This window comes from Cervus canadensis, chromosome 18, assembly GCF_019320065.1.
Source record: "Cervus canadensis isolate Bull #8, Minnesota chromosome 18, ASM1932006v1, whole genome shotgun sequence".
In the NCBI taxonomy this organism is placed as follows: Eukaryota; Metazoa; Chordata; class Mammalia; order Artiodactyla; family Cervidae; genus Cervus; species Cervus canadensis.
The window spans coordinates 16,524,575-16,662,685 of NC_057403.1; the positions used below are offsets into that span (position 1 = coordinate 16,524,575).

The following is a 138,111-nucleotide window of genomic DNA, read 5'->3' on the forward strand; positions in this document are numbered from 1 at the left end:
GTTAAAGTTCTGCTAGCATTATGTGCTGCTGAGGAGTGTGTGGAGACAAGCTCTCCTTATTGTTGTGAGTTTAAATTAGTGCCTCCACTTTGGCCATTGACTGTGTGTGTGTGTGTTAGTCGCTCAGTCGTGTCGACTCTTTTCGACCCCATGGATCCCTGTAGCCCACCAAGCTCCTCTGTCTATGTAATTCTCCAGGCAATACTGGAGTGGGTAACCATTCCTTTCTCTAGGGGATCTCCCTGACTCACGGATTGAACCCGGATCTCCTGCACTGTGGGCAGATTCTTTACCATCTGAGCCACCAGGGAACCCCCAAATATAGGTATAAAGAACTTTGAATGAGTCTATGTTCATGTCAGCTATTGCACTTCTAAGAATTTATCCTAGCACTTGGGGGGGAAAAAAGGATAAGATTAAGGATGTTCACTGCAGTACAATGGCAGTGCCAAAAATGAGAAATAACCTGAGTGCCCATTGATAGGGGACCAGCTAAGGAATTATAGTACAGCCACAGAATGGAAGAGGTAGCTGCAGGGGGGAAAGTCAGCTCTACATGTACTGACATGGAAGAATTCCCACAGTATACTAAATCATAAAAGCAAGCACAAAGGGTGTGCTACCAGTAGTGTAAACATTTTTAAAAAGCCCAAGCTTTGGAGCCATCTTTGACCCACTGCTTAAGAGCCTCGGGGCCTCAGACAAGTTTTGTGATTTCTCTGGACTCAGATGCCTTATCTATAAAATGGGAAGTTTTTTTTTTTTTTTTTTTAATTTTGGCCACACTGCACAACTTTCACAATCTTAGTTACCCAACCAGGGACTGAACCCAGGCTGCTGGAGTAAAAGTGCTGAGTCCTCACCACTGGGCTGCCAGGGGATCCCCAAATGGGAGTATTATAAGGCCTTTACAAGCACCTTTTTGGGCAAAGATGGTTCCCCTGTTGGAGCCCGTTTCTCCTGCTGTAAAACAAGGAAGACTGGGCTAACAGTGGGCTGCTCTTCATTCTGCAGACATGTGTTAGGCAGGTACTGTGAGCTGAGCCCTGCACAGGGTGTTACGAACGGGGCAGTGAACGAGACAGACCTGGTCTAGTGAGGGGGGTGGACACCAGCCAAAGAGTTGCAAAAACAAGAGAAAGAAGCCAAGGAACTTCTCTGGTGGTCCAGTGGCTAAGAACTCCATGTGTCCAATGCAGAGTGCCCAGGTTCAATCCCTGGTCAGAGAACTAGATCCCACAAGCTGCAATGAAGATCAAAGATCCCATGTGCTAAGACCTGGTTGTCATTCAGTCGCTAAGTCGTATCCTACTCTTTGTGACCCCAAGGACTGCAGCACACTAGGCTTCCCTGTCCTTCACTATCTCCTTGTGTAGCCAAATAAATATTGTCTAGAAATAGTACTGTACAACATATAGGTTAAAAAAAAAAAAAGGTAAAGAAGCCAAGTCCACATTGGAAGAATGATTACACAGCCGTCATAACGAGGCTGGTGATGCTGGCTTGGGAACAGGCTGGACGGAGGGCACTGAGCGCTCGGAAACAGACCTGTGCTTACAAGGCCCCGTCAGGAGATGCTCCCCACCTGTATACTCAGAGGTTGGCAAATTTCCTCTGTAAAGGGCCGGGCAGTATATCTTATTAGGTTTTGCAGGCCATACAGGGTCTGCCACCACTACCCAGCTCTACTGCTGTGCTGCCAAGGCGGACAAACACATTAGGATATAAGGATGAGCGTACCTGTGTTCCGACCAAACTTTATTTACAAAGAGCCGGTGGGTGGGATTCTGCCCGTGGACTGTAGTTTGCCAGTCCCTACCATAGACGAGCCAGGAAAGGATAGCTAATCGGCAAATAAGCTGAGAGATAAGAGAAGAAAATTAAATGAGACCCTGTGGTCAGCAGAATAATGGTCCCCCAAAGATGTCCATGTCCTAATCCCCGGAACCCGAGATTGTGTTGGCTTCCACACGGCAGAGGGGACTTTGCATACATGACGAAGGAGCTCATCTTGAGATGGGAGATTATCCTGATTATTCCAGTGGGCCCAATGAAATCACAAGAGTCCTTACATGGGAAAGAGGGAGGCAGAGGAGCCAGAGATGTGACAATGGAAGCAAACACTGGAGTGATGGGGGGGCCACGAGTCAAGGAATGCAGGCAGCTTCTCGAGGCTAGAAAAGGTGAGGAAATGGGTTCTCCCCTAGAACTTCCAGAAAAAACACAGCAAAATAAATTTTTAAATACATAAATAAAATTAAAAATAAAATTTAAAAGACAGGAGGAATACAGCCCAGACATCACCATGTTTTTACCCCAACTCAGACTGATTTTGGTTTACTGACCTCCAGAACTGTAAGAAAATAAAGTTGTATTGTTTAAATCCTGTGATCTTGGTAATTTGTTACAGCAGTGTAGAAATGAATACAGCTCTCTACCTTACAGCATACACAAAAATTAACTTGCTAGTGATTTAAGATCTAAGTTTGAGACACAAGACTCTGGAGCATTTAGATGGGAATAAAAGAGAATATCTTAGCAACCTCAGAGACAGAGAAACTTTAAGACACAAAAAGTATAAATTGTAGAGGAAAAGACTGCTGAATCTGATCATGAGCAAACCAAGTTACAACTATGATAGAGATACATAAGGGCTGGGTTTGTTTTTTTTTCCTTTTTGGCCCCACCATACTGCATGTGGGATTTTAGTTCCCTGTCCAGGGATCAAACCCGTGCCCCCTGCTTTGGGAGTGCAGTCACAACCACTGGACCAAGAGGGAAGTCCAAAGATACAGTATTATGAGTATGCATGCCAAGTCGCTTCAGTCGTGTCTGACTCTTTGCAACCCTATGGACTGTTGCCTGCCTGGCTCCACTGTCCGTAGGATTCTCCAGGCAAGAATACTGGAGTGGGTTGCCATGTCCTCCAGGGGATCTTCGCAACCCAGGGATCCAACCGGTGACTCTTATGTCTCCTGCATTGCAGGCAGGTTCTTTACCACTAGCGCCACCTGGGAAGCCCTATTGAGTGTATCAAAGTGAAGTGAAAGTCGCTTAGTCGTGTCTGACTCTGCAACCCATGGACTATACAGTCCATGGAATTCTCTGACAGAATACTGGAGCAGGTAGCCTTTCCCTTCTCCAGGGATCTTCCCAACCCAGGGATCAAACCCAGGTCTCCCACACTGCATGTGGATTCCTTACCAGCTGAGCTACCAGGGAAGCCCATTATGACTGTATACCTGGCATATACTGTTAAATACAGAGTTAGGAAAGGTCTTCTTGAGGAGCTATTGTTTGAGCTTGGATCGGAAAGGTGGGGAGGATGGAATGCAAGGTGGTCTGTGGAATCTCCAGCATCAGGCTCCAAATGAAAACCAGGGGCGGCAGGATGGCAGGCTGCTCAGCAAGGCCCTAGGGGCGGGACAGCCGAGGGGCAGGGTCTCTCCTCTGAAGCCGGCAGTACGGCCTGTGTCCGTGTTCACCACAGAGCTTGTCCTGGCAGATCTTCTAAGAAGCAACCATACCGCCATCCAAGTCTCAAGGACACAAACTCATTTGGAAGGTGTTCATCTGGTCCAACCTTAGCTTGTCTAGACCAGAAAGCTGACTCCTAGAGATGGGATTTGGCTATACCCAAACAAGGGGACAGGGCTTCCCAGGTGGCACTATTGGTGAAGAACCCGGCCTGCCAATTCAGGAGACGCACAATAAGCGGGTGTGATCCCTGGGTCGGGAAGATCCCCTGGAGAAGGAAATGGCAACCCACTCCAGTATTCTTGCCTGTGAAATCCTATAGACAGAGGAGCCTGGCGGGCTATAGTCCATGGGATCGCAGAGTCGGACAGGATTCAGCACGCACATGCATCATGCACCTGATGCTGGAGATTCCACAGACCACCTCGCATTCCAACCTCCCCACCTTTCAGATCTGAGTTCAAACAATAGCTCCTCAAGGCCTCTCCTAACTCTCAGTCAGACAGGACTGAGCACGCATACAAACAAGCGGACAGTGTTGAGTCTGGGTGGGTCCCGTTTTCCTGACATCCCGATGCCCTGCTGCTCCTTGCATGTGTCCTGCCTTGCTTTTCCTCTGCCTGGAATGGTTCCCCCAGACCCTCCCTTACTTCTCCTGAGTCCCTGCCGATGGGCGATGCTCTGAAATGCCTTCCCCGTGACTCTGTCACTCTCATCGCTGGATAACCCCACTCAGCCTTTTCTGCTCACACAAGGTTTATCGCCACGCTGCAAGACACTCGCCGTCTCTGACCCCCAGCAGAATGTCAGCCCCATGAGAGCAGGGATTCATGTCTTGTCTGGCACACCAGAGCCCCAGTGTCTTACACATGGTGGGTGTGGTTGGCAGAGTAATGACCCCCCCAAAGACGCCCACAGCCTGATCCCTGGAACCTATGGATAGGTGGAGGTGAATTAAGAGAGCAGAAGGGGGCTTCCCTGGTGGTTCAGTGGTAAAGAATCCACCTGCCAACGCAGGAGACACAGGTTCGACCCCTGACCTGGGAAGATCCCACAGGCCTCAGAGCAACTAAGCCTGGGCACCACAACTATTGAGGCCATGTGCCCCAACTATTGAAGCCTGCCCACTCTAGAGCCTGTGCTCAGCAATGAGAGAAGCCACCGCAATGAGAAGCCCAGGCAACTCAACCAGAGTAGTCCCCACTTGGTGCAACAAGAGAAAAGCCCACATAGCAACAAAGACCTAGCACAGTCAGAAATAAATAAATAAAAAATTTTAAAGACAACGTAAGGAATGAAGGTTGCTAATGGGCCGACTTTAAAACCAGTAGATTATCCCAGGTTATCCAGGTGGGCTCAGCGTAATCCCAAGAAGTCAGCGTCAGAGTGATGCAGCATGAGAAAGACTCCACCGGCCGTTGCTGGCTTTGGAGATGGAAGGGGCATGGGTTGTGGGATGAAAGTTGGGAAACATAAGGACACAGATTCTCTCCCAGAGCCCCAGGAGGAGTGGAGCCCTGCCTGCACCTTGATGGTTAGCCCAGTGAGACCCATTTCAGACCCCAAATCTAGGAGGTTATAACGTTTCCTTTAAGATATGAAGTTTGTGGTCATTTGCTCCCCAGCTCTGATCCTGCCCTTTGCTCTTCGACCCTTTCCCAACCTCCCCAGGATGAAGTCCAAGCTTCTGGGCTTACGTCCACTGCACTGCAGGGCTGCCCTGTCCTGCCTTCTACAGTGAGGGAAGGCTCTCCGTCAGCACTGTCCAGACCAGCAGCCAGTGGGCACTGGAACTGTGGCCAGTGTGACTGAGGAAGAGAATTGTTCCTTCCACTTCACTATTGCGAAGTTTTTGTTTTTTGCCACACCAAATGGCAGAATGGCACGTAGGACCTTAGTTCCCTGACCAGAGATCGAACCCATCTTCCCTGCAGTGGAACTGCATAGTCCTAACCACTGGAAGCTGAAACTCCAATACTTTGGCCACCTCATGCGAAGAGTTGATTTACTGGAAAAGACCCTGATGCTGGGAGGGATTGGGGGCAGGAGAAGGGGACGACAGAGGATGAGATGGCTGGATGGCCATCACCGACTCGATGGGCATGAGTTTGAGTAAATTCCGGGAGTTTGTGATGGACAGGGAGGCCTGGCGTGCTGCGATTCATGGGGTCGCAAAGAGTCGGACATGACTGAGCGACTGAACTGAACTGAACCACTGGATCACCAGGTAAGTCCTAAAGGTGGTTGTGTTTAGTATTTTTTTGGCTGTGCTACATGGCACGCGGATCTCCCCCAACCAGGGATTGAACCCATGCCCCTGCATTGGGAGCATGGAGTCTTAAACACTGGACCACCGGAGAAGTCCCCCATCCCACCTCCACCTTCTACCCTGATTCTCTTAACACCCAGGTCAGTTCCCACCTTAAATATGGTGAAGCCTTAAAGGGGGTCTGGGATTTGTGGAGGGTGATTTAAATGCCCCTTCCCTAGTTCTCCCTCCCAAATGAGGTGACGTCAAACCAGGCTGGGGATGGTTTCACAGCTACTTCTGAGAGCCCTGGATAAAGGTAAATGTCCTTGGCCCAGGGGAGCTGAGACTTCGAGGGAGGCCACCTCATGAGCATCCCAGCCTGCAGCCCAGGACCCCCAGAGGGACAACTGAGACACGGGAATGGGCTCCGGGGATCCGAACCGGCTGAGGGGTGGCGCTGAGTGTCAGATCCCCAATCCCCTGCCACCCGCTGCCAAAGCAGGGAGGCACCAGGGAGAAGTAACAAGGAGCTCCTTCCCAACCAGGCCCCGGACAGAGAGCCTGTCGTTCTTCCGGAGACCCCAGGACAGGAGTCATCAGGTGGCCCAAAGACCCGGCCTTCAGAGGTGAGTGGAACCAAACGGGAGACAGAAAGCAGGGCGCCTGCTGGGGGTTCTCAGAGATGCGAGTGGGAGGGGCAGCTGCTCCAAGCCAAGTCTCCTTTATTAAACTCGTGTGTGTGTGTGTGTATGCGTGCCCATGTGTGCGCATGTGAGTGCGTGTGCGTCCGTGTGCGCACACATGTCACGCCCGGGGCACCACCCCGTAGAGCTGATGGGGAAGTAGCTTCTGCTTCTCGCTGCAGCTGTAGATCCAGCGGGGGCGGACGAACACCAGGGAAGGGTTGTCCGTCAGGGCCTGCAAGGGGCGGGGGCAGTGGGAAGGGTACAGGCAGGAACACGTGAGCCGGGAGGGGCTGGGGCGATGTGCTAGGGCAGGCTGGGCTCCCTCTCCCTGCCCCTCCAGGACTCACCTCCTCAAAGCTGGGGTCCCACTCCTGTGCGGTGATCACAAACTGGACCCGCTCACTCATGTAGTCCTCAAGCTCCCTGGCGGGGGAAGCGAAGAGGCGGAGAATCAGTGTCCCCTCTCTTGACGCCCTCCTCTCCAACCATCCTCAGGGGCCGTCCTCTCTCCATCCCCACCCACGTCCCCGTGGGCCACCCGTGGGTCCCCCACTCTCCACGTGCCAGGCTCGCCGTATCCATGAAAGCACCAGCTCCGGCCAGCACCAATCCTTTCAGAAGGGCGGTGAGGAGCCTCACTTTAGAGAAGAGGAAGTGGGGGTGAAGGGGTCGGGGATGGGGAGTTTGCGGGTGTGGTGTGGGAAGCTATGCATCCAGGGTCCCAGCACAGCGAGCAGGGCTGGCACGGAGCTCCACTGCCTGTGTTGACCCTCAGGGTACATCCCTTCTCCATCCTCCCCATGACCATCCATCTCCCCCAACCCCCGCCCCCGGAGACTGACCCGTTGAAGGCTGTGACGTAGCGGCTGAGCCTCCGCCGCTCGTCCCCTGGGAACTCCCCGTAAAGGAAGAAGCGTTTACCCTGGAAGAAGTCTGCAGGGGAGAGATGGGGCGGGGAGAGCCAATGTGAACCCCTGGAGTCCCGGGGTGCCAGCCAGGAGCCACGGGACACTCGCAGACAGGACAGGAAGGCCGGTGCAGCGGCTGGACGGGGTGAGGGGTGTCCATGAACACCGTGGCTCAGAAGCCATCCCTGACAAGCAGTGGTTCCAGGCAGGCCTAAGGGGGTTTTGTTTAATACTAATGGCAAAAGATACAATTACTATCAGTGGCAACAGGTTTCTTACACCAGGTCAATCAGTTCCTTAACTTGGTCGGGGTTGGAAATTTCACATCCTGCCACTTCCTGGATTGGGTGGCTCACTCCTTTTAACCAGTGCCTTCTCTGGCCCTGACCTTCGGGGTGGCTCTTCCTTCCAGTTTAACATGATTTTGTGTTAAGTTGCCAAGGTCATGTTTGGGGCTTTGGAGGAGGATCAGGGTATGTTCCTGCCCATCACTTATGAGGAACCAAGTGGAAACGGCTTTTTCCAGTGGCCACTGACCCTGACCTCCACTCAGAGCCTCTGACTGCCCGGCTCTCCTTTCACTCTCTCTCTTGGCTGCACCGCACCACACGCGGGATCTCAGTTCCTTGACCAGGGATCAAACTCGAGACCCCTGCAGGGGAAGCCTGGAGTCTTAACCACGGGACCACCCGGGGAGTCCCTCTTCCTTTCACTCTTGACCAGAAGAGGCTCCGACGCCTGCCCCCATGTCTGGGATGATGAATAGTGAGGCGGGTCCCAACAGGGATCAGTGCATCTGTGTTCCCTGAGACCCACCCCCACTGACAAAGCTGAACCCGGGGGTGTAGCCAGGGTACCTGCAGATTCTTAAAGCCCCCAGGTTGGTCTTGAAGCCGAGAGAGTGGGAGGCCCCTGTGGTGAGGGGGTGAGAAGCTAAAGAGGGTCTGGCGGGGGGCTAGACTGTGAGGGAGGTGGTCACAGTGGAAGTCAGGATGAGACAGGCAGGAAAGGATGCTGACCGGAAGGGAATGGGCCTAAGAGGATACGGAGGTGGCAAAGGTCAGGGAGGAGGGTGAGGAGCCTGGGAGACAAGTCAGAGTGGGCAGTGGCCATCCCAGGGGGGGCCTGGGGCAAGTCACCTTAGAGTGGTGACAGGGCCAAACCCCACATCGGGAGGGAGGGTTCCCACCTGGGAGCTCAGGAATTGGCAGATCGGGAGACTCCAGGGGGCCCTCGTGGTCCGTGTTCTCATCTGTGGATCCCGCGTACGGGTCCTCGCCATTCTCCTCCTGACCAGGGGGCTGCCTTTGTTCCTTCTGCTCAGCCACCCTGGGGAGGCCAAGAAGGGTGGGGAAGGAGTGTGCAGACTGGATCCCCCTCCACCCGAGGTCGCGGCCACCCTGACCACCCAGCCCCACCCTACCTTCTCAGCTCGTCCTCGGTGTCCCCAGAGTCTTCTGCCCCGTTGTCCTGTCCTTCTGTGAGTAGACGCTTAGTCAACTCAAGGCCCCTACCTCCCAGTCTCACACCTGAGCACAGATGGGGTGTCCCAACCCCCAACTCAATTGCTCCCCAGATCCAGTTGGGGGTGAGGGGGTAGCCTCCCCACCCCGCCAGATCCACTGTCTGGGATCCAGCCCCATCTTGCTGGACCAGGAGCTCAACCTTGGAACTCCTTCCCCTTTTAGATGAGAGAGTCTGGGTCTTCAGCCCCTCCTCCCTCAGACCCAGGAGTCCAGGCCCCAAGCCCCTCCTCCCTCAGACTCGGACCTGCCTGCTCCGCCTCAGTGTCATCATTATCTTCCTGGGCCCCTGGTGAGGCTGGTTTGGTCTCTTCTGGGGTTGGGGGTCTCTGGGGTGAGCTGGGTCCGGCTGCCTGAGGGGGCTTGGCTTTGGTCTGGGGGCGCTGAGGAGGGAAGGTGGGCCAGGGAGGAGGGAAGGGGCAAAGAGGGTGTGAGTGTGTGCCCACAGGAGACAGGAGCAGAGAGTTTGGGTTACCATGTCCTCCCCGACTCCACCCTCCCCCGTGCCGGGCAGGGGGCATGGACCTTTCGGGGAGCCTTGGGGGCTTCATCCCCACTGCCGCCGCTGTGAGAGCCCCCCTCGTCCTCGCTGCTTGAGCCTGACCCAGCCATGAGGTACCTGGGGGAGGGATCGGGCCTCAGACCAACAGCAGACGTGTCCTCCGGGGGAGGTGGGGAGGGGGCTTAAGAAGCAGCAGGCGCTGGCATTTACTATCAATAAATAAACCCTCAGGGTGCAATCATGGTCTCCCTCCGGGTCCGCCCCTCCTCCCAGCTCCAGAAGGGCCCCGTGGAACTTCAGCGACCCACACCATAGACCACAGCAATCCCTGGCTTCCCCTCCCTCTGAGGGAAGAAATGTCTCATTTCAGAAATGAAAAAAAAAAAATCAGAAATAATTCTCTCCTTCAAGCATCAGTCGGTTAAGGGAAAAATCTCAAAAGCAAACTTCCTACTGCCAGGCACTGTTCCGAACACCTGACAGGTTCAGAGTTGCTGAATCCGGAGGCGGGTGCTATTTTTAGCCCCCTTTTACAGATGAGGAAATGGAGGCCCAGAGAGATGAATCAAGTGGCCCCAAATCACAGGGCGGAGTGCCTACGCAGCAGAAGCAAATGAACCTGTTGGCGATGCTGCCCTGGTCTCCACATTAAGCCCCTTCTGCACGTGGTATGGTTGTTTCCAACCTGGTGATGCCCTTTCCGGGTAAGTCACCCTCACTGTAGAACCATGGCTCGTGGGAAAACTCAGAAGACTTAAAAGTGGCGGGGCCTTCCCCGGTGGTCCAGGGGCTCAGACTGCTAAAGGAGCCCCTCCTCCCGACAGACACCAGGCTGACCCAGCCTCAGCTCCTCCGCCTCTGCTCAGCCTGGCAAACCTCTTCTCCTCCTTGAAGAACCCTGGCTCACTGCAGTTCTCCCTGTGGGCCCTCCTCCAAAGTATTTCACAATAAGTCTGGCCCTTCATCAAAATCAGAGGCTCTCGAAAGGAGGGACCGATGTTTGGGGTCCGGCGGTGGGCAGCCCAGCCTGACACCAAGCAGGGGTTTCAGATGTATGAATGCCCACAGGTCCCAACACTTCGTTCTCCGCCCTGAGCCTTTGTGAACACTGTTTCTCCAGCCTGCAGCCTTTTCCTTTGCTAAGCAGACTTCCCAGAGCCCTCCTGGGACCTCCGGGGACGCCCTCCCTCTCCTCCCTGTCTCCCAGCCCTGCCCCTCCTCCTCTGGGAAGTCGGCTGACTCCGGGCTGGCAGGCCACAGCCCGATTTCTCCCCAGATCCCTGGTGCTGCCGGACACGGGGATGAGGGGCAGGGTCGGGGTATGCGTGTGCGTGTGTGTAAGCCACACATGTGCAGAGAGCCTTACCTCCGCGAGGGCAGCCGCCGCCGCATGCGGTGACAATCCAGCACCCACTCTTTGCGCACGATTCGGCCTCCGAGGCCGAGGACCTGGCTGTACTTGGGGGTGTTAGCAAAGGCGCAGCTGGTGGGGAGCAGAATGGAGGGTGTCAGCCGGGGAGCAGAATGGAGGGTGGTCTGAGTGGCAAAGGCAAAGAGACAAGGGACATGGGGAGCGAGATAGAGGGGTGCAGGGAAGAAAAGAAAGAGGACAAGAGGCAGAGGATACAGAGAGGTGAAGTGACAGGGAGCAAGACGGAGGAGATGGAGGAAGACGGAGAAGGGACAGCAGGGGGTGAGGGGAGGGGACGCGGGCCTACATGAGGTGCGTGCTGTCTGGAGTCCAGTCCGGTCGATATTTGGCCCCCAGCTCAAGGGCCTTGTCCCGGAGCTCCGAGCGGAAGGGGTTCTGGAAGCCACTCAGCACCACCACCACACCCTGGAGGATCTTCCCCAGCTCCTGTGGGCCTGCGCGGGGGGCCCTGGGCTCAGCGCCATCTCCTCGGGGCTTCCCTGGTGCCGGCCCTCGTGCTGGGGCAGGGGTCGGGGGAGTGGCTGGGGTACGGGCGGGAGCTGGCACTGGGGAAGCCAGAGAGTGGACTCAGTTAGAAAATGTAGGGCTACACCCCCACCTCTCCTCTCTCACACCCAGGAGTCCAGGCTCCCAGCCCCTCCTCTCTCAGACCCAGGAGTTCAGACCCCCAGGCCCTCCTCCCTCAGACCCAGGATCCCCGCCCCTCCACCCTCGGACCCAGACTCTCTGTGGGAACAAGGAATCCAGTTTGCTCACATTTGGGTCTCTTGAGGGCAGGTAGTGAGGGCTGAGCTGATGGTTTGCTGGGGGTCTTCTTTTCTTCTTGGTTCAAATCCAGCTTCCTCTTGCCTTTGGGGGACTCCTGAGGCTGAGGGGGTGGGTTGTGCTGAGGCCTCCAGCTCTTCTCCTCCTTTTCCGCACCCCCAGGGTCTGATGATCTCACCTTGAAGGTGCTGCCTACTGCCCTGGAGACCGGGGAGGCTGAGGCGGCGGCACTGGAGGCCTGCAGCGTAGCCGCTGCATAGCTGGGTCCTGCCGGGTCACTGGCTGCCACTGCAGACGGGGAAAGCGGGTCCAAGCTGAGGGGGCTGGACTCTCAGGCCTTCTGGCTCCTTCCTATCCATGGGTCACAAAGTGCTGTTCCCAAGACCCAGCAGTGACCCAGGATCCAGGCCCCCAGCCTTTACTTGCTCAGGACCCAGGCTTTCCATCCTCACCTGGGGGTGTCTTGTTGATACGACTGAAGAAGAGAGCCCCGGGTTTCAGGGAGCTAGCATTCTCATCCTCCTCCTTCACGCGGAACTGGCCGAGCTTGGTCACCTTCTAAGGTCCCAAAGGTCAGAGCAGTGGGAGGGCTGTTGGCAGGTGCAGGTGAAGAGGTGGGGAGAAGGCTGTGGGCAGGGGCAGGCAGACCTTACCTGGGATGAGACCTCAGCCTCATCTTTGTCTGGGGGGCTGTGAAACCGTACGAAACTCAGGCCATAGGGGGCATCCTGGGAGAGGAGGGGTGGGAGTCAGGGAGTCTGGCCAAGGACAAAGGCTTGGCCCCCATCCCTTTCGTTTAGAGAAACCCCTTCCTGACTCCTTCCCTCCAACGGACACACATCTGGGGAGCTGCCCGGTTGATCATGACAAGGATAATAATCGCAAGCTGTCACTGAGCCCTAACTTGGGGTCAGGCTCGGCACAAAGTCCTTTACGTGCTCAGCCCTTGAGCCTCAGAGCAACTGGCAGAGGCTGCAGTGTGTCTAGGCAAATCCACTCTGCCTGCCAATTTTCTGCCCTTGGAATGGGAAGGAGGGCCGTATGCCACTTCCGTGACTCAGAAATACTCCCAGCTCTTTCCTCCTCTGCTGGGTGGATGTGGAACCATGAGATGAAGGAACCTGGGTCCCAGGATGGCCAGAAAGGTTAAGTCACTAGCCCGAGATCACAGAGCTAAGGAGTGCAGCAGCCAGGTTTGAAACCAGCATTCTGACTCCAGATCTCGTGATGCTAACTCTGAGACCCTGTTCTAAGAGGCCCTGTCTCACACAAGTCAGCAGCTCCCCTTCCCAATTCCCGTGAGATCTTGCAGGTCACCCTTCCCAATCTCCCTCCAGGAAACCAAGATTCCTATATGCGGAGGACCACAAACCAATTTCAGAGAACGGAGGGGCCCAGCCTCCTTGTAATTCCCCAGGGAGGCGGACTATCTGGCCCTCCCAGCCCTCAGGGACTCAATACCAGCCCCCTGCCTTTCCCGTGGCGTGGGACCAAGGACCCGCTCCCACCCTGGGTACCTTGCTGTAGGGCTGGCTGCAGACAATTTTGACTCGGTCCCAGCGCTTCTCTGCTGCTGCCCGGACCAGCTTGTCAGGCCCAAAGATACGAACACGGTTGGAGTTCGAGCCACTGCGACTCTCGGCAGGGGACATGAAAGACGAGGTGACCAGGAGGACCTGGGAAAAGGCAGAGTGGCTAAGGACCAGGCCTGGCTGGCGGCAATGACACCTCCTATGGACTAGAAGAGCGCAGGGGCCTGGGCAGAGACTAGGGGGTCTCCAGATCCAGCTCTACCTCAGTGCTCCTCGAGGCTTCTAGAAGCTTCTCTTCTTCCTGGGTGTCCTGTCAGTCCTTCCCTGACACAGGCCCCAGAGGGATCCTTCTACTACCAGATCTGAACCACCCTTCTCTAAATTCTTCCAGAGTCTTCCATATCTGGACATGCAGAGGGCTGCACAGTCTCGGAAACCCTCCCAGATTGGTGGGCTCCCAGCAGAGGATATACACAATGACCTTTCAGAAACACACAGCTGAGGGAGCAGAAGGGAAGTGTTAGGGCCTGAAGGAACAGCCTAGAAACCAAAGAGATAGGGGAGATACACCCACTATCAATTGACTGTCTCTGGACTTCCGTTGTGGCCCAGTAGTTAAGACTGCATTCCCAATGCAGGGGGCCTGGGTTCGATCCCTGGTCAGGGAACTGGATCCCACACAGTGTAATGAAGATTGAAGACCTTACTGTGTCATGACTAAGACCTGGCACAGCTGAATAAATAAATTAATTAATTAAAAAAATTTTTTGACTGTTTCTCAGTTCAGACCCATCTTTGAAAAATAAAAAAGCAAGTAAGTAAAATAATAAAGGAATATAATGGAAAGAAGAAAAAAGAAAACAATTTTAAAAGCTTTTTTTTTTAAAGGAAAAAAAAAATTCCACACTGGTGGCTCAGCTCTGGGATGCTGGGGACATTTCTGATCGCCAGCTGCTCCCTGTCAGGCTCCGCCAGCAAGGGGAGCTAGAGAGAGAGAGTGCAAGGCTGGAGGAGGGAGGTGGATTCTTGCAGCTCAGGTGAGCGGCATCTCAGGCATGCCTTGCTGCTGCTTTTGCAGCAGTTCTTCCCGGGAGGCTGGGGGCCGAGGGGAGCCGCACAGGTGAATCCAGTTTGCCGCATCCCAGGACCTGCACGACTAGCCTCACCACACATTCTCAGGGTAGTCCAGAACCAGCTGGGGATCACCCCCTCCTCAGGATCTGAGTTTCAGCCCCAAGGGTTCACCTCCAAGCTTCAACACACCCACATTTCAACAATTCCAACCTCTTCCTTTTGTTCCTCCAGCCCTAAGGGTGGTGGCTGCCCCCAGCAGTTGCTTCTGTGTCCTATCTGCCTCTGCTGGCCTCTTTAGTTCAATACTTCGTTACTAATTCTTTATATTTAAATTCTGTTAAACTAACTGGTGTGATTTCAGCCTCCTGGTGGGACCCTGACTGACAGTGGGTGGCACTGATGTTTGCATCTGCCTTGTTACCGACTTCATGTGGCACGGAGCCTGATTGAATCAAAGGGTTCTACGTGGTAGGAATACTTTGGCCACCCGATAGAAAGAGCCAACTCAGTGGAAAAGACCTTGATGCTGGGAAAGACTGAGAGCAAGTGGAGAAGTGGGTGACAGAGGATGAGATGGTTGGATGGCATCACCGACTCAATGGACATGAGTTTGAGCAATCTCCGGGAGACAGTGAAGAACAGGGAAGCCTGGCGTGCTGCAGTCCACAGGGGTGAAAAGAGTCAGACAGGATTTAGTGACTGAACAACAACGTGATGTGAGCAGGAAGAACGGGGAGTTCAAAGCATGAGCTCCAACTCAGGAAGAAAGGCATCTCAGGAGACACCCCTGTGCAGAGAGCTGGACCTTCCTTCCATGAGTAAATCAGGGAGAAACGTGTCTTGTGGGGAGAGTCAGTGGGAGCCCTTAGCTCTGGCCAGAGCTCTCTCCCAGCAGAGAAAAGATGAAAAATTCTCTCTGCAGACTCCTATCCCCAGATGGGTTTCCCTGGTAGCTCTGACAGTAAAGAATCTGCCTGCAATGTAGGAGGCCTGTGTTCAATCCCCAGGTCGGGAAGATGCCCTGGAGAACAGAAAGGCAACCCACCACAGTATTCTTGCCTGAGAGCTCTACTCTCAAGGATTTGGAGCAAAAGTCCACACTAGTTATCAGAGTGGGAAAACCCAAGTTGAAAATGTAAGTGGTCCCATGTATGTAGTATCACCTGGTGCTGGCTGGGGCAAATCTTCTTTGGAGGAATGTACTTCAAATGAGGCCCTTATAGAACTTTCACCTATATATTACCCAAGAGTGGAATTAACACACACACACACCCCATTAGGCATGAGGAAATAGGCTGCCATGATTTAAGGTCAGCAAAAACCACAAACTACAGACTCAGACACACAAAGATTGCATATATTGATGGTGAAAAACTAGAAAGAGTGACAGACTTTATTTTCTTTGGCTCCAAAATCACTGTGGATGGTGACTGAAGCCATGAAATTAAAAGACACTTGCTCCTTGGAAGAAAAGCTGCGACAAACCTACACATCATATTCAAAAACAGAGACATGGCTTTGCTGACAAAGGTCCCTATAGTCAAAGCTATGGTTTTTCCAGTAGTCATGTATGGATGTGAGCGCTGGACCAAAAAGAAGGCGCTCAGCCAAAGAATTGATGCTTTCAAACTGTGGTGCTGGAGAAGACTCTTGAGAGTCCCTTGGACAGCAAGGAAATCAAACCAGTCAATCCTACAGGAAACCAACCCTGACTACTCACTGGAAGGACTGAGGCTGAAGCTGAAGCTCCAATACTTTGGCCACCTGATGGGAAGAGCCGACTCATTGGAAGAGACCCTGGTGCTGGGAAAGACTGAGGGCAGGAGGAGAAGGAGGCGACAGAGGATGAGATGGTTGGAGGGCATCACCTACTCAATGGACATGAGTTTGAGCAAACTCTGGGAGACAGTGAAGGACAGGGAAGCCTGGTGTGCTGCAGTCCATGGGGTCGCAAGGAGTCAGACAGGACTTAGCGACTGAACAACAAAATATTGATACTATCAAACACACAACATAAAAGTAAGTGTGCAACTTCCGTGGTGGTCAGGTGGTTAAGAATCTACCTGCCAGTGCAGGGGTCATGGTTTCGATCCCAGGTCTGGGAAGATTCACACATCTCGGGGCAATTGAGCCCCAGGAGCACAATTACTGAGCCCATGTACCACAAGTAGAGTAAACCCCATTTGGTGCAACTAGAGAAAGCCCGCACACAGAGATGAAGACATGCTGCAGCCAAAACTGATAAATAAATTGTAAAATTAAAAAAAAAAAACCCTCAAGGGAATGGGAGACTACTGACATAAGGGTTTCCAGACTCTGCAAACATAAAGCCCTGAGCTGACCATTCTACTTTTCTAGATAGATAAGAGGTTTACAACAAAGATCCACATGCCAGATTAGATACAGTTTTAGCCAAAAATGCACTGACTCTTCGCATAATTAAAAAGTGGAATTTTGATCTGAATCTGCTTGCCAAGAAGAAGAGAGAACTTTTTTTTTTTAATTGTCCCAAAGATGGTTGATTTTACATAAAATTTTATTTTATTTATTTATTTATTTTTTATTTTACATAAAATTTTAAACAAGGAGACCATTAGACTGGGTGACTCTGAAGCCTTAGGTAGCTTCAGGAAACCAATCAAAATTTAAGCAAGAGTTGATGAACTCCAATCTAAGAAAATGAAATCAACAGCCAAGTCCCTCGATTTTCCCAAGCAAGGCAATCGTTTGAGCTCCGGGGAGGTGGGGTGGTTGGGACACTGGGACTGACGTACGTATACTCCTGACATCCTGTATGGCAGAGATGCTGCTGAGAGCCTCCTGCAGAGACAGGGTGCTGACCTCAACGGGAAGGAAACCCCAGAGTACGGGGTGTGTGTACGGACGGCTGGTTCACGTTGCTGCCCAGCGGAAACTAACACAACACTGTAAAGCAACTATACTCCAAAACAAATTAGTTTAAAAAAAGTTCAAACTCTAGTCCATTAAACAACTGCTCTACCCTGCTCTCCTGTCTTCTCTCTAAAAACCTCTGTCCCAGCCCCCCCACAAAGCACCTCTGATCATTTTTTAGTTTTGGCTACCTGATTCAAGTTGTCTGCTTAAATAAACTCTTTAAAACATAATGTGCCATCAATCTGCCTTTTTGCAACTTATAAAACCTTTATTTTATGACTATTATTTTTGGTCACACTGCACAGCCTGTGGGATTTTAGTTCCCCAACCAGAGACTGATTGAGTCTGGGCCCCTGGCAATGACAGTGGTGTCGTAACACTGGACTGCCATGTGTGCGTGCTGGCTAAGTCACTGCAGTCACGTCCGACTCTTCGAGAGCCTGTGGACCATAGCCCTCCAGGCTCCTCTGTCCTTGGGAATCTCCAGGCAAGAATACTGGAGTGGGTTGCCAAGTCCGCCTACCCTAACCACTGGACCGCCAGGAAATCCCCTAGAACCTTTAGAATAAGAATGTGTGTTCAAGGACAACCTCATTGGTTAGAATGTACCTTGTATGATGGAGAAAGTACTTGATAAAATTCAGCACACACATTCATTTAAAAGACTGGCAGGACCTCACCGGTGGTCCAGTGGCTAGGACTCTGCACTTCAATGCGAGCAGCCCGGATTTGATCCCTGGTCAAGGAACTAGATCCTGCATGCCGCACATGACCACAACTAAGACCTGGCCCAGCGAAATAAATAAAGACTGGCAATATCAAGTATAAATAAGGGTGTGGGGCTCATATACTGCTGAAGGGAATGTAAAATGGAATAAACCACTCCGGAAAACGATCCATTTCTAATAAGGTTAAAACAGAGATCTACCTGAAGACCCTGCAATGCAACTCTTTTAGGTATTTACCCCAAAGAGATCTCTATACAGAGGCTTGTACAAGAAAGTCCGCAGCAGTTGTGTTCATAATACTCAAAAAGTGGCGGGGAGTTCCCTGGCGTCTAGTGTTGAGAGGACTTTGCACTTTCACTCCTTTGCACTTTGCACTCCTGGGGTCTGGGTTCAATCCCTGCTTGGAGAACTAAGATCCTGAAAGCCGCGAGGTGCGGACAAAAACCACCACCAAAAAGTGGCAACAGTCCAGATGCCCGTCAACAAGAGCATAGATGAACAAGTTGAGATCTACACTTGCAGTGAAACTTCTCAGCAATAAGGCGGAACAGACTGCTGACGTACACACAGTATGTTAGAACCTCAAAGAACAGTATAGAGTAAAAGAAGCCAGCCACACACACACAAACACCTGAAAACTACATACTGTCACACCATTTGTATGAAATCCTAGGAAAGGCAAAACTAGTCTGTAGTGACAGAAAAGAGGTAGTGGTGGCCTGAGCCGAGGGTGGGAGAAGTGAGCCCAAAGTGCCACGAGGCAGCTTCCAGGCAGGCCAGCGATGCTCTGTGTCATTTTTTTTTTGGGGGGGGGCACCCTCCAAAGTATGTGGGGCCTTAGTTCCCCAACCAGGCATCGAACCCAGGACTTCTGCATTGGAAGGCAGAGTCTGAACCACTGGAACACCAGGGAAGTCCAGTGTTCTCTGTCTTGATCTGGGGGATGGTTACCCAGGTATGTACATCTGTCAGAATGATGACCTGCGCATTTTATTATACGCAAAATATACCTCAATCAAAAACAATTTCTCATTGTGAGGAAAAAAACATTCCTTGTAGAAAACAGATTCGTTCACTTAAAATTATAAACTCTCTTTTTCACAATATGTTTATTTTTCCCCAAAACATTTGGCTGGCTCACCAGGGGCTCACTATGATCTCCCCAGTCTGCATTGGAAGGCAGAGTCTGAACCACTGGAACACCAGGGAAGTCCAGTGTTCTCTGTCTTGATCTGGGGGATGGTTACCCAGGTATGTACATCTGTCAGAATGATGACCTGCGCATTTTATTATACGCAAAATATACCTCAATCAAAAACAATTTCTCACTGTGAGGAAAAAAACATTCCTTGTAGAAAACAGATTCGTTCACTTAAAATTATAAACTCTCTTTTTCACAATATGTTTATTTTTCCCCAAAACATTTGGCTGGCTCACCAGGGGCTCACTATGATCTCCCCAGTCTTACATAAACTAGTTTTACTGGTTTAAAAAAGGATGTTTAAAATACTCATAATAGAGCAAAAGGCTCCTACACATTTGTCATGAATCAAGGAGCTCACAGAGGCGCCCCAAGCGATTCAGAATGTCAATTTGCCGGGACATCTTGGAGAAGTTCTGGGATCAGATAAAAGCAGTTTTGCTCAAAAAAAAAAGAAGCAGTTTTGCTCTCGAGCAGGGAAAGGCAAAGTGAAAGTGTGAGTCGCTCGGTCCTGTCAGACTCTCTGCGACCCCGTGGACCGTAACCCGCCAGGCTCCTCTGTCCATGGGATTCTCCAGGCAAGAATAGTGGAGTGGGTTGCCATTCCCTTCTCCAGGGGATGTTCCAGACCCAGGGACTGAACCTGGGTCTCCTGCATTGCAGGCAGATTCTTTACTACCGAGTCCCCTTGGGAAGCCCAAGAATACTGGAGTGGGTTGCCATGCCCTCCTCCAGGGAATCTTCTCGACTCAGGGATTGAACCTGGGCCTCCCACATTGCAGGCAGATTCTTTACCAGCTGAGTCATGGAGATGCCCGAGTCGTAAAACACAGAGGTGCGTTTGGTTCTTTCTGCAACTGTGACGCTGTTTCGGCACACAGCTTATCACCTGGGTCAGCTCTTTATCTCTGAGCCCTGGGCTCCTCTGAAGGGCTGAGGTGGCCCAGGAGCTAGGAAACCCTGGAGCGGCAACGGGAGCATCTGGGGCACAGGTTAGCAGGAGGCCCACCTCAAGGCCCAGCTTACCTCATAGTCCTGCTCCCCGGTGCCTCCGGCCGAGCTGCCCACCAGCACCTCCACGAAGGCCGAGCCGTCATTGCCGATGTCCACGCTGTGGATCTGTTCCTCCTTCTCCAACTGCAGGGGAGGCAAGGCCCAGGTCAGTGCCGTTCTGCCCTGCCCCCCACCCGGCTTCCCTGGAGGACCTCGGAAGACGGACAACCCCCATCCGGGCCACCTCGTCTCCTTGCCAAGTCAACTCGGTGACAGAGGGGGCAGGGCTGCAGGCTGCCCCCGAGTTCCCTGCACACAGCACAGGATGTGGAGTCAGAGTTGGAAAATAGACACTGACGGATTGCCTACACCCTAGAACCCACGTTCCCGGCTCCACCAGACTCTGCCTGACCAGCTTCTAACCCGGCACCCTGGAGTTCTCCTTGGTGGCACTATGCAGGCAAAGGGCACACAGGATCCCATGGATGCTCCTTGAGGGTAGCGGCCTGGTCTGGTTTTGCTCACCACGGACTCCAGGTTTGAGTCCCATCTCCGCCACACCCTAGCTATAGGGCCTTGTCAGCTCAGCTCTTGGAGCCTCAGTTTCCTCATCTGTAAAGTGGGGATGACCCTCTGTAGGATTATGCACATAAATGCCACGTTCACAGGGCATGGCATGCAGCAGGCACCCTGTGGCTACCAGGCAAGAAGTGTTATTAGTCACTGCTTGATGATTATTTGTTGAAAGAAGAGATGGTGACTCGGGGGATAAGAGTCCGCCCTGCCAGTGCAGGGGAGAGGGGTTTGACCCCTGGTTCGGGAAGATTCCACATGCCATGGAGCAACTAGGCCCATGAGCCAAAACTCCTGAGCCTGTGCTCTAGAGCCCTTGAGCTGCAACTACTGAGCCCATGTGCCGTAACCACTGAAGCCTGTGTCCCGTGCTCCAAAACAAAAGAAGCCACTGCAGTGAGAAGCCCATACACTGCAATTAAAGAGTAGCTCCTGCTCAATGCAACTAGAGGAAGGCCATGCAAAAGCGATGAAGACCTGACACAGTCAAAAATATGAGCTGACTGTGGAAGTCTTCCCCTAAAGTTTCTGCCAGTCCTGTTTGACTTAAACGCACAGAAAGCCATGTGGGGGTGGAAGGCAGCTACAGGGGCTGAAGCAATCTCCTACTTTCCATCCTGGGGCTTTTATTATTATTAATGATTTATTTGGCTACCTCAGATCTCAGTTGCGACACTCGGGATCTTCGTTGCAGGAGCCTTTGTTAGAGTGACAGAGCTTAGTTGCTCCAAGGCACCTGGGATCTTAGTTCCCTGACCAGGGACTAAACCTGTATCCCCTGCATTGCAGGAAGGATTCTTAACCACCGGACCACCTGGAAAGTTTCTGGGGCTGTATTATTTGGCTCACAGAATGACAAGTTGACTATGACTCCCAAGTCTCCTAGTCCACCACCCCACACAGCCAGGAACATCCGATGACCCAATCTGCAACGTCACCCCCAGCCGGGCGGTGGCCTGGAGACACTGCCGGCACACCGCTACAGACAGGAGCGTCCCTACAGCAGAAGGAGGAGCCTGGGCTTGTGCGGAGGCCAGCCTGAGCTCAAATCTAGCCCTGGCACTGCCAAGCTGTGCAGCCCCGGTGACATAAACCTCTCTGAGCCGCAGTTTCCTCATGAGTCAAGGGGGTCTCCCCACTTCTGAAAGGACTTGACGGGACACAGGATGCTAACCATCGCAATGCACAGCCACTGTGGCGGCATCTATGTGTAAACGGTGTGGCAGACCCGTAATCCCAGTAAGACGCGTCGACACCTCTGGGAGCCAGGAGCTATCTTGATCTCCATTTCACAGGGAGCCACTGAGACGGCAAGCACCTGTGTAAGCTCCCAGAGGTCACGAGGCCGGGCTACAGCCAGCGTCAGCAGGGCTGCGTTCCTTCTGGACGTTCTGGGGGAGAATCGGTTCCTCATCTTATCTCCAGCTTCTGGAGCCCCTGCCCTCCTCGGCGGGGGCCCCTTCCTCCGTCTCCAGAGCCAGCAGCGGCATCGCTCCAGCCTCTGCTTCCATCCCCACAGCTCCTCTGACTGGCTCTCCAGTCGCCCTCCTCCTCTGATAAGGACTCTTGTGATGACACTGCCTCCCCCCAAATCATCCAGGCCCATCTGCCCACCTCGAGATCCTTACAGGGACTTCCTGGTGGTCCAGTGGCTAAAACTCTGCCCTCTCAATACAGAGTGTTTGGGTTTGAACCCTGGTCAGGGAACTAGATCCCACAAGCTGCAGCTAAGAGTTCACATGCTACAGCTAAAAGATTCGGCACACCGCAACAAATACAGAAGATCTCGCATGCCCCAGCTGAGACTCAATGCGGCCAAATAAATATTTTTTAAAAATCCTCACAAAGTCCCTTTCTCCATGTAAAGGACACATGTACAGGTTCTGGGGATTAGGATGCAGACTGTGTGTGTGTGTGTGTGTGTGTGTACACTCAGTTAGCCAGTGTGTGTGTGTGTGTGTGTGTGTGTATGTGTGTGTGTACACTCAGTTGGCCAGTGTGTGTGTGTGTGTGTGTACACTCAGTTGGCCAGTGTGTGTGTGTGTGTGTGTGTGTGTGTGTGTGTACACTCAGTTGGCCAGTCATGTCCAACTCTTTGCGACCCCACGGATGCAGACAATGTGTGTGTGTGTGTGTGTGTGTGTGTGTGTACACTCAGTTGGCCAGTCATGTCCAACTCTTTGCGACCCCATGGACTGTAGCCAACTGGGCTCCACTGTCCATGGGTTGCCCTTTCCTTCTTAGGGGATGTTCCCAACCGAGGGATTGAACCTGTGTTTCCTGCATCAGCAGGCAGATTAATTACCACAGAGTCACCAGCAAAGACTGTGACACCTTTAGGGGGCCGTTATTTTGTCTACCACGCTGACCAAAGCTCTTCCTCGGCCAGGCATTACTTTGGCCTCCCGACCACACGGGGAGGCAGGGTCAGTTAACTCCCCCAGCTTTACAGATGGGGAAACTGAGATGCAGACAGGAAAATCAATGGCTCACAGGTCACACACAGTGAATGACTGGCAGAGAAATTCAGACCCAACTCACTGACTATAAGCCAACAGGGCTTTCCAACTCCACAATTTCAATCCTGGTGCTAAAACCTCAACATTTTGGGACTTCCCTGGAGGTCCAGGATCTGAGACTCCACACTCCCAATGCAGGGACCCAAGTTCCATCCCTGGTCAGGGATCTAGATCCCACGTCCAACAACTAAAGGATACTGCATGCCACCACTAAGACCCAACTCAGCCAAATAAATAAATAAAATTTTTTAAAGTCAAAAACCCCATTCCACTGCCTCCTCTCCCACTGGACGCATTCCTTATACCTCCTTACCATGTAATTTCCTCCCCAGCACGCGGCATCTGACATACATTTGACTTACTGATCTGTCAGTCTTTCCTTGCCATTATAAAATCTCCACAGGTCTGATATGTTTGTCTTCTGATGTCTGCAGCACTGTGTGCCTACAACAGTGCGGGGCCTACAGAAGGCGCTGCTATGAATGAAGAACACATGAATCCATCCGCTCTCAAGTCTCAGGGCCTGTCTCTGTGCTGACACTCCTACAGCTCTGCCCCGGCTCCAGGCCCATCCCGGCTGTCCCTTGGATACTGTTCCTTGGGTGTCCCAAAGTCACAGCAAACCTGGACATCCCAACCAGCGGATGACCATCTCAGGCTGCCCCCCTGCTCTAGGGCCTGCATTTTGGTGTCAGAGGCCACGTCCCCCTCGGTCTCCCAGGCAGAGAAGCCGGAGCCTCGTCTGGTTCCTCTGGCTCTCTCACTCCCCCCTTCCTGTCTCTCCTTGCTCCCACTCCAACAGAGGTGCAGAATGAAAGGGGATGCTCCTGTTCATGAAAGAGCCCAGCAGGATCAGGCACTAATACATACGTGCATCCCCCCTTTACACAAACACCTGCGTGGTGACAGCGCATTTTGCAAACATCATGTCACCGGATTTTCACGGTAACCCTGGGCTCAGATCACATGATCTTCCATGGAAAGATGAGAAAACAGCTTCCGAGAAATGAAACCATTTGCCTCAGGTCACAGGGAGAGTAAGAGGGAGAGATGGGGACTTAATTCCACCTGAGATTAACTTGTCAGCCACCTGCATCTCTCTCTCTGTTTAAAATACTGGCTCTAGGCAAATTTTATAATCTCTCTGGTCCTAGTTTCTTCATCAAATAAGGGGATAATAACAGATTTGAGGTCATGGGATTTTTATGAGGATTCAATGAACTAACCCATAGGCATTTAGAACGGTGACTGGCAGTTTTGGTTTTTTTTGGGGGGGTGGGGTGTATTTTCCCAAGTTGGGCCTACAACCTGATCCTCATGGCATGGAGTGGAATCCTAACCACTGGCCCACCAGGGTATTCCCAAACAGTTGTAACTGTGAATAAACTGCTAGCTCTCATTAGTATGATGTACTACATTAGGGAACTATGAGATATTTAAAGTCCAAAAATCACTCACAAAATCTGTGGTTTGTGTTTAATTCCTGGGAGGAGAATTCTCAGCTTCTCTCTAGGTTGCAAAAAGGTCTATGAACCAAAACATTTTCAGAGCCACTGGGTAAGACAGACAATAATATATTTAACACAATCCGGTAGGCCTAGTCCCCACTATCCTTACCCAAACACCCTTACATTGGAGGGATGAATGTGGCCAAAATCAAGCAGTTGAGGACTTCCGTGGTGGTCCAGTGGTTAAGAATCCAAGCCTCCAGTGGAGCAGAGGGCTGGGAGGCAGGTTCAATCGCTGGCTGAGGATCTAAGGCCCCAAAATGTCATGTGGTGTGTGCAAAAATAAAGAAAAAAAAAATTTTTTTTTTTTTTAAAGACTGAGACATCCCAGGAGGTCCAATAGCTACAACTTCATGCTACTAATGCAGGTGGCCCAGGTTCCCAACTCTGGCCAGAAAACCAGATCCCACATGCTGTAACTAAGACCCAACGCAGCCAAATATGAATAAATATAAACAAGAAAGGAAGTCAACATACGGACACAAAGAAGCAAGAAAAAGGTGGCGAGAGCACCCACACTGGGGTCAGGTCTCAGCACCGCCACGTGTGAGGGGTGATAACAGCTCCAACGTCATCCGACTCCCTGGAGAGCCAGATCACGCAGGGGAACACCCAGGCAGCACCTGGGAACACTCTAACTCACTTCTCCCACAGGTTTCTTAGGCCTGATGGGAACCGCCTGCTGGGAATTCTGTCACTATCCTGGGTCACACTCCCCGTTTCCCTTGGCTCCCTCCAACCTCACCAAGCACGTACCAAAGCACTGAGCCGTCCACAACAGTCGCTAAGACTGACCACTGCACTCTGGCCCTTCATAGGCCTCAGTTTCCCCATCTTTAAAATGAGCTTGATTGGCTTAGATGATATGAGACACCTTCCAGTCCAAACCCCTTTAGAAGGCAGAATGCATGGCAATGGTTTACTCTGTTCCAAATGAGGATGATAAGGCTCTGAAAAGAGCAGCAACCGACCTGGATCACACACGGATTCATTCCTGGCCTAGTCCTTGGATCACCTATCTCCCCTGCTAAGGGCACAGGGACCACAAGGCTCATTGTCCAGGTGAGGTGGTGAGGACCGAAGAGAAAGTACCGCAGCTCATGGCCAGTTAACCCCAGAGTAGGGTCTGGAGCCTGGACCTACAGATTTCTATTAAGGAGATGGAGGGAGGGAGACTTCTCTGGGGGTCCAGTGGTTAAGCCTCTGAGCTTCCAGGGCAGGGGGCTCCAGTTCCATTCCCGGTCAGAGACCTAAGATCCCTCATGCCACCCAGCAGAGAAGGCAAAAAAAAAAAAAAAAGATGGGGGGCTGGCACAATCACCTGGAGCACCACAGAGATGGTCTTCTCACCCGCCTTGGCTGCCCGCCATTTACGGTAAGTGTCTGCCTTGAGAAGGTTTTCTGCACAGTAGGTCTGGAGAGAAGAGTAGAAAGGGGAATGTTAGGGTTCAGAGATGACAGCTATGACCCCAGCTCTCAGATGACTCTCAGAGTTTTCTCAAGCCCTCTGACATGACTCAGGTTTAGGTTTCCTTATTAATCCCCGCACACTCTGGGCTTTGGGGAAGAGTGGATACATGTGTATGACTGTCTGAGTCCCTTTGCTGTTCACCTGAAACTCTCACAACACTGTTATCTGGCTATACCCCAATACAAAACCTTCCAGTGTTAAAATCATAAATCCCCCCACACTCTACCTGGAGTCCCCTCCAACATTTTCCCCTGGAAATTCACATCTGCTCCTTCCCAGGAACCAAAACACCCTCCATTTTTTTTCAGCAAATTCGTCTATCCCACATCTCTCCAGAATTCCCTATGGCCTCCCAGAAATTCTCCCATGACACTCCTTAGAATTCCACAAAGTCCCCTCCGTGAAAGGAAAACCAAAACGAAGTCCGCATTGCTAGAAGTGTTCTTTAAGATTGACCCGGGGGGGCCACTTTGGAATTCTGACCAAGCCGGTCGCAGCTACAGTGGAACCTGGCCTTTGACCACTTATTGTATTCACAGAAGCATCCAGAATATGCGCCAGAAACTCCAGGTACTTATCAGACCCTTACCCTCCAGTAACTCAGGGCAGCTTCTTCTTTAAAGTCAAATATTTCTTTACGTGTATCACAGTCAATTAGAATTCTCTCCACACGACTTTAACAACCTGCTGACCTCTGTCCTCATAAGCCCCTGATTCCCTCTGCCAACACTCCGTTTATCGGAATCTGTCTCCGAAACTACAATTCTTAAGAACCCCAATCAAGCTCTTTCTTGGCACCCCGCAGACGGATTATTTTTCCACACCTTTCAGACTCCAAAAGTTCTCCTAGAGCCCCTGACGAATTCCTTTACTTCTTCCGCCCTCCCCCATGCAAGTCCCTCACCGAGTCCTGGCTACTGCAGGACACCACATGGCGGAGGCGGATCTCCGGCATGTCAACGTCGAGTGGGCTTCGCCTGACCCAAAAGATGCACGAAGGGCTGAGTCTGGGGGGCTCACAGGGGGTGCGCCCCGTGCGGCCTTCACTGCGCAAGCGCACGAGACTCGGGCCTTTCAAAACGCGGCGCGTCGGCGGTTACGTCACCATTGCGCATGCCTAGTGCGTGTGTCCGGAGAGCGGCCGGAGGCGCCGAGTTCCCTAGCAACGAGCTTTTCCCGCCTAGCTCGGGCCAAACGTCTCTCTAGCCCCTCCTCCTGGTCACTTTCACACCAGGATTTCTAGCAACCTGCTTCGCCTGCAGGATTGGTCCCCAGAAGAAATTCGCCATCCTCAGCGCCCCAACTGAAGCCTGGAAAGCAAGAGGCCAGCAAACTTGAGTGGATTCTTTCAGGAAGCCGGGAGCCTTCTGCAACAAGATCCCCCTCCATGGCTGGCTGGCTGGCTAACCTCCCCACGCCCAACACAAACACACACACACACACACACACACACACACACACACACACACACACACACACACACACGAGAAAATCTCCGATCCCTGAAGGTCAGGCCTACACACACACGAGAAAATTTCTGATCCCTGAAGATCAGGCCTGAGGTAGACAGAGTGTTAAAGGATCTCAGTAAAACACAAAGTATGTGCCCGAGCCAGACACACACCCAGGCTTCACTGCTTCCAACCATGCCTCACTTTTCCAGTGTGAACTCGGTATCTGTCTCCTACCATCCCCATGCCCTGAACAAGCACCCCTCTGTTCAGTCTGCGAGAGACCCAAGTGCATCCTGGGTTGGGGTCAGAGATGGAGACAAACCAAACACGGAAAAGCGAGGATGAGCCAAGCATGCCCTGGCAGAACAAGCCTGGACTTGCTTAGTGCTCACAGGTAGGGCCTCACCCACACTGGGCACCTCCTTGGGAAAGGAGAGAACGGGGTGGGGTGGGTACCTGAGTCCTAGCAGCTGCTCTACCCTAAAGGAAACAAAATGACCTGATTCTGATCTTGGGCTTCAGGGGAGAAAAGAGGGTGAGGGCAGGGCAGTGGGACCTGATGCAAGAGAGGAATGGAAGATGAGACGCCTGGGGCTGCATGGAGGAGGGGCCTGGGCACAAGATGCCACTGCTCCTTTTGGATTCTGGTTCGGTCTCCCCCACGCAGAGCTGCAGAGACCTACCCCCAGGGCTTACATCATTTCTTAGCCTAGGGGTAAAGTAGGTCCAGACCCGCCCCTTCTCGGCTCCCTATAAGAACAGCTGGGGACCTGGGAATGCAGGGTCAGTCATCCATCCATCATGAAGCCTTCCATGAAACCTGAGACCTTCCTGCTGGGCTCCGCCCTGCTCTGCACCCTCCTGGGTCTGGGTAAGTGACTAGGGCTCTGGATTCCTGGGACCCTCAAAACAAGGAGTATGAGAGAACATTCTGCCATGTCCTCAAGGGAGAAGGGAAAGAGGAGGTGTCCTGGGAACTGAAATTCATGGAGAAGGCAGAGGGTAAAGGGCAGAAAGCCTGGGTGCCCAAGGGAGGAAGAGCTAAAAAAACATGTGAGTTTAAATCTCTCTGAAAAGATGGGTTTGGATGCATTCTGCTCCCTGTATCCCAGGCAGTGTCTCAAAATAAGACACCTGAATTCTGGAAAATCAGAGAATATGGTTAGTATTTGTCATTAGTATGAAAAAAAAATCAGGCTAGGGGGAGAGCTTTCCTTTCTCACAGGACTCTGAGAAGTTCAGGTCCCCAGTGTCCTCCCTCAGATATAGGAGTTCAGGCAGCTCCACTTTCCCCAGGACCGAGATACCTTGTGTCTGGACCCCCAGCGGCTGCTCTCTCCGGACCAAGGAGTCCAGGCCCTTATCCTTTTAGTCCTCGATCTTTCTTCTTGACCTGGGATGCAGATCCCCTCTAAGGTACCCCTGCCTGAGCACCCACTGCCTACCAGACTCAGACAGCCTGGTAGCCACACAGAAGGTGATCCCACTCCCGAGAACCAGGTGGACGGGAAGGTTCACACAAGTCCATGAAGGACTTCCCCTGTGCTTCAGTGCAGAATCTGCCTGCCAAAGCGGGGGACACGGGTGCAATCCCTGGTCCAGGAAGCTTCCGCATGCTTTGGGGCGACTAAGACCCTTCACCACAACTACTGAGCTCATGCTCTAAGCCGTGGTCTGCAACCGGAGAAACCAGCACAAACAAGAAACCCAAAACTGCAACTCGGGAGTTGCCCCTACACACTACAACTAGAGAAAAACCAACAGGAAGCAGGAACCCAGCACAGCCAACAAGATAAAAAAGAAAATTAAAAATATAAAAAAAATTTTTAAGTCCATGGAAACCTTCAGCAGGACCCGTCAAGGTCCCCTAGCTTTATCAGCGGGTCTAGCATCCCAAGTCCCCAGGCTTGTAATTACATAAACTTGCTCCCTGATCAGACTTGCTTTCTGCCCGGCCCCAGAAAGCAGCTTTGCTCTCAGGACCATGGCATCCCTGCCGAGCTTCCAACAGATCCCTGTTCAGCGGCCACTGTCCTGCCCACGAATAACCAGGGAGACACCAGACCTTTTCGGTCAGACCCCACCCCCCACCCCATCCCCGTCTGGATTCGGGAGTCATGGCCCACAGACTACGGCACCTTTCACTAGAGCCCCGTTCTCTAACTGCAGGGTACCCGCTAAGCTGTGAGGTGTGTACCAGTGACGGTCCCAACTGCAGTGGAAAACTGCAGACTTGTGCCCCGGATGAAGACTCCTGCATGGTTGTCGTGACTGAGAGCAACAGAAGTAAGTGGGCAGGGGCTGGTATCAGATGCTGGGGAGGTGGGCGGCAGATACCACCATGCGTGGGGAGGAACGTTTGAGTGATGAGTATGTCAGGAAAGAGAGAAAGGCAATCTCGAGGTGGGTGGTGAACAGAGAATCTGGTGGAATGACAGAAGCCACTATGGCCAAGGATTACTGAAGATGAGACTCCAAAGAGAGGAGGAGGAGGGGCAGATACAGACTTTCTTACCAAAGAGGGAATTTGGAAAGCAAAGGACATGGGGGAAGAGAGAAATCCAGAGAAGGGGGAAATCTAATATGTAAAAGCTGAAGGGGTGGGTGTACAGCAGACTTGGGTGAGTTGCAAAGAATGTGATCAGGTTGATTCTCTGGGGCTGCAAGGGGTCTCCCAGAGATGTGAGCTGCAAGCTACTGTTCCTGAAAGAGAAAGAGGGAGATACGGGGGGCTGGTTGAGTTGGGTGCAAGCTCAGTTGTGTCTGACTCTTTGCCACCCCATGGAGTGTAACCCGCCAGGCTTCTCTGTCCATGGGATTTTCCAGGCAAGAGTACTGGAGAGGTTTGCCATTTCCTCCTCCAGGGGATCTTCCCCACGCAGGGATGGAACCCACATCTCTTGCATCTCCTACATTGGCAGGGGGGTTCTTTACCACTGCACCCCCTGGGATTCCCAATATTGTCATAAAGAGAGAGACATAAGGACAGATGATCCCTGGGCGCAGTCCATGAGGTTGCAAAGAATCGGGCACAACTGAGCCCTACACACCCAAGCATGTGGTGTAAAGAGCAGAAACCCTAGGCCTGGAGGAGACACCTTATCTGTGGTGGGGAAGGGGAAGGCCAGGGAGACTGGAAGACACCACTCCAGGCAAGACCTGAGAGTACCTAAGGAGGGCAGCAAGAGACCATAGGTAGGAAGTCTGGGGAGTGACCCTGGGAAATCTGGAAGAGTCTACCTTAGATGGAGAAGGAAATGGGTGTGACAGCAGGTGGGGATGACCGCCCCATCCCAGCATTTGGTGGAAGGAACTCCAGGGGCCAGGGGAGGACTGAAAACTGGAAGAGACCATTACACAGGCATGGGGGTAATCACAGGTGGTCTGGAAAAGACCACTCCAGGTGTGACCGCTGCAGATGGCAGTGGGGTGGCCCTGGGGTGGAAGGGGCCACTCTGCAGAGTCCAGCACAGCCTGGGGACAGGGGGAGGATGGGGTGCATACCTGATAATCCATTCAGACGATGCCCAAGGCAGAAAGGGGGCTTGAATGTGGGGAGCTGGAAGAGACCTCTCTAGACAGCAGTGGGCTAGAGCTACTATAAGGTGAGAGAGACAACCCAGGGCAAGGGCCCAGAGCAGAGGCCACTGAGCTCTCTGCCCATGGCCATCCTGCAGAGGGCTCCTTGGCGGTGACCAGCTACAAGGGGTGTGCGAAATCCAGCGAGTGTGACTCAGGATCCTTCACCATCACCATGAACACTGAGAACTACATGGGCTCCACGAGGCGCTGCTGCCAGGATGATGGGTGCAACCAGGACCCACTGCCCGGTAAGCCCCGGCTGAGCCCCACAGCTAGAGTCCCTCCCTGCCCACCTTCTCCCGCCAGGGCCACCTGTGAGCACCTGCTCCTGACCTGCCCTGTAACCAGGGACAAGCGTCCTCCTTGCGCTGAGCCTTGGTTTCTTCTACTGTAAACTGCAGTATCCAGGGACTTCCCTGCTGGTCCACTGACTAAGTCTCCATGCGCTCTCTGCAGGGGTTTGATCCCTGGTCAAGGAACTGGATTCCTCATGCCGCAGTTAAGATCCAATGCAGTCAAATATTGTTTTCTGAAAATGCAGTGTGCGTTAGCAACTGGTGTCCCCTGAGTGGCTGTGATGTTGAGAAAGGGACTAACGTCTCCAATTACCTTCCCCTCCACCCTCCTCTTCAGCGATCGTGAGAAACCATACAGAGAATGGCCTTCGGTGTCCTTCCTGCATCGCTGCCTTTTCGGAAACATGCACTTCGACTCAGGAAGCGGTCTGCGTTGGTGAGGAAACCCACTGTGTTGCCGTGTCTGGCCTCGCACAGCCTGGTAAGGGGCACCTGGAATTCGGGAGGAGGGCACAGGGATTCCAGACAGTCCCAGAACTGGAGCCTCATTCTTCCAGATTCTAAGGGAGAGAGTGGCTCCAAAGATCTGGGGGAGAAGGTGGCTGGGGCACGTGACCCTGGACTAGGAGGAGGGAGGCACTGGAGATCCTGACTGTAGTCTACAATCCCCTCCCGCAGGCATCAGATTTGCGGCCCGGGGCTGTGGCACGGAGGCCGCCTGCCACAGCAAGCCTGGGACCCTGGTGCCCTCAGGCTCTCGTCTGTTGACCATCAAGAAGACCAGCTGTCGTCCAAGCCCCCAGGCTTCTGGCAAGGCTGAGTGAGGAACTGAGGCCCACGTGGTGTGTGGTCTCCATTCATTCTCAGTTGTGTTTCTAGAAATTTCTACAGTTCCCATGTGTCTATAAATTAAACAAGTTAACAGAACAATCCTGAGTCTTTGTGATGTGCTGCATTTCGGGGAGATGGGATGAGAAAAGCAGGGGTCTGAACCCTTGGGAACACTCTCTATGGAAGAAAGAAATGGAAGATGCTACCTCTTCTTAAAGGATTACTTCCTGCCTGGTCCCCATGCTAAGTGTTTTCCATGTAGTACCTCATTTCATAGTCACATCTCTGTGAAGCTGAAAGTATTGCCCCCATTTTACAGAACTGACTGAGGCACAGATTGTGGTATCACTTGTCTTTGGTCAAACAGCTGGGAGGGTCAGATTTTAGAGTCCATGATCACCTCTCCTAGTTAACCTGTTTTTGCCCCAGAGTTCAAGTTTGTAAAATGCAGAGATAATAGCTATAACCTCAAGGGCTGTCTTAAGAGTCCAATGAAAGAACACGAAAAAAGGACTTAGTGCAGTGCCTAACACATTTAAGGGGCTTCCCTGGTGGCTCAATGGGAAAGAATCTGCCTGCCAATGTAGGAGACGTGGTTCAATTCCTGGGTCAGGAAGATCCCCTGGAGAAGGGCATGGCAACCCACTCCATGATCTTTGCCTGGAGAATCCACGGACAGAGGAGGCTGACAGGCTACAATCCACAGAGTCACAAAGGGTCAGACCCCACTGAGTGCCTGAGCACCCTGCACTAGCGCCTTGAAGGCAGCGTGGGTTCTGGGACAATGTGTCTGGCCAAAGAGTTACCATCCTAATAGCTGCCACTTCCTCAGTGGCCATGTGTGGCAGCTACTAGACTTTGGCATCCATCAGGATAGTCTGGGTTATGCTACCATAACAAACAAATCCCTAAACTCAGTGGTTTAAAACACCAAAGTTGTATTAGTCTGTTCATGCTGAGTAATGTTGTATAACAAACCATGCCCCACTTGAGACTTGTAAAAAGAAACACTCTTCTTCCTATGGGTTTGTAGGTATCTGGGGCAGCTCTGTTTCTGGCTGTGCTCTGGTTGGATTGGTTCCAGTCTGGGAGGGGGACTCTAGTTCACCTCCGTGGGGTTCCAGAGTCTTCTGGATGTGTGACTCCCTGGTTAACATCCTTCTCATGGCAGATGACAGGGGCACAAAACCCAAGTGCACCAAAGGTCCCTGCGAAGGTTTGGGGGTGTGCAGGAATTCTATCCTTCACACAACCCCACCATCCCTCCTCTCCAGGGACCCTGGGGTCCTCAGCCTCCATCCTTCCTCCCTCAGACCCAGAAGTCTAGGCTTCCAGCTGACAGAATCCCAAGCATCTTCCACCCCCCTGAAACCCAAAGAACAGACACACAACAGAATTTCTACTTTTTTATTCGCTCCTCCAAAAAACACCACAGGGAAAGACACCCTTGATTCTCCGGGCTCCATGGTTCCTCACCTTAACGGACACAAATTTATCGTTATCCTGACAAGTAGGAAATTCAGCTAAGCTGAAGAGGCTTTTGGACCTCCTCTGCTTCTGCCAGTGGCAACACCAAGATTCATCATGTTTACTTGAATTTCTGCCTTCAAGGCCTGCCAGCATGCAGGGGCCCCGTAGAATCACCCTGAGGGCAGCAAGTGATCCCTGCACAACGGAGTCTTCTGTCTTTTCTTTTTGTATACTCCCAGAGACAGATGCCTCGCTACCAACTTGCTGCCTCCAGAGCCTAAAATTCAACCCTTTGAAAAGTCATGATTTAAAAGGCAACCGTTCCAAAAGAGAGCCGTGACACCCAAGGGTGCCGACACACAGCTGCGTGAACGAGATCAGCACAGTGGGCGCTGACACATGGAAACAAAGCCGGTCTTGCTTTCTGAGAGTTGATCCAGGCAGGAGGCCCCTTGGCAGGAGGGTAGACGGAAATTGGAAGAGGGAAGCGCAGGGGGGAAAAGGCAGACAGGGCCAAGTCAGAGATAGCGTCAGAGAGGAGGGCACCCTGAGCAAAGGGTGAGACTAAAGTTGGAGCTCCCCATGTTCCGGGCTTCCAGGAGGGGTTGCAAGTCTATTACTGTGCAAGAGAGAGACTGCGAGTAGAGGCGTGCCTACATGGGATGCTCACGATAACTCCGCATGTAGATGCCATTTGCTGAGCCACTTGGAAAAGGCCACCCCGATTGTCAAGCGGCTGTCTGGCCCGAGGACAATGAAGATGGAATGCCTATTCCCCAAGAGGGACCAAAGGGTCTCCAGTTCTCCTACACAAACCCCAATTCCCTGCTCCACATGGAGACCTTCCACCAGCCATGAACGAAGAGGCAAGGACCTCAGCCCTCTGGGGAGCCAGGAGTTCTGAGACTCCAGAGAACCAGCCTTTCCCCAGTGAAGATTCAAAGCCTATTTTGGATGCAGGCCTATCCCCCAACCCCGGAAACCTATAGCTTATACCCATTGTGGCTCAGAAGCCCAAGGATTCCAGCTCCCGGGGGAACCCAAACTCCCCTCCTTCATGTCACAATCCCCAACGGGAAGGAGACCGCCTTCATCAGCAATCAGGGCATCCACCTCCTCCGCAGGGGGACTAGACACCTATTACATCTACTCTTGAGAGACCAAGATAGGCCCCTTCCAGGAGTCCAAACCCTCAACTCCCTTGAGGAGTTCCGTAGTCTGATGATCCCCAGAGAAATCAGGAATCCCGTCCCCCAAATTCTGTTTCCCTTCAGGACCCAGGAATCCTGGTGACCAGACGTCACCTACTCCAACCCCTAGTCAGAGCCCTCATTTCCTTCAAGAACCCAGGATTCTGAGTGGTGAACCCCTAGCCCCGTGATCTCTCAGGCCCAGACATCCCATGCTAGAGTCTGGACCCCGCGCCGTCTCCAGCACTGCCTTGGCGTCCCCGCGCATCTCCTCCAGCACCTGCAGCAGGACGCCCTGCGCCGCGCCCCTGGATGCTGTGGGATGCTGGGCACGACTCTATCTCCAGCTGCTGCTTCCCAGGCTCCGCCAGCAGGGGGAGCGAGCGAGAGAGAGAGCGGCCCCAAGCCTTCTGGAGGGGGGCGGGATGTTGCAGGGCACTGGAGCAGCACCCCAGGTGTGCTTTGAGGCCGCTTTGGCAGCGGGGGTCGGGGCGGGGTTGCGCAGGTTAGTCCAGTTTGTAGCACCCCAGGACCTGCAGGACTAGCCTCACCGCACGTTCTCAGGGTAAGACCAGAACCAGCCGGGGATCACCCCCTCCTCAGGATCTGAATTTCAGCCCCAAGGGTTCAGCTCCAAGCTTCAAAACACCCACATTTCAATAATTCCAACCTCTTCCTTTTATTCCTCCATCCCTAAGGGTGCTGGCTGCTCCTGGCACTCGCTTCTGTGTTCTACCTGCGTCTTCTGTCCTCTTTAGTTCAACGTGGTGGTTTAGTTCCGAAGTCGTGTTGGACTCTGCGACCCCATGGAATATAACCGGCCAGGCTCCTCAGTCCATGGAAGTCTCCCCACAAGAATACTGGACTGGGCTGCCCTTTCCTTCTCCAGGAGATCTTCCCACACCAGGAATCCAACTTGTGTCCTCTGCATTGAAGGCAGATTCTAAACCGACTGAGCCACCTCCTTACTATTTCCTTTTATTAATTCTCTGGTAAAGTAACTGGTGTGATTTCGGCCTCCTGGTGGGACCCAGACTGATACAATGGGTAGCACTGATGTTGGTGTCTGCCTTGTCACTGATTCCAGGTGTCACGGAGCTTGATTTTCAAAGGGCTGTAGGTGGTGGGAATACTTTTGCCATCAGATGTGAAGAGCTGACTCACTGGGAAAGCCCCTGATGCTGGGAAAGGCTGAGGGCAGGAGGAGAAGGGGGTGACAGAGGATGAGATGGTTCAATTGCATCACCTACTCAACAGACATGAATGGGAGCACACTCTGGGATATAGTGAAAAAGAGGGAAGCCTGGCGTGCTGCAGGCCATGGGGTCTCAGAGAGTTGGACAGGACTTAGTGACTGAAAGACAATATGGTGGGAGCGGAGGGAAAGGGAAAGAAAGCATGGGCCCCAGCTCAGGAAGAGAGGCCTCTCAGGAGACGCCCCTGAGCTGCAGGAGTGCAGAGCTGAGTGCTCCTCCTGAGGGTAAATGAAGGGAGATGGGCTTGGTGGGGAAGTCAGTGGGAGGCCTGAGCTCTGGGGGGACAGGAGAGGAAACAGGGAAACTTCTCTCGGCAGACTCCTAGCCAATACTGGCTTCCCTCGGGGCTCTGATGGTAAAGAATCTGCCTGCAATGCAGGAGACCTGGATTCGATCCCTAGGTCGGGAAGACCCCCTGGAGAAGGGAATGGGAAGCCACTCCAGTTTTCTAATTTATGATCTCTACTGTCAACGATTTGGAGCAAAATTCCTAAGTAGTTATCAGTGTGGAAAGAGCCAAGTTGAAAACTCTAAGTGGTCCCATGTATGTAGTATCACCTGCTGAGAGGGCAAATCCTCTTTGGAGGAATGTACTTCAAACCAGCCCCTCAAAGAATCTCCACCAATATATTACCCAGGAGTGGAATTCACACACACACACACACACACACACCATTAAGCATCAGGAAATACGCTTCCATGATTAAGGGTTGGTAGAAACCACAAACTGCAGACTCAGACACACAAAGATTCCATATATGGATGAGTGAAAACTGGAAAGAGTGACAGACTGTATTTTCTGGGCTCCAAAATCGCTGCAGATGGTGACTGCAGCCATGAAGTTAAAAGATGCTTGCTCCTTGGAAGAAAAGCCATGAGAAACCTACACATCGTATTCAAAAGCAGAGACATCACTTGGCTGACAAAGGTCCATATAGTGAAAGCTATGGTTTTTCTAGCAGTCATGTACAGACGTAAGCTTTGGACCATAAAGAAGGCTGAGCACCAAAGAGTTGATGCTTTCAAACTGTGGTGCTGGGGAAGACTCTTGAGAGTCCCTTGGACAGCAAGGAGATCAATCCAGTCAATCCTGAAGTAAATCAACCCGAATATTCATTGGAAGGACTGATGCTGAAGCTCCAATACTATGGCCACCAGATGTGAAGAGCTGACTGATTGGAAAAGACCCTGATGTTAGGAGGGCTTCCTTGGTGGCTCAGATGATAAGGAATCCACCTGCAATGGGGGAAACCTGGGTTCGATCCCTGGGGTGGGAAGATCCCCTGGAGAAGGGAATGGCTGCCCATTCCAGTATTCTGGCCTCGACAATTCCACACTCAGTGGGGTTGCAAAGAGTCAGAGACAACTGAGCGCCTTTCACTTTCACTGATGCTGGGAAAGACTGAAGGCAAAAGGAGAACAGGGCCGCAGAGGGTGAGAGGTTTAGATGGCATCCTGGACTCTGACTCAGTGGACAGGAGTGTGAGCAAACTCCAGGAGACCGTGAAGGAAAGGGAAGCGAGGCGTGCTGCGGTCCATGGGGTCTCAAAGAGTCGGACACGACTGAGGAAAGCAAATTGATGTTATGAAACACACAATATGAAAGTAAGCCGGTAAGAATCTCCCCGCCAGTGTCGGTCGGGCTCTCAGTTTCCATCCCAGGTCTCGGAAGACTCCACGTCCCTCAGGGCAACTGAGCCCAAGCACCACGACTACTGACAGCCGGCTCCAAAAGCCTCTGCTCCGCAGTCAGCAAAGCCCCTGTGATGAGAAGCCCGCACACCGTAACCAGAGTGAACACCGCTCGCTGACACTAGAGAATGCGCACGCGCAGGAGTGAAGCCCTGGTGCAGTCAAAGCTGATAATTAAACTGTAGTAATAATTATTTAACAAACTCAAGGGAATGGGAGACTACTGACATAAGGGTTTCCAGACTTTGCAAACATAAAGCCCTGAGCCGACCATTCCACTTTTCTAGGTAGATCAGAGATGAATATAAAGATCCACATACCAGAATAGATACAGTTTTAGCCAAAAATGCATTGACTCTTCTTGTAATTAAAAGGTGGAATTTTGATCTGAAGAAATTTTTTCTTTTTTAAATTGCCCCAAAGCCAGTTGATTTTATGTAAAATTTTAAACAAGGATGCCATTAGACTGGGTGACTCTAAAGCCTTAGGTAGCTTCAGTAAACAACTCAAATTTTAAGCAAGAGTTGATGAACTCAAATCTAAGAAAATGAAATAAACTAATTGTGAACAGCCAAGTCCCTCGATTTTCCCAAGGAAGAAAATCCTTTAAGCTCCAGAGAGGTGGGGCGGTTGGGGCACTGGGACTGATGTACATATGCTCCTGACACCCTGTATGGCAGAGATGCTGCTGAGAGCCTCCTGCAGAGACAGGGCGCTGACTCAGCGCTGTGCTGACCTCAGTGGGAAGGAAACCCCAGAGTGCGGGGTGTGTGTACGGACGGCTGGTTCTCGTTGCTGCCCAGCGGAAACTGACACAGTATTGTAAAGGAACTAACCCCAATAAAACTGATTAATTTAAAACGTTCAAGCTCAATCCAATTAAATATTTGCTCTGCTTCCATGCTTTCTCTCCAAAAACCTCTGTCCTAACCCACCCACAAAGCACCTCTAATCATTTCTCAGTTTTGGCTGTCTGATTTGAATTCTCTGCTTAAATGAACTCTTCAAACTATAACATGCCTCAGTTTATCTTTTTATAACTGATAGAACCTTCATTTTATTATTATTATCATTCTTTTTGGTCACACTGCACAGCTTGTGGGATTTTAGTTCCTCAACCAGGGACTGATTGAATCTGGGCCCCCGGCAATGAGAGAGTGGCGTCCTAACCACTGCACCGCCAGGGAACTTCCTAGGACCTTGAGAATAAAAATGTGTGTCCAAGGGCAACCTCATTGGTTAGAACGTATTTTGTAAGGTGGCAAAAGCGCTTGATAAAATTCAACGCACGTCAGTTAAAAGACTAGTGGGACTTCCTGGCGGTCCAGTGGCTAGGACTCCGCACTTCCAATGTAGGGGGCCCGGGTCTGATCCCTGGTCGGTGAACTAGATCCTGCTGCATGTGCAGCTGCAACTAAGAGCTGGCCCAGAGAAATACATCGATAAAGACCGGCAATATCAAGTATCGGTGAAGATGTGAAGCTCACATACTGCTGAAGGTAATGTAAAATGGAACAACCACTTTGGAAACCAGTCCATTTCGAATAAGTAAAACACACATCTGCCTGCATGCTGAGTAGCTTCAGTCGTGTCTGACTCTTTGTGACCCTATGGACTGTAGCCCACCAGGCTCCTCTGTCCATGGGGCTCTCTAGGTAAGAATACTGGAGTGGGTTGCCATGCCCTCCTCCAGGGCATCTTCCAAACCCAGAGATCGAACCCTCCTCTCCTGTGTTTCTTGCATTGCAGGCAGATTTTCTACCACTGAGTCAACAGGCAAGTCCTGAATCTAACTGAAGGCCCTGCAATTTGACTCTTTCAGATAGTTATCCCAAAGAGAGCTCTCTACAGAGGTTTGTACACGAAGGTTCACAGCAGCTGTGTTCACCGTCACGAAGCATTTAACTGGAGGCTTCCTGTGTGCTGTTTTGGATCTGTCAGGAATCCTCTGGTCCTCATTAATTCCTGAATATTCAGGAATTAAGAGGAGGCTAAGGAATCCAGGAATTTCTCATTACTGTGATAAGTACTCTCTTCCTTTTAAGGAACCATGTGTTAAAAAGTGATTTATTGTAACTCTCTCTTTGATAGGGATCGCCTTATGTTTTGTAAATCTGGAATTTTAATCTTTATCTTTGCTGAGAATACCTACCTTGTAAGACGGTATATATGCCCACGCCATGTTGATTAAAACAGCTTTTCTCCATCAGAGATTTGGTCCCTGTGTCTTGCTTTCTTTCTTTCTCTCTCTTACTTTCTTTTTTTTTTTTTTTTCGTTATAAGACAAAAATTTAATGAAAATTGGTATGTAATAATCCAAAGGGCTAAATAGTTACATGGGACTGTATTAGAAATTTAATATACAAGTAAATGTTACATGTTATCATCATCTGATTCATCTTCTTCCTTCAAAGATTCCTTGGCATATTTCTCTGCCTCTTCCCTTATATCTTTAGCAACTATTTCATGTCTTCCATTAGTTATTTCACCAACCCAGCTGAGCTCTAGTTCAAAAGCTTTATCCTTAACTTCATCGTGGACTATATAAATTATTTTTGCAACTTCTTTAACAACATCACGGCAGGTCATTTCTTTCATCTGAAGCTTTTCAATTTCTGTCTTTGCAGCCTGCCTGGCTTTGCCAATGGCACAGCCCCAATAACCATATGAAACACCCGATGGGTCAATCATGTAGAGTTGTGCACCGTCATTCACACTGTAAGACCCTAACATGAAACTGCAGCCAAAAGGTCTAACAGCACTGTAGAGTGTATACGCGTGTACATACATGGCCACTCTGTCTGCAAGATGTTTTAGTGGAATGTTATATCCAAAGTTAGATCTAAAGTTGGAAGCCTCTTCTCTTGCAATGTCTGCTAAAGAACGAGCATCTGCCAACAAACCTGCTACTGCCATTCCAACGTGTCGATCAACATTAAAAAGTTGTTTGTTGGAACCTTCTTCATAAAGTTTAGACAGGACTAATTTTTCTACCCCAAAGACAACGCCGTCTTTACATCTGATTCCAATAGCTGTACTACTATTTTCCACAGCCTTCATAGCATATTCAACTTGAAAAACTCTTCCATCCGGAGAGAATGTAGAAGCTGACAGATCATACCCGGTGCCGACTGAACTCATCCTGCCAAAATCCTCTCTTACTTTCTTATCATTGACTCCGGATCACCAGGTTCCGCTCCATTAAAGGACCAACACTCATAATAGTCAAAAAGCGGTGGGGCGTTCCCTGGCGATCTAGTATTGAGGGCTTTTCACTTTCACTGCTGAGGTCTGGGTTCAATCCCTGCTTGGAGAACTGAGATCCTGAAAGCTGTGAGGTGTGGACAAAAACAGCCACCAAAAAGTGGCAACAGTCTAGATGCCCGTCCACCAGAGGATGGATGAACAAGTTGAGATCTACGCGTGCAGTGAAACTTCTCAGCAGTAAGGTGGAACAGACCGCTGACGTACACACAATATGTTAGACCCCATGCTCCTGGCTCCACCAGACTCCGCTGGACGCGCTTCTAACCTGACACCACTGCTCTCCTTGATGGCACTCTGACAAACTGCCTATCTGTCACCCCTGCCTGCAATCACATAGGACTCTGTGGACGCTCCCTGAGGGTAGGGGCCTGGTTTGGTTTGTTCACTACTGGTTCCTGAGCTTGAGCCCAGCTCTGCTGCACACTATCTATAGCACCTTGTCGGCTCAGCTTTTGGAGCCTCAGTTTCCTCATCTGTAACTGGGGATGATCACCCTGTGTAGGATTTATGCACATAAACACCACGGCCACAGGGCACAGCCCATAGTGGGCACCCTGTCACTGCCAGTCGGGAGGTCGCTGCTCAATGACTGTGTTGAAAGAAGAGAAGAGCTGGACTCCCCTGATGGCGAGGTGGATTAGAATCTACCTGTCAGGGCAGGGGACAGGGGTTCGATCCCTGGTCTGGGAAGATTCCACATGCTACAGAGAAATTCGGCCTATGAGCCAAAACTATTGAGCTTGTTCTCTAGAGCCTTGAGCTGCAATGACTGCGTGCACATGCAATACCTACTGAAGACCATGTCCCATGCTCTGCAACAAGAGAAGCCCACGCACTGTAACTGGACAGGAGCCCCCACTCCCTACAACTAGAGAAAGCCGATGTAAAAGCAATGAAGCCCCAGCACAGCCAAAAATAAGTAAAGAGATGACTGTAGGAAGGCTTCTCCCAAAGTCTGCATTCTGTCTGACATAAAGGGACAGAAGGCCACATGGGGGTGGAAGGAAGTTACAGGGGCTGAAGCACTCTGAGGCTATTTTTTTAAATTTATTTATTTGGCTGCCTTGGGTCTCAGTTGCAACACTCAGGATCTTTGTTGCAGGATCTTTCATTTGGGTGACTGGGCTGAGTTGATCCCGGGCATTGGGGATCTTAGTTCCCTGACCAGGGATGAAATCCGTGTCCCCTGCTTTGCAAGAAGGATTCTTAACCACTGGACCACCTGGAAAATTCCCTAGGACTCTTTTATTTGGCTCACAGAATGACAAGTTGACTATGACCCCCAAAGGTTCCTAGTCCGCCACCCCACACAGCCAGGAACATCCGATGACCCGATCTGCAACGTCACCCCCAGCCGGGCGGTGGCCTGGAGACACTGCCGGCACACCGCTACAGACAGGAGCGTCCCTACAGCGGAGGGAGGAGCCTGGGCTTGTGCGGAGGCCAGCCTGAGCTCAAATCTAGCCCTGGCACTGCCAAGCTATGCAGCCCCGGTGACATAAACCTCTCTGAGCTGCAGTTTCCTCATGAGTGAAGGGCGTCTCCCCACTTCTGAAAGGACTTGACGGGACACAGGATGCTAACCATCGCAATGCACAGCCACTGTGGAGGCATCTATGTGTAAATGGTGTGGCAGACCCGTAATCCCAGTAAGACGCGTCGACACCTCTGGGAGCCAGGAGCTATTTTGATCTCCATTTCACAGGGAGCCACTGAGACGGCAAGCACCTGTGTAAGTTCCCAGAGGTCACGAGGCCGGGCTACAGCCAGCGTCAGCAGGGCTGCGTTCCTTCTGGACGTTCTGGGGGAGAATCGGTTCCTCATCTTATCTCCAGCTTCTGGAGCCCCTGCCCTCCTCGGCGGGGGCCCCTTCCTCCGTCTCCAGAGCCAGCAGTGGCATTGCTCCAGCCTCTGCTTCCATCCCCACAGCTCCTCTGACTGGCTCTCCAGTCGCCCTCCTCCTCTGATAAGGACTCTTGTGATGACACTGCCTCCCCCCAAATCATCCAGGCCCATCTGCCCACCTCGAGATCCTTACAGGGACTTCCTGGTGGTCCAGTGGCTAAAACTCTGCCCTCCCAATACAGAGTGTTTGGGTTTGAACCCTGGTCAGGGAACTAGATCCCACAAGCTGCAGCTAAGAGTTCACATGCTACAGCTAAAAGATTCCGCACACCGCAACAAATATAGAAGATCCCGCATGCCCCTACTAAGACTCAATGTGGCCAAATAAAGAAATATTTTTAAAAAATCCTCAACAACAACAACAAAAAAATCCTCAGAAAGTCCCTTTCACCATGTAAAGGACACATGTACAGGTTCTGGGGATTAGGACGCAGAAAACGCGTGTGTGTGTGTGTGTGTGTGTGTCTGTGTCTGTGTGTCTGTGTGTCTGTCTGTGTGTGTATCTGTGCCTGTGTGTGTACACTCAGTTGGCCAGTCATGTCCAACTCTTTGCGACCCCACAGACTGTAGCGCACTGGACTCCTCTGTCCATGCGATGTCCCAGGCAAGAATACTGGGATGGGTTTCCCTTTCCTTCTCCAGGGGATGTTCCCCACCCATGGATTGAACCTGTGTTTCCTGAATCAGCAGGCAGATTCATTACCACAGAGTCACCAGCAAAGACTGTGACACCTTTAGGGGGCCGTTATTTTGTCTACCACGCTGAGCAAAGCTCTTCCACACAGGGAGTCAGGGTCAGTTAACTCCCCCAGCTTTACAGATGGGGAAACTGAGATGCAGACAGGAAAATCAATGGCTCACAGGTCACACACAGTGAATGACTGGCAGAGAAATTCAGACCCAACTCACTGACTACAAGACAACAGGGCTTTCCAACTCCACAATTTCAATCCTGGTGCTAAAACCTCAACATCTTGGGACTTCCCTGGCGGTTCAGAGTCTGAGACTCCACACTCCCAACGCAGGGACCCAAGTTCCATCCCTGGTCAGGGATCTAGATCCTACATCCCACAACTAAAGGATACTGCCTGCCATCACTAAGACTCAACTCAGCCAAATAAATAAATAAATACTAAAAAAAAAAAAAAAGTCAAAAAACCCCTTGCCACTGCCTCCTCTCCCACTGAAGGCATTCCTCATTCCTCCTGACCGTGTAATTTCCTCCCCAGCACGTGGCATCTGACATACATTTGACTTACTGATCTGTCAGTCTTTCCTTGCCAATATAAAATCTCCACAGGTCTGATATGTTTGTCTTCTGATGTCTGCGGCACTGTGTGCCTACAACAGTGCGGGGCCTACAGAAGGCGCTGCTATGAATGAAGAACACATGAATCCATCCGCTCTCAAGTCTCAGGGCCCGTCTCTGTGCTGACACTCCTACAGCTCTGCCCCGACTCCAGGCCCATCCCGGCTCTCCCTTGGATACTGTTCCTTGGGTGTCCCAAAGTCACAGCAAACCTGGACATCCCAACCAGCAGATGACTGTCTCAGGCTGCCCCCCTGCTCTAGGGCCTGCATCTCGGTGACAGAGGCCACATCCCCCTCGGTCTCCCAGGCAGAGAAGCCGGAGCCTCGTCTGGTTCCTCTGGCTCTCTCACTCCCCCCTTCCTGTCTCTCCTTGCTCCCACTCCAACAGAGGTGCAGAATGAAAGGGGATGCTCCTGATCATGAAAGAGCCCAGCAGGATCAGGCACTAATACACACGTGCATCCCCTCTTTACACAAACACCTGCGTGGTGACAGAGCATTTTGCAAACATTATGTCACTGGATTTTCACGGTAACCCTGGGCTCAGATCACATGATCTTCCATGGAAAGATGAGAAAACAGCTTCCGAGAAATGAAACCATTTGCCTGAGGTCACAGGGAGAGTAAGAGGGAGAGATGGGGACTTGAATTCCACCTGAGATTAACTTGTCAGCCACCTGCATCTCTCTCTGCTTAAAATACTGGCTCTAGGCAAATTTCAAAATCTCTCTGGGCCTAGTTTCTTCATCAAACAAGGGGATAATAATAGATTTGAGGTCATGGGATTTTTATGAGGATCCCGTGACCTAACCCCTATGAGGCATTTAGAACGGTGACTGGCAGTTTTGTTTTTTTGGGGGATGGGGGGCATTTTCCCAAGTTGGGCCTGCAACCTGGGCCTCGTGGCATGGAGTGGAATCCTAACCATTGGCCCACCAGGGTATTCCCAAACAGTTGTAACTGTGAATAAACTGCTAGCTCTCATTAGTATGATGTACTATGTTCAGAAACTATGAAATATTTAAAGTCCAAAAATAACTCACAAAATCTGTGGTTTGTGTATAATTCCTGGGAGGAGAATTCTCAGCTTCTAAGTTGCAAAAAGGTCTATGAACCAAAACATTTTCAGAGCCACTGTGTAAGACAGACAATAACATATTTAACACAATCTGGTAGGCCTTGTCCCAACCATCCTTTCCCAAACACCCTTACATTGGAGGGATGAATGTGGCCAAAATCAAGCAGTTGAGGACTTCTGTGGTGGTCCAGTGGGTGAGAATCCAAGCCTCCAGTGGAGCAGAGGGCTGGGCGGCAGGTTCAATCGCTGGCTGAGGAACTAAGGCCCCAAAATGTCATGTGGAGTGGCCAAAAATTTAAAAACAAAATTTTTTTTTTTTCTAAAGACAGAGACATCCCAGGAGGTCCAATAGCTACGACTTCATGCTACTAGTGAAGGCGGCCCAGGTTCCCAATTCTGGCCAGAAAACCAGATCCCACATGCTGTAACTAAGACCCAACGCAGCCAAATATGAATAAATATAAAAAAGAAAGGAAGTCAACATACGGACACAAAGAAGCAAGAAAAAGGTGGCGAGAGCACCCACACTGGGGTCAGGTCTCAGCACCGCCACGTGTGAGGGGTGATAACAGCTCCAACGTCATCCGACTCCCTGGAGAGCCAGATCACGCAGGGGAACACCCAGGCAGCACCTGGGAACACTCTAACTCACTTCTCCCACAGGTTTCTTAGGCCTGATGGGAACCGCCTGCTGGGAATTCTGTCACCATCCTGGGTCAAACTCCCCGTTTCCCTTGGCTCCCTCCAACCTCACCAAGCATGTACCAAAGCACTGAGCGGTCCAAAATGGTCGCTGAGACTGACCACTGCACTTTGGCCCTTCCTATGCCTGTTTCCCCATCTTTAAAATGAGCTTGACTGGCTTAGATGATATGACACACCTTCCAGTCCAAAGCCCTTTAGAAGGCAGAATGCGTGGCAATGGTTTACTCTGTTCCAAATGAGGATGATAAGGCTCTGAAAAGAGCAGCAACCGACCTGGACCACACACGGATTCATTCCTGGCCTAGTCCTTGGATCACCTATCTCCCCTGCTAAGGGCACAGGGACCACAAGGCTCATTGTCCAGGTGAGGTGGTGAGGACCGAAGAGAAAGTACCACAGCTCATGGCCAGTTAACCCCAGAGTAGGGTCTGGAGCCTGGACCTACAGATTTCTATTAAGGAGATGGAGGGAGGGAGACTTCTCTGGGGGTCCAGTGGTTAAGCCTCTGAGGTTCCAGGACAGGGGGCTCCAGTTCCATTTCCGGTCAGAGACCTAAGATCCCTCATGCCACTCAGCAGAGAGGGCAAAAAAAAGAAAAGATGGGGGGCTGGCACAATCACCTGGAGCACCACAGAGATCGTCTTCTCACCCGCCTTGGCTGCCTGCCATTTGCCTAAGTGTCTGCCTTGAGGTTTTCTGCACAGTAGGTCTGGAGAGAAGAGTAGAAAAGGCAATGTTAGGGTTCAGAGATGACAGCTATGACCCAGTTCTCAAATGACTCTGAGAGTTCTCTCAAGCCCTCTGACATCACCCAGCTTGAGGTTTCCTTATTAATCCCCGCACACTCTGGGCTTTGGGGAAGAGTGGATACATGTGTATGACTGTCTGAGTCCCTTTGCTGTTCACCTGAAACTCTCACAACACTGTTATCTGGCTATACCCCAATACAAAACCTTCCAGTGTTAAAATCATAAATCCCCCCACACTCTACCTGGAGTCCCCTCCAACATTTTCCCCTGGAAATTCACCTCTGCTCCTTCCCAGGAAGCAAAACACCCTCCTTTTTTTTCAGCAAATTCCTCTATCCCACATCTCTCCAGAATTCCCTATGGCCTCCCAGAAATTCTCCCATGACACTCCTTAGAACTCCACAAAGTCCCCTCTGTGAAAGGAAAACCAAAACGAAGGCCTCATTGCTACAAGTGTTCTCTAAGATTGACCCCGGGAACCACATTGGAATTCTGACCAAGCCGGTCGCAGCTACAGGGGAATCTGATCTTTTGACCACTTATTGTATTCACAAAAGCATCCAGAATATGCGCCAGAAACTCAAGGTACTCATCAGACCCTTACCCTCCAGTAACTCAGGACAGCTTCTTCTTTAAAGTCAAATATTTCTTTACGTGTATCACAGTCAATTAGAATTCTCTCCACACGACTTTAACAACCTGCTGACCTCTGTCCTCATAAGCCCCTGATTCCCTTTGCCAACACTCCGTTTATCGGAATCTCTGTCTCCCAAACTGCAATTCTTAAGAACCCCAGTCAAGCTCTTTCTTGGCACCTCGAAGACGGATTATGTTTCCACACCTTTCAGACTCCCGAAGTTCTCCTAGAGCCCCTGACGAATTCCTTTATTTCTTCCACCCTCCCCCACGCCAGTCCCTCACCGAGTCCTGGCTACTGCAGGACACTACATGGCGGAGGCGGATCTCCGGCATGTCAACGTCGTGTGGGCTTCGCCTGACCCAAAAGGTGCACGAAGGTCTGAGCCTGGGGGGCTCACAGGGGGTGCGCCCCGTGCGGCCTTCACTGCGCAAGCGCACGAGACTCGGGCCTTTCAAAATGCGGCGCGCCGGCGGTTACGTCACCACTGCGCATGCCTAGTGCGTCTGTCCGGAGAGAGGCCGGAGGCGCCAAGTTCCCTAGCAAGGAGCTTTTCTGGCCTCGCTGGGGCCAGGGGTCTCTCTAGCCCCTCCTCCTGGTCACTTTCACACCAGGATTTCTAGCAACCGGCTTGGCCTGCAGGATTGGTCCCCAGCAGAAATTCGCCATCCTCAGCGCCCCAGCTGAAGCCTGGAAAGCAAGAGGCCAGGAAACTTGAGTGGATTTTTTCAGAAAGCCGGGAGCCTACCGCAACAAGATCCCCTCCATGGCTGGCTGGCTGGCTAACCTCCCCACGCCCAACACAAACAGACACACACACACACACACACACACACACAATTAACACACATGAGAAAACCTCTGATCCCTGAAGATCAGGCCTGAGGTAGACAGAGTGTTAAAGGACCTCAGTAAAACACAAAGTATGTGCCCGAGCCAGACACACACCCAGTCTTGACTGCTTCTAACCATGCCTCACTTTTCCAGTGTGAACTCATCATCTGTCTCCTACCATCCCCATGCCCTGAACAAGCACCCCTCTGTTCAGTCTGCGAGAGACCCAAGTGCATCCTGGGTTAGGGTCGGAGATGGAGACAAACCAAACACAGAAAAGCGAGTATGAGCCAAGCATGCCCTGGCAGAACAAGCCTGGACTTGCTTGGCGCCCACAGGTAGGGCCTCAGCAATATTGGGCACCTACTTGGAAAAGGAGAGAACGGGGTGGAGTGGGTACCTGAGTCCTAGCAGCTGCTCTACCCTAAAGGAAACAAAATGACCTGATTCTGATCTTGGGCTTCAGGGAAGAAAAAAAAGGCTGAGGGCAGGGCAGTGGTTTCATGAAGAACAAGCTGATGTAATGTTAAACTATCTTCCCCTTAGAAATGTACTAATTTATTCAATGCTATTCTCTCATCATCCCGAAATAAAAAAAGAAAAAAAAAAGAAATGTACTAATTTAGGGTATAAAAGCCACGGTCAAAAAATACAGCATTGCCAGACTCTGCTGCACCCCCCGTCTGGTGTCTCTCTCTCTGTCTCTCTCTCTCTCCCTCCCAGACTTGGCACTATCAAGGCTGGTCTAACGTGTCTTCTCTCTCTCGCCAACGCCGTTTATCCTGAGGGTACCACCTGGATCCTGCCGAGGCTGGATCCTGGCACCCTGGGATTCCCAAATTTGTCATAGAGAGAGAGACATATAAGGACAGAGGATCCCTCGGCACAGTCCATGAGGTCGCAAAGAATCGGTCACAACTGAGCCCTACACACCCAAACACGTGGTATAAAGAGCAGAAACCCTAGGCCTGGAGGAGACACCCTATCTGTGGTGGGGAAGGGGAAGGCCAGGGAGACTGGAAGAGACCACTTCAGGCAAGACCTGAGAGTAGCCAAGGAGGGCAGCATGAGACCATAGGTAGGAAATCTGGGGAGTGACCCTGGGAAATCTGGAAGAGTCTACCTTAGATGGAGAAGGAAATGGCTGTGACAGCAGGTGGGGATGGCAGCCCCATCCCAGCATTTGGTGGAAGGAACTCCAGGGGTCAGGGGAGGGCTGAAGACTGGAAGAGACCATTACAGAGGATTGGGGTTAGTTACAGGTGGTCTGGGAAAGACCACTCCAGGTGTGACCCCTGCAGGATGGCAGTGGGGTGTCCCTGGGGTGGAAGGGGCCACTCTGGAGAGTCCAGCACAGCCTGGGGACAGGGGGAGGATGGGGTGCATACCTGGTAATCCATTCAGATGATGCCCCAGGCAGAAAGGGGCTTGAATGTGGGGAGCTGGAAGAGACCTCTCTAGACAGCAGTGGGCTGGAGCTACGATAAGGTGGGGGAGACAGCCCAGGGCAAGGGTCCAGACCGGGGGCCACTGAGCCTTCTGCCCACGGTCATGCTGCAGAGGGCTCGTTGGCGGTGACCAGCTACAAGGGGTGTGCAAAATCCAGCGAGTGTGACTCAGGATCCTTCGCCATCACCATGAACACTGAGAACTACATGGGCTCCACGAGGCGCTGCTGCAAGAACGATGGGTGCAACCAGGACCCACTGCCCGGTAAGCCCCGGCTGAGCCCCACAGCTGGAGTCCCTCCCTGCCCACCTTCCCCCGCCAGGGCCACCTGTGAGCACCTGCTCCTGACCTGCCCTGTAACCAGGGATGAGCGTCCTCCTTGCGCTGAGCCTTGGTTTCTTCTACTGTAAACTGCAGTATCCAGAGACTTCCCTGCTGGTCCACTGACTAAGTCTCCATGCGCTCTCTGCAGGGGTTTGATCCCTGGTCAGGGAACTGGATTCCTCATGCCGCAGTTAAGATCCAATGCAGTCAAATATTGTTTTCTGAAAATGCAGTGTGCGTTAGCAACTGGTGTCCCCTGAGTGTTTGTGATGTTGGGAAAGGGACTAACGTCTCCAATTACCTTCCCCTCCACCCTCCTCTTCAGCGATCGTGAGAAACCATACAGAGAATGGCCTTCGGTGTCCTTCCTGCATCGCTGCCTTTTCGGAAACATGCACTTCAAATCTCAAAGCGGTCTGCGTGGGTGAGGAAACCCACTGTGTCGCCGTGTCTGGCCTCGCACAACCTGGTAAGGGGCACCTGGATATCGGGAGGAGGGCACAGGGATTCCAGACAGTCCCAGAACTGGAGCCTCATTCTTCCAGATTCTAAGGGAGAGAGTGGCTCCAAAGATCTGGGGGAGAAGGTAGCTGGGGCACGTGACCCTGGACTAGGAGGAGGGAGGCATTGGAGATCCTGACTGTAGTCTATAATCCCCTCCCGCAAGTATCAAATTTGCGGCCCGGGGCTGTGGTACGGAGACCGCCTGCCACAGCAAGCCTGGGACCCTGGTGCCCTGAGGCTCTCGTTTGTTGACCATCAAGAAGACCAGCTGTCGTCCAAGCCCCCAGGCTTCTGGCAAGGCTGAGTGAGGAACTGAGGCCCATGTGGTGTTTGGTCTCCATTCATTGTCAGCTGTGTTTCTAGAAATTTCTACAGTTCCCATGTGTCTATAAATTAAACAAGTTAACAGAACAATCCTGAGTCTTTGTGATGTGCTGCATTTCGGGGAGATGGGATGAGAAAAGCAGGGGTCTGAACCCTTGGGAACACTCTCTATGGAAGAAAGAAATGGAAGATGCTGCCTTTTCTTAAGGGATTACTTCCTGCCTGGTCCCCATGCTAAGTGTTTTCCATGTAGTACCTCATTTCATAGTCACAACTCTGTGAAGCTGAAAGTATTGCCCCCATTTTACAGAACTGACTGAGGCACGGATTGTGGTATCACTTGTCTTTGGTCAAACAGCTGGGAGGGTCAGACTCCAGAGTCCATGATCACCTCTCCTAGTTAACCTGTTCTTGCCCCAGAGTTGAAGTTTGTAAAATGCGGAGATAATAGCTATAACCTCAAAGGGTTGTCTTAAGAGTCCAATGAAAGAACACGTAAAAAGGACTTAGTGCAGTGCCTAGCACATTTAAGGGGCTTCCCTGGTGGCTCAATGGGAAAGAATCTGCCTGCCAATGTAGGAGACGTGGTTCACTTCCTGGGTCAGGAAGATCCCCTGGAGAAGGGCATGGCAACCCACTCCATGATCTTTGCATGGAGAATCTACGGACAGAGGAGGCTGACAGGCTACAGTCCACGGAGTCACAAAGGGTCAGACCCCACTGAGTGCCTGAGCACCCTGCACTAGCGCCTTGAAGGCAGCCTGGGTTCTGGGACAATGTGTCTGGCCAAAGAGTTACCATCCTAATAGCTGCCACTTCCTCAGTGGCCATGTGTGGCAGCTACTAGACTTTGGCATCTATCAGGATAGTCTGGGTTATGCTACAGTAACAAGCCAGTCCCTAAACTCAGTGGTTTAAAACAACAAAGTTGTATTAGTCTGTTCATGCTGAGTAATGTTGTATAACAAACCATGCCCCACTTGAGACTTGTAAAAAGAAACACTCTTCTTCCTATGGGTTTGTAGGTATCTGGGGCAGCTCTGTTTCTGGCTGTGCTCTGGTCGGTTTGGTTCCAGTCTGGGAGGGGGACTCTAGTTCACCTCCGTGGGGTTCCAGAGTCTTCTGGATGTGTGACTCCCTGGTTAACATCCTTCTCATGGCAGATGACAGGGGCACAAAACCCAAGTGCACCAAAGGTCCCTGCGGAGGTTTGGGGGTCTGCAGGAATTCTATCCTGCACACAACCCCACCACCCCTCCTCTCCAGGGACCCTGGGGTCCTCACCCTCCATCCCTCCTCCCTCAGACCCAGAAGTCTAGGCTTCCGGCTGACAGAATCCCAAGCATCTTCCACCCCCCTGAAACCCAAAGAACAGACACACAACAGAATTTCTACTCTTTTATTCGCTCCTCCAAAAAACACCACAAGCAAAGCCACCCTTGATTCTCCGGGCTTCACGGTTCCTCACCTTAACGGACACAAATTTATCGTTATCCTGACAAGTAGGAAATTCAGCTAAGCTGAAGAGGCTTTTGGACCTCCTCTGCTTCTGCCAGTGGCAACACCAAGATTCATCATGTTTACTTGAATTTCTGCCTTCAAGGCCTGCCAGCATGCAGGGGCCCCGTAGAATCACCCTGAGGGCAGCAAGTGATCCCTGCACAACGGAGTCTTCTGTCTTTTCTTTTTGTATACTCCCAGAGACAGATGCCTCGCTACCAACTTGCTGCCTCCAGAGCCTAAAATTCAACCCTTTGAAAAGCCATGATTTAAAAGGCAACCGTTCCAAAAGAGAGCCGTGACACCCAAGAGTGCCGATACAGAGCTGTGTGAACGGGATCAACACAGGGGGACGCTGACACATGAAATAAAGCAGGTCTTGCTTTCTGAGATTTGATCCAGGCAGGAGGCCCCTTGGCAGGAGGGTAGACGTTATTTGGAAGAGGGAAGCGCAGGGTGGAGAAGTCAGACAGGGTCAAGTCAGAGATGGTGTCAGAGAGGAGGGCACCCTGAGCAAAGGGTGAGACTAAAGTCTGAGCTCCCCGTGTTCCGGGCTTCCAGGAGGGGTTGCAAGTCTATTATTGTGCAAGACAGAGAATGCAGGTACAGGCGTGCCTACGTGGGATGCTCACGATAACTCTGCATGTAGATGCCATTTGCTGAGCCACTTGTAAAAGGCCACCCTGATTGTCAAAGGGCTGTCTGGCCCGAGCGCAACACAGATGGAATTCCTATTCCCCAAGACGGACCAAAGGGACTCCAGTTCTCCTACACAGACCCCAATTCCCTCCTCTCCATGGAGACCTTCCACCAGCCATGAATGAGGAAGCAAGGACCTCAGCCCTCTGGGGAGCCCAGGAGTTCTGAGACTCCAGAGAGCAGTCCTTCCCCCAATGAAGATTCAAAGCCCATTTTGGATGTAGGCCTATCCCCCAACCCTGGACACCTACCTCTTACACCCTTTGTGGCTCAGAAGCCCAAGGATTCCAGCTCCCTGGGGAACTCAGACTCCCCTCCTTCATGTCAGAATCCCCAGTGTGAAGGAGACCGCCTTCATCAGCAATCAGCGCATCCACCACCTCCTCCACAGGGGACTAGACACCTATTAGATCTAGTTCTACTCTTGAGAGACCAAGATAGCCCCCTTCGAGGAGGCCAAACCCTCAACTCCCTTGAGGAGTTCCATAGTCTGATGATCCCCAGACAAATCAGGAATCCCGTCCCCAAGAAGTCTGTTTTCCTCAGGACCCAGGAATCCTGGTGACCAGATGTCACCCACTCCAACCCCTAGTCAGAGCCCTCATTCCCTTCAAGCACACCAGATTTTGACTGGCGGACCCCTCACCCCGTGATCTCTCAGGCCCAGACACCCCATGCTGGAATCTGGACCCTGCGCCCCTCCCTCTCACCGGGTCTGGAGTCCTTCCTGCTGAGACCTTTCTGCTGGCCTCCTTGCTGCTCTGCACCCCTCTGGGTCTGGGTAAGTGACTAGGGCTCTGGATTCCTGGGACCATCAAAACAAGAAGTATGAGAGAACATTCTGCCAGGTGCTCAAGGGAGAAGGGAAGAGCTGTCCTGGGAACTGAAATTCATGGAGAAGGCAGAGGGTAAATGGGAGAAAGCCTGGGTCCCCAAGGGAGGAAGAGCTAAAAAACATGTGGGTTTAAGTCTATGAGAAAGGATGGGTTTGGATGGGTTCTGCTCCCTGTATCCCAGGCAGTGTCTCAAAATGAGACACCTGAATTCTGGAAAATCAGAGAGTATGATTAGTATTTGTCATTAGTGTGAAAAAAAATGAGGCGACGGTGAGAGATTTCCCTTCTCCCAGGACTCTAAGGAGCTCAGGTCCCGAGTGTCCTCCTCCCTCAGATATAGGAGTTCAGGCAGCTCCACTTTCCCCAGGACCGAGATACCTTGCGTCTGGACCCCCAGCTGCCTGCTCTCTCAGGACCAAGGAGTCCAGGCCCTTTTCCTCTTAGTCCTCGATCTTTCTTCTTGACCTGGGATGCAGATCCCCTCTAAGGTACCACTGCCTGAGCACCCACTGCCTACCAGACTCAGACAGCCTGGTAGCCACACAGAAGGTGATCCCACTCCCGAGAACCAGGTGGACGGGAAGGTTCACACAAGTCCATGAAGGACTTCCCCTGTGCTTCAGTGCAGAATCTGCCTGCCAGAGCGGGGGACACAGGTGCAATCCCAGGGCCAGGAAACTTCCACATGCATTGGGGCGACTAAGACCCTTCACCACAACTACTGAGCTCATGCTCTAAGCCGTGGTCTGCAACCGGAGAAACCAGCACAAACGAGAAACCCAAAACCGCAATTCGGGAGTCGCCCCTACTGACCACAACTAGAGATAAACCAACAGGAAACAGGAACCCAACACAGGCAACAAGAGAAAAAAGAACAGTAAAAATATTTTTAAAAGTTTTAAAGCCCATGGAACCCTTCAGCAGGACCCGTCAAGGTCCCCTAGCTTTATCAGCGGGTCTAGCATCCCTAGTTACCAGCCTTGTAATTACATAAACTTGCTCCCTGATCGGACTTGCTTTCTGCCCCGCCCCAGAAAGCAGCTTTGTCTCAGGACCATGGCATCCCTGCCGAGCTTCCGACAGATCCCTGTTCAGTGACCACTGTCCTGCCCATGAATAACCAGGGAGACACCAGACCTTCTTCCTTCAGACCCCACAACGCCATCCCCATCTGGATTCGGAAGTCATGGCCCACAGACCACGGCACCTTTCACTAGAGCCCCATTCTCTAACTGCAGGGTACCCGCTAAGCTGTGACGTGTGATGGTCCCAATTGCAAAGGAAAACTGCAGACTTGTGCCCCAGATGAAGACTCCTGCATGGTTGCCGTAAATGAGAGCAACAGAAGTAAGTGGGCAGGGGCTGGTATCAGATACTGGGGAGGTGGGCGGCAGTGCCTTCAGGGTGGCAGATGCCCCGAGGGGGACCAAAGCATCTCCACTTCTCTCACACAGACCCCAAATCCCTGCTCCACATGGAGACCTTCCACCAGCCATGAATTTAGAAGCAAGGAACACAGCGCTCTGGGGAGCCAGGAGTTCTGAGACTCCAGAGAACCACCCTTTCCCCAGTGAAGATTCAAAGCCCATTTGGGATGCAGGTCTATCCCCCAACCCCGGATACCTACAGCTTATACCCTTGTAGCTCAGAAGCCCAAGGATTCCAGCTCCCTGGGGAACCCAAACTCCCCTCCTTCATGTCACAATCCCCAGTGGGAAGGAGACTGCCTTCATCAGCAATCAGGGCATCCACCTCCTCCTCCTCAGGGGGACTAGACACCTATTAGATCTACTCTTGAGAGACCAAGATAGCCCCCTTCGAGGAGTCCAAACCCTCAACTCCCTTGAGGAGTTCCGTATCTGATGGTCCCCAGAGAATTCAGGAATCCTGTCCCCCAAACTCTGTTTCCCTTCAGGACCCAGGAATCCTGGTCATCAGACATCACCCACTCCAAGCCCTAGTCAGAGCCCTCATTCCCTTCAAGAACCCAGGATTCTGACTGGCGGACCCCTCGCCCCGTGATCTCTCAGGCCCTGACATCCCATGCTAGACGCTGGATGTTGTGGGATGCTGGGCACAACTATATCCCCAGCTGCTGCTCGTCAGGCTCCGCCAGCAGGGGGAGCGAGAGAGAGAGAGAGCGACCGCAAGGCTAGTGGAGGGAAGCAGGATCTTGCAGGGCTCTGGGGCAACACCCCGGTGTGCTTTGAGGCCGTATTGGCAGCGGGGGTCGGGGCGGGGTCGCGCAGGTGAGTCCAGTTTGTAGCACCCCAGGACCTGCAGGACTAGCCTCACCGCACGTTCTCAGGGTAAGACCAGAACCAGCCGGGGATCACCCCCTCCTCAGGATCTGAATTTCAGCCCCAAGGGTTCACCTCCAAGCATCAAAACAGCCACATTTCAATAATTCCAACCCCTATCTTTTCTTCCTCCAACCCTAAGGATGCTGGCTGCTCCTAGCACTCGCTTCTGTGTTCTACCTGCGTCTTCTGTCCTCTTTAGTTTAACAGTGGTGGTTTAGTCCCGAAGGCGTGTCGGACTCTGGGACCCCATGGAATGTAACCCGCCAGGCTCCTCAGTCCATGGAATTCTCCCCGCAAGAATACTGGACTGGGCTGACCTTTCCTCCTCCAGGAGATCTTCCCGCACCAGGAATCCAACTTGTGTCCCCTGCATTGAAGACAGATTCTAAACTGACTGAGCCACCTCCTTACTAATTCCTGATATTAATTCTCTGGTAAACTAACTGGTGTGGTTTCAGTCTCCTGGTGGGACCCAGACTGATACGATGGGTAGCACTGATGTTGGTGTCTGCCTTGTCACTGATTCCCGTATCACGGAGCTTGATTTTCAAAGGGCTGTAGGTGGTGGGAATACTTTGGCCATCGGATGTGAAGAGCTGCTGCTAAGTCACTTCAGTCGTGTCCGACTCTGTGCGACCCCATAGACGCACCCACCAGGCTCCCCGACTCCTGGGATTCTCCAGGAAAGAACACTGGAGTGGGTTGCCATTTCCTTCTCCAATGCATAAAAGTGAAAAGTGAAAGTGAACCCGCTCAGTCATGTCCGACTCTTCGCGACCCCATGGACTGCAGCCTACCAGGCTCCTCCGTCCATGGGATTTTCCAGGCAAGAGTACTGGAGTGGGGTGACACTGCCTTCTCCGTGTGAAGAGCTGACTCACTGGAAAAGCGCCTGATGCTGGGAAAGGCTGAGGGCAGGAGGAGAAGGGGGTAACAGAGGATGAGATGTTTGGAAGGCATCACCGACTCAACAGACATGAATCGAAGCACACTCTGGGATATAGTGAAGAAGAGGGAAGCCTGGCGTGCTGCAGGCCATGGGGTCTCAGAGAGTCGGACAGGACTTAGCGACTGAAGGACAATATGGTGGGAGCGGAGGGAAAGGGAAAGAAAGCATGGGCCCCAGCTCAGGAAGAGAGGCCTCTCAGGAGACGCCCCTGAGCTGCAGGAGTGCAGAGCTGAGCGCTCCTCCTGAGGGTAAATGAAGGGAGATGGGCCTGGTTGGGAAGTCAGTGGGAGGCCTGAGCTCTGGGGGGACAGGAGGGATAACAGGGAAACTTCTCTCAGCAGACTCCTAGCCAATACTGGCTTCCCTCGGGGCTCTGATGGTAAAGAATCTGCCTGCAATGCAAGAGACCTGGATTCCATCCCTAGGTCGGGAAAACCCCCTGGAGAAGGGAATGGCAAGCCACTCCAGTATTCTCATCTACGATCTCTACTGTCAACGATTTGGAGCAAAATTCCTAACTAGTTATCAGTGTGGAAAGAGCCAAGTTGAAAACTCTAAGTGGTCCCATGTATGTAGTATCACCTGGTGAGAGGGCAAATCCTCTTTGGAGGAATGTACTTCAAACCAGCCCCTCAAAGAATCTCCACCAATATATTACCCAGGAGTGGAATTCACACACACACACACACACACACACACATACACACACACAAACACACCATTAAGCATCAAGAAACAGGCTTCGATGATTAAGGGTCAGTAGAAACCACAAACTGCAGACTCAGATACACAAAGATTGCATATATGGATGAGTGAAAACCGGAAAGAGTGACAGACTGTATTTTCTGGGCTCCAAAATCGCTGCAGATGGTGACTGCAGCCATGAAGTTAAAAGATGCTTGCTCCTTGGAAGAAAAGCCATGAGAAACCTACACATCGTATTCAAAAGCAGAGACATCACTTTGCTGACGAAGGTCCATATAGTGAAAGCTATGGTTTTCCAGCAGTCATGTACAGATGTGAGCTTTGGACCATAAAAAAGGCTGAGCACCTAAGAGTTGATGTTTTCAAACTGTGGTGCTGGGGAAGACTCTTGAGAGTCCCTTGGACAGCAAGGAGATCAATCCAGTCAATCCTGAAGTAAATCAACCCTGAATATTCATTGGAAGGACTGATGCTGAAGCTCCAATACTATGGCCACCAGATGTGAAGAGCTGACTCATTGGAAAAGACCCTGATGTTAGGAGGGCTTCCTTGGTGGCTCAGATGATAAAGAATCCACCTGCATGCAGAGACCTGGGTTCGATCCCTGGGGTGGGACGATCCCCTGGAGAAGGGAATGGCTGCCCACTCCAGTATTGTGGCCTGGACAATTCCACAAACAGTCAATGGGGTTGCAAAGAGTCAGAGACAACTGAGCGCCTTTCACTTTCACTGATGCTGGGAAAGACTGAAGGCAAAAGGAGAACAGGGCCGCAGAGGGTGAGAGGCTTATGTGGCATCGTGGACTCACTGACTCAAGGGACAGGAGTGTGAGCAAACTCCAGGAGACCGTGAAGGACAGGGGAGCCTGGCGTGCTGCGGTCCATGGGGTCGCAAAGAGTCGGACGCGACTGAGGTCCTGAACAACAGCAAATTGATGTTATGGAACACACAACATGAAAGTAAGCGGGTAAGGATCTCCCTGCCAGTTCCAGGCTCGCAGTTTCCATCCCAGATCTCGGAGGACTCCACATCCCTCAGGGCAACTGAGCCCGAGCACCACGACTACTGAGAGCCGGCTCCAAAAGCCTCTGCTCCGCAGTCAGCAAAGCCCCTGTGATGAGAAGCCCGCACACCGTAACCAGAGTAAACACCGCTCGCTGACACTAGAGAACGCGCACGCGCAGGAGTGAGGACCTGGTGCAGTCAAAGCTGATAATTAAACTGTGGTAATAATAACATAAAAAACCTCAAGGGAATGGGAGACTACTGACATAAGGGTTTCCAGACTCTGCAAACATAAAGGCCTGAGCCGACCATTCCACTTTTCTAGGTAGATCAGAGATGAATATAAAGATCCACATACCAGATTAGATACAGTTTTAGCCAAAAATGCATTGACTCTTCTCGTAATAAGAAGGTGGAATTTTGATCTGAATCTGTTTGCCAAGACGTTTTTTTTTTTTTAAATTGCCCCAAAGACAGTTGATTTTATGTAAAATTTTAAAGAAGGACGCCATTAGACTGGGTGACTCTAAAGCCTTAGGTAGCTTCAGTACACCAATCAAAATTTAAGCAAGAGTTGATGAACTCAAATCTACAAGAATGAAATAAACTAATTGTGAATAGTCAAGTCCCTCGATTTTCCCAAGGAAGAAAATCCTTTAAGCTCTGGGGAGGTGGGGCGGTTGGGACACTGGGACTGAGGTACACATGCTCCTGACGCCGTGTATGGCAGAGATGCTGCCGAGAGCCTCCTGCAGAGACAGGGCGCTGACTCAGCGCTGTGCTGACCTCAGCGGGAAGGAAACCCCAGAGTGCGGGGTGTGTGTACGGACGGCTGGTTCTCGTTGCTGCCCAGCGGAAACTAACACAGTATTGTAAAGGAACTAACCCCAATCATTAATTTAAAATGTTCAAGCTCAATCCAATTAAATAATTGATCTGCTTCCACGCTTTCTCTCCAAAAACCTCTGTCCTAACCCACCCACAAAGCACCTCTAATCATTTCTCAGTTTTGGCTGTCTGATTTGAATTCTCTGCTTAAATGAACTCTTCAAAGTATAACGTGCCTCAGTTTATCTTTTTACAACTGATAGGACCTTCATTTTATTATTATTATTATCATTCTTTTTGGTCACACTGCACAGCTTGTGGGATTTTAGTTCCCCAAACAGGGACTGATTGAATCTGGGCTCCTGGCAATGAGAGAGTGGCATCCTAACCACTGCACCGCCAGGGAACTTCCTAGGACCTTGAGAACAAGAATGTGCGTTCAAGGACAACCTCATTTATTAGAACGTATTTTGTAAGGTGGAAAAAGCGCTTGATAAAATTCAACGCACGTCAGTTAAAAGACTAGTGGGACTTCCTGGCGGTCCAGTGGCTAGGACTCTGCACTTCCAATGTAGGGGGCCGGGGTCCGATCCCTGGTCGGTGAACTAGATCCTGCTGCATGTGCAGCTGCAACTAAGAGCTGCCCAGAGAAATACATCAATAAAGACTGGCAATATCAAGTATCGGTGAAGATGTGAAGCTCACATACTGCTGAAGGTAATGTAAAATGGAACAACCACTTTGGAAACCAGTCCATTTCGAATAGGTAAGACACACATCTGCCTGCATGCTAAGTCACTTCAGTCATGTCCGACTCTTTGTGACCCTATGGACTGTAGCCCGCCAGGCTCCTCTGTCCATGGGGCTCTCTGGGCAAGAATACTGGAGTGGGTTACCATGCCCTCCTCCAGGGCATCTTCCCAACCCAGGGATCAAAGCCACCTCTCCTGTGTCTCCTGCATTGCAGGCAGATTCTTTACCACTGAGCCAACAGGCAAGTCCTGGATCTAACTGAAGGCCCTGCAATTTCACTCTTTTAGATAGTTATCCCAAAGAGAGCTCTCTACAGAGGCTTGCACACGAAGGTTCACAGCAGCTGTGTTCATAATAGTCAAACAGTGCTGGGGCGTTCCTGGGCAGTCTAGTGTTGAGGGCTTTTCACTTTCACTGCTGGGGTCTGGGTGCAATCCCTGCTTGGAGAACTAAGATCCTGAGAGCCGCGAGGTGAGACAAAAAAAGCCACCAAAAAGTGGCAACAGTCCAGAGGCCAGTCAACAAGTTGAGATCTATGCTTGCAGTGAAACTTCTCAGCAATAAGGTGGAACAGACCACTGACATACACACGATATGTTAGACCCCGTGTTCCTGGCTCCACCAGTCTCTGCTGGACGCGCTTCTAACCTGACACCACTGCTCTCCTTGATGGCACTCTGACAAACTGCCTATCTGTCACCCCTGCCTGCAATCACATAGGACTCTGTGGACGCTCCCTGAGGGTAGGGGCCTGGTTTGGTTTGTTCACTACTGGTTCCTGAGCTTGAGCCCAGCTCTGCTGCACACTAGCTATAGCACCTTGTCGGCTCAGCTTTTGGAGCCTCAGTTTCCTCATCTGTAAGTCTGTAAATTACCCTGTGTAGGATTTATGCACATAAACACCACGGCCACAGGGCACAGCCCATAGTGGGCACCCTGTCACTGCCAGTAGGGAGGTCGCTGCTCATTGACTGTCTTGAAAGAAGAGAAGAGCTGGACTCCCCTGATGGCGCGCTAGATTAGAATCTACCTGTCAGGGCAGGGGACAGGGGTTCGATCCCTGGTCTGGGAAGATTCCACATGCTACAGAGAAATTCGGCCTATGAGCCAAAACTATTGAGCTTGTTCTCTAGAGCCTTGAGCTGCAATGACTGCGTGCACATGCAATACCTACTGAAGACCATGTCCCATGCTCTGCAACAAGAGAAGCCCACGCACTGTAACTAGACAGGAGCCCCCACTCCCTACAACTAGAGAAAGCCGATGTAAAAGCAATGAAGCCCCAGCACAGCCTAAAATAAGTAAAGAGATGACTGTAGGAAGGCTTCTCCCAAAGTCTGCATTCTGTCTGACATAAAGGGACAGAAGGCCACATGGGGGTGGAAGGAAGTTACAGGGGCTGAAGCACTCTCGGGCTCTTTTTTAAATTTATTTATTTGGCTGCCTTGGGTCTCAGTTGCAACACTCAGGATCTTTGTTGCAGGATCTTTCATTTGTGCGCCTGGGCTTAGTTCATCCCAGGCATGGGGGATCTTAGATCCCTGACCAGGGATCAAATCCGTGTCCCCTGCATTGCAAGAAGGATTCTTAACCACTGGACCACCTGGAAAGTTTCTGGGGCTGTATTATTTGGCTCACAGAATGACAAGTGACTATGACCCCCAAAGGTTCCTAGTCCACCACCCCACACAGCCAGGAACATCCGATGACCCGATCTGCAACGTCACCCCCCAGCTGGGCGGTGGCCTGGAGACACTGCCGGCACACCGCTACAGACAGGAGCGTCCCTACAGCGGAGGGAGGAGCCTGGGCTTGTGCAGAGGCCAGCCTGAGCTCAAATCTAGCCCTGGCACTGCCAAGCTGTGCAGCCCTGCTGCTGCTGCTACTGCTAAGCCACTTCAGTCGTGTTCGACTCTGTGCGACCCCGTCCCTGGGATTCTCCAGGCAAGAACACTGGAGTGGGTTGCCATTTCCTTCTCCAATGCATAAAAGTGAAACGTGAAAGTGAAGTCACTCAGTCATGTCCGACTCTTCGCGACCCCATGGACTGCAGCCTACCAGGCTCCTCCGGCCATGGGATTTTCCAGGCAAGAGTACTGGAGTGGGGTGCCATTGCCTTTTCCGGCTGTGCAGCCCTAGGTGACATAAAACCTCTCTGAGCCCCAGTTTACTCATGAGTTAAGGGTGTCTCCCCACTTCTGAAAGGACTTGACGGGACACAGGATGCTAACCATCGCAATGCACAGCCACTGTGGCGGCACCTAAGTGTAAATGGTATGGCAGACCCGTAATCCCAATAAGACGCGTCGACACCTCTGGGAGCCAGGAGCTATCTTGATCTCCATTTCACAGGGAGCCACTGAGACGGCAAGCACCTGTGTAACTCCCAGAGGTCACGAGGCCGGGCTACAGCCAGCGTCAGCAGGGCTGCGTTCCTTCTGGACGTTCTGGGGGAGAATCGTTTCCTCATCTTATCTCCAGCTTCTGGAGCCCCTGCCCTCCTCGGCGGGGGCCCCTTCCTCAGTCTCCAGAGCCAGCAGCGGCATCGCTCCAGCCTCTGCTTCCATCCCCACAGCTCCTCTGACTGGTTCTCCAGTCGCCCTCCTCCTCTGATAAGGACTCTTGTGATGACACTGCCTCCCCCCAAATCATCCAGGCCCATCTGCCCACCTTGAGATCCTTACAGGGACTTCCTGGTGGTCCAGTGGCTAAAACTCTGCCCTCCCAATACAGAGTGTTTGGGTTTGAACCCTGGTCAGGGAACTAGATCCCACAAGCTGCAGCTAAGAGTTCACATGCTACAGCTAAAAGATTCCGCACACCGCAACAAATATAGAAGATCCCGCATGCCCCTACTAAGACTCAATGCGGCCAAATAAAGAAATATTTTTAAAAAATCCTCAACAACAACAACAAAAAAATCCTCAGAAAGTCCCTTTCACCATGTAAAGGACATATGTACAGGTTCTGGGGATTAGGACGCAGAAAACCTGTGTGTGTGTGTGTGTGTGTGTCTGTGTGTGTGTGTCTGTGTGTGTGTGTCTGTGTCTGTGTGTGTACACTCAGTTGGCCAGTCATGTCCAACTCTTTGTGACCCCACAGACTGTAGCGCACTGGACTCCTCTGTCCATGCGATGTCCCAGGCAAGAACAGTGGGATGGGTTTCCCTTTCCTTCTCCAGGGGATGTTCCCCACCCATGGTTTGAACCTGTGTTTCCTGAATCAGCAGGCAGATTCATTACCACAGAGTCACCAGCAAAGACTATGACACCTTTAGGGGGCCGTTATTTTGTCGACCACACTGAGCAAAGCTCTTCCACACGGGGAGTCAGGGTCAGTTAACTCCCCCAGCTTTACAGATGGGGAAACTGAGATGCAGACAGGAAAATCAATGGCTCACAGGTCACACACAGTGAATGACTGGCAGAGAAATTCAGACCCAACTCACTGACTACAAGACAACAGGGCTTTCCAACTCCACAATTTCAATCCTGGTGCTAAAACCTCAACATCTTGGGACTTCCCTGGCGGTTCAGAGTCTGAGACTCCACACTCCCAACGCAGGGACCCAAGTTCCATCCCTGGTCAGGGATCTAGATCCTACATCTCACAACTAAAGGATACTGCATGCCACCACTAAGACCCAACTCAGCCAAATAAATAAATAAATATTAAAAAAAAAAAAAAGTTAAAAAACCCCTTGCCACTGCCTCCTCTCCCACTGAAGGCATTCCTCATTCCTCCTGACCGTGTCATTTCCTCCCCAGCACGCGGCATCTGACATACATTTGACTTACTGATCTGTCAGTCTTTCCTTGCCAATATAAAATCTCCACAGGTCTGATATGTTTGTCTTCTGATGTCTGCGGCACTGTGTGCCTACAACAGTGCGGGGCCTACAGAAGGCGCTGCTATGAATGAAGAACACATGAATCCATCCGCTCTCAAGTCTCAGGGCCTGTCTCTGTGCTGACACTCCTACAGCTCTGCCCCGGCTCCAGGCCCATCCCGGCTCTCCCTTGGATACTGTTCCTTGGGTGTCCCAAAGTCACAGCAAACCTGGACATCCCAACCAGCAGATGACTGTCTCAGGCTGCCCCCCTGCTCTAGGGCCTGCATCTCGGTGACAGAGGCCACGTCCCCCTCGGTCTCCCAGGCAGAGAAGCCGGAGCCTCGTCTGGTTCCTCTGGCTCTCTCACTCCCCACTTCCTGTCTCTCCTTGCTCCCACTCCAACAGAGGTGCAGAATGAAAGGGGACGCTCCTGTTCATGAAAGAGCCCAGCAGGATCAGGCACTAATACACACGTGCATCCCCCCTTTACACAAACACCTGCGTGGTGACAGCGCATTTTGCAAACATTATGTCACCGGATTTTCACGGTAACCCTGGGCTCAGATCACATGATCTTCCATGGAAAGATGAGAAAACAGCTTCTGAGAAATGAAACCGTTTGCCTGAGGTCACAGGGAGAGTAAGAGGGAGAGATGGGGACTTGAATTCCACCTGAGATTAACTTGTCAGCCACCTGCATCTCTCTCTGCTTAAAATACTGGCTCTAGGCAAATTTCATAATCTCTCTGGGCCTAGTTTCTTCATCAAACAAGGGGATAATAATAGATTTGAGGTCATGGGATTTTTATGAGGATTCTGTGACCTAACCCATATGAGGCATTTAGAATGGTGACTGGCAGTTTTGTTTTTTTGGGGGATGGGGGGCATTTTCCCAAGTTGGGCCTGCAACCTGGGCCTCGTGGCATGGAGTGGAATCCTAACCATTGGCCCACCAGGGTATCCCCAAACAGTTGTAACTGTGAATAAACTGCTAGCTCTCATTAGTATGATGTACTATGTTCGGAAACTATGAAATATTTAAAGTCCAAAAATAACTCACAAAATCTGTGGTTTGTGTATAATTCCTGGGAGGAGAATTCTCAGCTTCTCTCTAAGTTGCAAAAAGGTCTATGAACCAAAACATTTTCAGAGCCACTGGGTAAGACAGACAATAATATATTTAACACAATCTGGTAGGCCTTGTCCCGACCATCCTTTCTCAAACACACTTACATTAGAGGGATGAATGTGGCCAAAATCAAGCAGTTGAGGACTTCTGTGGTGGTCCAGTGGGTGAGAATCCAAACCTCCAGTGGAGCAGAGGGCTGGGCGGCAGGTTCAATCGCTGGCTGAGGAACTAAGGCCCCAAAATGTCATGTGGAGTGGCCAAAAATTTAAAAACAAAATTTTTTTTTTTTTTAAAAGACAGAGACATCCCAGGAGGTCCAATAGCTACGACTTCATGCTACTAATGGAGGCGGCCCAGGTTCCCAACTCTGGCCAGAAAACCAGATCCCACATGCTGTAACTAAGACCCAACGCAGCCAAATATGAATAAATATAAAAAAGAAAGGAAGTCAACATACGGACACAAAGAAGCAAGAAAAAGGTGGCGAGAGCACCCACACTGGGGTCAGGTCTCAGCACCGCCACGTGTGAGGGGTTATAACAGCTCCAACGTCATCCCACTCCCTGGAGAGCCAGATCACGCAGGGGAACACCCAGGCAGCACCTGGGAACACTCTAACTCACTTCTCCCACAGGTTCCTTATGCCTGACGGGAACCGCCTGCTGGGAATTCTGTCACCATCCTGGGTCAAACTCCCCTTTTCCCTTGGCTCCCTCCAACCTCAACAAGCATGTACCAAAGCACTGAGCGGTCCAAAATGGTCGCTGAGACTGACCACTGCACTTTGGCCCTTCACAGGCCTCAGTTTCCCCATCTTTAAAATGAGCTTGATTGGCCTAGATGATATGACACACCTTCCAGTCCAAAGCCCTTTAGAAGGCAGAATGCATGGCAATGGTTTACTGTTCCAAATGAGGATGATAAGGCTCTGAAAAGAGCAGCAACTGACCTGGATCACACACGGATTCATTCCTGGCCTAGTCCTTGGATCACCTATCTCCCCTGCTAAGGGCACAGGGACCACAAGGCTCATTGTCCAGGTGAGGTGGTGAGGACCGAAGAGAAAGTACCGCAGCTCATGGCCAGTTAACCCCAGAGTAGGGTCTGGAGCCTGGACCTACAGATTTCTATTAAGGAGATGGAGGGAGGGAGACTTCTCTGGGGGTCCAGTGGTTAAGCCTCTGAGCTTCCAGGGCAGGGGGCTCCAGTTCCATTCCCGGTCAGAGACCTAAGATCCCCCATGCCACCCAGCAGAGAAGGCAAAAAAAAAAAAAAAAGATGGGGGGCTGGCACAATCACCTGGAGCACCACAGAGATGGTCTTCTCACCCGCCTTGGCTGCCCGCCATTTACGGTAAGTGTCTGCCTTGAGAAGGTTTTCTGCACAGTAGGTCTGGAGAGAAGAGTAGAAAGGGGAATGTTAGGGTTCAGAGATGACAGCTATGACCCCAGCTCTCAGATGACTCTCAGAGTTTTCTCAAGCCCTCTGACATGACTCAGGTTTAGGTTTCCTTATTAATCCCCGCACACTCTGGGCTTTGGGGAAGAGTGGATACATGTGTATGACTGTCTGAGTCCCTTTGCTGTTCACCTGAAACTCTCACAACACTGTTATCTGGCTATACCCCAATACAAAACCTTCCAGTGTTAAAATCATAAATCCCCCCACACTCTACCTGGAGTCCCCTCCAACATTTTCCCCTGGAAATTCACCTCTGCTCCTTCCCAGGAAGCAAAACACCCTCCTTTTCTCTCAGCAAATTCCTCTATCCCACATCTCTCCAGAATTCCCTATGGCCTCCCAGAAATTCTCCCATGACACTCCTTAGAATTCCACAAAGTCCCCTCTGTGAAAAGAAAACCAAAACGAAGGCCTCATTGCTACAAGTGTTCTCTAAGATTGACCCCGGGAGCCACATTGGAATTCTGACCAAGCCGGTCGCAGCTACAGGGGAATCTGATCTTTTCACCACTTATTGTATTCACAAAAGCATCCAGAATATGCGCCAGAAACTCAAGGTACTCATCAGACCCTTACCCTCCAGTAACTCAGGACAGCTTCTTCTTTAAAGTCAAATATTTCTTTACGTGTATCACAGTCAATTAGAATTCTCTCCACACGACTTTAACAACCTGCTGACCTCTGTCCTCATAAGCCCCTGATTCCCTTTGCCAACACTCCGTTTATCGGAATCTCTGTCTCCCAAACTGCAATTCTTAAGAACCCCAGTCAAGCTCTTTCTTGGCACCTCGAAGACGGATTATGTTTCCACACCTTTCAGACTCCAAAAGTTCTCCTAGAGCCCCTGACGAATTCCTTTACTTCTTCCACCCTCCCCCACGCCAGTCCCTCACCGAGTCCTGGCTACTGCAGGACACCACATGGCGGAGGCGGATCTCCGGCATGTCAACGTCGTGTGGGCTTCGCCTGACCCAAAAGGTGCACGAAGGGCTGAGCCTGGGGGGCTCACAGGGGGTGCGCCCCGTGCGGCCTTCACTGCGCAAGCGCACGAGGCTCGGGCCTTTCAAACCGCGGCGCGCCGGCGGTTACGTCACCACTGCGCATGCCTAGTGCGTGTGTCCGGAGAGCAGCCGGAGGCGCCAAGTTCCCTAGCAAGGAGCTTTTCTGGCCTCGCTGGGGCCAGGGGTCTCTCTAGCCCCTCCTCCTGGTCACTTTCACACCAGGATTTCTAGCAACCTGCTTCGCCTGCAGGATTGGTCCCCAGCAGAAATTCGCCATCCTCAGCGCCCCAACTGAAGCCTGGAAAGCAAGAGGCCAGGAAACTTGAGTGGATTTTTTCAGAAAGCCGGGAGCCTACCGCAACAAGATCCCCTCCATGGCTGGCTGGCTGGCTAACCCCCCCACGCCCAACACAAACAGACACACACGCAGACACACACGCACACATACACACATATGAGAAAATCTCTGATCCCTGAAGATCTGGCCTGAGGTAGACAGTGTTTAAAGGACCTCAGTAAAACACAAAGTATGTGCCCGAGCCAAGCACACACCCAATCTTGACTGCTTCCAACCATGCCTCACTTTTCCAGTGTGAACTCTGGGCATCTGTCTCCTACGATCCCCATGCCCTGAACAAGCACCCCTCTGTTCAGTCTGCGAGAGACCCAAGTGCATCCTGGGTTGGGGTCAGAGATGGAGACAAACCAAACACAGAAAAGCGAGTATGAGCCAAGCATGCCCTGGCAGAACAAGCCTGGACTTGCTTGGCGCCCACAGGTAGGGCCTCAGCAACATTGGGCACCTACTTGGGAAAGGAGAGAACGGGGTGGGGTGGGTACCTGAGTCCTAGCAGCTGCTCTACCCTAAAGAAACAAAATGACCTGATTCTGATCTTGGGCTTCAGGGAAGAAAAAAGAGGCTGAGGGCAGGGCGGTGAGACCTGATGCAAGAGAAGATTGGAAGACAAGATGCCTGGGGCTGCATGGAGGAGGGGCCTGGGCACAAGATGCCCCTGCTCCTTTTGGATTCTGGTTCAGTCTCCCCCACTCAGAGCTGCAGAGACCTACCCCCAGGGCTTACATCATCATTTCTTAGCCTAGGGGTAAGGTAGGTCCAGACCCGCCCCTTCTTAGCTTCCTATAAGAACAGCTGGGGACCTGGGAATGCAGGGTCAGTCATCCATCCATCATGAAGCCTTCCATGAAACCTGAGACCTTCCTGCTGGGCTCCGCCCTGCTCTGCACCCTCCTGGGTCTGGGTAAGTGACTAGGGCTCTGGATTCCTGGGACCCTCAAAACAAGGAGTATGAGAGAACATTCTGCCATGTCCTCAAGGGAGAAGGGAAAGAGGAGGTGTCCTGGGAACTGAAATTCATGGAGAAGGCAGAGGGTAAAGGGCAGAAAGCCTGGGTCCCCAAGGGAGGAAGAGCTAAAAAAATGTGGGTTTAAATCTCTGTGAAAGGATGGGTTTGGATGGGTTCTGCTCCCTGTATCCCAGGCAGTGTCTCAAAATAAGACACCTAAATTCTGGAAAATCAGAGAGTATGATTAGTATTTGTCATTGGTATGAAAAAACATGAGGCGAGGGTGAGAGATTTCCTTCCTCCCAGGACTCTAAGGAAACCAACACAGGCAACAAGAGAAAAAAGAAAATTAAAAATATTAAAAAAAAATTTTAAGTCCATGGAAAACTGCAGCAGGACCCCTCAAGGTCCTTTAGCTTTATCAGGTGGTCTAGCATCCCAAGTCCCCAGCCTTGTAATTACATAAACTTCCTCCCTGATCAGACATGTTTCTGCCTTGCCCCAGAAAGCAGCTTTGCTCTCAGGACCATTGCATCCCTGCTGAGCTTCCGACAGATCCCTATTCAGCGGCCACTGTCCTGCCCTTGAATAACCAGGGAGACACCAGAACTTTTCCTTCAGACCCGACAACGCCATCCCCATCCCCGTCTGGATTCGGGAGTCATGGCCCACAGACCACGGCGCCTTTCACTAGAGCCCCGTTCTCTAACTGCAGGGTACCCGCTGAGCTGTGAGGTGTGTACCAGTGACGGTCCCAACTGCAGTGGAAAACTGCAGACTTGTGCCCCAGATGAAGACTCCTGCATGGTTGTCTTGACTGAGAGCAACAGAAGTAAGTGGGCAGGGGCTGGTATCAGATGCTGGGGAGGTGGGCGGCAGATACCACCATGCGTGGGGAGGAACCTTTGAGTGATGAGTATGTCAGGAAAGAGGGAAAGGCAATCTCGAGGTGGGTGTTGAACAGAGAATCTGGTGGAATGACGGAAACCACTATGGCCAAGGATTTCTGAAGATGAGACTCCAAAGAGAGGAGGAGGAGGGGCAGATACAGACTTTGTTACCAAAGAAGGAATTAGGAAAGCAAAGGACATGGGGGAAGAGAGAAATCCAGAGAAGGGGGAAATCTAATATGTAAAAGGTGAAGGGGTGGGTGTACAGCAGACTTGGGTGAGTTGCAAAGAATGTGATCAGGTTGATTCTCTTGGGCTGCGAGGGGTCTCCCAGAGATGTGGGATGTTAAGCTATTGTTCCTGAAGAGAAAGAGGGAGATACGGGGGCTGGTTTGAGTTGGGTGCAAGCTCAGTTGTGTCTGACTCTTTGCGACCCCATGGAGTGTAACCCACCAGGCTCCTCTGTCCATGGGATTTTTCAGGCAAGAGTACTGGAGAGGTTTGCCATTTCCTCCTCCAGGGGATCTTCCCCACCCAGGGATGGAACCCACATCTCTTGCATCTCCTACATTGGCAGGGGGGTTCTTTACCACTGCACCCCCTGGTGCTGGGAGCCGGCACACGAGATCCCACCCATGATAAGGTCATGAGGGAGAAAACCTGACAGGCAAGGCGGATCAGGTTTTCAGGGATTTCGAAAAGCTGCCCCCGGTGCTCACCTTAAAGATGATACCTGTCTTTCTGATGCCTGCCTCAACAGACTACTCCCTAATTTCTGTGACACAGGCAGAAGGCCTTCCCCGATCTCTTCCCAAATAAGAATCAATTTAGAACTTTAATCAATAAGTTTCCCAGGTGGTGGTATTTTATGAGATTATCCAGGGTGAAAGGAGTGCTTTAATTTAAACTCCTTTGCTGGTAGTTTGTTAGCCAAATGCATTTATGCCCTTGGTACTAATATGCATGATTGCTTACAATATCCTAATCATAAAATAGCATAAAGAACCTGATTATATAAAAGCCCTAATAGACATAGAGCATTTCTGAGGGGTGAAGGAGTCCTATTAGAAAACACAAGAAAAATTATTCTAAAAGTAGCTATTGGGTTAACATTTGCTTGCTGTGTTTTGCTTGCTGTGTTTTTGTTTTAATGTGATAAGATTGTGTTATAGAAACCATTGTTAATATAGTTAAAGATCTAGAGAAATAAGAACTTAGCCCTAGTGTGGTAACAATGAGATGGTTGTTAATTGTCAGCCAAGAGTGCTAGGCAGAAGCTGCCTCACCAAAGTCGCAGAGTCAGTCTGGGATAAACTTCTTAGATAAACGCAAATGACAATTTCTGCAGAAGGATTAATTTTTGTGTTAACAAGGATATACTTCTACTCTGTACTGTTGCCCTATGAGACTGCTACCTTTAAGTTAAGGTCACCATAGAAACAGAAAATAGGTTTACATTCACCTGATCTGCATAAAATATTAATAGGCCCCAAGGCCAGAAGATAATGTATAAGATCCTCATAAACAAAGAAGTATGCAGAAAACACCCTGGTTTCGTGAAGAACAAGCTGATGTAATGTTAAACTATCTTCCCCTTAGAAATGTACTAATTTAGAGTATAAAAGCCAAGTTCAAAAAATACAGCATTGCCAGACTCTGCTGCACCCCCCGTCTGGTGTCTCTCTCTCTCTCTCTCTCTCTCTCTCTCTCTCTTTCCCTGTCAGACTTGGCACTATCAAGGCTGGTCTCACGTGTCTTCTCTCTCGCTGACGCCGTTCATCCTGAGGGTACCACCTGGATCCTGCCGAGGCTGGACCCTGGCACCCTGGGATTTCCAAATTTGTCATAGAGAAAGAGACATATAAGGACAGAGGATCCCTGGGCACAGTCCATGAGGTCGCAAAGAATTGGGTACAACTGAGCCCTACACACCCAAACACGTGGTATAAAGAGCAGAAACCCTAGTCTTGGAGGAGACACCCTATCTGTGGTGGGGAAGGGGAAGGCCAGGGGGACTGGAAGAGACCACTTCAGGCAAGACCTGAGAGTAGCCAAGGAGGGCAGCATGAGACCATAGGTAAGAAGTCTGGGGAGTGACCCTGGGAAATCTGGAAGAGTCTACCTTAGATGGAGAAGGAAATGGGTGTGACAGCAGGTGGGGATGACGGCCCCATCCCAGCATTTGGTGAAAGGAACTCCAGGGGTCAGGGGAGGGCTGAAGGCTGGAAGAGACCATTACAGGGGATTGGGGTTAGTTACAGGTGGTCTGGAAAAGACCACTCCAGGTGCGACCCCTGCAGGATGCAGTGGGGTGGCCCTGGGGTGGAAGGGGCCACTCTGCAGAGTCCAGCACAGCCTGGGGACAGGGGGAGGATGGGGTGCATACCTGATAATCCATTCAGATGATGCCCCAGGCAGAAAGGGGGCTTGAATGTGGGGAGCTGGAAGAGACCTCTCTAGACAGCAGTGGGCTGGAGCTACGATAAGGTGGGGGAGACAGCCCAGGGCAAGGGTCCAGACCGGGGGCCACTGAGCCTTCTGCCCACGGTCATCCTGCAGAGGGCTCCTTGGCGGTGACCAGCTACAAGAGGTGTGTGAAATCCAGCGAGTGTGACTCAGGATCCTTCGCCATCACCATGAACACTGAGAACTACATGGGCTCCACGAGGCGCTGCTGCAAGAACGATGGGTGCAACCAGGACCCGCTGCCTGGTAAGCCCCGGCTGAGCCCCACAGCTGGAGTCCCTCCCTGCCCACCTTCCCCCGCCAGGGCCACCTGTGAGCACCCGCTCCTGACCTGCCCTGTAACCAGGGACGAGCGTCCTCCTTGCGCTGAGCCTTGGTTCTTCTACTGTAAACTGCAGTATCCAGGGACTTCCCTGCTGGTCCACTGACTAAGTCTCCATGCGCTCTCTGCAGGGGTTTGATCCCTGGTCAGGGAACTGGATTCCTCATGCCGCAGTTAAGATCCAATGCAGTCAAATATTGTTTTCTGAAAATGCAGTGTGCATTAGCAACTGGTGTCCCCTGAGTGTTTGTGATGTTGGGAAAGGGACTAACGTCTCCAATTACCTTCCCCTCCACCCTCCTCTTCAGCGATCGTGAGAAACCATACAGAGAATGGCCTTCGGTGTCCTTCCTGCATCGCTGCCTTTTCGGAAACATGCACTTCGACTCAGGAAGCGGTCTGCGTGGGTGAGGAAACCCACTGTGTCGCCGTGTCTGGCCTCGCACAGCCTGGTAAGGGGCACCTGGAATTCAGGAGGAGGGCACAGTGTTCCCAAAAGGTCCCAGAACTGGAGCCTCATTCTTCCATATTCTAAGGGAGAGAGTGGCTCCAAAGATCCGGGGGAGAAGGTAGCTGGGGCACGTGACCCTGGACTAGGAGGAGGGAGGCACTGGAGATCCTGACTGTAGTCTATAACCCCCTCCCGCAGGCATCAGATTTGCGGCCCGGGGCTGTGGCACGGAGACCGCCTGCCACAGCAAGCCTGGGACCCTGGTGCCCGCAGGCTCTCGTCTGTTGACCATCAAGAAGACCAGCTGTCGTCCAAGCCCCCAGGCTTCTGGCAAGGCTGAGTGAGGAACTGAGGCCCACGTGGTGTTTGGTCTCCATTCATTGTCAGCTGTGTTTCTAGAAATTTCTACAGTTCCCATGTGTCTATAAATTAAGCAAGTTAACAGAACGATCCTGAGTCTTTGTGATGTGATGCATTTCGGGGAGATGGGATGAGAAAAGCAGGGGTCTGAACCCTTGGGAACACTCTCTATGGAAGAAAGAAATGGAAGATGCTACCTCTTCTTAAGGGATTACTTCTTGCTTGGTCCCCATGCTAACTGTTTTCCATGCGGTACCTCATGTCATAATCACATCTCCGTGAAGCTGAAAGTATTGCCCCCATTTTACAGAGGAACACACTGAGGCAAGGATTGTGGTCTCACTTGTCTTCGGTCAAACAGCTGGGAGGGTCAGACTCCAGAGTCCATGATCACCTCTCCTAGATAACCTGTTTTTTTTTTTTTTTTCTAGTTAACCTGTTTTTGCCTGAGAGTTCATGTTTGTAAAATGCAGAGATAATAACTATAACCTCAAAGGGCTGTCTTAAGAGTCCAATGAAAGAACACGAAAAAAGGACTTAGTGCAGTGCCTAGCACATTTAAGGGGCTTCCCTGGTGGCTCTGACGGGAAAGAATCTGCCTGCCAATGTGGGAGACGCAGTTTGATCCCTGGGTCAGGAAGATCCCCAGGAGAACGGCATGGCAACCCTCTCCATGATCTTTGCCTGGAGAATCCACGGACAGAGGAGGCTGACAGGCTACAGTCCACGGAGTCACAAAGGGTCAGACCCCACTGAGTGCCTGAGCACCCTGCACTAGCGCCTTGAAGGCAGCGTGGGTTCTGGGACAATGTATCTGGCCAAAGAGTTACCATCCTAATAGCTGCCACTTCCTCAGTGGCCATGTGTGGCAGCTACTAGACTTTGGCATCTATCAGGATAGTCTGGGTTATGCTACAGTAACAAACCAGTCCCTAAACTCAGTGGTTTAAAACAACAAAGTTGTATTAGTCTGTTCATGCTGTAGTAATGTTGTATAACAAACCATGCCCCACTTGAGACTTGTAAAAAGAAACACTCTTCTTCCTATGGGTTGTAGGTATCTGGGGTAGCTCTGTTTCTGGCTGTGCTCTGGTCAGTTTGGTTCCAGTCTGGGAGGGGGACTCTAGTTCACCTCATGGAGTCTTCTGGATATCTGACTCCCTGGTTAACGTCCTTCTCATGGCAGATGACAGGGGCACAAAACCCAAGTGCACCAAAGGTCCCTGCGGAGGTTTGGGGGTCTGCAGGAATTCTATCCTGCACACAACCCCACCATCCCTCCTCTCCAGGGACCCTGAGGTCCTCACTCTCCATCCCTCCTCCCTCAGACCCTGAAGTCTAGGCTTCCAGCTAACAGAATCCCAAGCATCTTCCACCCCCCTGAAACCCAAAGAACAGACACACAACAGAATTTCTATTTTTTTATTCGCTCCACCAAGAAATACCACAGGGAAAGCCAACTTTGATTCTCTGGGCTTCATGGTTCCTCACCTCAATGGACACAAATTTATCATTCTCCAGACAAGTAGGAACTTAAGCTAAGCTGAGGAGGCTTTTGGACCTCCTCTGCTTCTGCCAGTGGCAACACCAAGATTCATCTTGTTTCCGCTGATTTCTGCCTTCAAGGGCCGGCTAGCATGCAGGTGCCCCGTAGACTCACCCTGAGGACAGCCAGTGCTCCCTGCAAAATGGAGTCTTCCGTCTTTTCTATTTGGATGCTCCCAGAGACAGATGCCTTGCTACCAACTTGCTGCCCCCGGAGCCTAAAATTCAACCCTTTGAAAACTCATGATTTAAAAGGCAACTGTTCCAAAAGAGAGTTGTGACACCAAGGGTGCCGACACACAGCCATGTGAACAAGATCAGGACAGTGGGCGCTGACACATGGAAACAAAGCCGGTCTTGCTTTCTGAGAGTTGATCCAGGCAGGAGGCCCCTTGGCAGGAGGGTAGACGGAATTTGAAACAGGGAAGCGCAGGGTGGAGAAGTCAGACAGGGTCAAGTCAGAGATGGTGTCAGAGAGGAGGGCACCCTGAGCAAAGGCAAAGAGTGAGACTGAAGTCTGAGCTCCCCGTGTTCCGGGCTTCCAGGAGGGGTTGCAAGTCTATTACTGTGCAAGAGAGAGAATGCGGGTACAGGTGTGCCTACGTGGGATGCTCACGATAACTCTGCATGTAGATGCCATTTGCTGAGCCACTTGTAAAAGGCCACCCCGATCGGCAAGGGGCTGTCTGGCCCTAGGGCAATGAAGATGGAATTCCTATTCCCCAAGACGGACGAAAGGATCTCCACTTCTCTCACACAGACCCCAATCCCCTGCTCTACATGGAGACCTTCCACCAGCCATGAACGAAGAGGCAAGGACCACAGCGCTCTGGGGAGCCAGGAGTTCTGAGACTCCAGAGAACCAGCCTTTCCCCAGTGAAGATTCAAAGCCCATTGGATGCAGGCCTATCCCCCAACCCCGGAAACCTATAGCTTATACCCATTGTGGCTCAGAAGCCCAAGGATTCCAGCTCCCTGGGGAACCCAGACTCCCCTCCTTCATGTCACAATCCCCAATGGGAAGGAGGCTGCCTTCATCAGCAATCAGGGCATCCACCTCCTCCTCCGCAAGGGAACTAGACACCTATTACATCTACTCTTGAGAGACCAAATAGGCCCCTTCGAGGAGTCCAAACCCTCAACTCACTTGAGGAGTTCCATTGTCTGATAGTTCCCAGAGAAATCAGGAATCCCATCCCCCAAAGTCTGTTTCCCTTCAGGACCCAGGAATCCTGGCGAGCAGACGTCACCTACTCCAACCCCTAGTCAGAGCCCTGATTCCCTTCAAGCACGCAAAATTCTGACTAGCCGACCCCTCGCCCCGTGATCTCTCAGGCCCAGACATCCCATGCTAGAGTCTGGACCCCGCGCCATCTCCAGCACTGCCTCGGCGTCCCCGCGCATCTCCTCCAGCACCTGCAGCAGGACGCCCTGCGCCGCGCCCCTGGATGCTGTGGGATGCTGGGCACGACTCTATCTCCAGCTGCTGCTTCCCAGGCTCCGCCAGCAGGGGGAGCGAGAGAGAGAGAGAGAGAGAGACCGCAAGGCTGTTGGAGGGAGGCGGGCTCTTGCAGGTCACGTGAGCAGCACCTCAGGTGTGCTTTGAGGCCACTTTGGCAGCGGGGGTCGGGGCGGGGTCGCGCAGGTGAGTCCAGTTTGTAGCGCCCCAGGACCTGCAGGACTAGCCTCACCGCACGTTCTCAGGGTAAGACCAGAACCAGCTGGGCATCACCCCCTCCTCAGGATCTGAATTTCAGCCCCAAGGGTTCACCTCCAAGCTTCAAAACACCCACATTTCAATAATTCCAACCCCTATCTCTTCTTCCTCCAACCCTAAGGGTGCTGGCTGCTCCTAGCACTCGCTTCTGTGTTCTACCTGAGTCTTCTGTCCTCTTTAGTTTAACGGTGGTGGTTTAGTCCCGAAGGCGTGTCGGACTCTGCGACCCCATGGGATGTAACCGGCCAGGCTCCTCAGTCCATGGAAGTCTCCCCACAAGAATACTGGACTGGGCTGCCCTTTCCTTCTCCAGGAGATCTTCCCACACCAGGAATCCAACTTGTGTCCCCTGCATTGAAGGCAGATTCTATACTGACTGAGCCACCTCCTTACTATTTCCTTTTATTAATTCTCTGGTAAAGTAACTGGTGTGATTTCGGCCTCCTGGTGGGACCCAGACTGATACAATGGGTAGCACTGATGTTGGTTTCTGCCTTGTCGCTGATTCCAGGTGTCACGGAGCTTGCTTTTCAAAGGGCTGTAGGTGGTGGGAATACTTTGGCCATCAGATGTGAAGAGCTGACTCACTGGAAAAGGCCTGATGCTGGGAAAGGCTGAGGGCAGGAGGAGAAGGGGGTGACAGAGGTTGAGACGGTTGGATGGCATCACCGACTCAACAGACATGAATCGGAGCATATTCTGGGATATAGTGAAGGAGAGGGAAGCCTGGCGTGCTGCAGTCCATGGGGTCTCAGAGAGTCGGACAGGACTTCGCGACTGAAGAACAATGTGGTGGGAGTGGAAGGAGAGGGAAAGAAAGCATGGGCCCCAGCTCAGGAAGAGAGGCCTCTCAGGAGACGGCCCTGAGCTGCAGGAGTGCAGAGGTGAGTGCTCTTCCTGAGGGTAAATGAAGGGAGATGGGCCTGGTGGGGAAGTCAGTGGGAGGCCTGAGGTCTGGGGGGGCAGGAGGGTAACAGGGAAACTTCTCTCAGCAGACTCCTAACCAATAACGGCTTACTTTGGGGCTCTGATGGTAAAGAATCTGCCTGCAATGCAAGAGACCTGGATTCCATCCCTAGGTCGGGAAGACCCCCTGGAGAAGGGAATGGCAAGCCACTCTAGTATTCTCATCTACGATCTCTACTGTCAACGATTTGGAGCAAAATTCCTAAGTAGTTATCAATGTGGAAAGAGCCAAGTTGAAAACTCTAAGTGGTCCCATGTATGTAGTATCACCTGCTGAGAGGGCAAATCCTCTTTGGGGGAATGTACTTCAAACCAGCCCCTCAAAGAATCTCCACCAATATATTACCCAGGAGTGGAATTCTCACACACACACACACACACACACACACACACACAAACACACCATTAAGCATCAGGAAATACGCTTCCATGATTAAGGGTCAGTAGAAACCACAAACTGCAGACTCAGATACACAAAGATTCCATATATTGATGAGTGAAAACTGGAAAGAGTGACAGACTGTATTTTCTGGGCTCCAAAATCGCTGCAGATGGTGACTGCAGCCGTGAAATTGAAAGATGCTTGCTCCTTGGAAGAAAAGCTATGAGAAACCTACACATCGTATTCAAAAGCAGAGACATCACTTGCCTGACAAAGGTCCATATAGTGAAAGCTATGGTTTTTCCAGCAGTCATGTACAGACGTGAGCTTTGGACCATAAAGAAGGATGAGCACCTAAGAGTTGATCCTTTCAAACTGTGGTGCTGGGGAAGACTCTTGAGAGTCCCTTGGACAGCAAGGAGATCAATCCAGTCAATCCTGAAGTAAATCAACCCGAATATTCATTGGAAGGACTGATGCTGAAGCTCCAGTACTATGGCCACCAGATGTGAAGAGCTGACTCATTGGAAAAGACCCTGATGTTAGGAGGGCTTCCTTGGTGGCTCAAGTGATAAAGAATCCACCTGCAATGGGGGAGACCTGGGTTCGATCCCTGGGGTGGGAAGATCCCCTAGAGAAGGGAATGGCTGCCCACTCCAGTATTCTGGCCTGGACAATTCCACAGTCAGTGGGGTTGCCACGAGTCAGAGACAACTGAGCGCCTTTCACTTTCACTGATGCTGGGAAAGACTGAAGGCAAAAGGAGAACAGGGCCAAAGAGGGTGAGAGGTTTAGATGGCATCCTGGACTCAGTGACTCAGTGGACAGGAGTGTGAGCAAACTCCAGGAGACCGTGAAGGACAGGGGAGCCTGGCGTGCTGCGGTCCCTGGGGTCGCAAAGAGTCGGACACGACTGAGGTCCTGAACAACAGCAAATTGATGTTATGGAACACACAACATGAAAGTAAGCGGGTAAGGATCTCCCCGCCATTGCTGGGCTCTCAATATCCATATCACGTGCCTCAGGGCAACTGAGCCTAACCACGACTACTGACAGCTGGCACCAAAAGCCTCTGCTCCGCAGTCAGCAAAGCCCCGGTGATGAGAAGCCCGCACACCACAAGGAGAGTGAACACCGCTCGCTGACACTAGAGAATGCGCACGCGCAGGAGTGAGGACCTGGTGCAGGCAAAGCTGATAATTAAACTGTGGTAATAATAATTTAAAAAACCTCAAGGGACTGGGAGACTATTGACATAACGGTTTCCAGACTCTGCAAACATAAAGGCCTGAGCCGACCATTCCACTTTTCTAGGTAGATAAGAGATGACTAATAAAGATCCACATACCAGATTAGATACAGTTTTAGCCAAAAATGCATTGACTCTTCTTGTAATTAAAAGGTGGAATTTTGACCTGAATCTGCGTGCCAAGAAGTTGTTTTTTTTTTTTTAATTGCCCCAAAGACGGCTGATTTTATGTAAAATTTTAAACAAGGACGCCATTAGACTGGGTGACTCTAAAGCCTTAGGTAGCTTCAGTAAACCAATCAAAATTTAAGCAAGAGTTGATGAACTCAAATCTAAGAAAATGAAATAAACTAATTGTGAATAGTCAAGTCCCTCGATTTTTCCAAGGAAGAAAATCCTTTAAGCTCTGGGGAGGTGGGGCGGTTGGGACACTGGGACTGAGGTACATATGCTCCTGACGCCGTGTATGGCAGAGATGCTGCCGAGAGCCTCCTGCAGAGACAGGGCGCTGACTCAGCGCTGTGCTGACCTCAACGGGAAGGAAACCCCAGAGTGCGGGGTGTGTGTACGGACGGCTGATTCTCGTTGCTGCCCAGGGGAAACTAACACAGTATTGTAAAGGAACTAACCCCAATAAAACTGATTAATTCAAAACGTTCAAGCTCAAGCCAATTAAATAATTGCTCTGCTTCCATGGTTTCTCTCTAAAAACCTCTGTCCTAGCCCACCCACAAAGCACCTCTAATCATTTCTCAGTTTTGGCTGTCTGATTTGAATTCTCTGCTTAAATGGATTCTTCAAACTATAACATGCCTCAGTTTATCTTTTTACAACTAATAGGACCTTTATTTTATTATTATTATCATTCTTTTTGGTCACACTGCACAGCTTGTGGGATTTTAGTTCCCCAAACAGGGACTGATTGAATCTGGGCTCCTGGCAATGAGAGAGTGGCGTCCTAACCACTGCACCGCCAGGGAACTCCCTAGGACCTTGAGAATAAAAATGTGCGTCCAAGGGCAACCTCATTGGTTAGAACGTATTTTGTAAGGTGGCAAAAGCGCTTGATAAAATTCAACGCACGTCAGTTAAAAGACTAGTGGGACTTCCTGGCGGTCCAGTGGCTAGGACTCTGCACTTCCAATGTAGGGGGCCGGGGTCCGATCCCTGGTCGGTGAACTAGATCCTGCTGCATGTGCAGCTGCAACTAAGAGCTGCCCAGAGAAATACATCAATAAAGACTGGCAATATCAAGTATCGGTGAAGATGTGAAGCTCACATACTGCTGAAGGTAATGTAAAATGGAACAACCACTTTGTAAACCAATCCATTTCGAATAGGTAAGACACACATCTGCCTGCATGCTAAGTCACTTCAGTCATGTCCGTCTCTTTGTGACCCTATGGACTGTAGCCCGCCAGGCTCCTCTGTCCATGGGGCTCTCTAGGTAAGAATACTGGAGTGGGTTGCCATGCCCTCCTCCAGGGCATCTTCCCAACCCAGGGATCAAAGCCACCTCTCCTGTGTCTCCTGCATTGCAGGCAGATTCTTTACCACTGAGCCAACAGGCAAGTCCTGGATCTAACTGAAGGCCCTGCAATTTCACTCTTTTAGATAGTTATCCCAAAGAGAGCTCTCTACAGAGGCTTGTACACGAAGGTTCACAGCAGCTTTGTTCATAATAGTCAAACAGTGCTGGGGCGTTCCCTGGCGATCTAGTGTTGAGGACTTTTCACTTTCACTGCTGGGATCTGGGTTCAATCCCTGCTTGGAGAACTAAGATCCTGAGTGCTGGGAGGTGCAGATAAAAAAAGCCACCAAAAAGTGGCAACAGTCTAGATGCCCGTCCACAAGAGGATGGATGAACAAGTTGAGACCTACGCTTGCAGTGAAACTTCTCAGCAGTAAGGTGGAACAGACCGCTGACGTACACACGATATGTTAGACCCCGTGTTCCTGGCTCCACCAGACTCCGCTGGACGGGCTTCTAACCTGACACCACAAGCTCTCCTTGATGGCACTATGACAAACTGCCTATCTGTCACCCCTGCCTGCAATCACATAGGACTCTGTGGACGCTCCCTGAGGGTAGGGGCCTGGTTTGGTTTGTTCACTACTGGGTCCTGAGCTTGAGCCCAGCTCTGCTGCACACTAGCTATAGCACCTTGTCGGCTCAGCTTTTGGAGCCTCAGTTTCCTCATCTGTAACTGGGGATGATCACCCTGTGTAGGATTTATGCACATAAACACCACGGCCACAGGGCACAGCCCATAGTGGGCACCCTGTCACTGCCAGTCGGGAGGTCGCTGCTCAATGACTGTGTTGAAAGAAGAGAAGAGCTGGACTCCCCTGATGGCGCGCTAGATTAGAATCTGTCAGGGCAGGGGACAGGGGTTCGATCCCTGGTCTGGGAAGATTCCACATGCTACAGAGAAATTCGGCCTATGAGCCAAAACTATTGAGCTTGTTCTCTAGAGCCTTGAGCTGCAATGACTGCGTGCACATGCAATACCTACTGAAGACCATGTCCCATGCTCTGCAACAAGAGAAGCCCACGCACTGTAACTAGACAGGAGCCCCCACTCCCTACAACTAGAGAAAGCCGATGTAAAAGCAATGAAGCCCCAGCACAGCCTAAAATAAGTAAAGAGATGACTGTAGGAAGGCTTCTCCCAAAGTCTGCATTCTGTCTGACATAAAGGGACAGAAGGCCACATGGCGGTGGAAGGAAGTTACAGGGGCTGAAGCACTCTGAGGCTATTTTTTTTTAATTTATTTATTTGGCTGCCTTGGGTCTCAGTTGCAACACTCGGGATCTTTGTTGCAGGATCTTTCATTTGGGTGACTGGGCTTAGTTGATCCCAGGCATGGGGGTTCTTAGTTCCCTGACCAGGGATCAAATCCGTGTCCCCTGCATTGCAAGAAGGATTTTTAACCACTGGAACACCTGGAAAGTTTCTGGGGGTGTTTTATTTGGCTCACAGAATGACAAGTGACTATGATCCCCAAAGATTCCTAGTCCTTAAAAAAGAAAAAAAAAAAAAAGATTCCTAGTCCGCCTCCCCACACAGCCAGGAACATCCGATGACCCGATCTGCAACGTCACCCCCCAGCCGGGCAGTGGCCTGGAGACACTGCCAGCACACCACTACAGACAGGAGCGTCCCTACAGCAGAGGGAGGAGCCTGGGCTTGTGCGGAGGCCAGCCTGAGCTCAAATCTAGCCCTGGCACTGCCAAGCTGTGCAGCACTGGGTGACATAAAACCTCTCTGAGCTGCAGTTTCCTCATGAGTTAAGGGCGTCTCCCCACTTCTGAAAGAAATTGACGGGACACAGGATGCTAACCATTGCAATGCACAGCCACTGTGGCGGCACTGAAGTGTAAACGGTGTGGCAGACCTATAATACCAGTGAAAGTGAAGTCACTCAGTCGTGTCTGACTCTTTGCAACCCCATGGACTGTAACCTACCAGCCTTCTCCGTCCATGGGATTTTCCAGGCAAGAGTACTGCAGTGGGTTGCCATGTAGGACCAATCAACACCTCTGGGAGCCAGCAACTATTTTCATCTCCATTTCACAGGCGAGCCATTGAGACAGAAAGCTGCTTTATAACTTCCCAGAGGTCATGAGGCTGGGCTAAAGCCAGTGTCAGCTGGGCTGTGTTCCTTCTAGATGTTCTGGGGGACAATCATTTCCTCATCTTGTCTCCAGCTTCTAGAGTCCCTGCACTCCTCTGCACTGGCCCCTTCCTCCGTCTCCAGAGCCAGCAGTGGCATTGCTCCAGCCTCTGTTTCCATCCCCACAGCTCCTCTGACTGGCTCTCCAGTCACCCTCCTCCCCTGATAAGGACCCCTGTGATGACACTGCCTCCCCCCAAATCATCCAGGCCCATCTCCCCACCTTGAGATCCTTACAGGGACTTCCTTGGTGGTCCGGTGGCTAAGACTCCGCCATCCCAATGGAGGCAGTCTGAGTTCGATCCCTAGTCGGGGAACTAGATCTCACAGTCTGCAGCTAAGAGTCTGCAGGCAACAACAAAAGATCCCGCATGCCACAACTAAGACTCAGTATGGCCAAGTAAATAAGTAAAAATAAATAAGTATTTTTTAAAAACCCTCAATAGTCCCTTTCTCCATGTAAAGGACACATGTACAGGTTCTGGGGATGTGGACAACTTGTGTGTGTGTGTATGTGGTGGCGGCTCAGTTGTGTCCAACTGTTTGCAACCCCATGGACTATAGTCCACCAGCCTCCTCTGTCCATGGGATTTCTGAGGCAAGACTACTGGATGGGTTTCCACTTCCTCCTCCAGGGGAGCTTCCTGACCCAGAGACGAATCTACCGCCTCCTGTACTGGTAAGTGGATTTGTTACCATTGAGCCACCAGGGAAGCCTGTGACACCTTTGCTGCTGCTGCTAAGTCACTTCAGTCGTGTCCAACTCTGTGCGACCCCATAGACGGCAGCCCACCAGGCTCCCCCATCCCTGGGATTCTCCAGGCAAGAACACTGGAGTGGGTTGCCATTTCCTTCTCCAATGCATGAAAGTGAAAAATGAAAGTGAATTCGCTCAGTCGTGTCTGACTCTTAGCGACCCCATGGACTGCAGCCTACCAGGCTCCTCCATCCATGGGATTTTCCAGGCAAGAGTACTGGAGTGGGGTGCCATTGCCTTCTCCGTGTGACACCTTTAGGGGTCCATTATTCTGTCTACCATGCTTAGTAAGTTCTTCCTCAGCATTGGGAGGAAGGCTCAGTAACTCTCCTGGCTTTACAGATGGGGAAACTAAGGCCAAGACAGGAAAATCAATGGCTTACATGTCACATACAGTTCATGACTGGCAGAGAAGTTCTGAAGAACTGTCTGAGTACAAGCCAACACTGCTTTCTAATTCCACAAGTTCAATCCTTTGGTAAAATCTCAACATCTTGAAACTTTCCCGGTGGTACAGTTCTTAGAACTCCGAGCTTCCACTGCAGGGGCCCAGGTTGAATCCCTGGATAGGGAACTAAGACCCCACTGCTACGTGGCATGGACTAAAAAAACGAGACTCAACACCTCTGCCTCTCCCACATTATAAAGCACGGAGCCCTTCATCCGGTAGGACGTATACATTTATATTTTAATGACTGTTTCTTATTTCTCATATGGGCTCCCTTGTCTTCCTTTTTGATAAATAGAAAATTTCTGATTAAAAACATTGAAACAGCCCAAATGTCCATATGAATGGATACATATTGTTTGATATTTTCTATAATGGAACAGTGAAAGTGTTAGTTGCTCAGGCCTGTCCAACTCTTTGTGACCCCACGGACTGTAGTCTGCCAGGCTTCTCTGTTCATGGAATTCTCCCAACAACAATGCTGGAGTGGGTTGCCATTCCATTCTCCAGGGGATCTTTCAGACCTAGGGACAGAACCCAGGTCTCCCCCACTGCAGGCAGATCCTTTCCCATCTGAGCCAATGGAACAGTATTTAGCTGTAAAAAGGAATGAAAGACTGATTCAAGTTTCAATGTGGAGAAACCCTGATGCTAAGTGAAAGCAGCCAGACACAAAAGGCAGCATATTTTATGATCTTATTCATATGAAATGTCCAGGACAGACAAATTTGTAGAGACAAAAAAGTACATCAGTGGTACACATACACACTAGTATATAAAGTATACAATCAAAAGGAACTACTGTATAGCACAGCGAACTTGTTAGGGTCCACAAGGGGCTCAGAGCGTATTAGTTAAAAATGTCCCACTGTTATGACCTGACAAACAAGGGATGAAGTCACAGTGGCCACACTGCCCACGTGGCATCCTGTCTTTTCCTTAAGGCGATATCCTGTTTTTCCCTGCCGGTGCCAGTTTCTCAAGACTACCTGACCACCTGACCATGAGACTGCTCCGCCTACAGGATCAGGAGACTCCGGTTGCAGATTAAAGATAAACTAAGACACCTCCCCACTTCGGGGCAAGATTTCCCAACAACAGGGTGTGAGAAGTGCTGGCCATAAAGGGAGACACTGATTTCTCTCAAAGCCAGTCACTTTCTCTCTTCCTATAATAAATCTTTCTCTTCCTGAATGCCCAGCTCACTCTCTTTTTTCTCTGTACTCACCTTACAAACTATACTCAATATTTTGTAATAACCTATTTGGGAAGAGAATCTGAAAAAGAATACATATAAACACAAAGGTATAACTAAAAGAATCACTGCCGTACACTTGAAATGAACACAACATTGTTGAATCAACTCTACTGCAACATAAAATAAAAATTAAAGGGACTTCCCTGGTGGTCCAGCAGTTAAAACTCTGAGCTTCCACTGAGGTGGGCACAGGTTCGATCCCTGGTCAGGCAACTAAGATCCTACATGCCTTGCAGCGCAGTCAAAAAATTAAAATAATACAAAAAGGTTCCACATCCATGACAGGCAATGATATGAATCATTTGAAAGAATAAGGTAGACCCTGATGCCATAACAATAGACCTCTAAGATAAGGTTACTTGGAAAAAAGCAAGGGAGAGGACCATGGACATACAACATACTTTTTTTATTTTTTTAGTTCTACCACTTTATTGCTACCAACCCGTCTCCCTCCATCCTCATGCGCACATGCTCAGTCATGTAACCCCATGGACTGCAGCCCGCCAGGCTCCTCTGTCCATGGACTTTTCCAGGCAAGAATACTGGAGTGGGTTGCCATTTCCTTCTCCAACAACATACTTTTAAAAGTGGGGTAGGGGTGAATATATATGCTTCCATGTGGACACAGTGACTTGAGGAACCACCTGAGAAGCTGCTCACAGTGATTGCCGCTGTGAAGACCTGGGGAGCAGGAAAGGGAGGGGAAGGGCAGGAGGGGATTGAAGCAGGTGGCTGACGAGGAGGACGTCCTTTTCAGTGTACACCCTCCCTTTTGTGCCTTTCGGAGTTAAGCACCACATGCACATAACACCCATTTGAAAAGTAAAGCTAATAAAACTACAGTACTCATCTCCGACAATGGAATCCTAGGCAGAAATGAGAATGAACCTCTAGAGCCACACCCAGCAAGGAAGATGAAACTAACAGAATGAAACTAACACACAAAGCTGGCAAAGAACAGACCAGTCAGGGGCAAAAGTACTATATGCCCACTAGATACTATGTGACTCTATTTACATACAGGCAAAGTTAATCAGAGCTGTTAAAAATCAGGGCTATGGTTCCCCTTGTGGGGGGCAGTGACAGGAAGGAGCTCAAGGAGACTCAGGCGGGGGAGGCGGGTTCTGTTCCTTGGTCTGGTGCAGAGGACGGGGGCTGCGCTTGTGTCGGTTCCCTGGACTGTGTCCCCGCTGTACACACGTGTCCTGTCAGAAGCAGGCAGGGAATTTAAAACACCACGATGGGAAACAGGGTGAAGAGAAAACACTGAAATACAGAAATGGAACATGTTCATTTGCTACTGAACAATTCCTCTAAGAATGTCCCTCCAGCAGAAGACTGGAGCCAAGCTTTTGGCGCAGGGGTGGTTAGCCAAGAGGCTGGAACTGCCAGCCTGGGAGCAGGTGATGGGTTGGTGAAAGACTCTTTTGGTCACTGCAAACCAAAAACCTGTGTGGGGCTTTCATGAGCTGAAACCCAGATGGTAATACACAGGTGCTGCGAAATATTATTTGAGGGAAAAAATACAGAGTAGAAGGAAAACCTACACATCAGTCTATGTGTCCTGAATTTACTGCTTATCTCTTGCTTGAAAAGAACCAAGACCAGATTCAGTGAGTTTGAAGTCACCCTGTGTACTGCTGCTGCTAAGTCGCTTCAGTCCTCTGGCTCCCTCACTCCCCACATTCTGTCTCCTCTTGCTCCCACTGCAGCTACGGTGCACAATTAAATGGGATGTTCCTGATCATAAAAGAGCCCAGCAGGATCATCCAGCAATACACACACGAATCCCCACCCTTTTTTTTTTTTTTTTAGTTCTACCACTTTATTGCTACCAACCCATCTCCCTCCATCCTCATGCGCACATGCTCAGTCATGTAACCCCATGGACTGCAGCCCGCCAGGCTCCTCTGTCCATGGACTTTTCCAGGCAAGAATACTGGAGTGGGTTGCCATTTCCTTCTCCAGAATTCCCACCCTTTACATAAACACCTGCGTAGTGACAGCGCACTATTGCAAACATGATGTCTCTGGATTTTCACGATAACCCTGGGCTCAGATCACATTATTCCCAATGGACAGATGATAAAACAGGTTCTGCGAGATGAATCCATTCGCCTGAGGTCACAGAGTGAGTAAGAGGGAGAGATGGGGACTTGAGCCAGGTATGAGAGATTAACTTGTCAGCCACCTGGATCTCTCTCAGTTTAAAATACTGGCTCTCGGCAAATTGTATAGCCTCTCTGGGTCTAGTTTCTTCATCATATAAGGGGATAATAAATAGAACTGAGGTCACGGGATTTTTATGAGAATTCAATGAATTAACCCATATGAGGTGTTTAGAATGGTGACTGGCAGGTTTTTTGTTGGTTGCAGTTTCCCACCTGGGCACTGAACCTGGGCCCTCGGAGAGTAGGGTCCTAACCACTGGACCACCAGGGCATTCCCAGAGAGTTGTAATGCTGAATAAGTTATCTCTCATTATTCTTACTGTACCATGTTAGGGAACGATGAGATATTTAAACACCTAAGGTCATTCAGTAAATCTTGTGGGTTTGTGTATTATTGCTGGTAGGAGAGTTCTCAGCTTCTCTCTAATTCTCAAAATGGTCTATGAACCAAAATGTTTTCAGAACCACTGGGTGAGACAGACAATAATATATTTAGCCCAATTCCGTAAGCCTCGCACCTAGCATCCCTCCCCAAACACCCAAACATTCAGAAGGGAGGAACATGGCCAAAATTGAGAAAGCCAGGACTTCTTTGGTAGTCCAGTGGTTCAGAACCCATGTTGCCAATAGGGAGCTTGGGGTGGGGCAGGGGGCGGTGGGCACGGGAGGGAAGAGGGGCCCAGGATCACTCCCTGGACAAGGAACAAAGGTTCCAACATGTCATGTGGTGTGACAAAAAAATTTTAAATGACTTAAAAAAAAAAACCCCCCAAAACAGAGACTTCCCAGGTGGTCCAGTGGTTAAGACTCCGTGCTCCCAATGAAAGGGGCCCCAGGATCCAATCCCTGGCTAGAGAACTAGGTCCCACCTGACACAATTTAAGACCCAACACAGCCAAATATAAATAAATATAAAAAGGAAAGAAAGTCAACATATGAACACAACGAAGCAAGAGAAAGGTGGCTAGAGCACCCACACTGGGTTCAGGTCTCAGCACCGCCATGTGGGGGGGTCGAAAACAGCTCCAACATCATCCGACTCCCTGGAGAGCCAGATCACGCAGGGGAACACCCAGGCAGCACCTGGGAACACACTAGCTGGCTTCTCCCACAGGTTTCTTATGCCTGATGGGAACAGCCTGTTGGGAATTCTGTCACCATCCTGGGTCAAACTCTCCTTTTCCCTTTGCTCCCTCCAACCTCACCAAGCATGTACCAAAGCACTGAGCAGTCCACAACGGTCACTAAGACTGACCACTGCACTTTGGCCCTTCAGAGGCCTCAGTTTCCCCATCTTTAAAATGAGGTTGATTGGCTTAGATGATATGAGACGCCTTCCAGTCCTAAGCCTTCAGACTTCAGAAAGCAGGATGCGTGCCAATGATTTACTCTGTTCCAACTGAGGATACTAAGGCCCTGAAAGGAGCAGCAACCTACACATGCCGCACACCGATCCATCCCTGGCCTAGACTTGCATCACCTTTCTTCTCTGCCAAGGGCACAGGGACCACACTGCTCACTGAGTATGCTGAGGCCCAAAGGGAAAACTGCCTCCGCTCACTTCCAGTTAACTCCAGAGCAGAGTCTGGACCCTGGACCTTCAGACTTCTATTAAGGAATGGGGGCAGGGAGACTGCTCTGGGCAGGTCCAGTGATTAAGACTCGGAGCTTCCACTGCTTGGGGTACGGGTGTCGTACCTGGTCAGAGAACTAACACCCTGCATGCCACATAGCAGACAGGCCAAAAAAAAAAAGATGGGGTGGTGGTGCGCAGAATCACCAAGGGCACCATAGAGATGGTCTTCTCGCCTGCCCTGGCTGCCCGCCATTTACAGTAAGTGTCTGCCTTCAGGTTTTCTACACAGTAGGTCTGGAGAAAAGAGTGGGAAAGGGAATGTTAGGGTTCAGAGATGAGAGCTAGGTCCCCAGCTCTCAGATTAATCTGAGAGTGCTCTCAAGCCCTCTGATATTCCCCAGGTTTGTTTCCCTATTAATCCCCACACACTCCGGGGTTAGAGGAAGAATGGATACTTGTATGTGTATACAATAGCTAGGTTCCTTCACTATTCATCAGAAACTATCACAGCATTGTTAATTGGCTGCACCCAAATACAAAATGTTTTTAGTGTTAAAATAATAATTGGAGAAAGAAATGGCAACCCATTCTAGTATTCTTGCCTGGAAAATCCCATGAATGGAGGAACCTGGTGGGCCCCAATCCTTGGGGTCACAGAGAGTTGGACATGACTGAGTGACTAACACACACCTCACCCTCACATTATTGTACTTTTGAAAAGTGTAAAGGGGATGCATAAAAAATGGGCTTACAGAGCATAAACAATACATTGGGAACACTAAAGCTCTTTCCATATGTGGAGTTTCTCTACCTTACGAACAAATTCTTTAAAGCTGCACTGTTCAATATGGTAACCTCTAAGCACATGCTGGCTACTGGACACTTGATTTCGTCACCAATTAACTGGAACTGAATTTTTAATTTTCTTTCATTTTAATTAAGCTAAATGATTTAATTTTTTATCATTAAAAAATAATAATAATAAATCCCCCCACACTCTGCCTGTAGTCCCCTACAACATTTTCCTCTGGAAATTCACCTCTGATCCTTCCCAGGAAGCGCTCCCTCCCTCCTTTTCTCTCTGGAAAATCTTCTATTCCACAGCTCTCCAGAATACTCTTATGGCCTCCCAGAAATTCTCCCATGACCCTCCTTAGAATTCCACAAAGTCCCCTTCGTGAAAGGAAAACCAAAATGAAGTCCGCATTGCTAAAAGTATTCTCTAAGATCAACTGGCCAGGATGGGGGGTGGGGGGCACTGAGGAATTCTGACATTGCAGGTAAGATCGTTTGGGATCTGATCGTTTGACCACTTACTGTATTCACACAGGCATCCAGAATATGTGCCAGAAACTCAAGATACTGATCACACCCTTACACTACAGAAACTCATGACAGCTTCTTTAAAGCCAAATATTCCTTTACATGTATCACAGCCAATTAGAATACTCTCCACACGACTTTAACAACCTGCTGACCTATGTCCTCAGAAGCCCCTAACTGGCTCTGCCAGCACTCAAGAGTTTACCGGAATCTGTGTCTCCCGAACTGCAATTCTTAAGAACCACAATCAAGCTCTTTCTTCTTGGCACCCCGGATACGGATTATTTTACTTTTGACACTCCAAAAGTTCTCATAGAGCCCCCTCACGAGTTCCTTTATTCTTCCAACACCCCACGCCAGTCACTCAAGGAGTCCTGGCTACTGCAGGACACCACATAGCTGAGGCAGATCTCCGGCATGTCAACGTCCTGTTGGCTTCGCCTGACCAAGAAGACGCAGGAAAGCGTCAGTTTAGGGGGCTCAGCTGGGGCGCCCCACGCGGACTTCAATGCGCAAGCGCACGAAGCTTGGGCCTTTCAAACCGCGGTGCTCCGAAGGTTAGGTCACCACTGCGCATGCCTAGTGCGTCTGTCCGCAGAGCGGCCAGAGGCGCCGAGTTCCCTAGCAACGAGCTTTTCCCGCCTCGCTCTGGCCAAATCGCTCTCTCGCCCCTCCTCCCGGTCACTTTCACACCAGGCTTTCCTAGCAACCGGCTTGGCCGGCAGGATTGGTCCCCAGCAGAAATTCACCATCCACAGCGCCCCAACTGAAGCCTGGAAAGCAAGAGGCCAGCAAACTTGAGTGGATTTTTTCAGGAAGCCGGGAGCCTACCGCAACAGGATCCCCTCCACCGATGGCTGGCTACGCTCATAATGCCCACCACACACGCAGACACAAACACACACACAAACATACGAAAAAAATCTCTGACCTCTGAAGATCATGCCTGAGGTAGACCGAGTGTGTAAAGGACCTCAATAAAACACAAAAGTATGTGCCCGAACCAGACAGTCACCCACCCTTGACTGCTTTCAACCATGTCTCACTTTTCCAATGAGACTTCTGGGTATCTGTCTCCTACCATGCCCATCCCGGTCTGATGACAAGCACCCCTCTGTTCAGTCTCCGAAAGACCCAGATGCGTCCTGGAGTGGAGGCAAAGGTGTAGACAGAGGAAACACAGAAAAGGGAGTGTGAACCAAGCATGCCCCGCAGAACAAGCCTGGACTTGCTGGGCACTCCTATAGGGGTAGGGCCTCAACTACACTGGGCACCTCCTTGGGAAGGCAAAGAAGGGAGACGGTACCTGAGTCCTAGCAGCTGCTCTACCTACAGGGAAAAAAATGACTTGATTCTGATCTTGGGCTTTAGATCAGAAAAAAAGGGGACACAGTGGGTGAGACCTGACAGAGAGAGGGTTGGAAGCCCAGACTCCTGCGGTCCCCATGGAGGAGGGGGCTGGGCACAAGATGCCCTTGTTCCTTTTGAATTCTGGTTCTGCCTCCCCCACTCAGAACTGTAGAGACCAACCCCTAGGTCTTCAAACACAATTTCTTAGCCTAGGGGTAGGGTGGGTCCAGACCCACCCCTTCTCAGCTTCCTATAAGAAGAGCTGGAGACCGACCTGGAACTGCAGGGTCACACATCATTCCATCATGAAGCCTTCCATGAAACCTGAGACCTTCCTGCTGGCCTCTGCACTGCTCTGCACCCTCCTGGGTTTGGGTAAGTGACTAGGGCTCTGGACTCCTGGGACCCTCGATGTGAGGACTATTATAGAGCACTGTGCCAGATCCTCGAGGAAGAAGGGAAAGAGGAGGTGTCTCAGGAATTTAGATTCTTGGAGAAGGGCAGGGGGTAAAGGAGGAGACAAACCCTGAGTCCTCAAGGGAGGAAGAGCTGGAAAATGTGTGGTTTTGAATCTTTGAGACAGGAGGGGTTTGGATGGGCTCTGCTCCTCTCCTCTTCGACAGTGTCTCAAAATAAGACACCTTTATTCTAGAATACCAGATGAGAGTATGATTAGAAAAAAGAAAAGTGAGGCAAGGGGGAGAAATTTCCTTGCCTCCAGAATTCTAAGCAGTTCAGCTTCCCAGTGTCCTCCTCCCTTAGATGCATTTCAGGCAACTCCATTTTCCGCAGGACCCAGTTGCCTTGTGTCTGCGTCCCCAGTTTCCTCCTCTCTCAGGACTAAGGAGCCAGGCCCTTGTCCTCTTAGTCATTGATCAGTTTTTATCTGGGATGCAGATCTCAGCCTCAGGTACCCCTGCCTGAATTTCCACTGTCTATAAGACTTAAGTGTGGTACCCACGAGGAAGTGGGTTCTGCTTCTGAGAACCAGCTGGACCTAAAGGTTCACAAAATTCCATGAAGGACTTCCCCAGTGGTCCAGTGGTTGAGAATCTGCCTGCCAACGCAGGTGACATGGGTTCGATCCCTGGCCCAGGAAGATTCCCCATGCCCTGGGAGCAACTAAGATGTTTTACCACAACTGCTGAGCCCATGCTCTAGAGCCTGTGCCCTGCAGCAGAAGCCACCACCAATGAGAAGCCAAAGCTCAGCAACTAGACACTAGACTATAACCGCTACAATTAGAGAAAAACCCACAGGAAGCAAGAAGACCCAGCAAATCAAAAATAGAAAAAAAATTAAAAGATGAGAAAAAAATTTTTAAGTCCATGGTAATCTTCAGCAGGACCCCTCACTGTCCCCAAGCTTGCTCAGGGGGTCTCGCGTTCAAAGTCCCCAGCCTTCTAATTAGGCAAATTTGCTCCCTGGTGGGAACTGCTTCTGCCCCCAACCCGAAAGCAGCTTTGCTCACAGCACCATGGCATCCCTGCCAAGCTTCAGACAGATCCTTGTTCAGCAGCCAATGTCCCGCCCATGAGTAGCCAGGGAGACACCTGTCCCTCTTCCTTCGCCGCCCCCGCAGCCCCATTCCCCTCTGGACTAGGACGCTGTGACCCACAGACTATACCCAGCTTTCGCTCTCTATACTCAGGGTGCTCACTAAGCTGTGAGGTGTGTGTCAGTGACGGTCCCAACTGCAATGGAAAACTGCAGACTTGTGCCCCGGACAAGGACTCCTGCATTGTTGTCGTGACTGAGAGCAATAGAAGTAAGAGGGCAGGGGGTGGCATCAGATGCTGGGGAGATGGGGGGTGCTTCAGGGTGGCAGATACTGCCATGTACTGCAAGGAACCTTTGAGTGATGATATGTCAGGAAAGAGGGAAAGGCAATCTCGAGGTGGGTGGTAGACAGAGAATCCAATGGAATGACAGAAACCATTATTGCCAAGGATTTCTGAAGATGAGACTCCAAAGAGAGGATAGGGAGGGGCAGATACAGACTTTTTTACAAAAGAAGGAATTAGGAAAGGACACGGGGGGAAGAGAGAAATCCAGAGAGGGGGGAAATCTAATATCCAAAAGATGGAGGGGTGGGTGTAGAGAAGAGGCTAGGGTGAGGTGCAAGGAATGTGATCAAGTTGACTCTCTGGGGGCATGAGGGATCTCCCAGGGATGCAGGCTGCAAAAGACCTTTCCTGACAGGAGAAAAAGGGAGATACTGGGGCTGGTTGAGTTGGGTGTATGCTCAGTCGTGTCTGACTCTTTGCGACCCCATGGAGTATAGCCCGCCAGGCTCCTCTGTCCATGGCATTTTCCAGGCAAGAATACTGGAGTGGCTTACAATTTCCTCCTCCTGGGCATCTTCCCACCCCGGGATGGACCCACATCTTTTGCATCTCCTGCATTGGCAGGGGGGTTCTTTACCACTGACCACCTGGGAAGCCCCAGTATTGGCATACAGAGAGAGTATATAAGGATAGATGATCCCTGACTCAGTCCATGAGGTCCCAAAGAGTCAGACACGACTGAGCACACTTGCACCCACACGTGTCGGGTGAAAAGTGGAAACTCTAGGGCTAGAAGACACCACCCTGTGGTGGGGAGGGGGAAGTCCAGCGAGAACAGAAGAGACCACTTGAGGCAAAACCTGAGAGTAGCCAAGGAGGGCAGGAAGAGACCATAGGTAGGAGGTCTGGGAAGTGACCCTGGGAAACCTGGAAGAGACCACTTTAGAGGCAGAAGGAAATAGGTGTTACAGCGGGCAGGGATGGCAGCCGCATGCCAGCACTTGGTGGAAGGAATTCCAGGGGTCAGGGGAGGGCTGAAGACTGGAAGAGACCATTCACACAGGCATGGGGGTAGTCACAGGTGGTCTGGAAAAGACCACTCCAGGTGCGACCCCTGCAGGATGGCAGTGGGGTGGCCCTGGGGTGGAAGGGGCCACTCTGCAGAGGGCAGGAGGAGGATGGGTGCATACCTGATAACCCATTCAGACGATGCCCCAGGCAGAAAGGGGGCTTGAATGTGGGGAGCTGGAAGAGACCTCTCTAGACAGCAGTGGGCTGGAGCTACTATAAGGTGGGGGAGACAGCCCAGGGCAAGGGTCCAGACCAGGGGCCACTGAGCCCTCTGCCCACGGTCATCCTGCAGAGGGCTCCTTGGCGGTGACCAGCTACAAGGGGTGTGCGAAATCCAGCGAGTGTGACTCAGGATCCTTCGCCATCACCATGAACACTGAGAACTACATGGGCTCCAGGAGGCGCTGCTGCCAGAACGATGGGTGCAACCAGGAGCCCATGCCCGGTAAGCCCCGGCTGAGCCCCACAGCTGGAGTCCCTCCCTGCCCACCTTCCCCCGCCAGGGCCAGCTGTGAGCACCTGCTCCTGACCTGCCCTGTAACCAGGGACGAGTGTCCTCCTTGCGCTGAGCCTTGGTTTCTTCTCCTATAAACTGCAGTATCCAGGGACTTCCCTGCTGGTCCACTGACTAAGTCTCCATGCGCTCTCTGCAGGGGTTTGATCCCTGGTCAGGGAACTGGATTCCTCATGCCGCAGTTAAGATCCAATGCAGTCAAATATTGTTTTCTGAAAATGCAGTGTGCGTTAGCAACTGGTGTCCCCTGACTGGCTGTGATGTTGGGAAAGGGACTAACGTCTCCAATTACCTTCCCCTCCACCCTCCTCTTCAGCGATCGTGAGAAACCATACAGAGAATGGCCTTCGGTGTCCTTCCTGCATCGCTGCCTTTTCGGAAACATGCACTTCGACTCAGGAAGCGGTCTGCGTTGGTGAGGAAACCCACTGTGTCGCCGTGTCTGGCCTCGCACAGCCTGGTAAGGGGCACCTGGAATTCGGGAGGAGGGCACAGTGTTCCCAAAAGGTCCCAGAACTGGAGCCTCATTCTTCCATATTCTAAGGGAGAGAGTGGCTCCAAAGATCTGGGGGAGAAGGTGGCTGGGTATATGACCCTGGACTAGGAGGAGGGAGGCATTGGAGATCCTGACTCTAGTCTGAAATCCCCTCCCGCAGGCATCAGATTTGCGGCCCGGGGCTGTGGCACGGAGGCCGCCTGCCACAGCAAGCCTGGGACCCTGGTGCCCTCAGGCTCTCGTTTGTTGACCATCAAGAAGACCAGCTGTCGTCCAAGCCCCCAGGCTTCTGGCAAGGCTGAGTGAGGAACTGAGGCCCATGTGGTGTGTGGTCTCCATTTGTTCTCAGACAGGTTCCCAGGTGTCTACAAATTAAACCAGTTAAAACAACAAGCCTAAGTCCTCGAGATGTGATGCATTTCTGGGAGGTGGGATGGAAAAAGCTGGGATCTCAACCCTGGGGAACCCCCTCTTTGGAAGGAAAAGAGAGAAGATGCTACCTTTTGTTAAGGAGTTACTTCCTGCCTGGTCCCCATGCTAAGTGTTTTCCATGTGGTACCTCATTTCATAATCACAATTCTGTGAGGTTGAAAGTATTGCCCCGATTTTACAGAGGAACAAACTGAGGCACAGATTGTGGTGTAACTTGCACTTTTAAGGGGGCTTCCCCGGTGGCTCAGATGGGAAAGAATCTGCCTGCCAATGCAGGAGATGGGGGTTCAATCCCTGGGCTGGGGAAGAGCCCCTGGAGGAGGTCATGGCAACCCACTCTAGTATTTTTGCCTGGAGAATCCCATGGACAGAGGAACCTGGTGGGCTACAGTCCATGGGGTCACAAAGAATCAAACCCAAGTGAGTGACTGAGCAAACGCACTGTTAAGACAGTGGTGGCTCCAGAGACAATGTGTCTGGCCAAATATTTACATTTGTAATAGCTGCCACTTACTGAGTAGCCGTCTGACCAAGCAGGTGTCCGCCACAAAGGAATCTGACCTTTTGACTACTTACTGTATTCACACAGGCATCCAGACTATGTGCCAGAAACTCAAGATGCCTATCAGACCCTTACCCTCCAGTAACTCATGACAGCTTCTTTAAAGTCAAATATTTATTTGTATCAAATATGACATGTATCACAGTCAATTATAATTCTCTCCACACAATTTTAACAACCTGCTGACGGCAGTACTCATAAGCCCCTGACTCCCTCTGCCAACACTATTAAGTTTTACGGGAATCTGTGTCTCCCAAATTCCAATTCCTAAGAACCCCAATAAACTCTTTTTTTCTTGGCAGCCCAGATACGGATTATTTTTCAACACCTTTAATATCCCAAAAGTTCTCACAGAGCCCCCTCACAATATCTTTCACTTCTTCCAACTTCCTCCACGCCAGTCTCTCACCAAGTCCTGGCTCCTGCCGGACACCACATGGCAGAGGCCGATCTCCGGCATGTCAACGTCGTGTGGGCTTCGCCTGACTAAGACGCAGGAAGGTCTGAGTTTAGGGTGCTCACAGCGGGTGCGCCCAGGGAGGTCTTCACTGCGCAAGCGCACGCACGAGGCTCCGGCCTTTTGAACCTCTGCGCACAAGGGGCCACGTCACCACTGCGCATGCCTAGTGCGTCTCAGCGGAGAGCAGCGAGAGGCGCTGAGTTCCCTGGCAACGAGCTTTTCCTGCCTCCCTCTGGCCAAACAGCTCTCTACCCCTTCCTCCTGATAACTTTCACACCAGGGTATCCTAGCAACCCATGCGGGCTTCAAGATTGGTCCCCGGAAGAAATTCGCCAATCTCAGCGCCCCAACTGAAGCCTTGAAAGCAAGAGGACAGCAAACTTGAGTGGATTTTTGCAAGGAGCCAGGGGCCTACTGCAACAAGATCCCCTCAACCTATGGCTGGCTACCCACCCACAGCCGCCTCCCCTACCCCGCCACACATGAAAAATTACACCCCAAAAAATACACACACACACACACACAAATATATATATACACACGTTAAAAAATACATATACAGGCACAAAATCTCTGATCTCTCAAGATCATGTGTCTGAGGTAAAGGATCTCAATAAAACACAAAGTATGTTTCCAAACCAGACACACACCCAACCATGAGTGCTTCGAACTGTGCCTCAGCTTTCCAATGCGGTTTCTGGGAATCTGGTACCATGCCCATCCTGGCCCAATGACAAGCACCCCTCTGTTCAGTCTCCGAGAGACCCAGAAGTGCATCTTGGGGTGGGGTGGGAGCTGGAGACAGACCAAACACAGAAAACGGGGTATTGAGCCAAGCATGCCCTAGCAGAACAAGCCTGGACTTGCTGGGTGCTTCCCGGTAGGGCCTCAACCGCACTGGGCACCTCCTTGGGAAGAAAGACAAGGGAGAGGGAATCTGAATCCTAGCACTGTTCTATCCTGCAGGAAACAAAATGACCTGATTCTGATCTTGGGCTTCAGGTGAGAAAAAAAAAGGGGAGGGGGGCGGGGGGATGAAGGTGGTGAAACCAGATAGAGGGTTGGAAGCCCAGATGCCTGGGGTCCCCATGGAGAAGGGGGCTGAGCACAAGATGCCCATGTTCCTTTTGGATCTTGTTCCACCTCCCCCACTCAGAGCTACAGAGACCTACCTTCAGATCTTACATCATCTTTCTTAGCCTAGGGGCAGGGTAGATCCAGATCCGCCCCTTCTCACCTTCCTATAACATGAACTCCGGACGTGGGACTGCATCCAACTATCATGACGCCTTCCACAAAACCTGAGACTTTCCTGCTAACCTCCATGCTGCTCTGCACCCTCCTGGGTCTGGGTAAGTGACTAGGAGTCTGGACTCCTGGAATCCTGAAATGAAGACTATAGGAGAGCATTTAGCCAGGTACTTGAAGGTGAGGGGGAAAGAGGAGGTGTCCTGGGAATTCAGATTCATGGTAAAGGCCAGGGTAAAAGAGAGAAAGCCTGGGTCCCCAAGGGAGGAAGAGTTCAAAACATGTGGGTTTAAATCTCTGAGAAAGGAGGGGTTTGGATGGCCTCTGCTCCCTTCCCCTCCAACAGTGTCTCAAAATAAAACACCTGAATTCTAGGAATTCAGATGAGAGTATGATTAGAAAAAAGTAAAGTGAGGTGAGGGGGAGAGATTTCTTTTCTCCCAGGACTCTAAGGAGTTCAGGTCCCCAGTGTCTTCTTTCCTTAGATGCAATTCAGGCAACTCCACTTTCCCCAGGACCCAGTTCCCCTGTGTCTGGGCCCCAGTTGCCTCCTCTCTCAGGACCAAGGATCCAGGCCCTTGTCCTCCTAGTCCTTGATCTTCCTTCTTGAGCTGGGTTGCGGATCCCAGCCTTAGGTACCCCTGCCTGAGCGACTATACTGTCTACCAGCGTTAAGTGTGGTACCCACAAGGAAGAGGGTCCCGCCTCTGAGAATCAGCTGGACCTGAAGGTTCACAGAAGTCCATGAAGGACCTCCCCCATGGTCCAGTGGTTGAGAATCTGCCTGCCAACGCAGGTGACATGGGTTCGATCCCTGGTTCAGGAAGATTCCACATGCCCTGGGGCAACTAAGCCCTTGCGCCACAACTACTGAGCTCGTGCTCTAGAGCCTGTGCTCTGCAACAGGCGGAGCCACCACAGGTGAAAAGCCCAGGCACCGCAACGAGAGAGTAGCCCCCACTCACTACAACTGGAGAACACCCACAGGAAGCAAGGACAACCCAGCATAGCCTAAAACAGAAAAAAGAAAATTAAAGGATAAGTTAAAAAAAAAATGCATGGAAATCTTCGGCAGGACTCCTTACTATCCTCCAGCTTTCTCAGAGGGCCCTAGTGTCCAAATTCCCCAACCCTGTAATTAGGTAAACTTGCTCCTTGATGGAGTTGCTGTCCACCCCTAGAAGCAGCCTTGCTGGCGGCACCATAGCATATCTGATGGAGCTTCAGATAGTTTCCTGTTCAGTGGCCAATGTCCCACTCGTGAATAACCAGGGAGACACCTTTCCCTCTTCCTTCAGATACCCCTTCCCCATCCCCTTCTGTACTCGGAAGTCATGGCCCGGAGACCACACCACTTGGACTAGAGCCTCTCTCTGTATACCTCAGGGTACCCACTGAGCTGTGAGGTGTGTATCAGGAATGGAGCCAAATGCACTGGAGTAATGAAGACTTGTGCCCAGGACGAGGACTCCTGCATCTCCGTCATGACTGAGACTAACAACAGTAAGAGGGTAGGGAATAGCGTCAGATCCTGGGGAGATGGGGGGTGGCTTCAGGGTAGCAGATACTACCACACGCTGGGAGGAACCTTTGAGTGAAGAGGGAAAGGAGGAAAGAGAATCCAGTGGAATGACAGAAACCACTGTTGCCAAGGATTTCTGAAAATGAGACTCCAAAGACATGATGGGGGAGGGGCAGATATAGAGAATTTCTTAGGCGAGAAGGGATTAGGAAAGGACACAGGGGAAGAGTGAAATCCATGGGGGCGGGGTGGCGGGAATCTAATATGCAAAAGGTGTAGGGGTGGGTGTAGAGAAGACTGGGGTGAGTTGCAAAGAATGTGATTAGGTTGACTCTGTGATTAGGTGTAGCCTGTTCCAGGTAAGAATACTGAAGTGGCTTGCCATTTCCTCCTCCAGGGGATCTTTCCAACCCAGGGACCGAACCAGTATTTTGTGTCTCCTACATTGGCAGTGAGGGTTTTTACCACTGCACCACCTGAGAAGTCCCAGTATTGGAACAGAGAGAGAGAGAGAGAGATAAGGACAGATAATCCAAGGACTCAGCCCATGAGTTTGCAAAGAGACAGACAGGACTGAGCACCCACTCACCCAAGCACTTGGGGTACAGAGCAGAAACCCTAGGCCTGGAGGAGACCACCCTATCTATGGTGGGGAAGGGGAAGGCCAGGGAGACTGGAAGAGACCACTTCAGGCAAGACCTGAGAGTAGCCAAGGAGGGCAGCAAGAGATCATAGGTAGGAAGTCTGGGGAGTGACCCTGGGAAATCTTAGACGAAGAAGGAGACGGGTGTTACAGGGTGGTGGCTGAGGGCTGCATCCTGGGATTTGGTGGACGGAATTCCAGGGGTCAGGGGAGGGCTGAAGGTTGGAAGAGACCATTTCACACAGGTCTGGGGGTAGTCATAGGTGGCCTAGAAAAGACCTCTCCAGGTGTGACCTTTAGAGAATGGCAGTGAGGTGGCCATGGAGCTGAAGGGACTACTCAGGAGAGACCAACATAGCCAGGGGCGGAGGAAGGAAGGGTTGGGTACAATACTCAACCCTCCAGGCCTTGCCCCAGGCAGTTAAGGGTGTATGACTTTGGGGAGATGGAAGAGGCCTCTCTAGACAGCAGTGGGCTGGGGAAGCTGTAAGGTGATGGAAATACCCCGGGACCAGGGTCCAGACCAGGGCTCCTGAGTCCTCTGTCCACCCTCATGATGCAGAGGGCTCTGTGGACGTGACCAGCTACAAAGGGTGCGCGAAATCCAGTGAGTGTGACCCGGAATTCCTCTCCATCACCGTGGCTCCGGAGAACTACATGGGGTCCGACACGCGCTGCTGCCAGACCGATGGCTGCAACCACAAACCCCTGCCGGGTAAGCCCCAGCTGAGCCCCACAGCTGGAGCCCCTCCCTGCCCACCCCTCCCCCCGCCAGAGCCAGCTGTGAGCACCTGTCGCTGACCTGCACTTTAACCTGAGACAAGCGTCTTCCTTGCGCTGAGCCTTGGTTTCTTCTCCTGTAAACTGCAGTGTCCAGGGACTTCCCTGATGGTCCAGTGACTAAGATTCCATGCGCCCTATGCAGGGGTTTCATCCCTGGTCCAGGAACTAGGTTCCACAGGGCGCAACTAAGATCCAGGCAAATAAATATTATTTTCTAAAAATGCAGTGTAGGTTAGCGACTGGTGTCCTGAGTGGTTGTGATGTTGGGAAAGGGACTAATGTCCCCGTGCACCTTACCCTCCACCCTCCTCCCCAGCGTTCAGGAGAAATCTGACAGAGAATGGCCTTCGGTGTCCTTCCTGCTTCAGCATCTCCACGGAAACATGCACCCTGACTCAGGAAGTGCCCTGTATTGGCGAGGAAACCCGCTGTGTCACCTTGACTGGCCTTGCACAGCCTGGTGAGGGGAACCTGGATTTCAGAAGGAGGGCACAGGGTTCCCAGAAGGTCCCAGAATGGGAGCCTCATTCTTCCAGATTCTAAGGGAGAGAGTGGCTCCAAAGAACTGGGGGAAGGTGGCTGGGGCATTACCCCTGGATTGGGAGCAGGGAGGCATTGGGGATCCTGATTCTAGTCTGAAATCCCCCCCACCACAGGCATCAGATTTGCTGCCCAGGGCTGTGGCACAGAGGCCGCCTGCCACACCAAGCCTGGGACCCTGGTGCCCTCAGGCTCTCGTTTCTTGACCATCAAGAAGACCAGCTGTCATCCAAGCTCCCACGCCTCTGGCAAGGCTGAGTGAAGAACTGAGGCCCATGTGGTGTTTGGTCTCCATTCGTTCTCAGCTACGGCTTCCCATGTGTCTATAAATTAAACAAGTTAACAGAACAGTCCTGAGTCTTTGTGATGTGATGCATTTCAGGGAGATGGGATGCAAAAAGCAGGGGCCTGAACCCTTGGGAACCTCTCTTTGGAAGAAAGAAAGGGAAGATGCTAACTGTTGTTAAGGGATCACTTCCTGCCGGGTCACTATGTTAAGTGTTTTCCATGCAGTACTTCATTTCATAATCACAACAACTCTGAAGTTGAAAGTATTGTCCCCATTTTACAGAGGAACAAACTGAGGCAAGGATTGTGGTGTCACTTGCCTTTGGTCAAACAGCTGGGAGGGTCAGACTCTGGATTCCATGCACAGTTCTCCTTATTAATTTCTTTTCGGTTACCAACATCAGTATCTATGTTTGTAAACTGTGGATACTAACAGCTAGATCCTCAAAGGGCTGTCTTAAGAGTCAAATGAAAGAAAATGAAAAAAGGACTTGGTTCAGGGCCTAGCACCTTTAAGGGGGCTTCCCTGGTGGCTCAGATGGGAAAGAATCTGCCTGCCAATTCAGAAGACGTGGGTTTAATCCCTGGGTGGGGAAGATCCCCTGGAGGAGGGCATGGCATCCCACTTCAGTATTCTTGCCTTGAGAATTCCAGGGACAGAGGAGCCTGGTGGGCTATAGTTCATGAGATCACACAGTCGGACACAACTGAGTGACTGAGCACACACACTACCAACTTTAAGACTTTGCTGGTTCTGGAGACAGTGTGTCTGGGCAAATAGTTACCGTGCTAACAGCGGCCACTTACTGGGTAGCCATTAGTTAGAAGACACTAGACCTTGGCAGCTATCAGGATAGACTGGATTATGCTACAGTAACAAATAAGTCCCCAATCTCAGTAGCTTAAAACAACAAAGTTGTATTAGTCAGTTGATGCTGTAGTAATGTGTAACAAACCAAGCCCAAATCGAGACATGACAAGAAGCATTCTTCTTCCTAAGGGTCGGTAGCCATTCCTAAGGGCAGCTCTGTTTCTGGCTGTGCGCTGGTGGGTTTGCCTGCAGTCTGGGAGGGAGACTCTAGTTCTCCTCCCTGGGGTTCCAGTCTTCTGAGATCTGTGACTCCCTGGCGAATGTCTGTCTCATGGCAGATGACATGGGGCACACAAACCAAGTGCACCAAAAGTCCCTGCGGTGGTTGGGGTGCTAACCTTCCATGGAGTAAAGTAAATCATATGGTTAAAGCCAGCCTCAGTGGAGCAGGGAACTATAGTCCACCTCAATGGCCCTAGCAAACCCCAGGGGGAGGGGCACAAGAAGAGCAGTCTGGCCCCCTACGGCCCCTCCTGCACCCCTGCCAGACAGGTTTCATTACCAACATGACCTCTGAGGGTCATGAAAGGAAAATCACAGATTTAATCTTCACCACTACTCCTTGTGATAGGCACTATTATTCTCATCCCTGTTTTCAGAAGAATCTGAGGTTCAAGAAGGAATACCACATTGGCAATCGTGCAGCTAAAAAGTGGCAGATCTTCAGATCTTAATCATTGAGTCACGTTGAGAAGGAGAAAGAGACCACATCCCAGAGAGAGGGGACACGCCTGTATAAGTATGGATACTTTGCTACATAACAAGCCCCTCCAAACCTCAGTTGCTTAGAATAATTCCCTATATAAACATCCTTATATATATTTATTTGGCTGCATTGGGTGTTAGTTGTGGCAGACAATATCTTTAATAAGTCATGCAGGATCCCTTTGGTGGTGCATGGACACTCTAGTTGCAGCTTCCAGGCTCAGATGATGGGCGGCATCTGGGATCTTTGTTACCCTCCCGGGGATTGAACTTCAATCCTCTGCATTGCAAGGAAGATTCTTAACCACTGGACCACTAGGGAAGCCTCTAGAATAACTGTCTTGTATTTATCTCATTCCATGGGTTAGCAATTTGGTCTAGGGTCAGCTGGAGGATGGTTCAGCTGCCGGTCAGCTAGGCAGCTCCCTTTCAGAGGGCTGACACTACTTGGGGTGTCCTGGCTGACTGGGCCACATGTATCTAATCACCCTGCAGGTTAGCCTGGACTTCCGCATGTGGTCACGGTGGCAGGGGTCCCCAGGGCAGCGAGAGATCACCCCAATCCATGAGCACTTGTCAAGCTTCTGCTTGCATCACATTTCCCGTTAGTCCAGTAGTCAAGCAGATCCAAAGACCAGGTCTAAAGTCAGGATGAGAAGGGTCTACCAAGGCCATGGCTGCAGGAATGCTGAACAGACTGGGGGCATTAATGGGCCATGCTAGTTCTAGAGCTAAGAAGTTTACTATCACAGCCCCCAAGGTTAAACAATTACTAGTCCACCCGACCTCCTTCAGGGTGGCAAAACTCTTAAAGTCACTGGACTGCAGCCCAGGGAATTCTGTCCTGCACACCCCCCCACCATCCCTCCTCTTCAGGGACCCAGGAGGCCTCACCCTTGGACCTCTCCTCCATCAGACACAGGAGTCTAGGCTTCCAGTTGCTAGTTAGAATCCCAAGCATCTTCCCCCTCCTTTTAAACCCGCAACAAACACACACACAATGGAATTTCTACTTTTTTATTCACTCTTCCAAAAAGTACCACAGGTCAACCCACCCCTGAGTCTCCCAGCTTCATGGTTCCTCACCTCAATGGACACAAGTCTATCATTATCAGGAAATTCATCTAAGTTGATGAGGCTTGTACCGCTTCTGCTTCTGGTGATAACAACATTAGGATTTATCAGACGTTTTCTACAATTTCTGCCTTCAAGGGCCTGCCAGCCTGCATGTGCCATGTAGACTCACCCTGAGGGCAGCCAGTGATCCCTCCACAAGGGAATCCTCAGGCTTTTCTGTTTGGATGCTCCCAGAGACAGATGCCTCACTAGCAACTTGCTGCCTCCAGAGCCTAAAATTCAATCTATTTAAAAGTCATGATTTAAAGGTCAACCACTCCAAAAGAGAGTCGTGACACCCAAGGGTTCCGAAATACAACTACTTAAACACAATCAGCACACTCCACGAGGGACAGTAACACAAGAAAACAAAACTGGGTCTTGCTTTCTCAGAGTTGATCTCAGCAGCAGTCCCCTTGGTAGGAGGAGAGAGGGAATTTGGAACAGAGAAGCATAGTGTAGAGATGTCCGACAGGGCCGTTAGAGATGGTGTCAGAGAGGAGGGCACCCTGAGCAAAGGCACGGGGATGACTAATGTTTGAGGGCTCCCAAGAGGGGCTGCAAGTCTATTACCGTGGACCAGAGAGAACAAAGGTGCCTACTTGGAATGCTCACGATAACCCTGTGGGTAGATGCCATTTGCTGACTCACTTGCAAAAGGCCACCCCTATGGTCAAAGGGCTGTCTGGCCCTAGGGCAACGCTATGATATTAGCGCTGGGTTATCCCATACTGTCAATATTCAGCACCTGTGGCTGCTGCAACTGGGAAACTGAAGTTTACCTGTGAATTACTTCTGATTGATTTAAAAATTGCTCTTCATCATCCTGACTAGTAAACTATTCAACATCATTGGGACGACCTGGGTACAGGAATCAACTTCTCCAAATGTGAGTTTCATGAACTCTAAACAGAGGCCAAGTATTTCAATGAAAATTTATCATCTGAATTGAGATATGCTAGGAGAAATACGCACCAGATTTCAAAGGCTTAGCATAAAAAAGAATGTGGGATATCTCATTAGTACTTTCCTATATCAGTTACACGTTAAAATGACAGTATTTTGGATATATTGACATGAGACATATTAGAATTGGTGTCACCTATTTCCTTTTCCTTTTTTTTTTTTTTCCCTTTTCCTTTTTAAAGTGACTACTAGAAGATGAGAATGACCCATGTGGCCTATGGGCTCCCCAGAAGGTTCAGTAAAGAACTCACCTGCCAACGCAGGAGAGCCAGGTTCAATCACTGGGTTGGGAAGATCCCCTGGAGATGGAGACTGCAACCCACTCCAGTATTCTTGCCTGGAGAATTCGATGGTCAGAGAAGCCTGGCAGGCTACAGTCCATGGCGTTGCAAAGAGTCAGACATAACTGAGTGACTATCACATACACACATATTTATATGAAATGTCTGGGATAGACAAATTTATAGAGACAGAAAGTACATCAGTGGTACATATACACACTAGTATAAAGTAGACAATCAAAAGGACCTACTGTATAGCACAGAGAACTACAGTTAATATTTTATAATAACCTATAAAGGAAGAGAATCTGAAAATATATATACACATACACACACACACACATAACTGAATCACTATACCATACACCTGAAACTAATAAGATATTGTAAGTCAACTTTACTTCAATATTTTAAAAAATTGGAAAAGGTGAGTTTAAACTAAAATAATAATACAGTTTTATCTCAAGGATTTAAAAATTAAAAAGGTTAATATCGTGTTGATTTACAGAGTGACATGATCCTCTACATAGAAAACCCTAAAGACTCTACCAGAAAATTACTAGAGCTAATCAATGAATATAGTAAAGTTGCAGGATATAAAATTAACACACAGAAATCCCTTGCATTCCTATACACTAACAATGAGAAAACAGAAAGAGAAGTTAAGGAAACAATTCCACTCACCATTGCAACGAAAAGAATAAAAAACTTAGGAATAAATCTACCTAAAGAAACAAAAGACCTATATATAGAAAACTATAAAACAATGAGGAAAGAAATCAAAGATGACACAAATAGATGGAGAAATATACCATGTTCATGGATCAGAAGAATCAATGTAGTGAAAATGAGTATACTACCCAAAGCAACCTATAGATGCAATGCAATCCCTATCAAGCTACCAATGGTAATTTTCAGAGAACTAGAACAAATAATTTCACAATTTGTATGGAAATACAAAAAACCTTGAATAGCCAAAGCAATCTTGAGAAAGAAGAATGGAACTGGAGGAATCAACCTGCCTGACTTCAGACTATACTACAAAGCTATAGTCATCAAGACAGTATGGTACTGGCACAAAGACAGAAATATAGATCACTGGAACAAAATAGAAAACCCAGAGATAAATCCACGTACCTATGGACACCTTATCTTTGACAAAGGAGGCAAGAATATACAGTGGAGAAAAGACAATCTCTTTAACAAGTGGTGCCGGGAAAACTGGTCAACCACTTGTAAAAGAATGAAACTAGAACACTTTCTAACACCATACACAAAAATAAACTCAAAATGGATTAAAGATCTAAATGTAAGACCAGAAACTATAAAGCTCCTAGAGGAAAACACAGGCAAAACACTCTCTGACGTAAATCACAGCAGGATCTTCTATGACCCACCTCCCAGAGTAATAAAAATAAAAGCAAAAATAAGCAAATGGGACCTAATTAAACTTAAAAGCTTTTGCACAATGAAGGAAACTATAAGCAAGGTGAAAAGACAGCCTTCAGAATGGGAGAAAATAATAGCAAACAAAGCAACTTACAAAGAATTAATCTCAAAAATATAGAAGCAGCTCCTGCAGCTCAATTCCAGAAAAATAAACAACCCCATCAAAAAATGGGCCAAAGACCTAAACAGACATTTCTCCAAAGAAGACATACAGATGGCTAACAAACACATGAAAAGATGCTCAACATCACTCATAATCAGAGAAATGCAAATCAAAACCACAATGAGGTACCATCTCACACCAGTCAGAATGGCTGCTATCCAGAAATCTACAAACAGTAAATGCTCAAGTGGGTGTGGAGAAAAGGGAACCCTCTTACATTGTTGGTGGGAATGCAAACTAGTACAGCCACTATGGAGAACAGTGTGGAGATTCCTTAAGAAACTGGAAATAGAACTGCCATACGACCCAGCAATTCCACTGCTGGGCATACACACTGAGGAAACCAGAACTGAAAAAGACACGTGTATCCCAATGTTCATCGCAGCACTGTTTATAATAGCCAGGACATGGAAGCAACCTAGATGCCCATCAGCAGACTAATGGATAAGGAAGCTGTGGTACATATACACAATGGAATATTACTCAGCTATTAAAAAGAATGCATTTGAGTCAGTTCTAATGAGGTGGATGAAACTGGAGCCTATTACACAGAGTGAAGTAAGTCAGAAAGAAAAATACCAATACAGTAATATTAACACATATATATGGAATTTAGAAAGATGGTAACAATGACCCCATATGTGAGACAGCAAAAGAGACACAGATGTAAAGAACAGACTTTTGGACTCTGGGAGAAGGTGAGGATGGGATAATTTGAGAGAATAGCATTGAAACATGTATATTAACATATGTGAAACAGATCGCCAGTCCAGGTTCGATGCATGAGGCGGGTACTCAGGACTGGTGCACTGGGATGACCCTGAGGGATGGGATGGGGAGGGAGGTGGGAGGGGGGTTCAGGATGGGGAACACATGTACATCCATGGCTGATTCATGTCAATGTTTGGCAAAAACCACTACAATATTTTAAAGTAATTAGCCTCCAATTAAAATAAATTAATTTTTTAAAAAATTGTGTTGATTTAAATGTACACCAGCAGTGTTAAATGCAGATTAAGTTCATTTGAGTAGTAAATAAATAAATAAACAATTGAATTCCCTATTAAAAAAACAAACAAACATCAACAGTTGCCAGGGGGCAACGTGGGGATAGTGGAATACGGAGTGAACGCTTAATGGTTCTGGGGTTTGGGGGGTGATGAAAGTGTTCTGGATTAGACACTGCAAAGAATGCTGAAGATTGTGAGTATACTGCTGCTACGCTACTGCTAAGTCACTTCAGTCGTGTCCGACTCTGTGCGACCCCATAGACGGCAGCCCATCAGGCTCCGCCGTCCCTAGGATTCTCCAGGCAAGAACACTGGAGTGGGTTGCCATTTCCTTCTCCAGTGTGAGTATACTAAACCCCCTGAATTATATACTTTCAATGGTAAAAATAATTCACTTTATGTTACGTGAATTTTATCTCATGAAGAAAGAAAAGAATGTTCAGTGTTCAGTAAGTATCAGCTGTTAGGAAAAAGGCTTAAGTACACGCTGACTCATCTGTGGCCCAGGTCTGTGTGCACCTTTCTCAGGAAGACAGGATTCATGACAATGGAATAAATGAGACATGAAAGATTTGCAAAGTCTCCAAGACATCTTGTTAAAACAGCTGTTTCAAGATAAATATCACTTGATATTGTTTCCATGCGGAATCTAAAAAAAAAAGAAAAATGATACAAATGACTTATTTAGAAAACAGAAACAGACACACAGACTTAGAAAACAAATCTATGGTTACCAGGGCGAATGTAGTGGAGGGGGAGTGACAGATTAGGAGTTTAGGAACAGGTAACCAACAAGAACCTACTGTACAACAGAGGGAACTCTACTCAGGACTCTGCAAGAACAAGAGTGGGAAAAGAATTTGAAAAAGGATACACATATATGTATAACTGAATCACTTGGCTGTACACTTGAAATTAACACAACATTGTTAATCAACTCTATTTCAATATAAAATAAAAATAAACGGGACTTCCCTGGTGGTCCCCTGGTTACGACTCAGAGCTCCCACTGTGGAGGAACAGGTTCAATGCTTGGTTGGGGAACTAAGACGCGCATGCCACCCGGTGCAGCCAACATTTTTCAAAATTAAATTAAAAATTTTAAAGAAAGGTTTCGCATCCATGAAAAGTTATGTCATTCCTCATTTGAAAGAGTAAAATAGAACTTGACACCATAAGAGACCTCTAAGATACAGCTTCTTGGAAAGAAAAGCAAGAGAAAGGAACATGTACATACTATGAACTTTTAAAAGGGGGGACGGGTGAATACATACGCTTGTATATGGACAGAGTGATCTGGGGAAGCACATGAGAAACTGCTCATAATGACTACCACAGGAAGGAAGACCTAAGTAGCAGGGATGGGGAGCGGGGGCGCTGGAGGGGACTGAAGCAGGTGGCCTGTGATGAGGACATCCTTTTCAGTGTATACCCTCCCTTTTGTGCCTTTTGAGTCGTGCACCATATGCAAATAACACCCATTTGAAAAGCAAAATTAATAAAAGCACAGTGGTTACCTCCAACAAGGGAATGCCATGCAGAAATGAGAATGAACCCTCTAGAGGCACACCCAGCAAGAAGGATGACACTGACAGAATGAAACTAACACACAAGGCTGGCGAAGAACAGACCTACTGGAGGCAAAAGTACTATATACTGAAATGATCATATACCATGTGACTTCATTTATATACAATTCAAAACCAGGCAATCAAAGCTGTTAAAAATCGGGGTTATGGTTCCCCTTGTAGGGGGCAGTGATAGGAAGGAGCTCAAGGAGACTCGGGCCGGGGAGGTGGGTTCTGTTCCTTGGTCTGGTGCAGAGGACGGGGGCTGCGCTTGTGTCGGTTCCCTGGACTGTGTCCCCGCTGTACACACGTGTCCTGTCAGAAGCAGGCAGGAAAGTTAAAACACTAGGATGGGAAAAAGCGTGAAGAGAAAACACTGAAATGCAGAAATGGAACATGTTCACCTTGCTACTGAACAATTCCTCTAAGAATGTCCCTCCAGCAGGAGACTGGAGCCAAGCCTCTGGTGCAGGGGTGGTTAGCCAAGAGGCTGGAACTGCCAGCCTGGGAGCAGGTGATGGGTTGGCAACAGAGCCTGTCTTGGCCACTGCACACAAAAAAGGCGGGTGGGGGCTGTTACAAGCTGAACCCCAGATGGTAATAGACAGATGTTGCCAGGTATTATTTGAGGGGGGAAAAAAAAGAGTAGTAGGAAAACCTACAGATCCATCTACATGTCCAGGTGTCCCAAAGCTTCTGCTCATCACTTGCTAGAAAAGAGCCAAAATTAGCATTCGATGAGTTTGGAGTCACCCTGTATACTGGCAGCTGCCAAATGCCCTCGGCTTGTCGGAAGGATCTCAAATGTGAAATATACTGACAACCGAGGTTCAGTGCTGCTTCTCCATGCTTCCCCCTGCGGTTTATTCTCGGCCGGGAACCCTACAGAGGATTACGCCAGAACCTGACTCAGAGTCTGTGCTCTTCTGCTCCGAAGCCTGCCCCGGCCCCCACCTCATGCAGAGCAAAAGCTTAAATCCTCACGGTGGCTTTCAGGGCCCTCTACCCCACTGCGTCGGCTCCTGCCCCTTCCCGCGTCAACTCCGCGCGCCCACACCGGCCTCCGTGCGGTCCCTCCAGCCCAGCAGGCACCCACCCACCAGGCAAGACGCCAGCCCGCCAGGCACCAGCCTGCCTGGGAGTCTGTTTCCAACCCAGACATTCGCAAAGCTTGCTCTCCTTGAATGTCAGCTTCTCAGGAGGCGTCCCATGACTCCCTATTTAGGTAAAACTACTTCTTGGGATTTTCCTGGTCGTCCAGGGGCTGAGCCTCCACACTCCCAATGTAGGGGACCCAAGTTCCATCCCTGGTCAGGGAACTAGATCCCACCACCCACAACTAAAGGATACTGAATGCCACCACTAAGACCCAACTCAGCCAAATAAATAAACATTTAAAAAAAAAAGTCAAAAAACCCTTTGCCACTGCCTCCTCTCCCACTGGAGGCACTCCTCATTCCTCCTGACTGTGTAATTTCCTCCCCAGCACTCGGCATCTGACATACGTTTGATTTACTGATCTGTCAGTCTTTCCTTGCCAACATAAAATCTCCACAGGTCTGATATGTTTGTCTTGTGATGTCTGCTGCACTATGTGCCTACTATGATGATAGTAGATCAAGGTCATGGGTGTTTTTTATGAGGATTCAATGAATTAACCCATATGAGGTGCTTAGAATGGTGACTGGCAGAGTTTTTTGTTTCGTTCGCAGTTCCCCAACTGGGTATAGAACCCGGGCCCTCGGACTGTGGAATCCTAACCACGGCACCACCAGGGAATTCCCAGGCATTTGTAGTGCTGAATAAATTGCTAGCTCTCATTATTCTTACTGTACTACGTTAGGGAAATATGAGATATTTAAACGCCTAAAATCATTCAGAAAATCTTGTGGGTTTGTGTATTTTCTCTGGGAGGAGAATTCTCAGCTTCCTTCTAATTCTCAAAAGGTTCTATGAACCGAAAGTTTTTCAGAACCACTAGGTAAGACAGGCAATAATATATTTAACACAATTCCGTAAGCCCTGCCCCCAGCATCCCTCCCCAAAATTGCCTACATTCAGGGAGGAATGTGGCCAAAATCGAGGGATTCAGGACTTCCCTGGAGGTCCAGTGGTTAAGATCCATGCGTCCAAAACAGGGGCCAAGGTTCCCAACATGTCATGTGGCAGAGTCAGAAAAAAAATTCTTTTTTTATTTTAAAGAGACAGACTTCCCTGGTGGTCCAGTTGCTAAGACTCCATGCTCCAAGTACAGTGGGCCTGAATTCCCATCCCTGGTGAGGGAACCAGATCCCAATGCCGCTACTAAGATCCAATACAGCCAAATATAAATAAATATAAATAAGAAAGAAAGCCAACATATGAAGTCAAAGAAGCAAGATAAAGGTAGCTAGAGCAGCCACACTGGGTTCAGGTCTCAGCACAGCCATGTATGAGGGGTGATAACAGCTCCAACATCACCCAACTCCCTGGAGAGCCAGATCACGCAGGGGAACACCCAGGCAGCATCTGGGAACACGCTTGCTCACATCTCCCACAGGTTTCTTATGCCTGATGGGAACCGCCTGCTGGGAATTCTGTCCCCATCCTGGGTCAAACTCTCCTTTTCACTTTGCTCCCTCCAACCTCACCAAGCATGTACCGAAGCACTGAGCAGTCCACAACGGTCGCTAAGGCTGACCACTGCACTTTGGCCCTTCAGAGGCCTCAGTTTCCCCATCTTAATTTTTTTTTTTTTTTTAGTTCTACCACTTTATTGCTACCAACCCATCTCCCTCCACCCTCATGCACACATGCTCAGTCATGTAACCCCATGGGCTGCAGCCCGCCAGGCTCCTCTGTCCATGGACTTTTCCAAGCAAGAATACTGGAGTGGATTGCCATTTCCTTCTCCAAGTTTCCCCATCTTTAAAATGAGGTTGATTGGCTTAGATGATATGAGACACCTTCCAGTCCTAAGCCCAGGGCCTTTAGAAGGCAGGACGCACGGCAATGATGTTCTCTGTTCCAAATGAGGATACTAAGGCCCTGAAAGGAGCAGCAACCTACCTGGGCCACACACGGATTCATTCCTGGCCTAGTCCCTGGATCACCTTTCTCCTCTGCTAAGGGCACAGGGACCACACTGCTCACTGTTCAGGTGAGGAAGCTGAGACTCAAAGGCAATGTGCCTCAACTCACTGCCAGTTGAATGCAGAGGAGAGTGTGGACTCTGGACCTTCAGACTCCTATTAAGGAGACAAGGGGAGGGAGACTTCACTGGGGAGCCACTGATTAAGACTTCAAGCATCCACTGCAGGGTACACGGATTCCATCCTTGGTCAGACGGATAGGGGGCTGGAAGAATCACATGAATCCCTACTGAGGTGGTCTTCTCGCCACCCTGGATGCCTGCCATTTACAACAGGGGTCTGCCTTGAGAAGGTTTTTTTGCACAGTAGGTCTGGAGAGAAGAGTGGAAAAGGGAAAGTGAGGGTTCAGAGATGAGAGCTAGGCCCCCAGCTCCCTGATTATTCTGAGAGTTCCCTCAAGCCCTCTATCCCCCAGATTTAAGTTTCCCTATTAATCTCCCCACACTCTGGGGTTTGGGGACAGAATGGATACATGTATATGTATGGCTGAGTCCCTTCGCTGTTCACCTGAAACTCTCACAACATTGTTAACTGGCAACAGCCCAATACAAAATGTTTTTGGTGTTAAAAATAATAATAATAATAAATCCCCCCAGACTCTGCCTGGAGTCCCTTACAAAATCTTCCTCTGGAAAATGACCTCTGATCCTTTCCAGGAAGTGATCCATCCTTCCTTTTCTCTCGGAAAATTCGTCTATTCCACATCTCTCCAGAATTCCCTTATGGCCTCCCAGAAATTCTAATGACCCTCCTTAGAATCCCAAAAAGTCCCCTTTGTGAAAGGAAAATCAAAATGAAGCCAATGTTCTCTAAGATGTTCTCTAAGATGGAGCCGCTGGAGGAAGGGGTGAACCACTGAGGAAATCTGACCATCAGTCAAAGTGGAATCTGACAATTTGACGACTTATCGCATTCACACAGTCATCCAGAATACGTGCCAGAAACGCAAGATACTTATTGAACACTTACTGTACAGTAACTCATGACAGCTTCTTCTTTAAAGCCAAATATTTCTTTACATGTATCAGAGTCAATTATAGTTCTTTCCAGGTCCATGAATCAAGGTAAATTGGAAGTGGTCAAACAGGAGATGGCAAGAGTGAACATCAACATTTTAAAAATTAGTGAACTATATTGGACTGGAACGTGCAAATTTAATTCAGATTACCATTAGATTTACTACTCTGTGCAACAATCCATTAGAAGAAATGGAGTAGACCTCACAGTCAACAAAATAGTCCAAAACACAGTACTTGGGGGCAGTCTCAAAAATGACATAATAATCTCTGTCAGTCTCCAATGCAAAACCATTCAGTATCACAGTAATCCAAGTCTATGCCCCAGCCACTAATGCCGAAGAAGCTGAAGTTGAACTGTTCCATGAAGACCTACAAGACCTTCTAGAACGAACACCAAAACAACATGTCCTTTTCATCATAGGGGACTGGAATGCAAAAGTAGGAAATCAAGAGATACCTAGAGTAACAGGCAAGTTTGGCCTTAGAGTTCAAAATGAAGCAGGGCAAAGGCTAAAAGAGTTTTCCAAGAAAACACTCTGATCATAGCAAACGCCCTCTTCCAACAACACAAGAGAAGACTCTACACATGGATATCACCAGATGGTCATTACCTAAATCAGACTGATTATATTCTTTGCAGCCAGAGATGGAGAAGCTGAATACCGTCAGCAAAGACAAGACCTGGAGATGACTGTGGCTCAGATCACCGGATCCTTATTGCAAAATTTAGGCTCAAATTGAAGAAAGGTCATTCAGGTCTGACCTAAATCAAATCCCTTACCTTTATACAGTGGAAGAGACAAACAGATTCAAGGCAGTAGATCTGATAAACAGAGTGCCTGAAGAACTATGGATGGAAGTTTGTGACATTGTACAGGAGGCAGTGATCAAAACCATCCTCAAGAAAAAGAACGCAAAATGGCAAAATGGTTGTCTGAGGAGGCCTTACAAACAGCTGAGAAAAAAAGTGAAAGGCAAAGGAGAAAAGGAAAGATATTCCCATCTGAATTCAGAGTTCCAAAGAATAGCAAGGAGAGATAAGAAAGCCTTCCTCAGTGATCAATGCAAAGAAATACAGAAAAACAACAGAATGGGAAAGACTAAAGATCTCTTCAAGAAAATCAGAGATACCAAGGGAACATTTCATGCAAAGATGGGCACAATAAAGGACAGAAATGGTATGGACCTAACAGAAGCAGAAGATATTAAGAAGAGGTGGCAAGAATACACAGAACTACACAAAAAAGCTCTTGGGACTTGCCTGGTAATCCAGTGGCTAAGATTCTGCGGTCCCAATGCAGGGAGCCTGGGTTCGATCCCTGGGCAGGGAACTAGATCCCACATGCTGCAACTAAGAGTTTTCACGCCTCAACTAAAGATCCCATATGCCAAAAATAAGATACGGTGCAGTCAAGTAAATAAATGCTAAGAAAATAAAAATATTTATATTTAAAAAAAAAGCTCTTAATGACCCAGATAACCATGATGGTGTGGTCACTCATCTAGAGCCAGATATCCTGGAATGTGAAGTCAAGTGGGCCTTAGTGGCCTTAGTGGGCCTAAGTATGAACGAAGTTAGTGGAGGTGATGGAATTCCAACTGAGCTATTTCAAATCCTAAAAGATGATGCTGTCGAAGGGCTGCACTCAATATGCCAGAAAATTTGGAAAACTTAGCAGTGGCCACAGGACTGGAAAAGGTCAGTTTTCATTCTGTCCCAGAGAAAGGCAATGCCAAACACTGTTCAAGCTACCACACAATTGAACTCATTTCACCCCCTAGCAAAGTAATGCTCCAAAGTCTCCAAAGAAGGCCTCAACAGTATGTGAACCATGAACTTTAAGATGTTCAAGATGGATTTACAAAAGGCAGAGGAACCAGAGATCAAATTGCCAACATCTGCTGAGTCATAGAAAAAGCAAGAGAATTCCAGAAACACACCTACTTCTGCTTTACTGACTACGTTAAAGCCTTTGACTGTGTGGATCACAACAAACTGTGGAAAATTCTTAAAGAGATGGGAATACCAGACCATCTGACCTGCCTCTTGAGAAATCTGTATGCAGGTCAAGAAGCAACAGTTAGAACTGGACATGGAACAACGGACTGGTTTCAAATTGGGAAAGGAGTACATCAAGGCTGTATACTGTCATCCTGCTTATTTGACTTACATGCAGAGTACATCATGCAAAATGCTGGGCTGGATGACGCACAAGCTGGAATCAAGATTGTGGGGAGAAATATCAATAACCTCAGATATGCAGATGACATCACCCTTATGGCAGAAAGTGAAGAGGAACTAAAGAGCCTCTCGATGAAAGTGAAAGAGGAGAGTGAAAAAGCTGGCTTAAACTTAACATTCAAAAAACAAAGATCATGGCATTTGGTCCCATCACTTCATGGCAAATAGATGGGGAAACAATGGAAATACTGACAGACTTTATTTTCCTGGGGTGACTGCAGTCATGAAATTAAAACACACTTGCTCCTTGGAAGAAAATCTATGAGAAACCTACACAGTGTATTAAAAAGCAGAGACATTACTTTGCCAATGAAGGTCTGTATAGTCAAAGCTATGGTTTTCCCAGTAATTATGTATGGATGTGAAAGTTGGACCATAAAGAAAACTGAACACTGAAGAATTGATGGTTTTGAACTGTGATGTTAGAGAAGACTCTTCAGAATCCCTTGGACTGCAAGGAGATCAAACCAGTCAATCCTCAAGGAAATAAAATCTGAATATTCATTGGAAGGACTGATGCTGACTCTCCAATACTTTGGCCACCTGATGCAAAGACCCAACTCATTAGAAAAGACACTGATGCTGGGAAAGAGTGAAGGCAGGAGAAGGGGAAGATAGAGGATGAGATGGTTAATAACATCACTGACTCAAAGGACATGAGTTTGAGCAAGCTCCAGGAGATGGTGAAAGACAGGGAAGCCTAGCGTGCTGCAGTCCATGGGGTCTCAAAGAGTCGGACACGACTGAGCGACTGAACAACCGCCACCACACAACTTTAACAACCTGCTGACCTTGGTCCTCAAAAGCCCTGACTCATTCTGCCAGCTCTCTTTCAGTTTTATGGGAATTAGTTAGTTAGTTAGTTAAGTCACTCAGTCATGTCCGACTCTTTGCAACCCCGTCGACTGTAGCCCACCAGGCTCCTCTGTCCAGGCAAGAATACTGGAGTGGGTTGCCATTTCCTTCTCCAGGGGAATCTTCCCCACCGAGATAGAACCCAGGTCTCCCGCATTGCAGGCAGACGCTTTAACCTCTGAGCCACCAGGGAAGTATCTCTCAAATTGCAGTTCTTTTTTTTTTTTTTTTGACAGGAAATAGCATTTATTGGTGAGTGTGATTAAGGAGGGAACAGAGCTGATGCTCATGAGTGCAGGGCCCGCCATTTGTTCAGGGGACCACGATTAGGGATGTATTTGACCCCACAGCCGTCTGGGATGAGTCGCTTTTCTACCACCATGTTCTCAAATTCATCCGCATTGAACTTGGTAAATCCCCACTTCTTGGAGATGTGGATCTTCTGACAGCCAGGGAACTTGAACTTGGCCCTGCGGAGGGCTTCAATCACATGCTCCTTGTTCTGCAGCTTGGTGCCGATGGACATTATGACCTGGCCAATGTGGACCCTGGCCACTGTGCCCTGGGGCTTTCCAAAGGCACCGCGCATACCTGTCTGGAGTCTAGATTGAGAAACAGCAGGCCAGTCATGAATGCCCACTAGGAAGAGTTGTCTCCAAGGTCCCTTAGGGCTACCTGTACAGGCAACAGGTTGCATACACTACCAAGGAGGCTGCTGTTTGCAGCCATTCAAATTGCAGTTCTTAAGACCCCCCCAAGGAAACTCTTTTTTCTTGGCAGCCTGGATACGGATTATTTTTCAACACCTTTGAGGCTCCAAGGCCCTCAGAGAGCCCTCTCACGAATTTCTTTACTTTTTCCACCCTCCCCCACGCCAGTCTCTCACCGAGTTCTGGCGACTGCAGGACACCACATGGCGGAGGATGATCTCCGGCCCGTCAACGTCGTGTGGCTTCGCCTGACCCAGAAGATGCAAGAAGGTCTCTGTTTAGGGCGCAGAGAGCAGGTACGCCCCATTCGGGCTTACTGCGCAAGCGCGCAAGGCTTGACCCTTTCAAACCCAGGCGCACCTGCGACTCCGTCGACCACTGAGCATGCCTACTACGTCTCTCGGGAGAGAGGCATGAGGCCCTGACTTCCCTAGCAACGAGCTTTTCCCTCTGGCGAAGCCCTTCCTCCCCGGTAACTTTCACACCAGGCTATCCTAGCAACACACGCGGTCTGCTGGATTGGTCCCCAGAAGAAATTTGCTGTCCTCACCGGCCCAACTGAAGCCTGGAAAGCAAGACGCCAGCAAACTTGAGTGAATTTTTGCAGGAAGCCGGGAGCCTACCGCAACAGGATCCCCTCCACCGATGGCTGGCTACCCTCCTCACGCCCACCACACACACACACACACACACACACACAGGAAAAAGAAAAATCACTGATCTCTGAAGATCATGCCTGAGGCAGAGAGAGAGTGTAAAGGACCTCAGTAAAACACAAAATATATGCCCAAACTAGACACACGCCCAGCCCTGAGTGCTTCCAACCTTGCCTGTTTTCCAATGGGACCTGTGGGCATCTCTCTCCTACCATGCCCATTCCTGCCTGATGACAAGCCCCCTCTGTTCAGTCCCCGAGAAACCCAGAAGTGCATCTTGGGGTGGGGTCGGAGCTGGAAGACAGACCAAACACAGAAAAGGGAGTAAGAACCAAGCATGCCCCCGCAGAACAAGCCTGGACTTGCTGGGCGCTCCCAGGTAGGGTCTCACCCACGCTAGGCACCTCCTTGGGAAGAGAGACAAGGGAGAGGGTATCTGAGTCTTAGCAGCTGCTCTACCCTACAGGAAACAAAATGACCTGATTCTGATCTTGGGCTTCATGTCAGAAAAAATGAGGGTGAGGGCAGGGGCGGTGGGATCTGTTGGAGGAGAGGGTTGGAAGCCGAGACTCCTGGGGGAGGGGTTGGTTTCAAGATGCCCATGTTCTTTTCGGATTCGGATTCTGCCTCCCTCACGCAGAGCTGCAGAGACCTACCCCCAGGTCTTACATCATTTCTTAGCCTGGGGATAAGGTTAAGGTAGGTCCAGACTTGCCCCCTCTCAGCTTCCTATAAGAACAGCTGGGGACTTGGAACTGCAGGGTCACTCATCCATCCATCATGAAGCCTTCCATGAAACCTGAGACCTTCTTGCTGGCCTCCTTGCTGCTCTGCACCCTCCTGGGTCTGGGTAAGTGACTAGGGCTCTGGACTCCGGGGACCCTCAAAACAAGGACTGTGAGCGAGCATTCAGCCAGGTCCTCGAGAGAGAAGGGAAAGAGGAAGTGTCCTGGGAATTGGAATTCATGGAGAAGGCAGAGGGTAAAGGAGAAAAAGCCTGGGTCCCCAAGGGAGGAAGAGCTAAAAAACGTGTGGGTTTAAATCTCTGAGAAAGGAGGGGTTTGGATGGGCTCTGTTCCCTGTATCCCAGGCAGTGTCTCCAAATAAGACACCTGAATTCTAGAAAATCAGATGAGACTATGATTAGTATGATTACTATTTTTCATTAATATGAAAAAATATGAGGCGAAGCCAAGAGATTTCCTTTCTCCCAGGACTCTAAGCAGTTCAGGTCCCCAGTGTCGTCGTCCCTCAGATGTAGGAGTTCAGGCTACTCCACCTTCCCCAGGACCCAGTTTCCTTGTGTCTGGTCCCCCAGTTGCCTCCTCTCTCAGGACCAAGGAGTCCATGCACTCTTGGTCCTTGATCTTCCTTCTTGGCCTGGGATGCAGATCCCAGCCTCAGGTACCCCTGCCTGAGTGCCCACTATCTATCAGGCTTAAGTGTGGTACCCACAAGTAAGAGGGTCCCACTTCCAAGAACCAGCTGGACCTGAAGGTTCACGAAAGTCCATGAAGGACTTCCCCAGTGGTCCAGTGGCTGAGAATCTGCCTGCCAAATCGGGGTATGAGGGTTTGATCCTTGGTCCGGGACAATTCCACATGCCTTGGGCAAACTAAGCCCTTGCGCCACATCTACTGAGCCCCTGCTCTAGAGGCTGTGCTCTGCAACAGGTGGAGGCACCACGAATGAGAAGCCCAAGCACCGCAGCGAGAGAGTAGACCATACTCACTGCAACTAGAGAAAAACCCCGGGAAGCAAGGAAGATTCGGCATAGCCAAAAAATAGAAAAAAGGAAAAAAAAAAAGAAAGATAAAAAATTTTTTAAAAATCTCCATGGAAACCTTCAGCAGGACCCTTCACTGTCCTCAAGCTTTCTCAGAACACCCTAGTGTCCAAAGGCTCCAGCCTTGTAATTAGGTAAACTTGCTTGCTGGTGGGGTTGCTGTTTACGCCTGGAAGCAGCTTTGCTGGCAGCACCCCGGTGTCCCTGCAGGAGCTTCGGGAAATTCTCTGTTCAGCAGCCAATGTCTCACCCTTAATAACTAGGGAGACATGCGTACCTCTTCCTTCAGACCCCCCACCCCATGCCCCTCTGGACTCGGAAGTCGTGACCCACAGACCACACCAGCTTTGACTAGAGCCCTGCTCTCTTCTGCAGGGTACCCACTAGACTGCTGGGTGTGTATAAGCCCCGGTCCCTTTTGCCAGGGAACGATGCAGGCTTGCGCCCCCGAAGAGGACACCTGTATGGCCGCCATATATGAGACCCACAGAGGTAAGAGGGCAGGGGATAGCGTCAGATCCTGGGGAGGTGGGGAGTGCCTTCAGGGTAGCAGGTACCACCAGGCGCTGGGAGGGACATTTGAGTGATGAGGGGACAGGAAAGAGGGAAAGATGATCTCAAGGTGGGTGGAGGAAAGAGAATCCGGTGGAATGACAGAAACCACTGTTGCCAAATATTTCTGAAAATGAGAGTCTAAAGAGAGGATGGGGGAGGGGCAGATTTAGGGACTTTCTTAGGCAAGAGGGGATTAGGAAAGGAAAGGACATGGTGGGGGGTGGGGGAAGAGGGAAATCCAGCGGGGGGCATCTAATATGCAAAAGGTGTAGGGGTGGGTGTAGAGAAGACTGGGGTGAGTTGCAAGGAAAGTGATCAGGTTGACTGTCTGGGGGCACCAGGCATCTCCTAGGGATACGGGCTGGACCACAGGTTTCCCGACAGGAGAAAGAGGGAGATATTGGGGTTGATTGAGTTGGGTGTGAGCTCAATCGTGTCCGACTCTTTGTGACCCCATGTACTGCAGACGGCCAGGCTCCTCTGTTCATAGGATTTTCCAGGCAGGAATACTGCAGTCACTTGCCATTTCCTCCTCAAGGGATCTTTCCCACTCAGGAATCGATCCAGCATTTCTTGTGTCTCCTGAATTGGCAGTCTGTTTCTTTACCACTGCACTACCTGGGAAGCCTCAATATTGGGATAGAGAGAGACAGATGTAAGGACAGATAATCCCTGGACTCAGTCCATGAGGTTGCAGAATCAGACACCCCTGAGGACCCACAGACCCACGCAGGTTGCATGAAGAGCAGAAACCCTAGTGTTGGAAGAGACCACCCTGTGGTGGGGAGGGGGAAGGCCAGGGAGGCTCGAAGAGACCACTTCAGGCAAGACCTGAGAGTAGCCAAGGAGGGCAGCAAGAGATCATCTGTAGGAGGCCTAGGCAGTGACCCTGGAAGAAGGAGATAGGTGTTACAGGGTGGTGGCTGAGGGCTGCATCCTAGAATTTGGTGGAAGGAAATCCAGGGGTCAGGATGAGGGCTGAAGGCTGGAAGAGACCATTTCACACAGGCCTGGGGGTAGTCACAGGTGGCCTGGAAAAGACCTCTCCAGGTGTGACCTTTAGAGAATGGTGGTGAGTGACATGGGGCTGAAGGGACCACTCAGGAGAGACCAACACAGCTGGGGGCGGAGAGAAAAAGGGTTGCTACCTAATAAACCGTTCAGATGATGCCCCAGGCAGATAAGGGGGTCTGACTTTTGGGAGCTGGAAGAGACCTCTCTAGATCACAGTGGACTGGGGAAGCCGTAAGGTAGGGGAGACACCCCGAGGCCAGGGTCCAGACCAGGGCCCCTGAGCCCTCCCCCTGCCCCCATCCTGCAGTTGGCGATGTTTTAGTGAGCTCCAAGAAGGGGTGCACGACATCCAGCGATTGTGACCCGGGATTCCTCTCCTTCAATGACGGCCCCGAAAGCAACGTAGGGGCTACCACACGCTGCTGCCAGATCAATGGCTGCAACCAGGACCCGCTGCCCGGTGAGCCCCGGCTGAGCCCCAGAGCTGGAGTCCCTCCCTGCCCACCCCTCCTCCGCCAGAGCCAGCTGTGAGCACCTGCTCCTGACCTGCGCTGTAACCGAGGCCAAGCATCTTCCTTGCGCTGAGCCTTGGTTTCTTCTCCTGTAAACAGCAGTGTCCAGGGACTTCCCTGCTGGTCCACTGACTAAGACTCCATGCGCCCTATGCAGGGGTTTGATTCCTGATCAGGGAACTAGATTCCACAGGCTGCAATTAAGATCCAATGCAGTCAAATAAACTTTTTTTAAAAATATGCAGTGCCGGTTATCGACCGGTGTCCCCGTGTTGGCTGTGAGGTTGGGAAAGGGATTAATGTCCCCATGCACCTTACCCTCCGCCCTCCTCCCCAGCGTTCAGGAGAAATCTGACAGAGAATGGCCTTCGGTGTCCTTCCTGCTTCGCCTTCCTCAAGGAAACATGCACCCCGACTCAGGAAGTGCTCTGCGTTGGCGAGGAAACCTACTGTGTCACCATGACTGGCCTCATGCACCCTGGTGAGGGGAACCTGGATTTCGGGAGGAGGGTACAGGGTTCCCAGAGTGTCCCAGAACTGGAGCCTCATTCTACCAGATTCTAAGGGAGAGAGTGACTCCAGAGAAATGGAGGAAGGTGGCTGGGGCATGACCCCTGGATTGGGAGCGGGGAGGCATTGGAGATCCTGACTGTAGTCTACAATCCCCTCCCACAGGTATCAAATTTGCGGCCCGGGGCTGTGGTACGGAGACCGCCTGCCACAGCAAGCCTGGGACCCTGGTGCCCTGAGGCTCTCGTTTGTTGACCATCAAGAAGACCAGCTGTCGTCCAAGCCCCCAGGCTTCTGGCAAGGCTGAGTGAGGAACTGAGGCCCATGTGGTGTGTGGTCTCCATTCTTTCTCAGCTACAGCTTCCCACGTGTCTATAAATTAAATGAATTAACAGAACAAGCCTGAGTCTTTGTGATGTGATGCATTTCAGGGAAATGGGTTGCAAAAAGCAGGGGTCTCAACCCTGTCGAACCCCCTCTTTGGAATGAGGAGAGGGAAGATGCTACCTTTTCTTAAGGGATTACTTCCTGCTGGGTCCTTGTGCTAAGTGTTTTCCATGAGAGCGCTCATTTCATAATCACAACTCTGTGAGGTTGAAAGTATTGTCCCCATTTTACAGAGGAACAAACTGAGGCACAGATTGTGGTGTAACTTGCCTTTGGTCAAACAGTTGGGAGGGTCAGACTCCAGAGTGCATGATCGCCTCTCCTGGTTAACCTCTTTTTGCCTCAGTTTCATGTTTGTAAGCTGTGAATATTAATATTTATAACCTCACAGAGCTATTTGAAGGGTCGAATGAAAGAAACCTAAAAAAGGACTTAGTGCAGTGCCTACCATCTTAAAGGGGGCTCCCCTGGTTGCTCAGATGGGAAAGAATCTCCCTAACAATGCAGGAGAGGCAGGTTCGATCCCTGGGTCGGGATGATCCCCTGGAGGAGGGCATGGCAACCCCAGCATTCTTGCCTGGAGAATCCCGTGGACAGAGAAGCCTGGCAGGCTACGGTCCGTGGGGTCACAAAGAGTCGGACACGAATAAGTGACTGAACACATGCACTAGCACCTTTAAGACAGTGTTGGTTCCGGAGACAACGTGTCTGGCCAAATAGCTACATTCCTAGTAGCTGCCACTTACTGAGCAGGCATTAGCTGGCAGGTGCTAGACCTTGGCATCTATCACGATAGACTGATTTATGCTAAGGTAACAAACAAGTCCCTAAACTCAATGGTTTAAAACAACAATGTTGTATTACCGACAAAGGTCTATAAAGTCAAAGCTATGGTTTTTCCAGTAGCCATGCTGGATGTGAGAGTTGGACCATAAAGAATGCCGAGTGCCAAAGAACTGATGCTTTTGGAGTGTGGTATTGGAAAAAAATCTTCAGAGTCTCTTGACTGCAAGGAGATCAGACGGATCAATCCAAAGGTAATCAACCCTGAATATTCATGGGAAGGACTGATGCTGAAGTTCCAATATACTGGTCACCTGATGCGCAGACCTGACTCACTAGAAGAGACCCTGATGCTGGGAAAGATTGAAGGCATGATGAGAAAGGGACGACAGTGGATGAGATGGTTTGATGGCATCAGTGACTCAATGGACATGAATTGAGCAAGCTCCTGGAGATGGTGAAGGACAGGGATGTCTGGAGTGCTGCAGTCCACGACGATGCAAAGAGTCGGACACAGCTGAGTGACTGAACAAGAACATTAGTCAATTAACACTGTAATAATGTTGTATAATAAACCATCCCCAAACTGAGACTTGTAACAAGTATTCTGCTTCCTATGGTTTGTAGGTATCTGGGGCGGCTCTGTTTCAGGTTATGAACTGGTGGGTTTCGCTCCAGTTTGGGAGGGTGATTCTAGTTCTCCTCCATGGAGTTTCAGTCTTCTGGGATCTGTGGCTCCCTGGCTAATGTCCTTCTCATGGCAGATGACAGGGGCACAAAACCCAAGTGCACCAACGGCCCCTGAGGAGGTTGGGGATGCTAACATTCCATGGAGTAAAGTAAATCATATGGTTTAAAGCTAACCTCAGTAGAGTAGGGAAGGATGCTCCCCCTTCCATGGCCCTAGTGAACCCCAGGGGGAAGGGCGGAAGAAGAGCAGTCTGGCCCCCTTTGTCCCCACCCCCACCTCTGCCAGACAAGTTTCATAACCAACATGATCTCTTAGGGTCGTGAAATGAAGATGATCCACTTTATTGTCACAGCCACTTCTTGTGATAGGCACTATTATTCTCAACCCTGTTTTCAGAAGAATCTGAGGTTCAGAGAAGGAACATCACATTGGCGACCATGCAGCTAAAAAGTGACAGAGCTTAAGATTTTAATCACTGGGTCCTGTTGAAAGGGGGAAAGAGACCACATCCCGGAGAGAGGGGACACGCCTGTTATCCATCCTTTGCTACATAACAGGCCCCTCCAAACCTCAGTTGCTCAGAATAATTGTCTATATATTTATATAGTTTTATTTACTTGGTTGTACTGGGTCTTAGTTGCAGCTCTCAAGGCCTCTGTCGACTCTTGCAGGATCTTTTTTTTTTTTTCTTTTGTTGGATCTTCATTGCGGAGCACGGACTCTATAGCTGCAGCTCACAGGCTCAGCTGCTCTGCGCCATGTGGAGTCTTAGTTCCCCTACTAGGGATTGAACTTGAATTCCCTGCATTGCCAGGCAGATTCTTTTTCTTTTTAAAAGAAAACTTATTTGGTTGTTTATTTATGTAAATTTATTTACTTTTTAAAGAAAATTTGTTTGGCTGTACCAGGTCTTAGTTTTGGCATGTGGCATCTTTAGTGATGGTATTTGAGACCTATAGCTGCAGCGTGTGAACCCTTAGTTGTGGTATGTGGGATCGAGTTCCCTGACCAGGGATCAAATCTGGGCCCCCTGCGTTGGCAGCGCAGTCATGCAGGATCCCTTTTGCGGCACATGGACACTCTAGTTGCAGCTCCCAGGCTCAGATGATGGGCGGCATCTGGGATCTTCGTTACCCTCCCAGGGATTGAACTTCAATCCTCTGCATTGCAAGGAAGATTCTTAACCACTGGACCACTAGGGAAGCCTCTAGAATAACTGTCTTGTATTTATCTCATTCCATGGGTTGGCAATTTGGTCTAGGGTCAGCTGGAGGATGGTTCAGCTGCTGGTCAGCTAGGCAGCTCCCTTTCAGAGGGCTGACACTACTTGGGGTGTCCTGGCTGACTGGGCCACATGTATCTAATCACCCTGCAGGTTAGCCTGGACTTCCGCATGTGGTCATGGTGGCAGGGGTCCCCAGGGCAGCGAGAGATCACCCCAATCCATGAGCACTTGTCAAGCTTCTGCTTGCATCACATTTCCCGTTAGTCCAGTAGTCATGCAGATCCAAGGACCAGGTCTAAAGTCAGGATGAGAAAGGTCTATCCAAGGCCATGGCTGCAGGAATGCTGAACAGACTGGGGGCATTAATGGGCCATGCTAGTTCTAGAGCTAAGAAGTTTACTACCACAGCCCCCAAGGTTAAACAATTACTAGTCCACCCAACCTCCTTCAGGGTGGCAATACTCTTATTAAAGTCACTGGACTGCAGCCCAGGGAATTCTATCCTGCACACACCCCCACCATCCCTCCTCTCCAGGAACCCAGAAGGCCTCACCCTTGGACCCCTCCTCCATCAGACACAGGAGTCTAGGCTTCCAGTTGATAGTCAGAATCCCAAGCATCTTCCCTCTCCTTTTAAACCCACAACAAACACACACACAACGGAATTTCTACTTTTTTATTCACTCTTCCAAAAAGCACCACAAGTCAACACACCCTTGAGTCTCCTGGCTTCATGGTTCCTCATCTCAATGCACACAAGCCTATCATTATCCAAACAAGTAGGAAATTCATCTAAGTTGATGAGGCTCTGTTCCTCCTCTGCTTCTGGTGATGGCAACACCAAGATTCATCATAGGTTTCCTAGAATTTCTGCCTTCAAGGGCCTTCCAGCCTGCAGGTACCACGTAGACTCGCCCTGAAGGCAGCCAGTTGTCCCTTCACAAGTGAGTCTTCAGTCTTTTCTGTTTCGATGCTCCCAGAGACAGATGCCTCGCTAGCAGCTTACTGCTTCCAGAGCCTAAAGTTCAATCCCTTTAAAAGTCATGATTTAAAAGGCAACCACTCCAAAAGAGAGTCGTGACACCCAAGGGTGCCAAAATACAACTACTTAAAACACAATTAGCACACTCCACGAGGGACAGTAACACAACAAAACCAGGTCTTGCTTTCTCAGAGTTGATCTCAGGCAGCAGTCCCCTTGGCAGGAGGGCAGAGAAGCATACTGTAGAGATGTCAGACAGGGCCAAGTCAGAGATGGTGTCAGAGGGGAGGGCACCCTGAGCAAAGGCACAGGGATGAGACTAATGTTTGAGGGCTCCCAGGAGGGGGCTACAAGTCTATTACTGTACACAAGAGAGAACCTGGTACAAACGTGTCTACATGGAATGCTCAGGACAAGCCTGCGGGTAGATTCCACTTGTTGACTCACTTGCAAAAGGCCAGTCAAAGGGCTGTCTGCCCTAGGGCAGTGCAGACAGAATCCCTGGTGATTCTAAGGTTGTTGTTTTTTTTTTTTCAATGCTGTGTCTACTCACCATGTTTGGCTGGTGCAACTGGGGAAAAGTTTACCTGAAACTTACTTCTGATTAATTTAGAAAATGCTTGTCATCTCCATTATTGGAAAACTATTCAACATCATTGGGACAGCGTGGGTATAGGAAGAGACTTCTACAAATGTGAGTTCCATGAAATCTAGAGGTCGAGTATTTCTGATGAAAATTCATTACCTGAATTGAGATGTGCTACAGAAATATACACCAGATTTCAAAGACGTAGCATAAAAAAGTACTTTCCTATATTGATTACATGTTGAAATACTATTTTGGATATACTGACGTGAGACATTAGCATTGGTGTCATCTGTATCTGTTCCCTTTTTGTTTTTCAATGTGGCTACTAGAATATTTGAAGCTACCTGTGTGGCTCATGAGCTTCCTACGTGGCTTAGGGGCCAAGAACCTACCTGCCAATGCATCAGATGCAGGTTCAATACCTGGGTTGGGAAGATCCCCTGGAGAAGGAAATGGCAACCCACTCCAGTATTCTTGTCTGGAAAATTCCATGAACAGTGGGGCCTGGTTGGCCACAGTCCATGGGGTTGCAGAGTCAGACACAACTGAGTGACGAAACATGTGGCTGATGTTCTGTTTCCACTGGACTAGCTGCTTTGTGCATTCCTGTTTCTGCCCATGGCAGGCAGGCTTGATGCAGAGGCTTGAACTGCAGTTGAGGTGGGGAGACAGAGACAGTGTTGTGCTGGGTATCTTAGAGATGGATGAGGAACATTTTCCTAAGGCTGAGAGAGCTTTGAGGACAATGCCTGGAGCCATTCAGTATAGTGCGAAGTGCTTTCCCCTATCTGGGCTATCTCAACTTTGATGTGACAAATGGTGCAGTGGTGGGAATTCTAGTTAGACCTGGGGGTACCACCCCTTAGCTACCTGCCCCTCAGATTGGTTACCCTTGTCTTCAGCTGTCAAAGGAAATAGGGTCTCAAAAGTGTTTATGCTTGTTCTCCGGCCCTTTCATTTCACAGGTAGGAACACAAGGCACTGGCTCAAGTCACCCAGAGTGACGTGGCAAAGCCGTGCTGGCTTCCCCTGACCTCCGACGGGCGCCTCCTCTCCTAGGAGATGCTTGTTTCTCCTCCATCTCCCACCTTTTCCCTGTCTCGGAGCAAGAGGCCAATGACCTAAATTCCAGCCCTAGTTCTGCCACTGATTAATGAATTAAATATTTACTAAGCACCTTCTGTATGTCAAGCACTATTTGAGGGGCTGAGAGTGCCGCATGGGGATAACAGCCAATACACAGGTAAATAAATAATTTCCTAAAATCATAACTGCTGGAAGGAAAAGAAAAAAAAAACCTCACTGGAGATGAATAATAAGGGTGGGATGTGAGCTACTTTGGTTACAATGGTCAGGAAAGGTCCCTCTTGAGGGGACATTTGTGCTGAGATCTGATTGGCAAGTAGATCTGGGAGCAGAGCCTTCTGGGCAGAAATAACGGAAACTATAAAGGTCCTGAGGCATGGCCCCAGGTGGCCCACTCAAGCATCAGAAGGAAGATGAGGACGAGAGGGGGCAGGAAATGAAAACAGGCAGGGAGGAAGCCTGCTGTGTGCTGTTGGGCCCAGGGCCTGCCCCCTCTGTGTTTTGCTTTCCCCATCTAACGTAACAGAGATTCTGCTGGATGGCCTCTCAGCTGCGCACCCGCCCCCCCCCCTCCCCCCGCCATTCTCTCTTTTTGGCATTAAAGAGTTCTGTGACCTGTCGCTTCTCTTCTACTGGTAGCTGGCAGCCTAGAACATCCCAGGCACTGTGGTTTCTGCCTTTGCCTCCCTGTGGCACATTCCCATGGTCTGGAACACTGTCCAGCTGTCCTGTGGGCCCCTGGCTCACTGTGGCCTTCTCTGTGTCTCTCTTGGGGACACCTGAGGTAGCCAACACAGAAGCGTTTGGATTAGTCCAACAGTATGGCTGCTTTTCCCAAAAGGCGGGTATACAAAATAGCAAGGCCAGAAACGGTTCAGGTTTAATGACAGAAGAAACCAAGACCCAAGAAAGATAGAAACCCCTAAGGGAGAAAGGGACAGAGTCCCCACAGAGCCCCATAATTGCCCAGCACCTAGAAAATGGGGTCAGTCACATCCCCTTCCAGTCAAACTCAGAGGAGGGCAAACACCAGGATTCAAATCCACTAGGAATTATGGGGAGTTCCCTCTGAGGGAACCTGCCCTTCCACAGTCAGAAAACCTCATTCCTGGTCTCTGGCTATTCCCCAGCCCAACAATGCCCAGAACACTCTTGCTTCCTCTCCCATTTTCTGGTGCCATCTTCTCCCACAACAGCTGGGATAGAAATCTGCACCCCCAGGCTTCTGGAGGGGCAAATATTACACCCCTCTACTTCCCAAGAGGGGCCACAGGGTCTCCAGCTCTCTCACACAGCACCCGATTCCCTCCTCTACATGGAGACCTTCCACCACCCATGAATTAGAAAGCAAAGACCACAGCTCTCTGGGGAGCCAGGCGTTCTGAGAGTCCAGAGAACCGTTCTTACCCCACCCCCGGAAACCTACATCTCATACCCTTTGTAGCTCAGAAGCCCAAGGATTCCAGCTCCCTGGGGAACACAGACCCCCCTCCTCCATGTCAGAATCCCCAGTGTGAAGGAGACAGCCTTCATCAGCAATCAGAGCGTCCACCTCCTCCACAGGGGGACTAGACACCTATTAGATCTAGTTTCTACTCTTGAGAGACCAAGATAGCCCCCTTCCAGGAGTCCAAACCATCAACTCCCTTGAGGAGTTCCGTAGTCTGATGGTCCCCAGAGAAATCAGGAGTCCCGAACCCAGAACTCTATTTCCCTTCAGGACCCAGGAATCCTGATGACGAGATGTCACCCACTCCAAGCCCTAGTCAGAGCCCTCATTCCCTTCAAGCACTCAGGATTCTGACTGGCCAACCCCTTGCCCCGTGATCTCTCAGGCCCAGACATCCCATGCTAGAGTCTGGACCCCGTGCCCTCTCCCTCTCACCGGGTCTTGAGTCCTCCGCCTGGCAGAGCCAGGCAGGTGGGACCCTGGGCACACCCGGAAGCCCCGGCCCTCAGCCCAGCTCTCACTGCGCGGCCGCCTGCGGCGCCAGCACTGCCTCGGCGTCCGCGCGCATCTCGTCCAGCGCCTGCAGCAGGACGCCGTGCGCCGCGCGGTAGCCCAAGCCCCCGGTGGCCGCCGCGCCGCCCGCCGGCCACAGGAAGGAGAGCGCACCCAGCGCCGCGCCCCCGGCGGTGCCCTCGCCTGCCCACGAGCCCAGCCTCGCCTCCACTTCGGCTCTCGTCACCGGGCCTGGGAAGCGCGTCCGCTGGGCCAGCTCCCCGGGCGCCAGGCCCAGCGCGCGCTCGCGTCGGGCCAGCGCCGCGGGTTCGAGCCCCAGCGCCCGCCGCCATTCCGCTAGCTGACCTCGCAGGAGCGCCACGTCGCACGCCCAGCCCAGCCCTGGGACTGGGGCCGCCGCCGCAGCCAGGCTAGCCAGCAGGGCCGGCCGCCACGCCCCGGCCCGCAGCGCCGCAGCCTTGGTCCGGGCCGCGCGGGGAGACGCAGGCGGCAGCGCTAGCAGCAGCGCCCCCGCCTGGGCCGCGGGGAGCGCGCGCCGCAGCCACTCGCACAGCCCCGGGAGCCCGCCCGGCCTCAGCGGGAACACGGGCGGCGGCGCCTCCTCCAGCACCTCCCACGTCTCGTCCTCAGGGCTCAGGGCGGCCGCGCGCTCCGAGTCCCCGCCGCCGGATTTCTTCGCGCCGACGCCCACCGGCTGCAAACTCTCCGTGCCTGCTTCCTCTGAACCTTCCCCACTGCCTCCCTTTTGCAATCCGGGGCCGCGTTTCTCCTTTCCATCACTGCGGGCATTCTCAAACCCCTCTCCGCCTGCGTTCTCTAAGCTCTCGCTGCCAGACCTCTCTGCCTTTTCCTCTTCTTCCAGAGACTCCGGGTCCTCGCCCTCGCCGTCTGTTCGCACGCAGACCAGCGGTGTATCCGGTAGCACCAAAGGCCGGACCTGGGCCCAGTCCTTCTCAGTGGGGGCCCCAGGGGTGACGAGGATGAGAGCGTCGTAGTGGGTGGTCGGGTACGGGGCGACGGTGGTGTCCGCGGAGCCCAGAGGCACGCTCCAGAGCACCACGTTGGGGCGCTCTGGGGCCGGGTAGGGCGTGGGCCCTGCAGGCGCCGCAGCAGGCACTGCACCCGGATCTTCAGGATCTAACCCGAGGAGCACGTCCAACACAAGGCCCACGTCAGCCCTACCGGCCACGGCCAGGTCCAGGCGCGCGCTGCCCAGTCGCTCCAGGCCTGCCCGAACCCACGACAGGGCCGCCTCCAGGCCCCCTGTCTCAAAGGCCTCCCGCACAGCCTCCAACTCTGCAGCGCCCAACACCTCGAAGCCATCCTGAGCTGGTGGAAGGAGCCTGCGGGGACAGGGAGGGATAGGGTCAAGGGCAGAAGAGGGTCTAGAGTCTGGAGAGCTAGTCTAGGGGGTCGGACCAGGCTAAAATGATAAGGTGGAGTTTGAAGCAAGAAAAGGAGGGGCCACATCAACAGCACCTAGGCTAGGCAGGAAAAGTTGAAGTCGCTCAGTCGTGTCAGACTCTTTGTGATCCCGTGGACTGTAGCCTACCAGGCTCCTCGGTCCATGGAATTTTCCAGGCAAGAGTACTGGAGTGGGCTACCATTTCCTTCTCCAGGGGATCTTCTGACCCAGGGATCGAACCCAGATCTCCCTCATTGCAAGCAGACGCTTTACCTTCTGAGCCACCAGGGAAGCCCAGGAAGGAAAGGTAGGGGCCTAAAGCAAGGGAGGGACGATGGCTGAATTGAAATCTGGCTTCCAACAGAGCTGAAAATGGGGAACCGGCTAAGTCTCCCCGCCCCCCCCCTCCCCCCCAGGTTACACTCTTTGGGAGCTGGGCTTTCCAAGGGACCTGCAGGATTAAGAAAACGCCATGCTGGGCGGGGCAAAACTCACAGAGAGTGAGCCTTGGGGCAAAAGAATCCGGAATGAATTGAGGGATTAAATGAAAATGCTCTAGAAGGGCAAGGTCACCAAGGGAGCTCTTTTTTGAGCAGAGGCATTGGCAGGGGTGTAAAGTCCAATGAGGGGAGAAGCCTCATCTAATAGTTCTTAGCAAGGGCGTGGGGCTAAGGAAAAAAGATGGGTGGTGGGCTTGGAGGAGCAGCTGCCCCTCCCTGAGCCTCTTTCAACCTCTACTAAAGGAGGCCAGGCCGCTTAGAGTGGGGGGAGAAAAGACAGGAGATAGCCAGCAGGTGGGCACAGAAAGAAGAGGGAGGGGATTAGAGAAATGAAATGGGGGAGGGCCCCCTAAAGGACAAAGCTCACTGAGGGTGTGGTTCTCTGGAGACTGAGATCCCTTGAGAACCAAGCAGATGGTGAGGGGGAAAGTGAAGACTGGAGAGTGGAGTCTTCGGGTACAAATTTTATGGGGATCACCAGTTTGGATGCAGACAGCAAGCCCTCCTTCACACCTTGGCTTGGGGGCAGCGTTTGGGCTTTAGGTCTGGGCCCCTCCTAGAATTCTGGCGGGGGAGCGGGACTTTTGACTTCAGAGTGCTAGCAGGAGCAGGCTGGATGACAGGTTGGGTCTTCCAGCTGACCCTTGGATGGGGCCTAGATGACAAAAAAAGCACAGAGCGCTAGCTTGAGGTGGAGCCTCGCGGACCTCACAACCTGCACTGAAGGGCAGGATCTGAAGCAGGGCTTTCAGCAAGTATCTCTTTAAGGTTGGTCCCAAACTCGCTTCGGGCTGACTTCAAAGAGCACCTTAGGGTGGAGGTATAGAGTAAATAAAGCTCCAGGCCTCTTCCACCCACCCAGAAGCTCCGCGCTTACCTCTGCAGCGCCTCGGCCTGGCTCCGCAGCGCCGCTCGCAGGCGCTCCAGCTCCTCGCAGCCGTCGGTGCTGAGGCAGTCGGTCCGCGGCACGAAGAGAGCCGCGACGCCCAACCCGGCGCTGTCCAGCAGGGCCGCGGTCTGATCCCGGGCCTGGGCTTCATTCTGTGACTCCTCAGGTCGGAGGTTCCGCACAGCCAGCAGCGGAGTCCCTCGGGCTAGGGCGGCCCGTGCTGCCTCCCCCAGCGCTGGGGCCAAGGGCTCCTCATTGCCCTCGGGGCTTGGCAGCACCAGTACCAGCACGTTGGCCTCCGCCGCCCAGGGTCCCGGCTCTGCGGGTGGGCAGCTCAGCTCGCCCAGGAAAAGGCCTGGGCCTGCAGCTCGCAGGCTGGGGAGCCCGGAATCCGGCCGTCCGTCGGGGATCTCGACCGTCTCCACATCTTTATCGCATAATGCTGCGATCAGAGCAGATTTTCCGGAGCCCGGAGGTCCCAGGAATAAGGCGGTCACGTCACCTCGCGGCGGAGGCATAGCTGGGAAGCAAGGAGAGAGGAAGACCTGGGTCACGGAGCACCCAATCTTATTCTTTCCTAGCTTCCCTACTCCGGTCTCACATTTCAGCCGATTATTCTGTCCCTTTCTCTCGTTCTCGGGTACCACTCCCAGGCAGTCAGAAATCTGGCGCCCAGCCTCTATTCCCCAGGGACCCGGGAGTGCCGTCCGCCCTCCTTCTGGATGGCTTTCCTTTTCCGCTTCAAAAACTCAGAAATTGGCCTCCAGCTCCCAACCCCCTCTGGGATACAGATGTTTTTAACCCCTCACTCCTCCCTTCCAAATCACCAACCGAGCAAACAGCCGGCACAAGGGACGGCGCAGTCGGTAGCAGCTGGTCTGCCGCTGAGAAGCCCCCGCTCTGGGGTCCGGGGACTGAGGCCCAAGAAGCTACAGCGCCGGGATTCGGGGACGTCCAGACGCTTTCCAGAGGTTCTAACCTGACGTCATTCCCTTTAGGAGGGGGTGTGTATTGAGAGCGTGACCTCGGGGAGACGGCCCTGTGCGGCGCCTGCGCAGAACGACCGATGGGCGCTCCCTCGCTCTCAGCGGTCGCAGGGCGTAGAACAATGAGGGAGCCAAAGCGCGTGCGCGCCAGGAGCGCCTAACACGCTTGCGCAGTAAGCACAGCTCTGTAAGGCGAGCGTTGCTTGCAACGTCATCATTACGCACCCTAGTGGGGGGAAGGACCCCTCGCGTTATTTTGAGGACCGAATTGGTGGGACTGCATCATTGTAGTCGGATGGCAATCCAAGATCCGGGCTTCGAAAGGCTCATCAGGCGAAAGGCCGTGGAAAACCTCGGGACTTTGAGACTCGGTGGGCCCTACCCCGTTTCCCTTCGGGTGACGGCGCTGTGACGAGCAACTGACAGGCGCAACGAAAGGCAGCCCCTCTGCTGTCTTGGAAAAAAGCAGAGACCTGGGCTACTGGCCTCGGGAGGGAGCCGAGGGCAGTGCTTGGGGGCAGCGGGTCACAACGGCTGAAAGCGCGCGTGGGAAGCAGGGTCTCGGGATGGAATGAGTTTTGGGATGTCAGAGAAATCTCCCGGGAGGAGGCGGGCTAAAGCGTGGGTACCACTACCTGCCTCAAGACAGGTGGGAGTGAAGGGGATGAAGCTGGTGTCCAAAGATCAGGAGTCCCTAGCTCTGTGTTCAGGGAGTTAGTTTGATGTAGTAGGCATAGGTCAGAGGTCTCACGCAAGTGAGAAGGCGCTAAGAGAAGTCACAAAGCTGGGGAGTTGAATCTTTTAGCAGATTGATTTCTTCTCTAGCGAGAGCTGTCGAGTTATCATTCAAAGAGATGTTAGCTCATGGAAGTCAAAGACTGGCAAAGTAAGCCTGTCAAAGGTCACAGGATTAGCGGGCCCTCTAAATTTGGCTATAGATAAGCGACTTCACTTGATTTACTATTTTGCCATGCGTGCTCCTCTCTCGACCAGAGGGGTCCCAGTCACCATGGAGGACCGGCACTCCAAACAGACCATGGAGCAGCAGGATTCGTCCAAGGAGAGAAGTTCCCGAAGTCCGGGAGGTGACATCTGTAAGTACTGCTGACCAGAGGAGGGTGGGTTGCAGGTGCTGTGATGCTAAAAGGATTTCTATAGCATCTCAGTGTTCAAAGCGTTGTGGGGACTTGCCCATTAGGAAGGAGCTGTTAATGGTCCCTGAGCTGCCCTCTCAGGACCCCTCAGAGGTAACAAGGAGCAGAGCACCCTGCTCTGTCCGCATAAATATGAAAGGGATGCACTTCAGAGGCCGAGTGGCATCCAGAGAGGCTTGGAGTGGGAGAGTGGGAGAAATGACTAGGAAGAGCAGTGAACCCCAGTCCCAACCCTGCCCCAGACTTTTAGTGTGCCTTGGACCTCAGTGTCCCTGTCTGTCAAAAGGGGTGTTCACTCCTCACCTCACAGGGCTGGCTGGTATGAGGATTAACGGCAGAAAAGGGGAAAGCTTAATATTAATAAAGATAGCCAATTTGACATAGAACAGCAATAGCTTCTACTGAATGCTTATTATGTGTTAGGTGCATTCTAAGATTTTAACAGTTGTCTCAGTCCATCCTCCTAACAGACTCTATGAAATTGATAATTATCACTTTCGTACGAGGTGAGGGAACTGAGGCAAAGACAGGTTAAGTATTTGTAACAGTGAAAGCCACACTGTCAGGGCTCTCTAGCTGGAGCCCTCCAGGAACACACATGGAGTTGAACAAATCAGGCATATTGCTCATTGTGCTGAGGAAGTACACACACTGTGGGGCATCTCATAAGAAAGGACTTATTACAGGATCTGGGTTTGTGGTAGGTGCATTGGGGAAGGGTTCAAGAAAGGGGTTTTGCTCTGGATAAAGGTTGCCAGGAAGCAGGGCTCTTAGATGGCAGGCTCACTTAATAAATCTGACCTAGGAGGAGGGAGGAACAAGGGAACACTCCAGCTCTGACTGGCCAAGCAGCAGCAGGCACTCATGTAAGCCAGGACAGGGGGCTGTCTGGCCATCTCTCGTGGCCATTTCACGTTTTGTCTGTGTTCAGAATGGCACCATGGTGTGGTCTTGATTCGCCCCAGTCACAGCACGGCCTTGTTTGACAGTGTACTTTGGAATTGTTTATGCTCACCAGGAGAACGCCAAGGCCTAGCTGTGAGTGCCAGGCCAGCCCCTGGCTGTGGGGTTTCTTCTTTCTCAACAATAATTATTGCAAACCATTGTGTAGCACCATTCTAAAGACTATTTATAAGTTCATTCATTTATTCCTTCCAACAACCCTATGAGGTGGATACTAATATAGTGATTACCCCATTTTCCAGATGAAAACAGTTTTTACTTGCCAGGGGAGTCAGTTCCAGGCAGTCTGGCTCCAGAGGCTGTGCCCTAATCATACAGCTCTGTAGGAAGGGCAGACTGCCTGGGTTCCAGTCCTGAATCCACCATTTCACTTCCTAGCCTCATGACAGGCAGCAAGTTGCCTAACCTTTTTCAGCCCCGGTCTGCTCATTCACAAAATAGGTCCAGTAAGTCTGCTGTCCAGGCCTGGCATAACACCTGGCACAGAGCAAGTCAAGCCCTGCATGCTGGTTGTTGGCATGATTCTGGGGCTGGGAGAGGCCCTCGCCACACCTGCTGGCCTCCCCCAACCTCTCCCCCACATCCTCAGGCCACCTGGGGGCCCTGCAGTGCACACGCTGCCTCATCACCTTCGCCGATTCCAAGTTCCAGGAGCGCCACATGAAGCGGGAGCACCCAGCGGACTTCGTGGCCCAGAAACTGCAGGGGGTCCTCTTCATCTGCTTCACCTGCGCCCGATCCTTCCCCTCCTCCAAGGCCCTGATCACCCACCAGCGCAGCCACGGTCCAGTGGCCAGGCTCTCCCAGCCGGCAGCACCCACCACCACACCGCCCACCTTTCCCTGTCCCGACTGTGGCAAGACCTTTGGGCAGGCTGCTTCTCTGAGGCGGCATCGCCAGGCACACGAGGCCCGCACCCTTCCTGGCCCCTT

At 50.8% G+C, this 138,111-nt stretch overlaps 10 protein-coding genes, 1 long non-coding RNA gene and 1 pseudogene across 18 annotated transcripts in view; 6 read left to right on the top strand and 6 right to left on the bottom strand.

Moving 5' to 3' along the window:
• Nucleotides 1-6,433: 6,433 nt before the first annotated feature.
• XRCC1 (X-ray repair cross complementing 1) lies at nucleotides 6,434-27,130 on the bottom strand. 3 transcript variants are annotated; one of them, XM_043436938.1, is made up of 17 exons: nucleotides 26,943-27,129; nucleotides 25,889-25,981; nucleotides 20,001-20,111; nucleotides 13,062-13,220; nucleotides 12,198-12,272; nucleotides 11,997-12,102; nucleotides 11,723-11,832; nucleotides 11,536-11,647; nucleotides 11,066-11,324; nucleotides 10,714-10,830; nucleotides 9,371-9,464; nucleotides 9,093-9,228; nucleotides 8,746-8,800; nucleotides 8,512-8,651; nucleotides 7,257-7,347; nucleotides 6,762-6,837; nucleotides 6,434-6,646 (listed from the first exon to the last, which is right to left on the bottom strand). In XM_043436938.1, exons 1-17 carry the CDS (start codon nucleotides 26,991-26,993, stop codon nucleotides 6,533-6,535), a joined length of 1,899 nt encoding a protein of 632 aa, XP_043292873.1. In that variant the 5' UTR covers nucleotides 26,994-27,129; the 3' UTR covers nucleotides 6,434-6,532. The 3 variants fall into 3 exon arrangements, with proteins under 3 accessions (XP_043292873.1, XP_043292872.1, XP_043292874.1); XM_043436937.1 differs by having other exon boundaries at nucleotides 11,536-11,832; nucleotides 26,943-27,130; XM_043436939.1 differs by lacking the exon at nucleotides 26,943-27,129 and adding an exon at nucleotides 26,863-26,919 and having other exon boundaries at nucleotides 11,536-11,832.
• Nucleotides 27,131-28,214: 1,084 nt separating this feature from the next.
• On the top strand, nucleotides 28,215-50,978 carry LOC122421141 (phospholipase A2 inhibitor and LY6/PLAUR domain containing). Of its 3 annotated transcripts, none has more exons than XM_043436950.1 (5): nucleotides 28,215-28,363; nucleotides 29,662-29,778; nucleotides 31,170-31,322; nucleotides 31,708-31,851; nucleotides 50,735-50,978. In XM_043436950.1, exons 1-5 carry the CDS (start codon nucleotides 28,294-28,296, stop codon nucleotides 50,806-50,808), a joined length of 558 nt encoding a protein of 185 aa, XP_043292885.1. In that variant the 5' UTR covers nucleotides 28,215-28,293; the 3' UTR covers nucleotides 50,809-50,978. The 3 variants fall into 3 exon arrangements, with proteins under 3 accessions (XP_043292885.1, XP_043292886.1, XP_043292887.1); XM_043436951.1 differs by lacking the exons at nucleotides 31,170-31,322; nucleotides 31,708-31,851 and adding exons at nucleotides 49,856-50,008; nucleotides 50,394-50,537; XM_043436952.1 differs by lacking the exon at nucleotides 50,735-50,978 and adding an exon at nucleotides 32,049-32,294.
• Nucleotides 40,071-40,965, bottom strand: LOC122421136 (proteasome subunit alpha type-3-like). The gene has a single exon (XM_043436943.1). It carries the CDS (start codon nucleotides 40,948-40,950, stop codon nucleotides 40,183-40,185), a length of 768 nt encoding a protein of 255 aa, XP_043292878.1. The 5' UTR covers nucleotides 40,951-40,965; the 3' UTR covers nucleotides 40,071-40,182.
• LOC122421145 lies at nucleotides 45,637-67,994 on the bottom strand. 2 transcript variants are annotated; one of them, XR_006263451.1, is made up of 6 exons: nucleotides 67,790-67,994; nucleotides 66,735-66,827; nucleotides 65,540-65,663; nucleotides 50,370-50,548; nucleotides 50,083-50,289; nucleotides 45,637-46,784 (listed from the first exon to the last, which is right to left on the bottom strand). It is a non-coding gene; the product is annotated as an uncharacterized LOC122421145 (long non-coding RNA). The 2 variants fall into 2 exon arrangements; XR_006263450.1 differs by lacking the exons at nucleotides 50,083-50,289; nucleotides 50,370-50,548.
• Nucleotides 67,995-68,517: 523 nt separating this feature from the next.
• On the top strand, nucleotides 68,518-73,772 carry LOC122421137 (phospholipase A2 inhibitor and Ly6/PLAUR domain-containing protein-like). Its single transcript, XM_043436944.1, has 5 exons — nucleotides 68,518-69,156; nucleotides 69,917-70,033; nucleotides 72,651-72,803; nucleotides 73,188-73,331; nucleotides 73,529-73,772. Exons 1-5 carry the CDS (start codon nucleotides 69,087-69,089, stop codon nucleotides 73,672-73,674), a joined length of 630 nt encoding a protein of 209 aa, XP_043292879.1. The 5' UTR covers nucleotides 68,518-69,086; the 3' UTR covers nucleotides 73,675-73,772.
• Nucleotides 73,773-92,016: 18,244 nt separating this feature from the next.
• LOC122421135 (phospholipase A2 inhibitor and Ly6/PLAUR domain-containing protein-like) lies at nucleotides 92,017-96,373 on the top strand. The gene is made up of 5 exons (XM_043436942.1): nucleotides 92,017-92,486; nucleotides 93,763-93,879; nucleotides 95,262-95,414; nucleotides 95,800-95,943; nucleotides 96,140-96,373. The coding sequence occupies exons 1-5, from the start codon at nucleotides 92,207-92,209 to the stop codon at nucleotides 96,283-96,285; spliced, it is 840 nt and encodes a 279-aa protein (XP_043292877.1). The 5' UTR covers nucleotides 92,017-92,206; the 3' UTR covers nucleotides 96,286-96,373.
• Nucleotides 96,374-98,054: 1,681 nt separating this feature from the next.
• On the top strand, nucleotides 98,055-102,485 carry LOC122421138 (phospholipase A2 inhibitor and Ly6/PLAUR domain-containing protein-like). Its single transcript, XM_043436945.1, has 6 exons — nucleotides 98,055-98,435; nucleotides 98,633-98,785; nucleotides 100,068-100,184; nucleotides 101,409-101,561; nucleotides 101,946-102,089; nucleotides 102,286-102,485. Exons 2-6 carry the CDS (start codon nucleotides 98,716-98,718, stop codon nucleotides 102,429-102,431), a joined length of 630 nt encoding a protein of 209 aa, XP_043292880.1. The 5' UTR covers nucleotides 98,055-98,435; nucleotides 98,633-98,715; the 3' UTR covers nucleotides 102,432-102,485.
• A 15,580-nt stretch (nucleotides 102,486-118,065) lies between these two features.
• Nucleotides 118,066-118,424, bottom strand: LOC122421144 (60S ribosomal protein L10-like). The gene has a single exon (XM_043436955.1). The coding sequence runs from the start codon at nucleotides 118,420-118,422 to the stop codon at nucleotides 118,120-118,122; it is 303 nt and encodes a 100-aa protein (XP_043292890.1). The 5' UTR covers nucleotides 118,423-118,424; the 3' UTR covers nucleotides 118,066-118,119.
• A 56-nt stretch (nucleotides 118,425-118,480) lies between these two features.
• On the bottom strand, nucleotides 118,481-118,581 carry LOC122421818 (annotated as a pseudogene).
• Nucleotides 118,582-119,979: 1,398 nt separating this feature from the next.
• LOC122421143 (phospholipase A2 inhibitor and Ly6/PLAUR domain-containing protein-like) lies at nucleotides 119,980-123,967 on the top strand. Its single transcript, XM_043436953.1, has 5 exons — nucleotides 119,980-120,049; nucleotides 121,361-121,477; nucleotides 122,862-123,014; nucleotides 123,404-123,547; nucleotides 123,742-123,967. Exons 1-5 carry the CDS (start codon nucleotides 119,980-119,982, stop codon nucleotides 123,813-123,815), a joined length of 558 nt encoding a protein of 185 aa, XP_043292888.1. The 3' UTR covers nucleotides 123,816-123,967.
• Nucleotides 123,968-127,324: 3,357 nt separating this feature from the next.
• Nucleotides 127,325-135,106, bottom strand: IRGQ (immunity related GTPase Q). Its single transcript, XM_043436940.1, has 3 exons — nucleotides 134,908-135,106; nucleotides 134,065-134,596; nucleotides 127,325-132,625 (listed from the first exon to the last, which is right to left on the bottom strand). Exons 2-3 carry the CDS (start codon nucleotides 134,592-134,594, stop codon nucleotides 131,287-131,289), a joined length of 1,869 nt encoding a protein of 622 aa, XP_043292875.1. The 5' UTR covers nucleotides 134,595-134,596; nucleotides 134,908-135,106; the 3' UTR covers nucleotides 127,325-131,286.
• Nucleotides 135,107-135,252: 146 nt separating this feature from the next.
• ZNF576 (zinc finger protein 576) overlaps nucleotides 135,253-138,111 on the top strand; it is a 3,234-nt gene continuing 375 nt past the window's right edge. The window contains exons 1-3 of one of the 3 annotated variants that reach the window (XM_043436948.1): nucleotides 135,253-135,711; nucleotides 136,056-136,156; nucleotides 137,769-138,111. The exon at nucleotides 137,769-138,111 is cut by the window's right edge and continues 375 nt beyond it. In XM_043436948.1, the coding sequence (XP_043292883.1) occupies nucleotides 136,072-136,156; nucleotides 137,769-138,111 (428 nt within the window). In that variant the 5' untranslated portion in view covers nucleotides 135,253-135,711; nucleotides 136,056-136,071. The remainder of the gene's footprint in view (nucleotides 135,712-136,055; nucleotides 136,157-137,768) is intronic. The other 2 variants (XM_043436949.1, XM_043436947.1) reach the window with 2 other exon arrangements.

Excerpts from the sequence above, each read along its gene's own strand:
- XRCC1 (XM_043436937.1), bottom strand. The coding sequence starts at position 26,993 with ATGCCGGAGATCCGCCTCCGCCATGTGGTGTCCTGCAGTAGCCAGGAC. Across the intron at positions 20,112-25,888 it reads CCATCTCTGTGGTGCTCCAG|TTGGAGAAGGAGGAACAGAT; the intron begins GTGATTGTGCCA and ends CCTCCCCTGCAG. Across the intron at positions 9,229-9,370 it reads CCCCCAAGGCTCCCCGAAAG|CGCCCCCAGACCAAAGCCAA; the intron begins GTCCATGCCCCC and ends TTCCCTCCTCAG.
- LOC122421141 (XM_043436952.1), top strand. The coding sequence starts at position 28,294 with ATGAAGCCTTCCATGAAACCTGAGACCTTCCTGCTGGGCTCCGCCCTG. Across the intron at positions 29,779-31,169 it reads CGTGACTGAGAGCAACAGAA|AGGGCTCCTTGGCGGTGACC; the intron begins GTAAGTGGGCAG and ends GCCATCCTGCAG. Across the intron at positions 31,323-31,707 it reads CAACCAGGACCCACTGCCCG|CGATCGTGAGAAACCATACA; the intron begins GTAAGCCCCGGC and ends CCTCCTCTTCAG.
- LOC122421136 (XM_043436943.1), bottom strand. The coding sequence starts at position 40,950 with ATGAGTTCAGTCGGCACCGGGTATGATCTGTCAGCTTCTACATTCTCT.
- LOC122421137 (XM_043436944.1), top strand. The coding sequence starts at position 69,087 with ATGAAGCCTTCCATGAAACCTGAGACCTTCCTGCTGGGCTCCGCCCTG. Across the intron at positions 69,157-69,916 it reads CTGCACCCTCCTGGGTCTGG|GGTACCCGCTGAGCTGTGAG; the intron begins GTAAGTGACTAG and ends CTCTAACTGCAG. Across the intron at positions 73,332-73,528 it reads GTCTGGCCTCGCACAGCCTG|GCATCAGATTTGCGGCCCGG; the intron begins GTAAGGGGCACC and ends CCCCTCCCGCAG.
- LOC122421135 (XM_043436942.1), top strand. The coding sequence starts at position 92,207 with ATGGAGGAGGGGGCTGGGCACAAGATGCCCTTGTTCCTTTTGAATTCT. Across the intron at positions 92,487-93,762 it reads CTGCACCCTCCTGGGTTTGG|GGTGCTCACTAAGCTGTGAG; the intron begins GTAAGTGACTAG and ends CTCTATACTCAG. Across the intron at positions 93,880-95,261 it reads CGTGACTGAGAGCAATAGAA|AGGGCTCCTTGGCGGTGACC; the intron begins GTAAGAGGGCAG and ends GTCATCCTGCAG.
- LOC122421138 (XM_043436945.1), top strand. The coding sequence starts at position 98,716 with ATGACGCCTTCCACAAAACCTGAGACTTTCCTGCTAACCTCCATGCTG. Across the intron at positions 100,185-101,408 it reads CATGACTGAGACTAACAACA|AGGGCTCTGTGGACGTGACC; the intron begins GTAAGAGGGTAG and ends CTCATGATGCAG. Across the intron at positions 102,090-102,285 it reads GACTGGCCTTGCACAGCCTG|GCATCAGATTTGCTGCCCAG; the intron begins GTGAGGGGAACC and ends CCCCCACCACAG.
- LOC122421144 (XM_043436955.1), bottom strand. The coding sequence starts at position 118,422 with ATGCGCGGTGCCTTTGGAAAGCCCCAGGGCACAGTGGCCAGGGTCCAC.
- LOC122421143 (XM_043436953.1), top strand. The coding sequence starts at position 119,980 with ATGAAGCCTTCCATGAAACCTGAGACCTTCTTGCTGGCCTCCTTGCTG. Across the intron at positions 123,015-123,403 it reads CAACCAGGACCCGCTGCCCG|CGTTCAGGAGAAATCTGACA; the intron begins GTGAGCCCCGGC and ends CCTCCTCCCCAG. Across the intron at positions 123,548-123,741 it reads GACTGGCCTCATGCACCCTG|GTATCAAATTTGCGGCCCGG; the intron begins GTGAGGGGAACC and ends CCCCTCCCACAG.
- IRGQ (XM_043436940.1), bottom strand. The coding sequence starts at position 134,594 with ATGCCTCCGCCGCGAGGTGACGTGACCGCCTTATTCCTGGGACCTCCG. Across the intron at positions 132,626-134,064 it reads CAGGCCGAGGCGCTGCAGAG|GCTCCTTCCACCAGCTCAGG; the intron begins GTAAGCGCGGAG and ends CTGTCCCCGCAG.